Source organism: Mixophyes fleayi, chromosome 4 (assembly GCF_038048845.1).
Source record: "Mixophyes fleayi isolate aMixFle1 chromosome 4, aMixFle1.hap1, whole genome shotgun sequence".
Classification (NCBI taxonomy): domain Eukaryota; kingdom Metazoa; phylum Chordata; class Amphibia; order Anura; family Limnodynastidae; genus Mixophyes; species Mixophyes fleayi.
In genome coordinates, this window is record NC_134405.1 from 50,620,860 (window position 1) to 50,765,038 (window position 144,179).

Genomic DNA, 144,179 nt, shown 5'->3' on the forward strand with positions numbered 1-144,179 from the left:
ATGCTGTTTAAAACACAGAAAGTTAAGGTGTGTGTCTAACGCCCTTTCTTTTTGCACCTTAAACCCTACCTACTCTCTGACACTTTCTGTACCACCTCATAGTGTAGAGCCCCTTATCATCAGATTCTATCCCAAACTAGACCTTCAAAATAGGTACCAGAAGCCATGGGTTTGCTCACCCTCTGGCACCCAGAGCAATATAGCGTGGAAACCGGTATATTTGAACCATTGGGCAGCGCACCAGGAGAGGTTTGAGACTGTACAGGCTGGGGACTCTGGTTTCTGCTGTCACTGCCACAGAAAAGCAATGAGAAAGGAAAAGATGCGTTTATCCAGGTCCAAAATCAAAACCAAGCCTGTTGGCCTTTGCGTCACTGTGTGCCCCGTAGAAAGTGGGGTGATCCCTGCGCTGAACCACTAATACAGTCCCCAGGGTTGGCTATATGTAGCCCCTCCTACCCCTTTTTGTGCACGTACAGCACCACATAGTATGACTATAATGTTTTATTGAATTGGGCTGTAGCAAAGCCCTATAAATGGCCGAGCCGTGCCTAGTAGTCACCAGCGGTACTCTGCACCAGTCAGTACAGGGCAATTATCCTAAGCTCATCCCATAATTCTTTTGTGTGACCCATAAGGTAGGAACTTATAACCACTTACCCCATTAATATGGATGTACCAGGAGTCTGAATTATGGAGAATAATGCATTGTGAGTGAAAGATTTCTACTGAAAAAATGGACTGAGCCCAACTTGAATTTGAATCTAAAGAAAGAAAAGAAATACGCACACGAAACAGAACCAGTGTTCACAGACTTTTATGAAGTACTCAGTGTCTGCCGCTCACTTGGATAGAATTGTAAAATCAGTTTTACTCTTATGGAAGAACTGTACAATTCATCATCTTCAGAGTTTTTCTTTTACTCTTGTACTAATTCACTGACAGATAACTTACTTACATGCTAGAAATAGACCCAACGCTGAATTTATTTCAATCCCTGAATATTTATGGTCCTTAACAAATCCAATTTTCATTTCCATTTTTGAAAAGACTGGGATTCCATCTGGTTTTTTTGGTGATCATGCATAAGACTGTATTTTTTACCCTCCTCTCAGGGGACTATTTCACCAGTATAACACATTTTAGGTGTACCTATCACCTGCACACAATGGGTGCAGCTCTTTTCTGGGTAGAACCAATGTTCCAATAAAACCTTTCTATCCACATGCAAAATTGGATTTTCAAAGTTCTGTGTGCTCATAGAAGCTTACCAAAACCTACAAATGGGGAACCACAGCTGGATTACACTGCTGTCAGGTACAGCAGTGCACCCTGCCCTGATATCGGCTTAATTAACATCCAGCTAATTAACTAGATTTGCTCTTTATGTCACACAGCTTTAAGTAATTATCCATTAACTAAAAAAAACAAACAAATCTTACACCAGCCTGAGTCAAGGTTGACCTTGAGTCACCTGTGAACTGAAAAAGACATGCTTAAGGTAAGTGCACTTTGTATATCTACTTTCATATCTGTCACAATTCACATGGTGAGTACATTTTAATAAAGTAGGATTATTGGGTAATGATTTTTCTATTTGATGTACAGTCCAAAGGAAAACAGTTGGGAAAAAATAGCTTATAACAATTAATGGGATGTATGTTTTTTTGCATCAACTCACAATGAACACTTGGGAAAAAACAAACATGTTTGTGCACCCTGCACTATAAGTAAGGTGCTCTATAGTTTTTTTTTTTTAAGTCATTTTAGAAATTCTACTTACTGTATGCCCCACATATACTACACCAAAACCTTGACTCCTCACCCACCTTTAAATTTACAGCTAGTAATATAAACTAATATTATCTCTCAGATGAATGACCCAGTTAGAAACTAAACTACTATTAATTGATTTTTTTTTGTTAAATTGTTGTTTAAGTTGTTTGTGCACAGTACACTTGTACACACACCATGCAAGTCACTGCAAATACATAGGATAGTAATGGCATGCACATTTTTTTTTTAATCAGAGAAAATCATAGTAAAATGCCACCTTGCTTTTTATTTTATTAACATTAATAAATCAGTCCCTTGCCCCTAACTGGTATAACTGCAAAGTACACATGTATGGGACCCCCAAAGCTCCTGATACACTCACTGCAGAATGACAATAAATTCACTATTCTAGGTTCGACCCTCTGGATAACTTCTTTAATGAATCCACTGCTCAGTACAAATGTATCGAGAACGTTACTCGTGCTTAACTCGTTATTGCTATTAAAGAAATTGTAAATGCAAAAACTGTACAACAGTATTAAACTGTACTGAAATTATCCTTGTGAAAGATCACTTGTTTTATTATACTGTAATTCACCATTTGAATTGATGTTCGGTTGAAATAATGAATGAATTTTTGTACTGCCCATTGTGCACTATAATTATTATTATTATTATAGATTTGTAAGGTACCACAGTGCTACACAGCTGTGGGCAGTGGGGAAACAGGACATACAAAAACTAGGAACATACAAGGTAGAAAAATGATATGCAGAGAAAACAAAGGGTCTGGAGAGCCCTGCTCACTCGAGAGCTTACATTCTAAGCGGCAGAGGGCACAGCTGAAACAAGAGGAGCAAGTGTGGCTCAGAGTGGAAATTGGGACAGTTGTGAGGGTACATAAGTGTTGGTAGTATAGGGTAGCTCTAATAAAGAACTGGGTTTTCAGAGAACATTTAAAGATTTGAAGACTGTGGTAGAGTCTGATTGGAACAGTAAGAAATTCCATAAGTTGGTAGTGGTATGGGAGAAGTCTTGTAGGTGGGAACAGAAGTGGTTACCAGGGATGATGTATGGCACAGGGTAGAGGGTAAGAGAGAGAGTATTTTGAGATGAGATTTGAGATGTATGAAGGAGTGGATATGTTCAGGGCTTTGCAGGTAAGGGTAATTTGAACTAGATTCTGAAGGACACTGAAAATCTGTGTAGGGATTTGCACAGTGGTAGAGCAGATGTGGAGTGGTAAAAGTGGAAAATCAGTCTTGCTGCAGAATTTAAGGTGGACTGGAACAGATGGAAGTGGGGAGTGGGGGAGTGCCGACAGGATGTTGCAGTAGTCAATGGGGAGATGAGAGTGTTGAAAGCATCGGAGAGTTTGAAGAGGATGAGTGTGGAGAAGTGACCCTTAGACTTTGCTGTAACTAGATCACTGATCACATTTGTGAGTGTTGCCTCAGTGGAATTTTGGGGACAGAAGCCTGATTGCAGACAGTCAAGAATGGAGTTGAGAGGAAAGAAATTGAGACATATAATTGAGGCACTCAAGTATCTTGGAGGTAAAGTGTAGGAGACAAACAGGGCAGTAGTTGGAGAGAAAGGCTGGGTCGAGAGATGTTTTTTTAGGCATGGTGTGTGCGTGTTTAAAGGAGGATGGAACTCTGCGAGTGGAGAGAGACAGTTTGAAGATGTGAGCTAGAAATTGGCATGCAGTGGGGAAATAGGGACGGAAAAGGATCAAGGAGGACGGTAGGGAGGTATGATGAGTGCAGACTTTATCTTCGGTGTCACACTTGAAAGATCTGGGAACTTCCCAAAAGGTTACTCAAGTTAGTGCTACCCTTCTGGAGGTGCGGAGTCTAAAGGAGAGGGAGGTTTTCACCAGTGACTCCCTCAAGGGAGTATGGGCTTGGCGGCTCCCTAACCGTAGGTCGCGGTCTTCACAGAGGGTGACGAGCGAACCTGGGGAGAGAACCTAGTATACAGGGAATAGTGGTTCACGGAGGAGATGGCGGAGTTTGGAAGCCCCTAGAATCTGGATGACAGAGTAGTGAGATTTCTGCAACAGTGGTTGCCGTATAAGTGCTGTGGAGCTGGGAAGCACCTAGAATCAGGATGGCCATGGGATGAGATGTTCTGCAACAGTGGTTGGCGTAAACGTCCTGTGTGCCAAGATCTGCCTGCAGTCCTCTGCATTGCATGCTGCTTATTGGCAGCTTCTACCTCCAGGACCTTGGACTTGTTTTATTATGTTATCTGACAGTACCTCTGTTCACCAGAAGTGCTGCTATTGTGCCTTTTCCTTTGTTATTACTAGGGGTTAACCTGTCTCACTAATTATATCCTGCACCTAGGCAGTGGCGGATCCAAGGGGGGCAATCGCCCCCCCCTAAGAGGGACTTGCTGCCGATGGCTGCACACTATGTGCAGGTCCGTTCGGCAGTGACAGGCAGGGAGAGTGTGTTGCCCGGCTGCTCTGATTGTGTTTTAAACTCAATCAGAGCAGCCAGCCAGCACACTTTCCCTACTTGTCACTGCCGAGCGGACCTGCACATAGTGTGCAGCCGCCGGCAGCCTCAGAAGTCAGAAAGGTGGCGGGGCCTAAATCACCCCGGGTACAATTTTCTAGATCCGCCCCTGCACCTGGGTGTTCCCTACTTATACCTGCCTCTCTTCCTCTCCTGTTGCTGTTCCATGTTGCTCTGTTAATTCCTGCTGCGCTCCTGGTTCACCCGGTTCACCTGTTCCATGGGATCTCTATATTTTATGCTTACCTGCATCAGCAGTGTTCCTGGTATTTGCTTTCTGCATCTCCCTGCAGTCCTCATTCCTACACTATCCAGTTTGTTCCTTCGCGCAATAAACACTGTGTTTTTCACCATATTTCTGGCTCCATAGCTGTTATTTCTGCAGTGAAGGGTGACACTGTGGAGTTGGTAAGCTCTTAGAATCAGGATAAGGAAAAAGGTGTGATGCTCTGCGACAGCCTGTTAGCGGAGTGAAGCACCAGAGCGTGAGGCGCAGACTAAATGCCAGTCCTTCTGGCAGATTGTCAGAAAACAGTGATGAAGATTAGAATAATAATACAGCACAGGGATACTACAGGCTTGCAGAGGGAAACAGGAGCCAAATCCTGGGAACGACTGGTCAGTATGAGAGACCTCAAGATATGGCACTATTTACCTGCAGGAAGTGCCTTTTATAGAGAAGCAGGCCAGCTGATTGGTCAGTCTGTCTGGATAGTGAAGTTGCCGAGTCCAGTGCTCTGGGAGCGGTAGACCAAGTTGGAATAGCTAGAGGTGAACCAGAAGACTAGAGAAGGCGAGCTCAAGGGAGTTTCCATCACAGTGAGTGGGAGATGGGTATGACTCAGAAGGAGCAGTCTGGAGAAAGTAGAATGCCTACTCCACCACCTTGTCTGTTTCTGGATCTGGTGGTGTGGCTGATGAAGACTCCCACATAGGAAAGAGCTGCAAGGCATATTGTATCAGAAGAGGAAAGCTAGGTTCCTGTAATGGCAAGCAGCTTGAGGGATTTTGAAATGAATAGATAATGGATAGAGTGCGTTTGTTAAAAAACAGATCTCATGTTCCAAATTGCACATAAAAAGGGGAAGGAAGGCAGTAGAGATATGTGGATAAGGTGGAGGGTTTGGAAGTACGAGCTGGATGGAAAGTTTTGAGGTGGAACGAAGAGTGTGAGCAGATAGTGGGGGTGGTACAGGGACCAGGGTTGGGTGAGTCTTGTTAGCAGCCAAGAGGAGCAGGGCAAGAAAGAAGATATGCCTGGATGATTTGTAGGTGTGAGGTTTGTTTCTGCTTAAGTAGACCAGTAAGTGAGGTTGGTGCGTATCAAGTGTGCACACTAGTGAGAAGGGAAGTAGTGAAAGGGAAGGGGAAATAATAGGGGAGGGAGAATAGCATGCTGGATATAAAGGAGGAGTGTGGTGAAACAGAGGAGAAAGAGAGATGGTAAATTGAGTAATTGTGGAGTGATTGTGAGCTATGTGGATTAGCCAGGGTAAGTAATGACAGAGTGCGGAGGAACAACTAATCCAACTTTTAGAGACTACTTTACCCCCTTCTGGCTGGGTTAATAGAGTAGGAAGTCTGGGACCCAGTGGGCCAAGCAGCCAAACAGAAATGGCAACAGTAATGACTGTTGAGCTAAGTGGGTCCAGTAGGTGAATAGAGAAGGAAGTTTAGTAGATCCTTAAACAGCCTTGTCTTATGTGTGATGACGCCTCAGTGCTAATGTGTTGTTTAATAACACTATGCACACATTTTTCAAGCTTTATATTTCTGAGAAAAAGTGTAATGTAGAGCACAGAGCTGAGCTAATGTGCAGCTAACTGACATCCTCATGCCGCCATAACGTACAACACTTTCATTCAAACATTAAAAAACCAGAGTGAATTGAAACTGAGAGACACATAGGAGACCTTTCACAAAAGGGGCGTCTGTGGCTGCAGTATCAGAAGTGAATCAAATGGACAACCTGGGTTCTTCAGGCAAGGAACCTATTTTGGCAGCACACAGTCAAGCGGCAGGGACCAATGGTGATAAGAAGGTAATAGCTGGGGATCCCTGGGCAGGAACGGTAGATCGTATAGGGAGTTCTTTAACCTGACAGTCTTTGTTTTAATTCTCACCCTTACAAAACCCATGTCCCAAATATGAACCTGTCCTATCCTGAGCTTTAATCCGACCAAACATTAGCACAAGTCGTAATCCAGAAATAACACTGTATATACATGCAACAATTTTATAAGTTTTAATGAAAATATCTAATTCATAAATCATCTTACAATTGAACAATTTGTGGATAGGTGGAATATACTTATGATACACACATATGTAATCTATTATTCAGAGAGCTTGGTACTTGGGATTTTCCATATAAGGGTTTTTTCATACATTTGGAGCATGAAGTCTAAAATACTAAAACATACATAAAAGTTACCCTTCTTTCCCCACAAAGCTCTTGGCATTCCTCTCTTCATTAAATGGCTTAGCATTCTCCTATTCATCCCGCTTTTTATGGACACTTTTGAGCGACCATCTGACCACACTCTGCAGATGTGCACTTTTGGTTCCAAGTGAGATCACATGATCACCTAGGAGCTTTGTGATTGGTGCTCTGTCTCTACTTTACAGAGGCTTTCTCATTAAATCCTCACCTGTTATAGGTGCAGAGGTGGACACCATGTTCACCTCAGTAAGGTACATTGTCCAGGTGCAGTGACCTAGCGTTTATGTTTCTTGTAGTCTCATACTAACTACAGAAGGAAACACTAGGTGATCATATATGTAAGTATGAAAACTAAAAAAAATTGCAGCAATGATTATTTTTTTAACCCTGGTTTTTGGAACTTTCTGGATGAATCCCCTATATGCACTCTGAGATTTTAAGCATGGGCAGACAGTACATAATACAATGACCACTGTTCAATCTGCCCACACACTGTGTGATACAACTGTTTCCAATTGTTATTCAAAATTTGGACTATTATATTTCTGAACAATCTTTTTTATTAGGTGGCATTATTTAGATAATCCAAATTAGATTTAACCATCGCCAATCATGCACTGTAATCTATAATCACTTTATTGATAAATTCAAAACTTATATTGGCAAACTGGCTTGATATTGACATGTATGTGGCACCAAACAAGCCTGATGCCCAAGAATTATGTGATTGAAATTGATTGAAAATAAAATTGCAAATATCTGCTGGGGTGTGCGGACATTCAACTGCATCATTTTCGATATTGTGTGCCACACATGTAATGCAAATTGTATGAACTCAGTAAGTAGGATCAAAATTAAAAAATGCCGTTTGCCTGTGGGCATTTTAAATCCAGCTCCAAAGCAAGCCTCAGGCAGAGCAATATTATGAGCAATATCAGGGACTTAAAATATTCCAGTATGTGGTGCCCCAAAATCCTACTTACCAACCTTTTTTAAAGTTCTATCCGGGAAATCCCAGGCAGGGGGGTGTGGGTGGAGGGCAGGAGAGGCCAAAATCTTGCGATTCACCGCGAATCACGTCATTTTGACAACAAGAGGCCATTTGCGGGATATTTGCCTGCTCTCCCGGGAGATCTACCCAAATTTCGGGAGTCTCCCGGACATTCCGGGAGAGTTGGCAAGTTTGCCCAAAATGAGAGCAACATCCAATACTAATAATCAAATATAAATCAACTTGATCACTATTGAGCAGGCTGGAAGATGACCGCTTATGACCTATGTCACCAACAAGCCCTAGTGTTTACCTGAAAGTGATTTGGCTATTTGGCCAACACCGCACAGCTGGATCATACCCAATTTGTGTGCATATTCAGTTTTAAATTTGGTAATTTTTTGCCAAATTGGACAAACACTGAGCTATGTGTAGCCCAGACTTGACAGACGTTAAATCTTAAACAGCCTGAATATATTTGTAGGGTGGAATTTAAAGAACACTGAATATGAGCGCAGAGTAGCCACATATGCAGTGTGATCCAGATGTATGGTGCTTGAACGTCATGATATTTGCAATATGGACACCCATGTGCTTAACAGGATAATGACTGACTGGATTGCATTATAACTGAGCTCTATTTTATTTACTTTGCCCTCTCAAATTTTACAAATCTGAAACCTGCCAACATTTGAACCAGTGAAAATATGAAAGGGGGCATTGATGAAAACCGGTGTTTAGGAAAAATAATTGTTACTGATACCAATCAGAGTCTGTCCTTTTTCTGGTGCCATTTAGAAAATGAAAACAAATGCCTGACTGATTGCAATTAGCTGCATCAACCTATTCCCTGTGCACTAGTTTTTTGTTTTTTTTAAATAATTATCCCACCAAATATTAATTTTATCCTGTACAACTCTCTGGAGACTGTACCTTCTCATGCCCATGTCTCCCTATGGCTCTTTTCACATTTTCCCCCCCACTTAATTACCAATTAAAATGATCCTGAAGGAATTAAGTAATTTTAGTTAAAATAATATTCAAACTTTATCAATTATGAAATTCAGCCCAGGTTAATTCTGTTGGGAAATTAATGGGGGCATGGCTGGAGTATAGCAATAAGACCTGTATAAATTCAGCTATTGTGAGAGCAAAGGTATATTAGGGGACCCTGCAAACAAAAAGGCCAAATTAGACTCTGACTTATGTCTCAACAACTTTAAAAGTCTCAGTAAATGCCTGAGACACAGCATTTCCGCCCTGCCATCCTCTAGCATCATCCTCATCACCCCAGCAGGATCCTAGGCTGCATTAATCCTTTCTTCCCTTGGCCACGCCCACAGGCTTGCCTCCTCCAACATGGTGCCGCCAATGGATGTTCGTCTCCAGTGACGTCACTCTCCCGCGCCCTGTCTGTGGCTCAGCTCCCCCCCCCCCCCCTCTTGTCTCCTGTCTCCGGACGGAACGTCTTGCACCGGAGCCGCTCTTAAAGGGGAAATGCACCGAGACCGAGCCCCGACACCCAGCCGGGGGGTGAGGCACCGGGTTGGGCATTGGGAGGAGATTGGAAAAGGGCGAAACAGGCACTTTCCCACCTGTCATTAGGAGCAATACTGCGGGGCTGAGGGGGCAAGTGTATAGCAGGGGGCTATCTATTCACAATTCTAGGCTGCTAGGAGACTGTACCTGATGTGTGCAGTGACCATCAGCCCATCTCTTACTTTCATCTGGCCAATGTGTGTGTAAAAATAAAACTAATAATATATTATCAAATGAATACACTCCTAGATCTTGTAGAATGTAACCACATTCTAGAAGACCTGCGAGTATATTTGTTTGACTTGTATATTTTATTTTTTATCTATACTCAGGTATTATGTTCTCGCTATATGCAAACATCCCTGTTAAATGTATGTATTATACAGTAGCTGTTTTTTTTAAAAAAAATGTATTTGTGTATACATAATACCTATGAAAAGGATACTTTCAACCTTAACTTTTATTATTTTATGACACAATGTATTTAGGCAAGTAATTTTTCCCAAGTACAATAATCTGTACTTTATTATTGTTATAGATGTGTGTGTATGTATGTATGTGTGTGTGTGTGTATATATATATATATATATATATATATATATATATATATATATATATATATATATATGATGTGTAAGAAAGAAATTGTGTTATGAAGTTCAGTCCTAAGTATTCCAACACCAAGGATTGTGTGGACATATATCCTCTTAAATCAGTCTTGAACTGGCTGTTGGATCAATTGAGGACTGTACATGTCAATATTGCTTCTGAAGTCATCATGTTGTCATGCCTGAAAGGTATATATTTAGTCTTGTGAGAACGCAGAACTTTGTTTTGCATGTGTTCATGGGAAAGGGAAGAGTTGCTGATTGCTTAGGATAGGCACGCGCACCCTGTCTTAGGTTATAGCCTGTGATGCTATCAAAATTGCCATTGGCATCTTTCTAGACTTTGGTCTCTTCTGTACTTAGCCATTGACTTTTCAAGGGGATGTTCAGCTACACTTTGCTTTGTTGCCCTAGTATATGACAACAGATAAACTAAGTTTTGTGCACTGCATATAACTATCTAAACCGCAGGTTTGTTGTCGTTCCTAAGGGTAACAAATATGAAACACATTTGCCAAAACAAGAGAATTACCGTATTTCCCCATGTATATGACGCTCCACTGTATAAGGCACACCTATATAAATCATGTGAAAAAATTGAGAATAAACATTATACTCAATTTTTTCACAGAGTAATTGTGCAGAATATACAGAGGAGAGACAACGCTATAGTCAATTGTGCCTTACCCTGTCAGATGCTTCCTCTGTCCAGTAAAGTCTTCTGTCTTCTATCAGTCTGATGCTGGAAAGCTGCTTAAAGTCCTCTTCGCGATGACCGGATGTCCTTTCAGGACAAAAACACCAAATGCAGAAACCGGAAATGTGCATTCCAACTGCGGTTCAGGCACCACATCCGGTCATCGCGAAGAGGACCTTAAGCGACTTTCCAGCATCAGGATCAGACGGACAGAAGAAAGGAGACTTTACCGGACAGAGGAATCATCTGACAGGGTAAGTGCTACTACCCCTGTATAAGACGCACCCAGTTTTTAGACCCAAAATTTTGGGGAAAAAGGTGCGTCTTATACATGGGGAAATACGGTACTTATATAATTTTCTCTTTTACAAGACTGTCTGATTGTGGTCATCCATTTAAAAGTAGAGGCATAAATAAAGCATTGCAATATGTACTGAATAACTGTAGTTTTTCTAATGGAACTAACTACTTGTGATGTAGTTGTGCACCATATATATTTTATATGCATAGAATGAAATGGCCTCCCTAGCACACCTGTGTGTTTGTAACATAGACCCTAGGCATTGCAACTTCATTTTACCAATTCATTTTGTTTTAAATCCTTTAAGTATGTGTGAAACTTATGTTTTTAAGTTTGGATAGGCAGCGTTTCTGTCCACGGTAGGGCAACAAGCAAATGTAAGGTTGTACTGGTACCTTTACCCTGCCTCTTTCCCAGTGTCTTGTTAGGCCGGCCACACAAACTGTTCCTGCTGCTAGGCACAAGCACCAGACAACAGGATTAATGTCCAATTTGCTCACACACATAGGTTTTCATGTTGTATGAGATCTCACCGTATGGCCTCACTGGTGGCATGGCTGGATCATTTTGTAGTACCACTGGAACCAGTTAGTGCTGTCAAAAGATGACTGATCACACATATCAGTAGGCCTAATCTGATGTCATCTGCCAAATGCATTATTATCATGCATTTGTATTTTCTAATTTTCTAATATGTGCTGCAAATACACACACTGTGATATTGCAGCACATATTAGATAATGCAGCCTCATGATCAAGTTTTGCAGACATCACTGTTTGTTTACTGATCTTCCCCGTTGATATTTGCATGTAGAGAACTTAATCCTAGTCTGCTTTTGAAGGATTTTCAGTTGTGACGGTCAAGTGTTTGCTGTAGAGTGACTAGACATGGAGAACACAGAGTTCATCTTGAAAGCATAAGAATATTACTGCACCATTTCTTAGGTGGAGGTCCGCTAACTCCGTGAACACAATTGAATACTCTCATCCTATTTAGGTTTGCTATTCGATCTAGGCTGCAGATATGACACTTGCCCAACGTAACTGTTTCAGATGTTAATTTGAAACTAACTTTCAAATTAACATGGATTTTTTTTTTTAATTTGTAATTGTTGGGTAGATTAGGAGAAATAATGTCATTTTATTCTGCAAGACAAAAGAAAAAATCTTGACATGGATGCTTTCTCTCAAACTTTGTTTCTAGCCAAGTCTAGTAATTTACGGAAGGGTAATATCTGGAAACCTGGTTAACTATGTGAACAAGGTTTGTTAAATGAGCAATTGCCTGGTACTAGATGTTTCTTCCTAAGAAGACTTGAGTGGTTTTTACGCATTAGACAAAAATCATATTAAAGGAATATTCTCCAGGAAAAATAAGTTATTTCTATATTTGAGTTTAAAGTGCTCCTGAAAACTATCAAATGGAAAACTTACTGGGGAGGGGCATTGACACCCACATGGCTTGTTTCATACAAGCTGAGTAGGAAGATTAGGGGAGTGCGATGTGTGCCTCGGATCACATGATAAACCTCATTCTGATGAGTCCCACCTTTTGTTTTCACTGTTGCTGTATTTTTTTTATTCAAGCCCATGGAATAAACCAATAGGAGCTGTGTTTCAGCGCTTAGATTTTTAAGGACGATTTCTCTGAGTGTAACAAGATACTGCTTGACCACCCATGGGATATGTTTAGGTACGATGGCCTTGCCTACCCTCTCTCCAGGGTTCTTGAGAAGAGCTTGGGTTTAGTTGGGTCTAGCCTAGTTCCTCAGCTTCCTCAGAACACGGGAGAGGCTGAGAAGACCGCTGGTCCTGCTATTGAAGCCCAACAAGTCCTGAATGGTCTACTAATGCTGGTAGTGAGACAAACTAGGATTATAATTAAAATTATTATTATGATTTATCTTCTTTTTATAACTTTTCCATGCATGCCTTAACAATATGGAAGTATATACTATACATCAGTAGATATTGTTTAATTAATTTTACCTTTAGTAAGATAATCATTGTTTGGATTGTACATGATGGTGAAATGTGACTTACAGCAATCATCATTTATCTATCTTGGGTCTTTCTCAGACTAGGGCTAAATATACAGTACTGCCTGCAATTGTCATATGCAACCACTCCATAATGTAGCAAAAGAATATTGACTGGTCTCTTGAACTTATTACATTGCATTTGTCTGTTGGGCGGCATGCACAAAGGGCTGGTAAATGCTTTTATACCTGTACTAGAAGTTGCTTTCCAGAAGTAACACAGAAAATATACCCTTACAACTTATAAATTAGATTCCATTAGGACACATTTGGCACTCTGTGCTTGTTGCTGGGAGCCTATTGTCTCTTATTGACCAGAGAAGGATGCTCTCAAAATCAGTACTGAAATTAACACAACAGCCAATGTATTTTTCTGATCTAGAAAGGACCAGTTTGTTATACGTGGAATGCAAGCTTGACAATGTTATAACCTCACAAGTTGGTTAACAGTCTGGTAGTTAGTGATCATTATAACTGTAAGGAACATTCTTTTTGGCTGTTGCAGGGGAGAAGCCTGGATGTCTTTGTTAGTTCTACTTCTGGCGTACTAGTAAGCCCTCCAGTACAAGGAGTACACTTTGGCACATCCATGTGAATGGGTTGCAAGTGTAACTTTTATTCATATCTAGTTTTTCAACCCATTTATTAAGCCATGTTACTTTTTTTCTGGGTTTTTTTTGGTAAAATTTAATTTTTGCGGGAAATGTCTATCGTTTGTATTTACTAAACTGTAATAGAAATCATTAAACTAATTCTCTTCTCAACTTTTGTTTTTCTTATTTTCTTTCTCCCCCCTACTTCTCTCCATCTTCTTAATTGGCTCTTGTTGTTTTTCTCCCTGTGATGTCCTACCCCGTCAACTAGATATCACATACGTTTGTCTTTGATTTCACTCTGGTGTGCTAGGTCCCCCACCCACCCCACTTCCATTCTGTTGTCCTCCATTTTGTCTATCTGGTCCTCCATCTTCCTCTCTTTAAACCTTCTTCCTCATGGAGGATGTTCACCCCTCGTACCTCTCTGGACAGGATGATGTGGATAATCTACCCTACCCAATTACATCCATTGGGCAAAATGAAACTTGTGTGCCGATGCCAATCCCTGGAGGGGTGGAGATTGTCCTCGTGGGGGGAGGAGAACCCACAGTTGGAACGTATCCTGAAGAGACCAATGTCCTCACATCTTACTCTCACATGGGATTTAGAGAGGAGAACAGAGAAGGTGAGCCGTTTGGTGATCTAGATATGACTTTCAATTTCTTTCCCATATAGAGTTATGTTATTGCTACTTTTGGAGGAGGTTTTTTGTTTTTTTGTGGCCTAGTTCAGTGCTCAAGATCTTTAGGTCTGACCCCCTTACTTACTAATAACGGATAAAAGGTCTGGGCATATCCATGGATCTATATAGTCATAAAACCAAAAGATTTACTGCTGACCCTTAACAAGATGTCACAATTTTGTCCACCTTCACATGAAGGTCCCACTCTCCTAAAAAAGGCCATAGATAGAGATGTCTTGCTAATGTCTTTGTTTAATCTTAGAGAGCTAAGTAGCCAGGGAACAGTACAGACATATTATTTCCCAATTTGATTTGTGTCATAATGATTTATCTTGTCCTTTAGGCATGAGACTGACCCATCACAGGGATCCGAATGAAATCAGTTGTGGCATCATGGGGCGGTAAGGACTCGTGTGTAGTTTTGCTAGTTTTGTGGGTAGTGGGCATTATGTGCTTAGATGGAATGTTCAGATTAAACAGTAACCTGAAAAATGTTTCTTTGCTTAATTGTGCCCAGCAAACGAACTCCCCAGATCCTTTCCCTTGGCATTCCCTATCACCTATCCGCCATACCACTACCACTATTTACAGTGTGTGTATATGTAACCTGCCGTTACTCTGTCACTTGATACTCAGTGACTGCAAGTGGCAACTGCGCACCAGTTGTAGAGAGTAGTCGCTGCCAACACCAGGCTACTTCACAATAATCTGGAACCGCTTATTTCTGAGTGTTGTGTGTACCTGCTGCAGCACCTCTTTGTTGGTCACTGTGGCTGGTTCTTCCAGACTCTGCTTACTTAGGGTCAGGAGAACAGGCAGAGTGTTGACTCATGAAGCTGGGTTCAACACAGGACAACTGGGGAATAGATTTGAGTGTTGGGCCTTATATGTAGGTCACAGGATTACAGCAGATAATAGGTGCTGTGCAGGATCTTGTAGAATAACTGATGTTTTTTGCAGCCCTTACAAGGACTCTGTTATACACTCCTATGTGGTGGTGATGATCACCCAGGAGTACAATATAGTACACACAGAATACAGCAACATGTGCTCTCTATATAGAGCCAAAACCAGTCTTCACCCCTGCCATAAATACAAATAAGCACTTGAAATTCTGCACCAATCCAAGTGGATCTTTCAGCAGGGTGTCCAATCTGGGAGAGGGAATAGACTGCAACCAATCGGGACTAGATTTGACTAGGCCAATGGACAGAGACTTTATGCTCATTCCCAGGTCATTTCTCCCGTGGATTTGAAAGAGAGCAGGCCTCTCCATGTTAACTGAGGTTACAACACAGGGATATTACATACTGCTTGCAACCTCCTAGTAGCTGTGTTGAGATTTGTAGTGTTATTTGTTTACTGTATTGTATTGTTATACACATACTGTCCTGTTGTTTACCCTCTGTACGACGCTGCAGACCTCATGTGGCACCCTATAAATAAATGATGATGATATCACTGTTTAGCATTGAAGGGTAGCTCTAGCCACAGGAAGCAATTATCTAAAATTGGGATCCAAGCACAATATACAGCAATCTGGGATTTCCCAAATCAGTTTCCCTATTATCTCTAACACACATGCTTGTTTTTATTGCACCATGAGAACCCATGTCTGGAACATGCCACAAAGGGACACCCCTTTCCTAATGCCCTGTTGACTAAACAATCATATGGATTTGTTTAGGAACTGTTTGTAATGAAATTGAATAGTGATAGCGCTCAATTGCCCTATTGTAATCGGGTATTTATGGAGTGAGTGGAGGTTTTGTGCTTGTAATCTATAGCTCCACGATATTAGTCCTAATGTTCAATGCAGGATCAAGGGAGGAAGAACTACAATAAAAATATAACTTCCATTAAATGTGCAACAAAATGCCCATAAATATTCATAAAATATTTGAAAGAAGGTCTAACGATTCCTCTGTTGTTATGAGGTAAAAACAGCAAATGTAGAAATAAAATAACAACCATTTAATTCCACACAACACAATGTGGTAAAATAATGACCAAATACAGATGAGAAATATATGAACAGTAAAAGAGGTGACAATACTATCAAATTAAAATCCAAAACTCACATCATAAATAAAAGATCAAGGGCTAGATTTACTAAGCTGCGAGTTTGAAAAAGTTGGGATGTTGACTATAGCAACCAATCAGATTCTAGCTTTCATTTATTTAGTACTTTCTACAAAATGACAGCTAGAATCTGATTGGTTGCTATAGGCAACATCCCCACTTTTTCAAACCCGCAGCTTAGTAAATCTAGCCCCCAGTGTCCAAAAACACACCATAAATAAGTCCAATACATGCTGGTATGATATTTGCCTGGGAAAGCCTTGAGGAAAAAAGGGAAAGATAGAGCCTGTGTAGTAGGTCCGATAGGGAGAAGTCTTTGACCAACCTTAAAACCTGAATGTCCGCAAAAGGGTAGGGGGAGTCCAGTAGTTATCCTTTGGATGTATCCTGGTCAGCAAGAATGTGGGTGCCCGTGTATATACAACAGTGCTTGAGAGCGCTTACATCGGTAATCCTCAGGTAGTGGTGAAATGGTGAATAGGGAGTAGTAGGCAGCGTGCGTTCCACAGTGGAATGCACGGCACTTCCGGTATGATGACACTTCAGGTATGACGTCAGAGAGAGGATGTGTTTCCAACGCGTTTCATTCGCTTAGCGAATTTCCTCAGGGGAGCATAATCGTTAGTGCACTAAGACAGACGCACCCTGTCTGTTTGCTCTGAGGAGGAACATTTAAAAAACATCTATAAAAGTGTGTTTCCACAACAACGATTATGCTGCCCTATAATTGAGGAACAGTTTGTCACCACGGGTACCACTTGAGCGTTTCAGTTTGACTTAGATCAAAGAATTAACACAGAATGCATGGTGAAGAAGTTTCCATGTATTCCGGTCATCTGAGGACATTTATACACCAACATCTAGCCATGGCTAGTCAAACAGGTTACAATCATGATCAACCTCTGCGTATACATTCAAATAATTTTTATTTCCATTTACAGCTTTATGTAGAACTTCACAGCTAACCAGTTTTGATCTCTCTTGTAGTTCAGTCATGATACATGTGACGCAATAATGCTTTCCGGGCACCCAGTATTTCTGAATAAGCTTATCACATCCACAGCTTGGATCTCATCTCTGTCCCAGGATTTTTTCCACACTTCTTTACGACCTGAAAGGAAGCAGCGTTGTCCATTAAGAATTTGTGAAAAACAGAGAAAGCAACATGCTTTTGCATAACAAAACTATGTGCTACCCCAACATTGGGAAGCATTGGCTGGGCATTTGTCCCGTGTTGCCAGATCCAAACACCGTCTCCCTCCTGACAGGGAAGTGTCAACCGATCACATGCCCACTTGTCTCACTTTTTCAGGGGATTGCTCGTCCTCTGACTCGTCACTCTGTACCTGGACCGGTTCTAAAGAAAGAATAGTTATTTAACTGACCGTGGTGAAAGTCACAACAATACATCAGATACATGATATCCGACTTGCTGTCGGGATCAATGTCCATCTCTTTCAAATTCTTGCTGTTGAATTCAGCCAGTCTTACCCTTCTCTAGAGCCTTTAATAGTTTGCTGATCTTGGCAAGTTGGAGGGTACCTTCTGAAAGGCCGGTTATGCTACCGGACCCTGATGTTGTGCTCAAGGAAGCCTGCAAATTGATTAAATTCAGTGTCGTTTAGGTTGAGAACCTTTCAAAGAGTGGCAGCATACTTTGGAAGTTTCATGGAAGACCGTGTTTGGGGACTTTTAGCTCCACACTCTCTGGCCGGAAGGCGTATGCAATCGTAGCCTCTGACATGGGACCATGCAGCTGGTCTGGCTAACATATATACATTGTCTGCAGCCACTCCACATTCTTCATGCTTGCGTGCAATTGCTGGTGTCGGCTAGATTGTAACTTTTCTTATTACTTTTCAGATTTCAATCTGTGTAAACTGCCAGCAGAGTTCCTTCTCAAGCTCGGAAAGCGCTAGGGCAATATGGAGATAAAAGCATCTCTTGAAGGGAAAGTAGTCAACAGCATCTTGGAAACTTACTCTTCCCTTCATAGATTGAATAAGGTCACCCATGCCAAGGTGACCTTTGCAAGCAATGCCCAGTTTTTCAGCGCAGGCTATGCTTGCTCTTTCTCATCGAGATGCAAGTGCATCTTTTTCACATCTTCATTGAAACGTAAGAGCTGAGCTACGTTTCGCTTCAACTCCTTAAGAGATTTTAAGGCAGCCGATGAGATCGGTTCATGGAACACCTTGTCTTATAGATCTTCCTGGCATAGCATGCGTTTTCCACTGCAACAGTGTCACCATCCATCATTTCACAATGCTCAATAGCTTTTGCAAGCCATGCCCGACCTTCATTGCCAGCAAGGTTGTCCTAAATGTACTGGTTTGATCGTCCTAGTCAGCTACCAGCTTCATTGCATCTACTACATGCAGAAAGTTTGATGGAATGGTCAAGTCTTCCATTTTATCACAAGAGGTGGCTCTTCTGCCATATAACAGTAGCCTTCCCATTTCTCAAATCTTCTGACTGATGTACACGGGTTTGATGACCTCTTACCCAACGCGGTTGAAGAGATGCTGCCTCATTTTTGACTGAACAAATTTCATCTGGGGTCATATCGCTCAAGAACTTCTAAAAGTCATCAATGAAGTCAGGTGGAACACAGAGACTGGACTTTATCTTGTATCTGCACAGATATTTTCTGGCAAGCAGCACAGTGCATAAACCGTGCATTTGTCTGGTAGTTTGCATGGAATCAGAACACCACGTCCTGTCCTTATCACTTCAGAGTTGTGTACAAAATTGCCTTTATTATGAATTTGATGCACCTTTCTTTCGAGTGCTTGGGAAATTTCATGGCCTAGGCAACTTCAGTCTCATTACGGTGAACAAGCCCCTCTCATAAATAGCCTGGCATATCGAGCTTCTCATAGTAAGGGCAGAAGGGCTTTTTGTTGTACGCACTGGAGCCAGCACTTTTTTTTGTTAAAAAAAAATAATCTTTTTGCCTTCTGTATTTACAAGACTACGGCCATCGGGTCGAGAATGCGTATAACGTGTCTGTGTTCCTTTAGTTTGTTCTACTACCACACAATGGCACATCACTGCTGATATTGTTGGTGTCTGAACCACTATCCTTTGAAGGGTCAGGGACCTTCTCGTCTCCAGGCTGTATTCAGAGCCACTATTGGGCTGTGTCATGACCCACTGCCCTCGCTTTCCTTTTGGCAGAAAAGGATGTGACCGTAGCTTATCCCTGTTATATGTAACAGGGCAGGAAAGCTGCAATCTCCTTCACTTCTGGTGCATAGTCGAAGTGCGTATGAGCCTGCTGTTCTAACGACATCCAGTAGAATGTCGCTACCACACGCACACTTTTGGTACAACAAAAGTGACTCATTGGGGCATGCCAATTAGCAAGGTCTCCTGCATGGACTAGCGCAAGTAAGTATCGTGGGGACTTTATTTTTTGTCCCCAAAGCCTTGGTGTGTAAACAGGTCAGTGTCCCCAAAAGTATAGGAATAAAAGTATACATGCACACACACAATGATGTTCCCCCTGCTAGCAAAGGAATGTAATTGTCAAGGTGATACCTTCCCTCTTATCCTGACCACAGTCAGATGCTGATTTACATGTGCTTTCCTGTTTCCGAATGTTATGCAAACAAGCAGCAGTATCTTCCTGCAATGCATTACAATCCAATAATATACCCCAGGCACACTCTGACAATAATAGAAATAAATTCATACAATAAGTTATCCCTTTTCAGTTTCATGTGGGGGAAGTTGGATCCAGCCACAAATATAAATTACATTTCCACTGCTCCCTTGTCCCCACAATCCCACAAGGTCAGAAATAATCTTCCAAAGACAACTCCTCTCCCACCCCCACCAGCAGTTGTATAACTTTAGGCCCTAGCATACCAGGCATGCTGGGGCTTGTTACACAACAACTGAAGGGCCACAAGAGGATGAGCACAAAAATTCTGTAAGAGGAGCATGTGCTGAGTCCTTATTAGAGAATCTCTGCACGTAATAGCAGGAGCGCTATAGTACACAACCGTGCATGTTTTATGTGGCTTGAGCTGCCCTATAAAGTGTAGCCTTCACCATTGGTGGATTGAGTGCGCATGGCTTCCTCTTCACAAGCAGAGCAGCACAATGCGGCACATGCTTCCCAGCTTGCCCTGCAACCGGGACAAAGCCCTGACAGTGTGGGACATTTCCCCAAAATTACACGTCCCACCAGAATTGCATAGTTCACAGACTGTTTGGTTCTCTTACCGGTTTGTGCAGCTTTCACTACCTGCTGGTGTCTTAGGCTGTGTGGCAGCCTAGCTGGGTCCTGGAATGTTTGGAAGCTGAGCAACAAGTGAACACTTTAGTCTTCTCTCCCCATGACCAGCCCCAACATTTAAATCAAAAGCAACCATGTTTAAATAATCCACTCAGACTGAGTTGCGGTAAATCGTGCATAAGGGCATCGAAGGGAAGAGAAGACTATTAATGGCAAATGTACTGAATAGCGAGCTCTACAACCACACTAACTAACATCAGAATAGAAACTAGACAAGTATATTTTTATAAACGCATCTCTTATTCATCCCCACATTTTTGTTATCGGTTTTCATCTCTGGCTCATCTGTATGTGTCCAATTTTGAAGTGACCAGAAATTGAATAACTTAGCAAATAAATACCTTTTGAATGCTCACAGTAGTATGAATTCTTGAGATAAGTGCTAAGCATAGGAATGGAGGTAGTCTGTAAGTTAGACTTAGATAGTTGAAGGAGAAGGGTCCCTCAACGGCTCAGAGTTGTTAGGAGAACTCTGACGATAATGGCATGCTATAGCCTAACCTTTATTTTTAACCTCCTGGTTTATTTTTCTTTTCTAATTTCTTACAGCTCAGAACAAGACCACCTCTCTCCTAAATTTACTCTTTCACCTCCTGATCATCAGACCTTACACCACATTGCATCACACCAGTCCAGCACTCATGCCACTTCCTGGGGATTTTCGGCTACAGACGCTCAGGAAGAAGTTGAAAGGGAATCTGATGAAATGACTTCAGAGGAGCAGTATTTGCAGAATAGAAGGATAGATTGGGCTTCAGGTTTAGAAGATGTAGAAAGTCATTCACAGCTAATCCTGGCAAGATCAGACCCAGCAGCCATTAACATGCCAGCATTCAGAAGAGCCCTACAGTTAGGAACTGCTCATGAGACTTGGCAAGGGGGAAACTACTCAGAAGAGGATGCACACGTAGAGGTGGAAGAGGAAGAAGAGGAGGAAGAGGGTTCTGTCTATACTTGTATTGAGTGCAGCATTTACTTCAAGAAAAAAGCCCACCTTTTGGAGCACATGTTTCAACACTCCCAGGAAGGAGAAGGAGAGGGGGTGCAGGCAGGTGAAGGTCCTCACACCTGTGGGGAGTGTGGGAAGGGATTTGTAGATGAGGAGAGTCTGGAATCTCACCGCCAACTTCATCAGGAGTCCAGACAGAAAATAATAGAGGAAATTAGCAAATTAGAGAGTTTGACAGACGAAGGACGAGATGCACGTTTGCAGTGCCCTAAATGCCTCTTTGGTACAAACTCTTCCAAAGTTTTTGTTCAGCATGCAAAGACCCATGTGAAGAAAGTTGGAGGGGACACGCGAGGAACCCCAACATCTATCAGAGTGTCATCTGAGGTACTAGATGAAGGGGAAACTTCAGAACCAGGAAATGAAGAGATATGGAAAAGCCCAGAAGCAGAAACTACAGTTGAACAGGGGTGGAAAGCAGAATTACCTGCAGTGCAGGGTCCTAGTAAGACTAAGAGAAAGACTCCAACTAGTGAAGACCCTGAAAGTTCTCTGCACGATAAGCAATATAATGATGGAGAACGTGATAAGCCCACAAAGGCCTTCCAATTGCCAGAGGCTGCAGTAAAACTGAAGAGCAAATTTCAACAGACTCTGAGAGCTGGTGGGGGAGGTGAGGAAGACCAGAGACGACAACTGAGAGAGGAGGTGGCTGTTGTCCTACTAGAAAATATTGGCTCCAAAAAAAGGAGAGCTAAGGCTCCTCAGGCTTGGGGTTATGGGAAAAGGATTTCTGCAAGTAGCAGAAACCTGATTTCACGCAGTTCCCTCAACCACCATCTAGCCAGAGATGACTGGACAGAAGATGGGGAAGATGATGTACCCTTGGATGTCCTATTAATGGATCCCAAATATGCAAGCCAGCTTGAAGCCCTTGGACTAAGGAGTGAGGAACGGGAGTGTCCATATTGTCCTGATCGCTTCCACAATGGGATAGGTCTGGCCAATCACGTCAGGGGACACTTAAACCGCGTCGGAGTCAGCTATAATGTACGGCACTTCATATCGGCTGAAGAAGTGAAGGCTATCGAACAGAACTACTCCTTTCAGAAGAAGCGCAAGAAAGGTGAGAGATTAGTTGTCGTGTATTTGTCTGGAAATGTCTGATTAGTGAGAGTGAGTCAATGGTCCAGTTATTTTATACCACAGTTGATAGTCTGCTGTCAACTTTTAATATTTATATATTAATAGTTTTCACCAATAGCACTGTAAATTTTAAAAGACCAGTAACCTCAAACAATATTTTGTATTCCAATGTTAAAGAAAACATAGGGCTGGATCTATTAAATTATCCATTTTACAGTCCCTTTCTAAAATATATATACAAAGGTTCTTCTATAACCTCATTTGCAGCAAAAGGATAATAATGGATATAAACTGACACTTTGCTGCTTGTCTATTATTAAGCTTAAATAAACAAATATTGTGAAAATGTAAAGAAAGGTGCTTTTATAATTTATTCCAATATCCATATTTTGTCTGCCAGGCTAAACTCGCATGATTTAGCTTCATAACCTAGAAGTATTTATACACGATCAAGATATTGAAACTCTTATGATAAGTGATATAGCTCTGTAGAGCCAATGGTGGATTTAATTTGATGATGTGTTTGATGTTATTGAGCCTTTTAAGTTTATCTCTGATTGCAGTCTAGTTTAACTTTTATTACGTTTTATTTTCTCTATTATCTGTTTTTTTTACATCTATTTAGCCAGCTGTGGTAGTCTTAAAGAAAAAATTATGTTTATTGCAGATTGCTGATGATCGTTTTGTCATGTAATAATTTTGCATGTGAGCAATGTGAACCAAATTGAATAGCACATATAGAACATGTAGACTGGGCTACATAACAATACCAGTACAAGCTGTACAGTTTGGATAAGCTATTTGGTGGACAGATGTTTAGCATAGGTGGCTAGGGTAGCCAGCTTGTATAGTGGGAAGCCAGTAAAACTGCTGGGAGTAATTAATGTTGCTGTGGTCGTGGTATGTGGTCTGAGAAAAGGTGACCAGGAGAGTTTGCTTCAGTGGAATGGCATTGTTAATGGCCCCAAGAGGTCAACAGGGCCAATAAGAGTTATTGAGACCAAAAATGGTTTCTGGCTTGAGGAAGGACCATAAGGTGCTGACAGACCTAGCTTCAGTTCAGTAGTCTACCAGGGTTGGGAGCAGAGAAGTTAATGTGGGTTGAATTTATTTTCAGGGACTGGGAATGTTCCTGAATAGAAGGGGATTTAAGTATGGAAGGAAAGTGAGAGATAAGCCATTTTTTTAAAATTATTACTAATGTATTGGGATGTCTGAGGAGTCGTCCTCGCTAATGCAGAAGGAAAGGAGACTATGATATAGAATGGAATGGAGTGTGGGTCAGCACAGCAGTGGTGGATTTTGGAGGTGAGGCATTGTGACTAGTTGGGTAAACTGGACACAAGTTTTACAGCAGTGGGACAGGTGAAGCACCCGGCCTCAGTGGGGCAGCAGCAGGGCTGATCTGACATTGGTGACAGGACCAGGCTGAGTAACACAAGGCACATTAGTGTGAGCTAGATGGGCTGAGCAGAGCAGGAGGAAGGTGAGCCAGGCTTTGTACAAGAGGCCGGGTGAGCAACATTGAATAACACAGGAGGATGGTGAGACAGGGTTAGTACCAGAGGAGGCCGGGTGAGCAACGTTAAGTAGCACAGGACGCCAGGTGATCTCGTCTCCCCCTCTGCAGTGGCGAACTTTGACCCCAGTACCTTCAGCCTGATGCGGTGTGAGTTCTGTGGTGCTGGTTTCGACACTCGTGCTGGCCTCTCCAGTCACGCCCGTGCCCACCTGCGAGACTTTGGTATCACCAACTGGGAGCTCACAGTGTCTCCCATCCATGTCCTTGCTCGACTGCTAGCCCGCTCACCCGGTCGTCCACTGCCCCCCTTTCCACCCTGGCACCAGGACAATGACACAGACGGTAAGAAGCCTTTGTGCCTGTTTATGCCATCACTGATGACATCACATTGCATCATCACCAGCCTGCAATCAGACCCAAGTGTGTATCCTGGCTTTATCCCTTCCCTGCTCTAACAGCCTTTTTCTACCCCAGCCCCTTCAGCACCTTTCTTCCTTCTACCCTTTTGTAAGCATAACTTTCACTAGCAGTGATGATGTCACAAGTAGATATGTCTCCTGTGACATCATCACATGGCCGTCCTCCTGGTCTAGCGCATGAAGATTGAAAATTGCACTAGACATATGAGTTTATTGCTGTTTAGACGTCCTGTCCGTATTTACATTTTTTTTAATGATAATACATAGTTAGTTCAGCCAATCTTTTGATGTTTTGAAAAAAAAAAATTGTTTGCCGTGTTTCCAGGAAAATTCACCGCAGACAGCTCTGGTGACACTTCTCTGTTGCCAAAACCCCTGGAGAAGTTTAAACTGCTCACAGATGTGTCTCTAATAAATGCAGTGGAGCACCTTGTCGCCAATTCATGGCAATCAGCATTCTCCTACACTTGGAAGGAGCTGTGCATTTGAATTTTACAGGAGTGTCAAATCGGGAGTAGTCCCTGCCCATAGGAGTGTGTTTTTCAGGAACTGCAAAATTCTAAACATGGGATTTCAGAGGTTCTGTCCGTATTTGGGGGGTACCTGTGAAAAAAGAAATTGGATATACTTCATCAGCTGTGTTTAAAGAATTACAAAGAGTTGTGCTCTGGTGAAATCTGATATTTATTATGAATATTCCTTGAACCACCAAGATTATAAGGCTACTGATCTGCTTGGCTGCACAATTAGAGGGTGGGGTGGATCCAGTAATTTGCTGTTTAGGTCAAATGACTAGATCTCGGGCACGTGGTCATTCGTGGACAGGATGTTCTACCATTTCCAGTCTGTTCCAATCTCATGTTTTCGGCCCCATACATGCCTCAGTTTTATGTAGTTTTGGTTGAAAATGTCCAAGTAGTCAAAGTCTGCATGTGTATTAGTTGTTATAGTATGCTAATAAAAAAAATAGAAAAACATTTGTTCAAAAGTTACTTAATCACTAACAAAAATTTAATTTATGGTTACTTGTTTGATAGTAATTGTTCAAAATTACATAAATATCAGTGCCCTTTATATAAAGGCTGAACCAAACATTGTACTACAAAGTTGGCAATAATTCTTGTTTGTATTGGCTGCTATAATACGCTACATTCCTCAAATCTCTGACATACATGGCGACATTTATTTTAAACTGGTGCAGATAACTGAAATATCCACTGTGACCCATAGCAAGGAGGCATTTATTTTAATTGTCTAAACTGTTCTTGGAAAATGGCAGCACCTGAATCTTGTATGTTACCTCTGCATCAGTTTTCATATTGGACCTTATTATTCAAAGAATTGCTTCCTGTTATTACTATTTACTACTAAATGTCAGCAATAATAATTACTGGGTGAGGGTAAAAATTCTGCTGGATCCATAATAAATGGCGTGGATCTAGCTTTTTGTGTAGTTTGTGTGCAATTAGTGTGGATCTGGTAAGGTGTGTGTGTCTGTAAGTAATTGGTGTGGCTCTGGCAAGGTGTGTGTGTGTCTGAAATTGGTGTGGATCTGGCAAGGTGTGTGTGTCTGTAATTGGTGTGGCTCTGGCAAGGTGTGTGTGTGTGTGTGTGTGTGTCTGTAATTGGTGTGGCTCTGGCAAGGTGTGAGTGTGTGTGTCTGTAATTGGTGTGGCTCTGGCAAGGTGTGTGTGTGTGTGTCTGTAATTGGTGTGGCTCTGGCAAGGTGTGAGTGTGTGTGTGTGTGTCTGTGTCTGTAATTGGTGTGGATCTGGCAAGGTGTGTGTGTGTGTGTGTGTGTGTGTGTGTGTGTCTGTAATTGGTGTGGCTCTGGCAAGGTGTGTGTGTGTCTTTCTGAAATTGGTGTGGATCTGGCAAGGTGTGTGCGTGTCTGAAATTGGTGTGGATCTGGCTCTTACCCTCTTCCAATAATTACTAGTAAGATTTTTGGTTCAATCTACTTAGTCAGAAAAAGCATAGTTGTTCCAATTCTATTTATTTTATTTTTTTAACTTTTTTTCATAACACTATCACTATTCCAGTCTAACAAAAGTTGATGCCTCCCTGGATCAAGGTAATGCAACATGTGGCAGGGCGGCTGTTGTGGAACTAGAAGACCCAGCATGGTGTTTGTAGTACAGCAGCCACCTTTGCACACATTGCATTGCCCTGCCAGTGATTGGGCACCAGTGTCCTCAGGAGCACGGCCAGTCAGGTGTATGGGCAGTGTGTACAGTGGATGTTGGACTTCTCTGTGCTTTATTGAACCCGCCTGTGCCTCTTTCCCTCTCCCTACAACCCCCCCATCCTCTGCATTCCATCCGCGCGCTTTCCTCTGATTGGCTGCTCCCTCATTCTCGGCGCTGCTCGTCACTCCATTGAGATGGCCTGGCCTCGTGCCCGCGCACGCCCCCTCCCCCCCTTTTTTTTTCCCTCCTCCATGATGGCGGCGCCCAGCGAGCGGACAAAGGAGGCCGGGCCGTGGCAGCCAGGAAGGAGCGCGGCGCTGGGCGCCATCGGGGCAGGGGAGTTTGGGGCACCGGAAAGGAGGGGCCAAGAGGAGGAAGAGGAGAGGGCGGCGGGAAGAATAGGGCGCCCGTGGCCGCGGGAGGAAGCTGGGCCTGCGAGGCGGGTAGAGGAGGCGACGGAGGCCGGGGCTGAAGCGGGTGAGATTCCAGAGTGAGTGGAGGCTGTGTGCATTATGTCCCAGCCATCACTCCCCGGCTGTATGTTCTGCGTGTGATATGCAGACCATGGTTACATGTGTGGTCTGCAGCAGGTCCCCCCCAGTACATGTGTGGTGTGCAGCAGTGGCCCTCTCCCCCCAGTTACATGTATGTGTGATGTGCAAGAGTGCCCCTCTCCCCCCGGTTACATACATGTGTGGTGTGCAGCAGTGCCCCTCTCCCCCCAGTTACATGTATGTGTGATGTGCAACAGTGCCCCTCTCCCCCCGGTTACATACATGTGTGGTGTGCAGCAGTGCCCCCCTCACCCTCTTGTGTGTGTGGTGTGCAGCAGGTCCCGTCCCCCCTCGGTTACATGGGATACGATATGTAACATGTAGTCGGTGCCTATGTCACTTGTCTAACCGGTCCAGACACTGATATACCACCTCATATGATATATAGATCGATGGACGCTGACTACACAAGTGTAAGGGGAGTGTGGACACTAGAACTGAGGTGTTTGGGTCACTAGCAGCATGACCCATGTGTGGGAATGCCTGTTATGTGTGACTCAGGAAAGTTAATACTGCTGGTGAGCTGATTTTGTCATGAGACTTGTTTTTGAGGTATAAATTCTAACCGTGTGGGAGCAACTGGTTGGTGTGTTAGGAGTCCATAGAAAATATAGGGATAGTTGATTCTGCATATTTTTGTTACATACCCTTCAGTTGTTCTGTTTGGCACTTGCATTATTTCTTTGAAGCCTTTTTATCTTTTGTAAATGTTACATATGAGAACTAATTTGTAAACTTGTCTCATTATCTGTATTCATACTTGTACTTGCAAACTGGCTGAATTTTAAGTATCTCTTTGGGTAGTAGTGGCTAATTACAGTGGGAAAATTCCTAGACATCTCATTTACAAACAAGGAGTTATGCCATATGAATGTTTTTTTGTGAGAATGGATGAATGTTGTCAAGATGTTGTTTTAGAAAGTGTAGACTATTTTGTAGCCTAGCCACAGTTTGTGTGTTTGTGGCTGAGAACAGCAGATTGGTATGTATAGAAACTTACAATGATTTTGTAGGATCGGTAAAAGCAGCCAGTAGCCTCAAAGAAGTTATCGTCAAAATGGGGTGGGGTTTTTGGCGCCGCTTGCATATTAACACAAACTATGTTTGTATTAATTGTAGAAAGTTTATTGGTGGTTGAAAATCGCCAAATTCAATGAGTTTTTTTCATTGCATTGGTTTTGTGGACAATGGAGTTGATAATTTTTTGATCATGACAGTCACGCTAAGTGGCTCGTGATTGATATTTTTTCACAATCCTGTGCGACAAGAATTGTGGGAAGCCAATCATGAACTGCCCTTTCCCTATCAATATTGATTTCTGCCAAACAGTTCTTCCTCCCTTTTAGAGACAGACCGTTATTGCTGCTGATAATCATATCTTGTCTCTCTCACAGCTTTAGTGTCTGATGAGGATGACGGGACACCATTAGATCTGGGGCGAGCTCCAATCTCGAAACCAGAACAGAACCGTGTGGAGAAAATGGCATCCGATCAGAGTGCAGGCAAAGCAGAAGATTCGAAAGGTGGGGGACAGTTTCTAAGTAGCGTAATGCACGATTTAATGATTTAAAAAAAAAAAATTGGTGTCCACTGCCAAGTGCCACTGATGCTATTGGCTCTTCTGGTATTAAAGTGTGGCGTTATTTGAAAGTATGCATGTTGTATTAAACCTTGTCAATGCAACTGTACCGTAACATGCATTGCCAGTGTTCAATCTAGCCTGTGCACTTTTATACTTCTCCAGGTTTGTATGCTTGGATGGTAATCAGTATCAATGTTTGGTCCAAGATTATGGACGTCTGATATACTTTAAGAAAATGTTTTTATTTGAAGTTGTAAGTCTGGATTTTTTTTTTTTTTTTTTAATTAAGGCTAACTCCACTTTTGATAAACCGTATATTAACCCCAATGATTATGTACAGATTGACAAATTCTGACCTGTCTTCCACCTTGTTTCTGTTCACAAATTCCGACCTGACACTTTGAATGTGTATCTGTTGGCTGCACGCTACTGTTTTGTATATTTTTATTTCTTTTTCAGCTTGTCTGTGCCAAGCATTTTGAAATGCTGTGGGAATGATGTCACGCCAGCATGCCATCCCCAAAACATCACTGCCAGCACAGAAGCATTTCAAATGGTTGAGACTGACAGCTGGGGGAAAAAAAACATTGTAGATGGATGCAGCCATTCATTACATATTTCATAGTGTATTTGAAAATAGAGGGAAAATTATGGTCTGAGTGAACTTTGGGGTCTATATAATGTTTATAAAGTGGAGGTATCCTTTACTTCTAGGTATGACACTGCTTTAGTCTACAATATAGTTTGTAATTATATTGGTAACACAAAATTTTTGCAAATTATTATTGAGATTTTACCAAGGTAATTGTATGCTAAGTTCATTGTAAGTAGAACACATGTCTGTTAATACTGCACTGACTGAAGCACAAGAGAGCCTCCATTTCTCACATTGTCGTCCTTGTGGACTGCACGCCATGCCAGAGGTCAGCTGATCTCTAGCCTGTATGTTATCTGTGCTCTGTGAAAGGCTATTGGTGAAACCACTTGTCCTAAAGCCACAAGTGAATTCTCCAGTTGCAGATTATTTGTTGTGCCTTTAGGTAATGAGAGCAGGAAGGCGATAAGTGGTTTGTACGCTGCCATAGGAGGAGATTAGACTGGCGATGTTGCAAACATACGTAGAAATGCAATATGTAAGGTTTTTTGCCAAAAATCAAACAAAAGGAATATTCTCATATAGTCAAATGTATTTTTATTTAAAAAAATAGATATATATTATAGTTTACTCTGAATCAGTTTGTGCACATTTGTACGTAAATTATTTGTACAGATCTTATGTACAATCTTATTTACTTGCTGTATTGCGTTTATTAACCAGCTTAGACCTGAGATATGGTTTCAGGTATAACCTGAGATATGGTTTCAGGTATAAGTAACCTATTTTTCCAGCTTAGGAATAATGCGTAGCCATTGACAGTGAACAGCTAGAGGTAACTGAAAACTCGACAAAGCTGCAGCATCTATGTAATTATTAAAATCAGTATGTGCATTACATTCATTACTCTTGTGCCAAGGGCACAATACACCAAAGGTTAATGATTTTGGAGATGTGGTTGTCTGGGTACATTTAATGTAAGCGGGCCTTTTATTCTCAGTGATGTCCTACTGCACTTTCAATAGTCCTCTTGGCCCCATTTAGTGATTGTGTCAATGCCCACCCAGTAATTCAGTTTGTGATTGGTACCCCTTGCCAGGCCCAGTTCCCATTACGTGTGAGCTATGTGGAGCATGTTTCGAGACCCGGAAGGGCCTATCCAGCCACGCACGCTCCCACCTGCGGCACCTCGGGGTGCCAGTGTCGGAGAGCAGTGGGGCCCCTATTGACCTTCTGAGCGAGCTGGCCAAGCAGGGCAAGCTGCCGAAAGACGAGAATTTATTGGGGGCTAAGAAGGTGGGAAGTCCCCAGCCAGGATTCCCCAAAGGCCAGTGGGGGGACGAGGACGGTCCTCTGAATCTGAGTGAGTGGTACTGGGAGGCTTCTATAGCCAGAGGGTTGGGATGGCAGGCTTCTGTAGAGACAGGCATCTCTTGTAATATTCAGCCTATCTCACACCTTTCTCACTTAACATTCTTCTCTTTCCTTGTTTCCATGCACTCCCATCATATTTACCATTGTCTGTCACTACAACCTGTTTCCTTCTGTTTATCCATTGTATCAATTACCACCTCCTCATTTTTTCATCCTTATTTATATATTTATACGTTTTATCATGTTTTTTTTCCATTGCATGTCATTGCCTCATTTCTTTTCCTTTGGTGTTTGTTTTTTTTCTTTTTCTTTCTCCTCCCTTCATCTCACAGCTATGGAAGGAGAACCCAGCAGAGAAAATGACTGCCAGTTTTGCGGTGCTTGGTTTGAGACTCGAAAGGGCTTGTCCAGCCATGCCCGGGCACACTTGCGCCACCTCGGCGTGGTTGATCCAGATGCGAAAGGTTCCCCAATTGCTGCTCTCAACTCCCTCATCAAAAGCGAAGAGTTCAAGAAGAGATTGTCTGAGCACACGCCCGCAGACACAGAATGTCACTCCAAAGCTTCAGGAGATAGCACCTCGACAAACACTGGTGCAAACTGCAGTCAATCAAACAATAGCACAAAGGTCAAAGAGACTGGTATTTTTACTAAGAAGGTAGACAACACAAGCAAGGGGTGCAATGACACCTCTGCTAACTTAGCTGACAGCAGCCCTCGTTCCATGCCAGCAGAGAGTGGCTTAAAGTTAACTGATCATATGGGACCAATAGAGACTTCTGCACATTTTAAATCCCCCACTGGGAAAGGAAACGGTACACAAATCAAAATTGTTGAAGCTGGTGCCGCACATCTTCTGTCACCTGAGGTTGGTTCCCACACAAAATTAGTGGACACTGGCATTTCCCACGTAAAGACAGAGGGTGGACGTGCTCATGGCAAGATGGAAACTGGCAACCAATCCAAGGTGTCCCTAGCAGGCCTCGCACATCCCAGACCACCACCTTCTCGAACACCGCCAGTGAAGAAGCTGAAGACCTCTTCTCAAGCCTGTAAATCCAACATGGACTCTTACTGGTCACAAAAAAATGCCTCCACTCCGCTCAATCTGTGTAAGTATTATATTGTATGGTTGAAGCATACAGGATAAAAGAATAAATGTCCGTACAATTAAGCCAGTTTCAGCTGGATTTATGCTTGGTACCTTGCTTGTGCTTTTGTTACCCTTGCTGATGTCCACAAGTTCTTAAGATAACAAATCCCGACTTTTAGATTTGATGATTAGAATGCATTAGTCATGACATTTAATGCCACCTACTGGTATATATTTAAACTTGGATCAGCACAACAGATTTTTACCATACATTGGGTATCCTCCGTTTGCTAAGCACAGTTTTGGTCTTTCTCCTTAGCGGTGTAGCTAACATTGTCATTAGTTTCCCTACAAGTACAACACTATTTGTAATGTGTGGCACACTATAAAAGTAGATCTATCACATACACGCTATGGCTGCAGCCATTTTGAAGTGAATGCAGCCTATCCATAAGGAATCTGTCACCTCACTGAGGTAAATTTCCCTGGCAATAACCGGATGTTATTGAAGCATTTTCATAGTATCAAACCTTCCTTGACAGGAAGTTATTGAAGTCTATAATGGCTGAATATTGTCTTAGGCTGCAAAATTGCTTCCTCCGTTGCGTGTAGGTGACAGGTACATTTTAAGGTTTTTTTTTAAATGGAGATGTGTATATAAACCTGGAATGGCATTTCCTACAAAGTAACAAATTGACCCCAAATTCATGTACTGCATTTTGTATAATGTCACCAGTGTTCTCCCCAGAAAATGTTGCCACCCGGGTGGCATGAAGTAGTAACTGAGTGGGGGCAGTGTAATACTTACTACTCCAATATTTTTTAAAATTATTAGTATATATAGGTTTTTGGCCACACCTGCCAGGGATGGTCAGAGTGGTGGTCACTGGTCTAGCACACAATGCTGGCTGTAGTGCTAACATAGTGTTCTAATAGGAGACACAATGGTTTATTCTATTATAATAGGACTCTGTTAGGCTTAAAAAGCCGGGTGTCAAGTAAAAACAGCTGGGTGGGAGCACCCGGGAAATTGGTGCTGGGGAGAACGCTGGTGACTGTCCATTCATAAATCTGACACAGAAGCCCTCCTTTGCATTTCATACTCCAGGTACTTATTGGCGTTGGACCATATGCAGTAGTGTTGCTGCAGTGCCCCATACCTTAACTGCCAGAATCTGCAAACGGGTGCATGAAAACAAATACAATACATTTCTGTTCTACAAATATGTCACTGATAGCATGCAATGATTTCTATTAGACTTTATTGATGGATTTACCATGTCCCACATATGTCTTGCACTGACTCAAATTGCAGCTGTACATAACAAAAATAAGGCAGGAAACTGACATGATGTTTGAACTCTTATTAATCCTGGCTTGCTTTTAATGATTGGGCTTGTGCATGATTGTTGCCGTGATGCTTATTCTAAATCATTTTCCATGTGGGAGCATTCTAACTAGACCAACAGACCATGAGTGTCCTGTCTTGCTAATACTAATCCGCTTTCTTCAACTAATAATGCTTGAGTACCACATTTGTCCACCATTGCCATACACAACTGATGCCAGGTGTTTACGTCCTCTGTTCCTTTTTTTAAGCAGTTTTGCTAAATAGTTTAATTGCTTTATGAAGGGAGAGACAAATGTTGGCACCAGAAGTGGGATTACAAGAATTGGTGCCAGGGAATTTTCATAGTAGCAAACCTTCCTTGAGTAAATGGCAAGTGTTGGGAGGGGGGGCAGGAAAAGTAAATTGTATATATTCCTTTACAAAACATTCTAAACAGAAGCGCAAAACTTACATTGACTGCTAGCATTGTAACAAGTAGCTCTTTCTATAGTGCTTTTGTGACCCTGCTTTAGATTTCCGTGTGCAGTTTCTATCTTCTGATAGTTGATCACTAATTTTACGGATACTGGTTCATGGAGCACACCTTATAGACTCTTATGGAAGGGAATTATTTAGTGAAGGCAGCTATTTTGTGAACGGAATAAATATTCACTTGTACCTATTGGAAATATGTAGGCTACGTAAACAAAGTGTGTTGTTTTTGTTTCTTTAAGTTCACGTGTGAAGTGAAAGTGCCAGCTTCTTCTGTAACCTAGATTTTTTTTTTTTATTTTTTTTTTTTTTTCCTCAGATGTTTAGAACTATCAGGACTTTTTTACTTTAGGATATTGATTGTATGGTTAAATTCAAATAAAACGTCCCTACCTGCAATTGTTCTGCTAAGCTTTGTCTTGCATGGCCTGGCTGAGTATCTTGGCTTCACTATTCAGTCTCTGCTTCACGTCCTTGCTCTGTTTGCTGGCAGTTTTCCTGTTTTGCATTGTTTAGTTTGGTTCAGGCTATTGTACTTTTGTATTTTCTTTGTGATTATGTACAGATGCAGGTTAAACAGGATTTGCAACAAACCACCTTGCTTGCACTGCATTTTATTGGCAAAAACCCCTGGTGTTCATTCTCCCTACACACATTGGAGGCAGCCAATTTGTGGCTAAACTAATATTGATAAAAATGAGGCCTATCTGTTCGCTAGGAACTATTGACCTAACTGAGGCACAAGGAACTTGGTGCCTCTTGTGTTTTTGTTACTAGTTCCTAGTGAATAGATCGCCTGAACATTGGCTCAGCCAATACAAAGGTTGCTTATTCTGTGGGTTGGTGACATGTATACCTTGTACCCTCAATTGATTATGCATTATGTTGCCCAGACTACTTTTGAACAGTGTAAATGTGTAATATGATGTTCAATATTGTTTAAGGTATTTAAGTGCCATCTTGTCATCACATTATATCAAAACACCCATTGGATATCAGTTTATGGAGCAGCTTTTGTTGCCCCGTTACCCCATTCCATTTTTCAAGCCAGCAATTTATTTGTCATCCCCTCCTCCTTCAGCCCCAAGTTCGGAAGAAGTCCGCTGCGAGTTCTGCGGCGAGTTCTTTGAGAACAGAAAGGGCCTGTCGAGCCATGCACGCTCCCACTTGCGCCAGATGGGTGTTACAGAGTGGCACGTCAACGGCTCGCCCATCGACACACTGCGGGAGATCTTGGCCAGTGGGACCTGTCCCAGAACGGGCAACAGAATCAGAGGCCCCAACTCGGAGAAGCACCTCCCACATCATCCTCCCTCCTCCCCCTCCGCCTCCCACCCATACAGTGGGTTGGCTCCGGCAATGCAACGCAAGCCTCCTCGGCTTCCTACCTACCAGGCCAGCGAGTGGCCCTCCGATCTCTCACCTTTAAACTTATGTAAGTGGGTCACCGATCCGCAGTTCTACATGTACTTGCTCATCATCTTCATTGCTTCCCATTTTGTCTGTTGCATTCATCTTCAAACAACCATCACTCTCCCAAATAATCCTTCCTAGTGGCCTAAAAGGTCTGCTCATTACTTTGTATATAATCAGAAGATTGGTAGCATTGTGTGTGCCTGTTTTAATATAGTTCTTAGGTTTATTTGTAAGTTGGAACAACCTTGTAATTATGCAATAAAAATGCATTTTGCCTTGCTATCTGTTAGGAAAGAAACCAGGCTAAGGCTGTTTCCATTCATGTCTAGTAAGCCTGCGTGGTCTGAAATTGGCATTGCATGCTCGCAAATGAACATGTTTTGTATTATTGGATGCTGGCATTTAAGTATCTTGACTGTAGGCAAGAGGTTGAAAATAGACCATGTACCTTCTGTGTGATTTATTTAATAACATGGTGCAAACAGCAGTAATGTGTTGTAACACCTAGCATTCAATTTGGCCGCTTTTGGACGTCTTAATGCAGTGGACTTCTCATTGAATTTGGCCGCTATGTTTTAGCACTTTATGGCTCATTGCACCTTGTTAACAAATAAGTCCAAATGGGTACATTTTGCTAGCAATATTTTTTTAGGGCATAGTGGAGATGACAGTATACTTTTACTGTATGTATTAAGCAACATCTCCTAATCACAATTTAAGATTCTGGCACTTAGAGGCTGGCTGCATATAACCCATGTTGGGATCAGAACTTTATAGTAATATTGAGTTCGGTACACTAAACTTTCTGCTGACTGGACATTGGAAGACTTTGCTGGGCTTTGTGACTGTTTAATTTTATAACCATTTATGTCAATTTATGTGTGGATAGTTTTGTATAAAAATATTACCGAAATTTAGTCTCTGATTGAACCTTTGTACCTGAATGTATTTGAGGTTGAGAGCAGAGCTAGTATGTCCTGCCACACAAGTAAACTTAATCCTGATCACGTATTCACCCTGGGCTAGACAACCTTCTTGTGATGTCTTTAAAAGAGTATCTGTCAGTGACTTCAAAATCTTTTGTCCTTTCTCTTTTCGTTGGGGAACATTTCCTGGTTTACATGTGTGCTTAGTGCATTATAAGCGACTGATTTTGTGTCATCTAGCTTCTTTGTGACTGTTTTACTTTTTTTTCTATTCTCCCTTTTCACTGTGATCTTTCCCATTTGCCCTTTTCTTTATTCTTGCAACATTCTCTTTTTGGTCACTTATTAATTCTACATTCTCTCATTTCCAGCTTCCCGAGCGGACCCCACCCGTGACATCCGCTGTGAGTTCTGCAATGAATTCTTTGAGAACCGCAAGGGACTATCTAGCCACGCTCGCTCACATTTGCGCCAAATGGGTGTTACAGAATGGCATGTGAATGGCTCGCCTATTGACACTTTGCGGGAAATTATACGTAAAAGGCGTCCAACGCCACCACAAGTTTCCACCATTAAAAAGGAACCTCGAGGGGAAGAACAGCATACCAGCCCATCGCACAGACTGTCACCCCTGGGTATTGGATCATCAGGAATGACTCGAGAGCATTCAGTGTCGCCTCATGGACGCCCCCACAACAGCTTTCTTTCCCCTATGTTAACAAAACGGCCAGCATCCCATGAACCGAGACTTACCCAGTCTGAGCCAAAGGGCTATATGAATTTAGAGGGGAAAAATTGCAACCAGTCACCGTCTAAGCCTTACATGCAAGGTGATACTAGACCAAAAGCCTATGGTCAAGATGAGGGTAGACCCAAGACCTTTATTCAGAGTGACGGGAGGCCCAAACCATTCCTGCAGAGTAGTGAAGGGAGGCCGAAGACTTTCATGCATGAAGGGAGACCAAAGGGCTTCTTGCCAGGAGAAAACCGGCCTAAGCCATTTGTGCAAGGCGATGGCAAGCCTAAGACATATTTGCAAGGTGATGGAAGGCCTAAATCTTTTGTTTCTGGAGAAGGTAAGCCTAAACCTTTCATACATGGGGAGGGCAAGCCTAAAGTTTATTCTCCAGATGGCAAGCCAAAGTCTTACATCCAAACAGAGCTTCCTTTCAAGGTGAAGGTGAAGGCTTCTCCGGACAAAGCAGTAACGACTTGTAAGTAAAGGATTTGATGTAGTATTGCTGCAGCTGCTAAGTGTTAATTTTTACTGTGTTTGTAATGTGCCTCTTTTCTCCCTCCTCTTTGTCTTGCCCTTCTTTTATGTTCGCTTGCATCTTGCACCCCCTTCTATTTCTTTCTGGATTCCATCACCCCTTCCTGCAGTGGAGGCTTGCTGCGAGCTATGTGGGCTTTACTTTGAAAACCGAAAGGCACTTGCCAGCCATGCCCGGGCTCACCTTCGACAGTTCGGGGTTACTGAATGGTGTGTCAACGGATCCCCCATCGAAACACTTCGCGAGTGGATGAAGCAGCGACCTCAGAAGGCTGGGGCTTATCTCAGTTACATCCAAGGAGGACGTCCCTACACCAAAAAGTTTAAGCGTGCTTCACAAACCCCAAAACCAGGCGCACCAGAGAGAGAAAATCCAGCCGTTACTCCTGGGAAAGTAGCTGAGACAGACCGGGCTGTTGGAGCACATGGGACATTAGCGGAAAAGCAGGTGGAAGCACCAGGGCAGAGTAAGTGTGATATTGAGGAGATGCTGTGTGATAGGTAGGTAAGATGTTCTTTAAAAATAATTTTTAACAAAATCTCAACAGAAACAGAACGTCGTTATTCTAAGCCACCTGAAGTTCCACTTTCACGGGATGATACGGTCTCTGAACAACTACCCAAAGCTGAGGAACCACGGCCACCCCCAAGAGCACGGCCTGTACCTTCCCTGGTACCAAGACCTCCGCAGACATCCTTAGTCAAGTTTGTGGGGAATATTTACACGTTGAAATGCAGGTGAGAGCTGCTTCCTTTAAATCCATTCTCCCATTATTTCTGACTTGAGTGATGATGTTGGAAGTTTTTAGAAACTTTTTTTTTTTTTTGTTGGTGTTGTCTAATTTTAAAGACTGTTGTTTAGATAGATACTTCTAATGTTAGTGTTCAGTGAATTAATCAATCTAGAAAACTATCTTTAGAGAGCCTGTCAGCAGATTGTTCTGTTGACTTCTTTCACTTCCAGGCTACCAAGGTGTTGAAATATAACCATGTGGATAGGATTATGTCATCTTCCACAATATTAATACGGATACAATATTCCTGACCATATTTTATAGAAACTCTACTCTGACTGTTCTCCATGGTGATAAATTGTGAAGTAGGCCAGCATACGGATAATAGTACTGTCAAGTCCTGCCTCTCACCTTGCATACCTTGATTGTTAATCTTAAAACGCTCATACCTGACTTGTTATATTTGTAATACTAATGTAGAAGGTGAATATCTACACCATGCATGCTGATGTAAGATTTAGAGCTAAATACATTCTACTGTCAAAGGGAGCTTGTTTTAGGAAATTATTACTTTTTATGCAAAAACTATTTTACATCAGAAACTCATGTCTTCCTCTATCTTTCAGGTTTTGTGACATCCAGTTCCAAGGTCCACTTTCCATCCAAGAACAGTGGGTTCGTCACCTGCAACATCACATACTGGAAATGAACTTCTCAAAGTCCCCTAGCCCACCACCACATGCTCTATCAACCCAAGAGCAGCCAGAGCCTGCCAAAGCTCAATAGTCTGCCAATATCTCCAGGACATAGACCAAACGCCTTCATGTTGGGAAGCGAATGTGCAAGCTATGGGTAGTGGCTGGAAATGTGTAGTGGAATTCAGCGCGGGGGGGTTTTATGAGGTTGTTCGATGGATTTGAATGGCCTGTTGGATGTGGAACTGGTCTGTGTGTAACTGTATACAGCTCATTAGGCACCTGTGCAGGTTGTGTAGGCTGCACTATAGCAGACAGGAGGTATGAACTGTTATGTTTCTGACAATGGGCAAACCTTCTAGAATGTTTCAAAGAAGCAGATGTCATGAGATTGGATAAAAGGTTGGCCATACATGAAATTCACATTGATTTGGGACAACGGGACAGAAGTTGCGTAGGCATTGTAAAGTGAACAAATGGATGTAGGAAGAATAAAATCTGTGATATTAGTACAATGTTTATCTGATAGGTAGTGGGTGCCCCCTGAAAAAGTAATTTCTGTCAAAATCAGACTTGCCTCAAAGGCAGATCTGTTTCATTACTTCATCTGAATGTGCTAAACTCTTCCATGCTGGTGTATTCCTTTTTGTTTCTCTCCTCACTGGGCAAAGTCTAGTCTATGCTCTGCTCTAACTATATCCCTCACCTCTGCTGTGGTTAATGGATCAGCTGTGGATTTCCTAAGGTGGCCTTGAAGTTGGTATGACTGGAGTTGTGTAGATTGGAGTTCCTGTGGCGATTCAGTCGTGTGTTTAAGAAATGGTTTGGCAGTAGTATTTATGGCAACAAGTAGAGCACACTAGAGACATTAACCTGACATTGCAGGTCTTGTTTCCCCCGTTAAATAAGACATTTGTGCACATTTGACTGCACCCAGAAGTTCTGTAAATCCAGATGAATAGAGGTACCACACTGCACCGTGACACATGCTGGCTGAAGAAGAGTGGATGGTGCACTATTTGTAACTGGTATTATCTTGCGCATCTGTTCTCATCTCTGCACCTGCTTCAGGATCTTGCACCAGGTCAATGGATTCTGACTTTAGGTTGTCCAGTGAGCAATCCATAATTTCTGGCTGCAATGCTGTTAATTCCAAACTGACCAGGTTTTCTTATTTCATCGGTTACTGCAAAAGGGTGAGGCCATTTTTGTGGGTCACGTCTTGGTGATGGTTAAAGGGACCTTATTGTAAATATATTTTTATATAACGTTTTTAAATAGACTAGTGTCCTGCAATGTTAGTCAAGTTTTTCTGCTGTATGCAGGTCCTCTGTGTTTCTACAAGAACATTGCACAGCAGTCAGGTCTCACTTGGTGATATTTATCTTTCCTCAATACAGATCATTTCAATTCATTAACATTAATACCAGAAACTGAGACTGAGGGAGAAATGCTGAAGGGCTAGCCAACGTTAAGCAGTTAAACTGTAAAAATAATATAAAAAAAAAATAGGTAGCGGATACACACTTTTTAAAGGGTAACTACATTCAAAAATGGCTTTTTGCCTATTTCAAATCTTTATGCTGGGTATTACAGCTCACTGGAATAATGATTTATGCCTGAAATCGCATGTGGTAAACTCGAAAACACACATGCTGCAGTTTAACAGGTTTGACCTTGAGTAAGATGTGTAACCATGGAAAGATTCTGCATCCAGTTTTGTTTCTAAGGTTACAGATGCTAAAGAATGTAACAATCTATGTGTTAAATGGCAGCTATAGCCTGTTTGAGGTTTTTAACAGGAAATTTCAGCTACAAGTCCTATTTCAAGTATTATTCTTGGTGAAATAATATCGACGAAAACTCATTTTTGAGTCACTTTACCTCTTTAAGTCACTGTTTAAATAATATACCACGCTCTTGCACAGACAGTGTTGTGTAGTGATGGGTGGACACAGGATATGTCATGGAGAAAGTTGTGCCTTCACCGTTCAAGTTTTTTTTTTTTTTTTTTTTATTGCTTTTTGGTAGGTTGGTTATAGGAAAGAGCTGAAGTTCAAAGATTCCATTTGGTGTTGCCACTCCTGGGGGTATATTTACTAAACTGCGGGTTTGAAAAAGTGGAGATGTTGCCTTTAGGCAACCAATCAGATTCTAGCTGTCCTTTTGTAGAATGTACTAAATAAATAACTAGAATCTGGTTGCTATAGGCAACATTCCCACTTTCCAGCCCCTGTGCCATTAAATATGGGATTTGTTACAGGGTTTTCAAATGAGCCGTTATGTATATAATATATACGTTGTAATATTGTGGTTGTACATTTTGTCACACTTCCTGGATTTGGGCTTACAGGTCTATGGTTTTAGATCCTGTAAAAGTAGAGTAACTGTGTCCAAACCCTATTGACCTTTTATATAAACTTTATTGCCTGAATGTATTGAACATATACACTGCTTTCCATACATGGAAACTTGTATCCATTAGTTTGCATTTTCAAGGCAATATTGCTTACGTACGCTAACTTGTAGTTTGGGTTTAAATATTATAAATATCCTCTGCTTAAATGTGGAGGGGGTGTTATTTATTGGGGTTACCAGATTGGACTAGATCCCCCTGACCTCACTTGCCACATCCCTATATGCTGTGGGATTAGTAGAAGTGAGACGTTTAGCGCATGTATTCTGTAATGGTCTTCCGCTGTTCTAGTCACGTCCATTTTCACTGGAGCCAGTTACACAAACATTTCCTACTCCTTACTGGGGAAGGATCATCCTATAGACCCCATTGTGAATATTGAGTGTTATAGTGGGGTATTCTCAGTTGCTGTCACCTTAAGATGTAACATCTACAAATAGGGTTCCTGAATTATCCTTTTCCTACATTTCTTACCAAGAAGTTGTTCACATCTTTTTTTATTTTAATTATTTTTCTTATTACCCTGAACATGACAATGTGAAATCTTGTCCCGCCTTACCTCCCAAGACTGTACTATTTGACACCCTTTCCATGGTAACCTGAAGTTTTATTCACTGTTTCAACTCACTTTGATTTAATACGTTACTGTGTAGAATTCAAGTAAAGCAATCAGTTTTTACCCTCAATACGTATTTTTATTTTCAGCTGTCATTCACTTTTTAGGTCTTGTGAAATAAAGTTTAGGAATGAAGTTGTAATTTGATCCGTTTAGTAGGCTGGGATTGGTTTCATTTTACATTGTAGTGTAATGGTAAATTTGGTCAAATGACAAACAAATCTGGGATCGGCTAAAACTTTAAAGCATGGTGACAGGGTGTAGAAGAAATGGGGAGGATATTGCAGTGCACAGAGAAGCATGCCAAAGCCTGTTCACTAAATCATGCGACTATGGTTGCCATGGTAGTCAATGACACTAGAATCTCTGCAGAACTATATATCATTAATAGCAGCTTTAATGTAGGAATACCAATTGTTGTTTAAAGGAGACCAGGAAACATGAACATTTTCAAGGATGGGGGGGGTCTCTTAATTCATTCTTTATTCAAAGGAAAAAAAAGTGTTAATTGTCCCCTGGTACGTGAGGTTTGTCAGTAGTATAGGTTTTCAAACTGCGGTTTAAAGAACCTCTAATCTTAGTGTTCATGTTCGGTTTTATGAGCTTTTCTCCATAAGGACCCTTCAGTGATTAAAAAAAGATTCATACTTGCAGTGCATTTCCTATCTGGAATACAGAAGTAGTCTGCTGCAGAATACCCTTTAGGCTGGGTACACGCAGTCACGATTTAGCGGCTGTGTTCTGGCAAAGCTATAATACTTCCAACCCTTCCTGACCACAGCTCAGACCTGAAATAACGTTAAAAGTACAATATAAGTGCCGTAACTAGCGGAGTTCACAAGAAAACGTTCCTGGGAAATTAGATATTGGGTGATGAGTATCTCTTTATTCCTGCCTTTTAAAATGTAATGTATTTAAGAAACATATGCAGCACCTATGGTATTAAGGCTGCTTTATACATATCCTTTATGGAGACCAAGTATAATTTTGTGACTTTCCCACAGAGCAAGAAGCAAGCGTGACCTCAAAAGCATTCTGTTTATAAATGGGACTTACGAATACAAATGTTGAAGCTGTACAAGTCCCTAATGTGTAAAGCACCAATATGTTAGGGCTGGATCATTCATTCTGATCTGTGGTTATTCTCATCAGGTAACAAAAAACGAAGACACCACACAAGCGTGAGGAATGTATGCTAACTATAGTGATACAATCATACATACAGCCATTACCTAGTTTATTTTTCTTTCCTGTAGATGAATCAAACAAACTATACACTTTGACTACTGCAACTGTAAAGTGTATGACATTGTACCCCTTACTAAAAATTCTAAGGTATTAGACGTTTAACAGCAATGTATTTGTGCATTTATAATGGCATTGGCAGCTACCCAAGTTCAATGGATAGTCTTTTGCCCTATAAAGGCTAAAATGGCAACATTTATTAAACGATTGATTAAAGAGCAGCAGAATGCAAGCTTCTGTGGTGTTGAATAAAAATGATATAAAGCATTGGATATTGCTGAATACTGTTGGCAAAGGTCACAGCAGTGCTGAGGATCGACTTCATACCAAAAAACAAGGATATGTTAGGATCTACTAGGCTATCTGTTCAGCTGCTAGAGCCACTGCCGCCACTTTCAATTTACGTCACTGTTCATAGCCGTAGTGATATCCGTATTTAAAACGCCAATGCCTAACCCTAACGTCTAAATGAAATATTAAAGTCATCTGGTCCTGGCATTGGCGCTTTAAATACAAAGATATCCCTGCGGCTATTAACAGAGACATAAATTGAAAGTGCTGGCACGGACAGCAATTGCTCTGTAGCGGAAGGATGTTGAGGATCTACCCTGTTATTTTTTATTGTAAACCATCATTTTCTTTTTGTAGGCATTATTGAAATTGACTTTTTTTTTTTTGTAGGTATACACAATGTCGCTATTACCACCATTGTCAAATGGTACCCAACCCCCCCAATTCGCCCTCACCTAATTCTCTTTACTAACTGAAGATGACGTCTACACTCATCTTCTCGCCATAGAACCTGGCCCCTTGACCTGTTCCATCCCAACTTCTCTGCTCTCTTTCCGGCACTGCATGCTCACCTCTTCAGCCTGTCTTTCTCTACTGGCACATTTCTATTCTTAAAACATGCGCTCATCTCACCAAATCTAAAGAAACCATCTCTCAATCCACCCTCACTTTCGCCAACTAACTCTCTATTTTTCTCCCCCTCTTTGCCTCCATAGTAGAGTGATTAGTGTAGAACTGTCTCACTTTATCCACCCTGCAATCAGGCTTCTGCGCTTAACATTCCAGTGAAACTGCTCTCACAAAAGTGATCAACACCATCACCTCATACATCTCAAATCTAGCAACGAAATATTATTTCTTCCCTCTTAGATCTACATCGGACCTGCGACTTGTCTCTTCGCTGGTAATTACATCTCACTCCCGCCTACAAGACTTCTGCCGTACTGCTCCCCACTTATAGAATTCCCTACCACGCTCAATCAGACTTTTCCACAGCCTTCAGATCTTGAAGTTCTTGGAGATATACAATCCCAAGGTGGTTATTCCTGGAACTTCCATTTGATGGATACATTTCCAGATTTTCTACTAATTATAAAAGTTCTACATAATATTCAAGCATTAATGTTGGAGACAATAGTGATTCTGGTCTCCTGGACCATGGTTCTGTCTTCTCTGGTCAATGAAGTTGAAACCCCCTTGGCTTCTGCCCCAGTTACCATACTATCTTCAGCAAGGCTCCTTCCGACACCAAGAGCTGAAAAATCTCAATTTGAGGGCCTGAAATTTGAAAGGAAGGAAGAAAGATTCTACAAATTTCAGAATTTGGAAAAGGTTCTTCTGGTATGCAGGGCAATCCCTTACATCTACAATTATCCCATATTTGTGTTTTATCTAAAGGAGTTGATAAAGGCCTTCGATTAAGTTAAATTGCATATTTCTACTTCTAGTATACAGACATGTTGTCAAGAAGTTTATAAAAGCAGTGATAACAAACCACCTATTAAGCCTCGTATCCCTACACAGGCTTTGCCTTAACTTTTGGAATGCTTAGCAATAATTGTTTTCTAAGTGTGACAGGATGGACCTTCTATGCCACCCTGTCCATACTTAATGGTGACCGGCGCCCCTCTAACCACAGTAGGAGGGGCCTGCTGCCACCACTAGGCTTCTTCACCAGCATCAAGAACAGCTTTATTCTGGGTAACTCGTTGCTGGTGTAGACCCTTGCTGGGCGCCTCGACTGATACCCCTGACCTCTTCCTTTACATCAGGGTTGATGTGGCTAGTTCCCCCTGGCCTATCACACTGGCCAGAGCTGCACGGTAGTGGACAGAGTGTTGGTACTGGAATGCTGGGTCCCCACCTCACAAAAGACGGATAACTGATTAGATTTGGTCTAATTTACAGGCCACAGGAATTACAGCAGGTAAGTAGGCATCAACGCAGGATTTTGAAGCAATTATGTTTATTCGCTCATGTCCTAATAAGGACACTAGTTTGTGGTACTGGTGCTCTCCAGACGTACAGATGGAATAATGCTACATTACATGGTCAAACGGTCTGCTTTTTTTTACAAATGTACACAGCTACCCTGGCAGAAAGTAATCCAGCCTCCTGCCCCTCTAACCAATCCAGGTGCAACCTGCACATAAATCAGCCTGGAGGTGTTTAACACCTTTTTATGTTGCTGCTAGTGGCACAACAACATCTGAAGATTAATGCTGAATGTTTACCATGCAGATACTACATTTCCTCTAATCTTGCTTTTAACACAATTTAACTTGCAGAATTCACATTAATCTGCTCACTTGCATTTGTTACACACATAGGAAGTCTACCAGCAAGTGAAATGTGAAATGGTCTAATTAACATGTGATTACTTGTCTCCAGAAAGCTTCAAAAAACCACATCATCTCCACACATATGCTTATTTGGGATTTCCTATAGAAAAGTTATAAAACCCAAACATGACATACTGTCTCAGAAATCAATACCCTAGAAATCAGTACAATTCTAATACACCATATCAAAAATCAGTAAATTTGCAATGATATAAATTAGTGCACTGCTCTAATAATTTAAATTTATGTATACAATAAGTTATTTATAAGTGATCCAGTCACATTAAGCAATTATGGAATATCACAGTGGAATTTAACCCTGATGTTGCTAATCCTGGTGGTGAGAACCTCAGCCCAGAGAGTCTCTGAATTGCAGGCACTGACCTATATGTAACCTTTCATATAAACGAGTAGTTCTAATACCTGCTAAATGAATTCCCAATTCAACAGTGTCTAAAAAAGGCTATGTAGCCTCGTACTGAACCATTTCTTTATGGGTAGTAAAGCTAATTAAATCACTTTATCATTTGATCTGAGCTGATATTCCACATAGGATACAAGAGCACTCCGATAAAGCCATACCAGCTTCCTGGACAGCCATCTATAATGTATCTCCAGAGGTAATTTGTAAGGCTAATACCGGGGCATCTAAAAACACTTTTATACACCACTGCAAGGTTGCGGTATCCTATTAACAGTATCTTTTTAAGGAAAGAAAGTTCCTAAGGTGTTATAAATCAATTAAAACACATTTTAAATGGAAAAGGGTATTCTTATAAAATGCAATAAACCTGCGTTCTTCAGGGTTCTTCAAGGTCTACCATGACAGTTATAACAATGAAATGTATAGTGTCAGCAGCAAGGTGTCTCTGGAAAATATAGTTATTTTACAATGTTGTTAACTACAGGTAACTGAAGGCTTCCATGTTTCCTGTTTTTCTGATGCAATCTCCTTTTCTTTTCCTTCTATATTTAACTCACTTCTTTTCCCCTAAACAAGACTTGCGGTGCACTTGTATTAACTCGACAGTTGAAAGCCGGTTCCTAGTTCATGTTATTAGGGAAGGAAGTATGTTGGGGATTTTATGACTTGAGTAAACTTCAAGCCACCTCATACTTTCCACCTGTCCCAAATTGGACAGGAGAGTGCAGATTTGTGTGGTTTCTCACCACTGGCAGGAAGTTGGGGGTGTGAGCCATCCATAGTGCACAGCAGAGCGTTGGCGAACGTGTGCTGCAAACCTAGAGCCTCACAAGCGTTGGATGTACTATTGTGCACACACTGGCACTTTGTATAGGCTGGCACTATGCATTGGATGACTTTAAAAGTTTGAAGGTATAGCACGGTGGCTAAGTGGTTAGCACTTCTGCCTCACAGCACTGGGGTCATGAGTTCAATTCCTGACCATGGCCTTATCTGTGAGGAGTTTGTATGTTCTCCCCGTGTTTGCGTGGATTTCCTCCAGGTGCTCTGGTTTCCTCCCACACTCCAAAAACATACTGGTAGGTTAATTGGCTGCTATCAAAATTGATGTCTGTGTGTATGTTAGGGAATTCTCTGTACAGCGCTGCGGAATCAGTGGCGCTATATAAATAAATGGTGATGATGATAGTAACATGGGTGTCCTAGTTTTTAATTAAAAATACTAGGGCAAGCTAGGCTCCTAACAAGGGCTTCTATCTATTGTTGTCAAAAGTGGGTGTGAAAGGGGCCCACACCAGTAAGTTGCCTAGGGCCCCAGGCAGTCCTGATCTGACTGTGCCCTAATTACAGCACATTTGTCCTATGCACCAGCTGTCACACAGATCCCCACCTGAAGCTCTGTTCTGCTTTGAGCAGAGTGCGGGGAACAGCTGGGCAAAGGTCACGTGTCACCAGATCACATGATCTTCCAGACCACCGACGCTTTGTATGATTGGCAGCCGGGTCACAGGAAGACGTGTACGTGGGGGCGGAACTAACAAAGCAGTTTACGCCGGAAAAGGAGGGGGTTACTGCGAGCGAACTGCGACAGGAGCGGTTACCAATAGAACCCTCCAGAAGGCGGAGTAGCAGGGTTCTCGGCCAATAGCGTTGGCCTGGAGGCGGGATCAGTGCTGCAGTGGAAGCTGGGGGAAACAACGGACGCAGGTTCTCCGGAATGGACGGGAGACGAGGAGACCGATACCTGGGGAGAGACAGATATCCGGGAGGAGAAGGTACGGGGATAGATAACGGGTTATATACGTATACTACTGATGAGCATCCGTCACATCACACCAATATGTAATGTTACCATTACCGAACAGCCGGTCCAGCCAAGCAGATGGCTGAGGGACTTCTACCAAATGGTGTTTCATGGCATCGTGTGTGTGCAGCGCTTAGTAAAATGTTGGTGCTTTATAAAATACAATATATTGTGTGCACTGTCCTTGTGTATTGTATGCAGCCCCTAGTACCATACACAGTACAGTCAGGTGTAGTATATACTGTGCTCTCTCCCCAGCTTCTTCAGTACCTGTTACATTGTATTGTGATCACATCAAAACAACGAATAACATGCATATATTGATCTGTCTTTACAAGCTGACAACCTCCAATTAATAGGAGGCTGAAACTAGCTTCTTATTCAGCTCCAGCTTCTTATTGAGAGAAGCTGATTTTTAAAGGATTAAATCCATTTGGATCACTGATTTTACATCAAATTAACACTAAAGGGGGTCCCTTATACAAGATGCATTAGTATTTCGTTTGACCCAACAAGGTTATGGGCATGAAATCAGGGGGCGAAACGGGTAAAGTCATCATATTGTATCATTTTGAATAAGTAGCTGCAGTTTTTCAAGGGTTAGATGCCCTTGGGCCAGCAATTTGACAGTGGGAATCAACACAGGGTGGTCAGTTACATATAAAACATCTGTCTTTTGCCCGGGCCAATGCTGTTTTGGCCATACAATCCGGTGTCAGAGTGGGCACAGATATCATTTTGAATAAGTAGCTGCAGTTTTTCAAGGGTTAAATGCCGTTGGGCCACCAATTTGACAGCGGGAATCAACACAGTGCTCAATTAATTACGTTTACTGATAACAAAATACAAGGCTATCCGTCTGAAAAACGCAGAATGCTATGTTTAAAAAAAATAACCCCTCCGTATTGGAAAGCAAGTTTAGGAATGGCGCCGGAGTGTAAAAAAGCTTTTTCAGAACGACTTGGTGTATGCAAATAATAGTGGCTTATTTATTTCAGTCTTCTTTAAAAAAAAAAAAAAAAGGCTAATGTCTAAATTAAAAAAGCTTATTTTACCATATATGATTTTCAACAATGTGCTACTTCCATTTTATGGATGTCTTTCCAGACCGTTCCTCTGTCATGACAAGGAGCCCCAGCAGATCACAAAAGACTAAAACCCTTCTAAAACTACTCTAGAAACTGATTTGCAAAAAAAATGTTTATAATTGCTGTTATACTGCAGTATTAAACACTGCGATTGTCAAGGTATAACACTGGGTACACACTATTGCATTGTACTTCAGATGCAATTTCTCTAATGATTTTTACAACGACTGAAAGTCCCAATGATTATGCTGATTCATGTGTACTCACCTTCACGATTTACCTTCAGATCTGTGCTTCTCATCTGTCATAACCATCTACTGATCAGATCAAGACTCTGTACACTGTACAGATATCTGCCTATACTGCTGATTGTGAGTGCGTACACACTTCAACATTTGTCCAACATCGTTCTGTTGTTGATTGTGATTTTTAGGAAGTTTAGAAACCCAAATTAAACGATACAATGTTTTTTGGTATGATAAAACGTGATTGTGGGAGCGTTTAAACTTGCAAAACGGTCAGTGTGTACCCAACTTGAAACTTCACCTAATTTTTTTTTTTTTTTTTAGAAAATTAAGAGTTTGGACACATTATAAATACATCATAAAGTTCTACAGCGTGAATACTTTACCAAATATAATGTGTATTCAAAACTTCTAACAAGATGTCTAAATATCCAGTATCTTGTTCACAAAACTAACCTTGTGTTTCGAATTGGCAAACATCTAATTGTATTTGAAACTATGTTTCAAAGAGGGGAAACAATCTGACACTTTTTTGGGGCATATTCAATTCTCGGTGGAAACGCTGAGAATCTCGCGGTCCGCGCACAATTACCGTTATTACGGTAATCGTGCGTGGAAAAAACGTTAATACGGTAATTTTCTCGCTGGTTTACAGCTCGCAGCTCCCTGAGCCACGAGCTGAAATCCAGCTAACTATTACCGTATTAACGGTAATAGTTTTTCCGCCCCTTAGAGACAACTGCAATGTTAAACCTTGACAAGCATAGTGTTTAACAGCAGTTCTAAACAACATATATAAACTATTGCTTTTTTATCTACAAAGCAAATACTTTGTCTTTGACGAGCACATGTAAATTACATATGTTTACGATATTGGTTTATGCGTGCAAGTGAGCAATATGTTAATGCCTTACCATCTAACAATTTAAATATATGCTGCTGTTAATAAACTATGAAAAAAAGAACATAAAAGCCACACTAGTCAAATAATTTACAAAGTTGCATGCTATTAAAATAACAACCCTTGCTTAATAGCATAAAATAGCAAGAATGTACAGTTTATGCAGAAAGAAGTTGAATAGGACTATGGGCTCATATTCCATGTGACTCAAAACATTACATAATTTCTGTAGCAATAATAACAGCAAAAATATAGAATGATGTATTTTGCAGGCTTTGATTCTCATGTCTGGTTGTAGTCAAAAACAGATTCTCATAAAGGGGTATTCAATTGTCCGCGGGTTCGAGCGCGGAAAAACTAATACCGTTAATACGGTAATCTCTCGCTGGATTTGGAGCTGCGAGCTGAAATCCAGCGAGTAAATTACCGTATTAACGGTTTTTCCCGCGTAGGATTACCGTAATAACAGTAATCCTGCGCGGACCGCAGGATTTTCGGCAATCCCGCGGACAATTGAATATGCCCCATAGTATGCAAAGGCATAGGGCATAGTATAATATTTGATTAATTTGACATATATAAAAAATGTAACATTTATTATATAGCAATATACTCTACAGCCAGTTGGGTGATGGGTATAAATAACAACTGACTCCAGGGTTAATTAAATTGGACAAGTAAGATATATGGAATAAATTAAATGTAAATAGTCTTTCTTTCCCAGCCTGTCTTAAGCGCTCGCATGTAGGTTTAATTAATTCTTAGTAAACACACCCTTTTCATTATTTTTAATGTCATCTGTATTTGTAGAATAATTTTTAACCCCCAAAAATACAATTGAAAATTGAAGGTGGGATCTGTTGTACTTAAATATTAAGAATTAATATAATAAAGGTTTAATATTTTAATTTCGCCTATATCAGTGAATCGGAGTGCTTTAACCAAAAATATTCTGATCATTTAGTCAGTAATTAGCCTTGAGCTAATGTTGAAAGAGCTCTCCCTCTAACAACCAAATATAATGGTGAAATACTGACATGTACAGATTATTGGTAATAAAGGTTGATCCATTTCCGGAGCAGATAAATGTATTGCATAAATATATGTGCAAATTATGACTTTTATAATACCATCACTGCCCCCCACCCTTTTTTTTTATTATTTTGTTTATAATTCACAGAAAATAAGTTTGTGTTTACATTGTTTTTTTAAACCTCTTCTCTACTAAGTGTTTCTCCCCTTTCTCGTCTTGGCCACAGCTGCCTTACCTAATATAGTCATTTTAATGTTGATAGCTTTATTAAAACCCGTAAAAACACTTTAATTGAACAAACTATTTTCTTCTGTTCTCTTGAAGGATATGATTCGTATGATTACACATATGACTATGGTCCAGACCCGGCTAGCTCATGCGGTTTTGTTTCAGAATCATGGATGACTTCGCACACGATTCCACATAGGGATGGAGCAACACACATGGGATCTGCCAGAGATGGGTAAAAGGACCATATTTCACACTGTATAGAAACTGTGTCTTCATGTCGCAGACTATAGTGAGGGCGACTGTTAGTAAAGTAGTATAAATTAGTGCTGCTTTGCTAGAGCAGTAGAGAGAAAAAAAGAGATCTGAATTCAGGCTGCTGAAATAAAGCGCTCGACTGACCGATCATTATTTTCTAGCTATCTTTCAATTTGCAAAAATAAGTAATATAAGTTATTTAAATAATAACTCCTCTAAAGCATAAATGATCAGGTAATGCCCCTTCCCTTAACTATCAGGGGCCCAGTGATCGGGACCTGCAGGTTGTCTGTATATTGTGCGCTTGTTAATAAACCATAATCTACCGAATGAAGAGATTAACATATTCATACAATCCTAGACTGTTACAGGGGATTGATGCTTGTCTGCAACATTCCATTTATTTATTATCCATTTTTTATATGGCACCTATTATATAGTAAGCAGCGCCTTACAGAGAATATGTAATCATTCAAATCAGTCCCTGCCCCAGTAAAGCTTACAGTCTATGTTCTTTACTGCACAGACACACACCCTAGGGTTACTTTCGTCAGAAGCCAATTACCCTACCACTATGTCTTTGGATTATGGGAGAAAACCGGGTTCACCTGGAGGAAATCCACACAAACATGTGAAGGACATACAAACTACACACGGATATGACGCTGGTCAGAATCGAGCATATGAGCCCAGAGCTGCGAGGCACCATTGCTAACCACTGTGCCACATAGCTGCCCGCAGTCAGTTCGTGTTTGGAAGATCTATACTTTTTATAGTGCCATGTCTCGTAGGAGCTGTTTAGAACTTAGTTCTGCTTCACCTGCTTTCTTAAAGCTGCATTTCCCCAAGGAAACCTTTTTCCTAAGGTGGCCCCTTCTCTCAGCTGGAGCCCCGGTGGCTGCGCCTTACAGCCTTTTTTTACTTGGGCTCCTCCTTTTCTTTCACAGCTATGGCTGCAAGCAGCAAGTAGGTGGAAGGTTGGGTGAGCAAAAAGACCAGTCCTCCAACGATGGTGCCCCAAATGCCCAGGTTATTCTACCTCTGTAATTAAATGTATTACACCTTATTAACCCATCAGCGGTTGTTATGAAGTTTGAGTAGAGATGGGTAGTAGGGAACATTCACTTGATCATCAGAAAGATAAATTATTTAATATTTTTCAATTAGGGAAATTATTGTTCAATAAGGCATAAACTTCTGATTATAAATATTTTTTGTAAGGCAGTTGCTCCCTTTCTTGAAGAATTTATGTATGTAACATAACATGGCGTGATCCAAATATTGCTTTACCTCTAATAGAGATCACTTGAATAACTTCTGACCTTTTGTCCTTTCTCATTTTTCTCCAACACTTATAGTCCCTATGATAGGGCAGATCGGTCCAGATATGGATACTCTGAGCCAGACAGAGGATATGGAAGGATTGAACGGTCCAGATATGGATACTCTGACCAAGAGAGAGGATATGGGAGCCGGAGGGAGCAGAGTCCATCTCGCCCTGCGCAGCTGGGGTGGGGTGCTGGCTCAATGGGCGGTTTCAGGAGTAACCTTGGGTCCCATGAAGCAGGCAGGGGTGCACGCCGCCCAATGCCACTCCGCAATCCAGGAACTTTCCCGGAGATGGCTGGTTTCCAGGCACTGAGGGCATTCACTGACAACTCCTACTTCGGAGGAGGGTTCAAGCAGAGGAACAAAAAGAACTGGAAAGAAAGAGTAAGGACAAAAACTTGAACCCAGCATGGGCGATACATATGATTATTTACGTGTATTGATGTTGACACCACCTCACTCATAAAATTAATTTATGTAGCCCCTGTAATTCATATTCTTAAATATGAATAATATTATTCTTTAATATTATAAGGTGAACTGTACCGTACCACGTTCAACATGTTTAACTCTGTTTAATCAGGAATAATTTATTATTATATAATCTTCTTTTCAGACCGCCAAGAAAAAATTAGAGAGATTGAGAGATGGAGGAGCCCCACCAGAAAAGAAGTTACGGGAGAACTCTGAGGACAACGGTGCCAAGTCTGAAGAGTCGGAATCAGACGGAGGTGAGATGTCGGAGTGCAAAGCCAATAAATTCATAAAGGAATAGGACGTTCATCACTGAAAAACAATGGATAGACTATTTAATAATTATCCTCCACCCTGTTGTTGCCCCATCTCTACATGAGAATGAATGTCCATTGTTGTCAACTGTGGTTGTGTTATTGAATACAGGGCTGTTTGTTTCCGTGTTTACATAAGATAGGACAGGGTTTAGTTTGGGTAGTTCACCAACAGCTAGTTTATTAATATATCTTATGTAGGAGCAATTATTTCCTCTAAATTAGAAATCAAAATGTAATTAATTCACTAAAATTTTCTAAGTAATGGAGAAACAGCAAAATATTAAAATACAATTGTGTGTTAAGGGAAAAGTGAAAATACAAACAATAAAGAATAAAAATTGCCAGCTGAGTGTTAGTATAATATCCAATTGTTTATTATAATGGTAGTCCTAATCAATATATAGTTGAGGTGAAGATAGTCAGCCTTATGGTATGGTCAAGTTTCACGTGTGTGTAAATAATGATGTTTATCTTGGTTTTTAAGGAGAAATAACGACTATGGTTTTTATAATATATTTCTCGTTTCCTCCTTCATTAGCCTATTCAACGTGTGAGTTTTTCTGTGATACAGTCAATTATATCAAATAACAATCTAAAATGCCTTATTCTAGATTAATTCCCTATAATGTAATTTATTTTAGTGGTTATAATAAATCGTATATGTATTGAAGGTATAAGTATTTAGAAAGTATCCTACCCTTAGTCTAACAAATCACTGACTTAGGATGTGTTTCCAACAATGTTCGTTACCAGGTGATTATACAGTTCCTCTACTTCAGGCCTGTCCAACCTGCGGCCCTCCAGGTGTTGTGAAACTACAAGCCCCAGCATGCTTTGCTGGTAGACAACCAGTTGATGGCTGGAAGGTCGAGCTGGGACTTGTAGTTTCGCAACATCTGGAGGGCCACAGGTTGGACAGGCCTGCTCTACTTGTTTGTTCAAGCGAAATGTGGAAATAGGTTGTTGTACTATTCCCTTGCGGTTGCTATGCCGTGTTGTAAGGCTGCATCTAGTATATTCCCTCTCTTTATTGATACCTCTTAAATTTAAATCTAATGTGAACGCAAACACTCAGCGAGTATGCTAATGCACGTTTTGCTGGAACTTGCTTTATCAAGGCAAATAAATTCCAGTAAACCCTATTCTCTACCTCTATGTATTTGATAAGTTTAGTAGTAGCACCTCCCTACAAAAAATGCTGATCTAATGTCTTGTATAAATTAAGAGGAGCTTACAGCTTATTTTATGAGATCTGGTGCGGTTGTTTCTTTCCTTTCTCTCGTGTGTTTCCCTGTGCAGTTGTGTAGTAAATCTGATGTACACTAGAGGATTGTTGTTTCCTTTATCATTATTTATACCATTCTATTACAGTAATGTTCATGAGTAGTGGCACTAAAGGGGAACAAGGCTTAAACCAAATGTCTTTTATTCCAGATGGTGATGCTGATGGGGCAGGAAGGAGCATAAAAACTGTAAGTTACTTAGGTCATAGGCAGAGGTAGAAGTCTGTGGATGAGTAAGATGTTGGTTTAGTTTATGAAAGAATTGGACAGTTCTGCTCATGATGGATGGAAATACAGAAATGTGTTTGTGGTGCAAAATATTGTTATAATGTTATGAAAATCTTTCTGTCTGTACTCCCTGTAGGATTATGGACAGAAGACCTCTTCTAAAACAGTTAACATTTTGTCTTCCAGGACAAAGATGACAAAGAGGAAGAACGAGAGGAAACCAGCAAAGACAAAAAGGGTAATCTCTAGATCAGACCTTAGAACATGAAAACTAAGGACTGATAGACATCATTTTATGGATTAGCATAAGAGGATCCTGGATCTGTATGTTCTCTATGGTTCATTAATTCTGTCATTCTGCAGAACAGAAACAATCGTCTGTCAAAAAACATCCAGAGACACAGAGCAGGCGCGGGCGAGAGAGAATGGTTGACAGGTGTGTGACCTGGGTCCTTCAACAAAGCAGAGAGGGCTTTTCTATAAAATAATATCGCTGACCGTTGTTTGTCTTCCAGAATCCAGTTTGTCTGTTCTCTGTGCAAGTTCCGTACTTTCTATGATGAGGAGATGTCCAGTCACCTACAGAGTGATTTCCATAAGGAGCATTTTGACTACGTGGGGGGAAAACTCCCCAAACAATCAGCTGACTTCCTGCAGGTACACCTCCTGCATTTATATCACAGACAGCTGACTTCCTGCAGGTGCACCTCCTGCATTTATATAGCAGACAGCTGACTTCCTGCAGGTACACCTCCTGCATTTATATAACAGACAGCTGACTTCCTGCAGGTACACCTCCTGCATTTATATAACAGACAGCTGACTTCCTGCAGGTACACCTCCTGCATTTATATAACAGACAGCTGACTTCCTGCAGGTACACCTCCTGCATTTATATAGCAGACAGCTGACTTCCTGCAGGTGCACCTCCTGCATTTATATAGCAGACAGCTGACTTCCTGCAGGTACACCTCCTGCATTTATATAGCAGACAGCTGACTTCCTGCAGGTGCACCTCCTGCATTTATATAGCAGACAGCTGACTTCCTGCAGGTGCACCTCCTGCATTTATATAGCAGACAGCTGACTTCCTGCAGGTGCACCTCCTGCATTGACATATCAGCGTGTTCTAAACAGCCCTTTAATATCGACCTTGTCACCAGGAGTACGTGTTAGACAAGAGTAAGAAAACAGAGGAACGGCGTAAAACCACGAAAGACCTCAGCATGACAATCCAGCAAATTTACCGGGATCAGGACGTCACCCAGGGTATGACTGAGAGCTATCTCTCTTACAAACAAAACCTGTTAGTTCTTAAACAATAATAATAAAGATATGTCCGCAGCTTCTCTTGAAAGGGTCCTCAGCCACCAAATAGGACTTAATGTAATATAGAAGAGAGCGCATATAGTGTAGTATATTAAGTTGCAACAATCAGCTGAAATAATGCCAATAAATAGGCTTATCTGAATCCTGCCATTTTATTTCATTTATTTTTTTCCAATGATTCCAGGCACATGCATACTGCTGATGTGGAGGCAGACTCCTCTCAGTGTATTTCCTCCCATATGCAGAGCGGTACATATCCTATTTGCATGCAATATATAGTTTCTTAGACTAACTCGTTGTTGATGGATTAGTCATTGTGTCGATTGGTGCATGTAAAATTTTCCCTGATGTAATTGTGTTTCATGGCAACTTTCCATGACTGTAAAATGTTTGTGTAGGTACCTGTTGCAGGCAATGGTGACAAACCAATCCGCAGGAGGGGGTGTGGTCTGTTTCCTTTTTGACTTCCTATCTGTGTGCTGGGTAACAAAATACTTCACAAAAACATCGAAATTGCGGTCTTCATGATGAAGCAAGAAATCTCCTGGGGTTTTGCATTATATGGTGATTAAAATTCCATGCGTTAATTGGGCAACGGAGGAGTTATGCGTTTTTGTCTTGAAGCTGATTTCTGGGTAAAATTCACTGAAAGTGTATGACAAAGTCTCAGGAGTTGGGGTTCAAACCCTCAAAAACAGATTCAAGAGGGTCAAGTGTACTGTGTGATTTTGGGTTTAACGATCACAGGTTTTCAGAGGCCCAAAGAGGAATTTCGAAGAAGGGAGGCGGAGTCTTAATAGAAAGGCATCGCTTGTTTCGATAGGTGTCATAGCTATTCAATCTCGTGCTGGTATCATGCAAGATTTAGCCCACACACACACTTATAGGGTGAAAGAGAGGAGGCTTTATTATGAAAAAGCTAAGGCCTTATGTTTTTATCTCTTGTAGACTTAGGAATGGAGCATTTTGTGAAGAAAGTGGAAGCAGCTCATTGTGCTGCTTGTGACATGTTCATCCCCATGAACTTTACTGCCTTACAGCGACATGTCAAAACCCCCCTACACAACCAGAACCGCAGGGTGAGTACTGTGTAGAATGCGGGATTCTTCCTGTATTGGGGGCACTTGTGCTACTGGAAGCCATGGTTCCATGTTTGGAAACAGAATCTTTATCAGAGTGCCATTGACGGTACATCTGTGCTAAGCTGCCCACACATGGCCAATCCTGCCAGTTTTGGCACAAGCAATGGGACCAATAACATAACATGTTTGGCCACATGTAGAGCTGGATACTTCAGGTGTGAATGGCTCCTGTTATCATAGTATTAAGATTACTGCAAACACAGACTGATGGTGATCTGTATTCATTTATCCAAAATGCCTGATAATGAGCAGATTGAGTTTGATTATTATGGGGAATTGTGGTCATTTTCAGGCCAGCTGCCCAATGGCTAGCATTAGAGGTTGAGAGAAGACTGTTGCTCAGTGGAGGGGGAGAGTAGCCATGTGGGAGGTTCTCAGATGATGGATGGCAGGAAGTTTTACTTGTACCACATAGAAGCTCCTTACCCACCCTATATCTTCCTCACTCGCTATGTTTTCTCTTTCCACTCTAGAGCATGATGGAGAACTCTAAGAAGACTGCACTGGCCGTGGCAAGAAGTATTTTGAATAACAAATTTATCAGCCAGAAACTAGAAAGTTATATAAAGGTGATTGTCTGTTTGTTTTGACTGTGCAAAAGCAGATCCCAGAAAGCTGCTATAGTGGTGATGAATACTGTTCGTAAGGGTCCATTCCCATTTTTTTTTTATAATTCTATGTATAACATTGACCATTAGGGTCAATTTTGCATATCTAACCCTACTCCAATTTGTAGTCATTTGGCAGGTACTCTCTTTAGCAGTGTGTATCTAGCACTTACCTTTCAGTTTTCCCTGTACCGATGATATTCTGTCAGGATCATTCTCGGGGATGGTGGTAAATAAGCTCAGAAGATGACTGCAGACAACCGATGTCGCTCACCCCAACGTGGCTCCAGTGATGCTGGAAGAGATCCGGCAGAGGGGCCAAATCCGATCCAACTGCCAAATGGGACTCGGATTAATACCAGGATCGTACTGTGTGGGACAACTTTAGAAATGTCAGGGGGTTATATTTGCAAAACAGATCTTCTCCTTTAAGTACTTGTTTTTACCAAGAGGTAATGTTTGAGCAAAGCCTTAAAAGCATTTTACCCCTTGCAATGTCCATCTAGCATTTTCTAATTCAATTAAGCTACACAATGCTATAGATGTATTCAGAATAGAAAGATAACCACTGAAGAGTCATATAAAGGGCATTGCATGACATTCTTATAGGTTACAATCTGATATAGATGTAGTTGTTTAAATACACTTGTGGTCATTTGAATTCAAATGCTACATTTTTTTTTAAATTTCTTTTTAAATGTATGTTTTTGGTTTTTCAAAGAGGATAATAAAAGAAAGGTTTGGGGGTACAGAATATACATAGTAGATCTATTAGATAGTAGCAGGATCCATTTTTTGCAGATCTAAAGATCCTGAAATTCAATCCATGTGCCCATGTAGTGCTGAGCTTCCTATGAGGATCATGGATAATGTTAGTGATTTAGATGAGAGAGGCAGCGGTTTTACAGTTTGCAGCCAATTTCTATTTAGACGCGTTTAATATACGTTCATTAAGCTTGTGGGCATGTGTAAAGTTTTAGCTCTCTAATGTAATAAGAACGTGAATTTCTTTTCATAATTGGGTAATTAGGACATTCCCACCATGTGTAGGATATGGTGCCAGCATGACTGCAGGCATAGACTGGTAGATATAGGATATCCTCTAAAAAAGGATTTAGTAAGATTTTTCCATTCACATTTCAGATTTTGGTAACATTTTCTCTGATAGTTGACTATTCTTTGGAGTGTCCCATCTAATCTCATGTGGGTCTGTGTTAGGCCTGTTGAGGACAATCCGTAAGCAATAAATAATTGATATTAATGCCTTTTTGATGCAAATCTACAGAAGCAGAGTGATTCTAGCTGTGACAACAACAAAATAGTTTGATATGAGCTTATTGTTGTATTCAGGTGGAGCTGTTGCATGTATAGGGGAAAAACAGGCAGTGGGTAGGTGGAACCATGGCTGGATTTTGTTGAAGTTGAGGCAAGTTCAGAGCTGGGCTATGTCCATTAGGAATTTAAGTTACATTGAATCCAACTGGCAAAAGGTATTTTGGTATTTTGGTCTAGACCCAATATGTCCAGAGCGGAGTCATTTTGGAAAAATTGAAGAATAAAATGTAAGTGCTCTTTTATAACGGGCAGTGAAAAGGTTAGTGGGGGTGGGAAGTTCACCTGTCCTTAGCATTGAGCCACAGTAATGTGGAAGTAGAAAATAAGCCTAGTTAGTCCACCTCTATGTCAACCCATGTTCCAAGGGAAGGTGCAATATGCCACAGGACACATGGCGAGATATGTTTAGCCGCATAGTATTTGAAGGTCGGGAACGCCAAACTTGGTTATACCCTGCAAATTTTTCAAGACTACTGGGGGAACTCTGAGAGGGAGTGTCTAGAATAGGTACATCCTCTTTTTACAGCAGTGATGCATCTGATCCACCAGATCTATAGTTTATCCTATTTGAATAGGTCCTTTTTTTTTTTGTTTTTTTTTGTTCTTTTTATTGTCTACAGCAAAGATAAAAAATTGTCCAAGTCTAGTTGATTACAGGCTCTGGTCAGATCAATGCCCAAATACTTTTCAATTTTCATGTGGTTGCCAGCAGAATGACAAGAAGTGTTTTAAGAGGAAAGCTAACAGTTTTGATTGATTTCAAGTATTGATTTCCAAAATTTGAAGGCACACCATATATAGGGAGCTTATTTTGAATACAGAGGAGCTATATGTGAAGTGCAGCACCTGTAAGTAAAACATACCACATCTAGAGTTATCTTATGCTCTCAAGGGCCAGTTCTTATTCCCACAATGTTGGGGATTAAAACAGTTCTAGATACCAGCATATTATATTTCAAGGTTGTCTGTTCCTGTTAGATTGCAAATTTCATGACCCAGGGTCCTTTACCTTCAGTATTAATGTAATGTGTTATCCCAAGGGTCACAGAATATTGTGGGCCTATATACATATACTATTACAATGATATGTATTTCATTTTATCAATCATCTTCCAGGGTCAAAATCCTTTCGCAGAAGACTATGATGAGAATGCAAAAAGTGGCATTGCCACAGAACTAGCCCCAGAGGGCCAGGAATGTGTGAAAGAGGACTTGCCATCATCTAGTGCTTTATCCAGTTCAATAAATGATGAGAGCACACTGCCGGTTACCACATCTGATGAGCCTTGTGATGGAGAGAAGAAAGAGGAGGAAGTGACTCTGAGTGATAACTCTGAGAGTGCTCCTGACAGACAAGACAGCGAAGAGGTGAATGCTGAGAATCCCGTTGATGAGGAAGAAATTGCAGAGCAGACAGAGGAGGTTCCGTCCGATAGACAATAAAACCACAAAGACATGGAGGGTAGAAGCTTATTCCTCCACTGAAGACATCCAGAACAGGGTTGTTCCTGAACAGAAAATTACACATCCAAGAGCCATAGCAGCCCATCCATAAACCATGGGGCATACTCTGGCACATTCAGTGTACACTTTTGTTGGCAGAAGATAAAATACAATGTGTAAAACACATCCATAAACAATGTTCTGCTCAAGTTCAATAAAAAACAGTCAGTCTTCAAAAAAACACATTTGGAAAGTGATGTCCAACTCAAATATCATCAAGACTGTCTGTTTTGTTTTTTTTTCTTCCATCACCAGTAAAATGAAATAAATATTTTAAGTGTTGTTTTTCTTAGTAAATGTGTTTTTCCATTTAAGTATATTTTAATATAGTAACCTTTTCAGAGCAACAAAAGGAGGACTTGTTCATAAGGAGAATACATATGCATTCCATAGAGGTCAGGGTCTGTTTAATGAATGACTTGTCTTTCTCCAAAACAAATAAAATTGGTCTGTACAGAATGATCATACAAAGTAAGGCCTCATACCCGCTGGCGGTTATTTTATTTATTTTTGTTTATGATGTTAAGTACGACTGAAAAGGCATGTCTGTTGCATTTGACTTGTTACAAGGAAGCCTAGTGTCCTCCAATGACTTCCAAAACATTAGTAAACACAAGTGAATGAAACAATGCTTTTGTAAAAATGCAATGCAGTCAATCTACTAAAACAAATGTGAGTATTGCACTCTGCCCCTACAGTAAAGGTGTGTCTATACTCGCCTGCTTTCTCAATTGACACATCTGAAGGAGTGGATGAAAAGGGGATCAATTGCAGATTATTTGCAATATTTCTCTTTGAGTAGGCAGGGTCCTCGTATACCTCCTTACAACTTCTCTTGGGTGGAAGTCTATTGGGGAGCAGTCATGAAATGGGGGAACATTATTTTATTACATGGGGGAACTCTGACATTTTATTACTGGGCAAACACTTGTAGTGTATAGCTTGCACCGGCCATGTACATGCAGGGCTCAATTAACAATGCTGTACCAACTTCCACCTAGTCCCAGACATAGGTCAGCGGCATTCAACACAACAGGTAGGAACAATTTATTTTTAATGGGATATGTGAAAATATAATATGCATATGTCAATGGCCCGTCTGTATTAACATAGGGATCAGTTCCTTTTCTTGCAACAAAATTACCAAATTTCTCTTTCATCCGGTCTGGGGGACACTGCTTACCATGGGTGGTGGAGGGGAGCTTGGGAGTTGGCACCTAACTAGTTAAACTTTAGTACTGCTGACAGACCCCTCCCCTCTACAATCCCCCCGCCTCTTCCTGTTCAGTTTTTTTTTAGGTGCCCTGGAGTTGGGCAGTGTTTTTTAGTACTAGTGTAAATTTAAGAAATTTTCTTTTTTTTCTTTTATTGTTTCTATTTTTTCACAGGTGGCAGCGCTGGAGTGTGTTATACTATAAAGAACACACAGCAGGGCAGCGCAGGCATTCCCCTGTCAGCTGAGAGCCAGCGGCTCTCACTGACGGACTGGAGGAAAAGGAGATGGGTGCCTGATTGAGGAGTGACAAGCGGTCCCAGGGACCGCTGCACTCCTCTAGCCTCCCCGATAACCGGTGCTGCCATTACAGGCATAGAGCGCCGGTTATCGGATAGTGAAGACGCTGGCGGCCATCTTGGTTTTCGTCAGGCAGCGCTGAAAGGAGGAAGGGGGCCATACCAAGATTCCCCCCTCATACATAGGGGGGGGGGGAGGCGTCGGATATCTTCCGCTGCAGAGACCTCTGTCCTAGAGGTCTCCACTACTCTGCCATGCTTAAGGCAAGGTTTTTATTTGGAACCTTTTTGATAAGAATATCGCCAAAATGGAAGGGGGGGGGGGGAGCTAAAACATAGAGTTCCCCCCTCCTTGCTGAGAGAGAGATGGTCTTTCCCAAGGTTCTGGTGCCAGCAGAAGCCCGGGATGAGGAACAGAGCTGAGGGAGAAAGCACAGGACTGCTGTTGGACTTCTCCCCTTTGTGGCCCTTGGGCTAAGTATCAGCTTTAATTAAACACATTTCTGATGTTATAATACTGGGCTAGCAAGTTTACATTATAGTCTCCTAATAGCCTAAATATTTTATGGTGTTTAAATTTACAAGTACAACTTTTAAAAAATATATCAGTTGATTACTTGTTATTCACTCTGTTCCTTCCATACTTTATTCTCGCGCTCTCCTCTCTATCTGTTTATTCAGCTAGATTGATAATTTTGTCTGTGTGCTTGGTGTGCCTTCCTTTATAAAAATGACAGATAAGGGAAAGGGCCCTATAGCAAAATATTTCACATGTTCCAAATGTCATGTAAAATTACCTTGTGGCCAAAAGGACCCTTTGGCGCTCTGCACTGCATGCGAAGCAGGGGTTCCCACTGCGCAAACCCACCAGGTTACAGCCCCACCAACGGAGGAACCGGCCTGGGTGGCCTCCCTTACACAGTCGGTTCCCTCTTTAGCTCAGATGGTGTTTCAATAAAATCAGTTGCTATCTACTGTGGCAACTTCGGTGGCTAGTAATGCTAATACGCAGTTAGACCTCCCGGCTTCCTCAGGCTCTAGTGGTTTGAGTTTGCCGGGACATTCATCATTACAGACTGACCCAGCCCCTGTTGCTACAGATCCGGCATGGTCTACAGCCTTTATAAAGGGCTTGAACAAGCTTAACCAGTTGCTTGATTCCTCTAATATCCCGCCTGCTAAAAGAAAGAGGCCTAGATCTGTTAATCCCCTTATGGTCCTTTCAGACTCTGAGGAAGAGTCTGAGGAAGAGGGAGAAATTTATTCGGATCCTGACCAAGGTCATCCCTCGGAACAGGGAGAGTATCCTAAAAGCCAATTTATTAATGATTTGGTTTTAGCGGTAAGACAGGCGCTGGATCTCCCAGAGCCGGAGGATATTACTCCCAGAGACAGAAGTCTCTTTAAAAAGGCCAAAAGGAAGGCCAGCCGTTTTCCCCCTTCCGCAGAACTTAAAGATATTGCTGAAGGGGCATGGAAACAACCTGAGAAAAGGTTCTCTATCCCCAAAAGGTTCTCTTCCCTGTTACCCTTACAGGAGGAAGAAGTGGTTCGCTGGGAGAGTATTCACAAGGTAGACCGCTATTGCTCGCTTGGCAAAACATACTTTACTTCCAGCTCCTGGTTCAGCGTCCCTTCCGGACGCCAATGACCGCAAGGTTGAATCCCAGCTCAAATTCATATTTGCGGCTGCGGGTTCTGCCTTCAGACCTACGTTTGCCTCAGCCTGGGTGGCTAGAGCCATGGAGGCATAGGCAGACCAGCTGGCAGAGGCCTTACAGGGCTCCGAATTTCTTCCCCTAGCTTTGCATTTAAAGGAGGCTTCGGGGTATCTTTATGAGGCGGCCCAGAACTCAGCGGCGGTTTCCTCTTCCATTCAGGCGGCCTCTATTTCAGCAAGGAGGACGCTATGGCTGAAATCCTGGGAAGGTGATGCGGAATCAAAAAGGTCCGTTGAAACTATCCCCTTTTCTGCAGCAGGTTTGTTCGGCCCGGAATTAGATACCCTTATTTCCCAGGCAACGGGGGGCAAGAGCACTTCCTTGCCAGTATATTCTAACAGGAGCCGCGCCCCGAGGGGCAGCTTCTTCCGTCAGCCCTTTAGTGGGACCTCCTTCCATAGGGGACAATCTTTTAGAGGCAGACAATCAAATTCCCGAGGCTCCTCTACCAGGGGGAGGTCCTCGTTTGCAACTAAGCGCCAGGCCTCCAAGACCCAGGAGAAGCCTGCGTCCTGACGACCACCCTGTACCGCAGGGGGCGCCAGTGGGGGGACATCTGTCTCTGTTTCAGGAACAGTGGGCAGCGTCTTCCCAAGATCCTTGGATTCGGGGAATAATTTCAGAAGGGTACAGGATAGACCTACTGGGCCCGGCTCCACAGCGCTTCTTCCAGACCCCGCTACCCCAAGATCCATCAAGAAGACAGGCTATACAGGATTGTGTCGCTTCTCTTCTGCTTCAGAAGGTCATCTGCAGAGTTCCAGATTGCCAGAGAGGGAGGGGTTTTTATTCCAACCTGTTTCTAGTCAAGAAGCCGGACGGCTCCTTTCGTCCCATCCTAAACTTAAAGGGCCTCAATGTTCACTTAAGGGTGGACAGATTTCGGATGGAATCTCTAAGGTCAGTAATAAACGGCCTAGAGAAGGATCAGTTCATGGCGTCCATAGATATAAAGGACGCATACCTCCACGTTCCCATTTGGATCCACCATCAATCCCTTCTCAGATTCTCGGTGGGATCATTCCACTACCAGTTTTGGGCCCTCCCCTTCGGCCTCTCTACAGCGCCAAGGGTCTTCACGAACATTATGTCGATAATGGCAGCATGTCTTCACCTGCAGGGAGTTCAGGTCGTTCCTTATTTGGACGACCTACTCATCAAGGCTTCCACAGAGAATTGCCTACGTCATCACTTATCCCTCACCCTGGCGGTTCTCGAGGGCCACGGATGGCTGATAAATTCAAAAAAATCCCAGATGGTTCCGTGTCAGCGCATGGTTTTCCTGGGACTCATCATGGACACCAGCAAATAAAGGGTGTTTCTCCCAGAAGAGAAGATCAGCTCTATTCAGACTGTAACTACTTAGGTTTTGTCTTCTCCCAGCCCCTCAATGCACTTGTGCATGAGGCTACTCGGAAAGATGGTGGCCTCCTTCGAGACCATTCCCTTCGGTCGAGCCCATTCGCAATGTTTCCAGTGGGATCTATTGTCAAAGTGGTCAGGATCACACCTACACCTGGAACTTCAGAAGATCTCTCTATCTCAGAGGGCGAGAGAATCTCTTCAGTGGTGGCTGTTTTCAGGATCACATGAATGTGGGCAGATCCTTCGCACCATGGTCGTGGATCATAGCCACGACGGACGCCAGCCTGAAAGGCTGTGGGGCGGTAATCCTGCACCTCCGACTCCAGGGACGTTGGTCGGTTCAGGAATCAACCCTATCAATAAATGTATTGGAATTGAATGCCATTCTCTTGGCCCTCCGAGGAGCACAGTCCCTTCTTCAGGGCCACCCGGTCAGAATTCAGTCCGACAATGCCACGGCCGTGGCATATGTCAACAGACAAGGAGGAACCAGGAGTGCAGCGGCTATGGATATTGCAGCCCAAATATTGGTTTGGGCAGAGGAATATGTTCCGGCAATATCAGCAGTTTTCATTCCAGGAATAGAAAACTGGGAGGCGGACTATCTAAGTCGAAACCAGATGATGCCGGGGGAGTGGTCACTCCACCCGGAAGTCTTCCAGTCTCTGGTTCACAAGTGGGATCTTCCGGACATAGACCTCATGGCCTCCAGACACAACAGGAAAGTTCACAGGTTTTGCGCAAGGCCAAGAGATCCCTTAGCGCTGGCAGTGGATGTCATGACAATGTCATGGGAATTCAAAATGGGATACCTGTTTCCTCCGATTCCCATGCTTTCTCGCGTCCTCAGACGAGTACGGCAGGGCCTTCTGCCAGTAATTCTAGTAGCTCCCTCTTGGCCGCGCCAAGTATGGTACGCAGACATAATATCTATGGCGGAAGGACCGGGAATCCGCCTTCTGTATCGAGACGACCTTCTTCTGCAGGGTCCATTCCATTACCAGAATTTACCTCAGCTCAATTTAACGGCATGGCTGTTGAAGCCAGCCTCTGGAGGGCTAGAGGTTTTTCTTCCACTGTAGTACACACAATGATGCGAGCTAGGAAGCCAGTTTCATCTCCCATCTATCACCGGATTTGGAAGGACTACATTAGATGGTGCGAAAATAGGACGTGCCACTCTTCCTCCTTTCGTCTCCCTCGTCTGTTAGCTTTCCTTCAGGATGGCCTGGAAGCAGGCCTTAGATTAGGTTCCCTAAAGGTCCAGGTATCGGCACTTTCAGTATTTTTCCACATGAAATTAGCTGATTTGCCAGATATTAGGACTTTTTTACAGGGAGTCTTGCATATTCAGCCTCCCTATGTTCCTCCTACAGCTCCATGGGATCTCAACATGGTACTGGATACTCTCAAGGGGCCTCCTTTTGAGCCATTGAGCAGTGCAGATTTAAAGTGGTTGAAAAAGGACCATCAGCTCGTAGAGTTTCAGAATTAGGAGCCCTGTCCTGTCTGGAACCATATTTGGTTTTCCATGAGGACAGAGCGGTGTTAAGGACCCTTCCTTCTTTTGTCCCAAAAGTAGTTTTGGCTTTTCATCTTAACCAGGAAATTGTAGTTCCGATTTTTTTCATCTTCTTCCCATGCGGATCAACAATCTATGGAAAAGTTAGATGTGGTTAGAGCTCTCTGCATTTATGTTAAAAGAACTTCCCAGATTAGACGTACTGACTCTCTGTTTGTCCTTTATGACGCTAATAAGAGAGGCTGGCCAGCCTCAAAACAATCCATCGCAAGATGGATTACATCTACCATCAGATAAGCATATATAAAGGCTAACCGTCCTGTGCCGGAGAGACTTACAGCCCATTCCACCAGATCGGTAGGGGCTTCGTGGGCAGCAAGGAATGGAGTTTCTGCAGACCAGCTTTGCAGGGCAGCCACCTGGTCCTCTGTCCACACCTTTACAAAATTTTATCAGTTTAATGTTTTTGCATCAGCTGATGCAGATTTCGCTCGTAATGCTTTACGAGCGGGATTTTCAGAGTAGTCCTACCCTTAGGGGGCTGCTTTAGAACGTCCCCATGGTAAGCAGTGTCCCCCAGACTGGATGAAAGAGAAAAGAGGATTTATATACTTACGTTAAATCCGTTTCTCTGATTCCGTCTGGGGGACACTGCGATCCCTCCCTTCTGTTTTTCTTCTGTGTGCTCTTGTTTGACTGCCCTTTTTATCCTTGGGCTTTTTTAAAACTAACTGAACAGGAAGAGGCAGGGGGATTGTAGAGGGGAGAGGTCTGTCAGCAGTACTGAAGTTTAACTAGTTAGGTGCCAACTCCCAAGCTCCCCTCCACAACCCGTGGTAAGCAGAGTCCCCCAGACGGAATCAGAGAAACGGATTTAACGTAAGTACATAAATCCTCTTTTTTCAGTGGAGATTATGCCCTGGTGCCACTGACAGGTAACTTTGACTTTTTGTATTTTGAAATCTGCTCAAATGTATGAACACTTGGAAGAGAGAATAGTTATATATAACAAATCTTATACATTCCCCTTTGGCCATTTGAGGTGTTAGGAGGTATGAAAATGACCAACAACTGATAATCACATTCTCACACATTAACTGCACAGTTTGTATCAATAAAAATCATATTTTGCTCTCTGTATGGGGTGGTGGTCTCATGGCTGCCCTATGTATTGTTTGGCGGTCGCAAGGTTGCCCTCTATTGTGTGGCTGTGACGGGTGCTATGTGTTGTGTGTTAGGAACTCCCAAGCCAGTACAGTGAAACTCGGGAACTACTCTGAAGGCCCGGTGCTGCGGGCCGACCGAGGGTCGAGTAATGTATACTGACTTAAAGGAGTACCCAGGAGTGGAGTGATTGGCGGGCTGTAGTTAAGAAGAATCCTAGGTCAAAGGGTCACAAGCAAAGATGACGACAGAGTGCCAGCGGTAAACTAAATCCTTAATCAGCCCTGATTGACTGATCTACAACAGCCTTGCACTGCTGACTCAAATTCTCCCTATGCGCATGCGCCCGGCTGTTTGATAGCGCGCCGGGTGCGGCTCCCCTGCGTCCCGGTTGTTGCCCAGGCAACCGGGACGCTGAAACCGGAAGTGATGCCCCGGATGCCATAGCAACAGACGGGGCGTCCCCAGAGAACCAGGAAGAGTCGCGGCGGCGCCCGCGGCCGCCGTGATCTCTAACAGTACCCCCCCCCCCCCCTTGAGGAGTGGTCAAGGGACCCCGATTTCCAGGTGTAGAAGGAAATCTCTTAAAAAATTCCCTAAGGAGTTTCTCAGCGTGGAGACGCTTCTGCGGTATCCAAGATCGCTCCTCAGGGCCATAACCCTTCCAATGTACGAGGAATTGAACTCGACCTTGAACTTTCCTTGAGTCAAGGATTTTTTCAATAATATATTCGTGGTCTCCGTTCACCATCAGAGGCCTGGGCCTGTTAGAGAGAGACCGATTAAACTTGCTGGGAGCAGCGACTTTCTTCAGAAGCGAACAATGAAAGGTCGCAGGTATTTTTAAGGAAGTGGGTAGTTTTAATCTAAATGCCACTGGATTAATTTTCTTCTCAATTGGAAACGGTCCAATGTATCGGGGCCCCAGCTTCCTACAAGGTTGCCGCAACTTGATGTTCCGTGTGGATAACCAAACCTGATCCCCCACTTTTAATGAACAAGGTCTACGGTGACGGTCAGCGAAGATCTTGGATTTTCGGGAAGCTTGACCTAGTGCAGCGTGCACCTTTTTCCAGACGGACCTTAGCCTGGCCGTAAAAGCAGGCGTTCCGGAATCCCCACAGGGAACAGTAGTAGAGAATGAGTTGGATTTTGGGTAAAACCCGAAGTTGCAGAAAAACGGGGATGTATGAATAGTGGAATGGCAAGAATTATTGTACGCAAATTTTGCCCAGGGCAGAAGAGAGGACCAATTATCGTGGAATTTAGACACATAGATGCGCAGAAACTGTTCCAGAGCTTGGTTCGTCCTCTCTGTCCATTCGACTGGGGATGATACGCTGAGGGCAGACTGATAGAGATCCCGAAGGAATTACAAAGGCTTTCCAAAACCGGGCAATAAACTGGGATCCTCGATCTGATACGATATCTTCAGGAGTCCCATGAAGACGAAAAATATGCGTCAAAAACAAGGTGGCCAGGGTCCTGGGACCCGGCAACTTGGGCAAAGATATAAAATGTGCCATCTTACTGAACCGATTGCAACTACCAGGATGGTGTTATGTCCTACGGATACTGGTAGGTCGACAATGAAATCCATCGACGAATGGGTCCAAGGCCTGCTCGGCGCCGGCAAGGGTAACAATAGCCCAGAAGGACGGTTCCTATCCGTTTTGTTTTTAGCACACTCAGGACAAGCCCGAACATAATTCTCCACATCGTCTGACAAAGTGGGCCACCACAACCAACGAGAAAGAACCTCAATAGTCCTACGGATTCCCGGATGGCAAGCAGAGCGGTTGTTGTGGCCTTCAATGAGAACAGATTTCCTTAAATGTACTGGGACAAATAATTTGTTGACCGGTGTCTGAACTGGAGCGATTCTCTGGAAGCGCCGGATAGTTGCTCCTAGATCCTGGGTGAGTCCGAGATGAACAGTAGTTGTAGGAACAATAGGCAACGGGTCAGGAGACTGTGGATGATGGGCCAAAAAACTTTGAGACAAGGAATCGGCCTTAGTATTTTTAGAACCTGGACGGAATGTAATAATGAAGTTAAATCTGATGAAAAATAAGGCCCAGCGGGCCTGCCTAGGATTCAGGGTTTTAGCGGTCTGGATGTATTGGAGGTTTTTATGGTCCGTGAAGATGGTGATGGTATGAGTAGCTCCCTCTAACCAATGTCGCCATTCCTCCAGTGCCAACTTAATGGGCAACAATTCACGATTGCCGACATCATAATTACATTCGGCAGATAAAAAATTTTTAGAAAAAAATGCACAAGGATGTAATTTTTTGCTCCTTGGGTCTTTCTGAGAAAGGATGGCGCCAGCACTGATATCTGAAGCGTCCACCTCTACAATGAACGGAAGTTCCGGATCAGGATGTCTCAGCACTGGAGCAGAAATGAAAGCAGCTTTGAGTGCCGAGAAACTCGCCAATGCCTCCGAAGGCCACTTTGCTGGGTTAGCTCCCTTTCGAGTGAGGGCAGTGATAGGAGCCACTAACGAGGAAAAAGAATCAATAAACCTACGGTAATAATTTGCAAATCCGAGGAACCTCTGGATCGCCTTCAGATTAGTAGGGAGGACCCAATCCTGGATTGCTCGAACTTTGGCAGGGTCCGTTGCAAATCCTGATGAGGAGATGATATATCCCAGGAATGACACAGTGGCCACCTCAAAATCGCATTTCTCCTTTTTTGCATATAGGTGATGTTCCCGTAATTTCAGCAGAACTTGGCGAACATGCTGACGGTGCTGAAGTAAAGACTCAGAGTAGATTAAAATATCATCCAGATACACAACTACTGTTTTACCCAGGAACTCTCGTAAGACATCGTTGATCAGGTCCTGGAAGACCGCCGGAGCGTTGCATAACCCGAATGGCATCACGAGATATTCATAATGTCCCGACTGGGTATTGAAAGCAGTCTTCCATTCATCCCCTTTCTTGATTCGAATAAGATTGTAAGCCCCTCTGAGGTCAATCTTCGAAAATATAGTGGCAGATTTTAATTGATCAAACAACACCGAAATCAACGGTAACGGGTACATATTCTTAATAGTGATGTTATTCAGTCCACGGAAATCAATGCATGGTCTAAGACTGCCATCTTTTTTTGACACGAAAAAGCAACCTGCGCCTACAGGAGATTTAGAAGGACGTATGAATCCTTTTTTCAGGTTTTCCTCCGCGTATAGCTCCATGGCCTGAGTCTCCGGAATGGACAAGGAGTATAACCGCCCTTTGGGCAACTTGGAACCCGGGACTAAATCAATGGCGCAGTCATATTCTCGATGTGGTGGAAGGGAATCAGCTTTCCTTTTGCAGAACACATCAGTGAAGTCCTGGTAGGGTACCGGCAACAAGTCTAGACTAGGCTGTAGGATTCTAAGCGGCAGGGTCAAGCAAGACGTGGAACACTAGGAACTCCAACGAGTAATCTCTCCACTTTTCCAGTCAATAAGGGGATTGTGACTGCGAAGCCAGGGATACCCCAATATCAAAGGAGCAGAGGGACAAGTAATAAGATAGTAGGAGAGCTCCTCCGTATGGAGGACTCCTACAGACAACCCAACCATTGGAGTCCTAGCGAGAATCCTTCCCCCAGGCAAGGGGTTACCATCCAAACCACATGTGGTGATGCTTGATCCTAACTTGATATGCGGAATATCAAGCGTCTGAGCCAAATGTATATCCAGGAAATTACCAGCCGCACCACTGTCAAGAAAAGCTTTCAGGTCCATGGATCTCCCACGGAAAGTTAAACGTCCAGGGACTAATAAAGAATTTTCTGAAGAGGTAATCTGAAGACCCAAGCGCACCTCTTCACCTGCACTTAGGCTTTGGAGTTTCCCGGCTTGTTGGGACATGAACGAACTAAGTGGCCTGGTTGACCACAATACATACACAGGCCTAGTGAGCGTCTTCTGGGGCGTTCCTCCGGAGGCAAGTAGTAAGCGCCCAACTGCATGGGTTCAGAGGAATCAGGCAAAGTGTTATCGAAGCTAGCGACAACGTCCATAGGAGCAGAGGACTCCCGTTCAGCCTTCCTCTCTCTGATCCGACGATCAATTTTTATAACAAGTTGCATCAAGTTCTCCAGCGTGTCGGATATCGGATACTGGACTAAGGAATCCTTAATCTGCTCGGTAAGTCCTAAGCGAAATTGACTTCGCAATGCTGGATCGTTCCAGGCGCTATCAGTGGACCATCCCCGAAATTCCGCACAATAATCTTCCGCTGAGCGACGTCCTTGCCTTAGCGTATGGAGATGAGACTCAGCTGAGGCTACCCTGTCTGGGTCATCATACAATAACCCCAGAGCTTGGAAAAAGGCATCCACTGACTGCAAGGCTGGGCTTGTGGAAGGCAAGGAGAAGGCCCAAGACTGAGGGTCACCCTGGAGTAAAGAGATGATCCCTACCCTTTGTTGTTCAGAAACAGAGGAACGTGGTTTCAGACGAAAGTACAACTTGCAGCTCTCTTTAAAATTATGGAAGGCTGGCCTGCTTCCAGAGAATCGGTCAGGCAAATTCATCTTAGGCTCCGGTGTGTCACCAGCGGGAACTTGCTGGAGCTGCAGGTCTCTAGAAGCCCCTTCTTGGACTACCAGGCGCTGGGATAAATTCTGAACCACTTGGGAAATCGCCTGTATCTGGTTGGCCAGAATCTGGGCTGGGGACAGATTCGACTCCTCGCTGTCCATGGCCGTATGATACCAATCTTCCTTGGCCGGTTATAATGTTAGGAACTCCCAAGCCAGTACAGTGAAACTCGGGAACTACTCTGAAGGCCCGGTGTTCGCTGGAGCCCCTAGTGGTGGGGACTGGGCTGCGGGCCGACCGAGGGTCGAGTAACGTATACTGACTTAAAGGAGTACCCAGGAGTGGAGTAATTGGCGGGCTGTAGTTAAGAAGAATCCTAGGTCAAAGGGTCACAAGCAAAGATGCAATATCCAGAGACAAGCGAAGGGTCAGACACACAGGCAGAGAAGCAAAATCCGAAATCCAGGCAAAAAGGTCGAGGTCAGAAGAGAAGGGTCACAGGTCCAAGAACAAGCAGGGGTCAAAACACGGGTAGTCAAATTCAAGGTAGCAAGAACCAAACAGATAGCACAAGCAGGCAGCAGGACTGAGGACAGAACGCTATAACCGGCAGTGAGGCTAAGTCCTCACTGCCTTAAATAGTACTGATGGCCAATCAGGACACAGTCCAGAATGTGTCCTCAGCTGCAGCATAATAAAAATGCAGATCCTGCAGCCAATGGAAACGACAGAGTGGCAGCGGTAAACTAAATCCTTAATCAGCCCTGATTGACTGATCTACAACAGCCTTGCACGGCTGACTCAAATTCTTCCTATGCGCACGCGCCCGGCTGTTTGACAGCTGGCCGGGTGCGGCGCCAGAAGCTCCCCTGCGTCCCGGTTGTTGCCCAGGCAACCGGGACGCTGAAACCGGAAGTGACGCCCCGGTTGCCGTAGCAACAGACGGGGCGTCCCCAGAGAACCAGGAAGAGTCGCGGCGGCGCCCGCGGCCGCCGTAATCTCTAACAGTGTGGCGGTCACAAGGGTGCTGTGTGGTCTTCTGCTGTTGTAGCACATCCACTTCAAGGTTGGATGTGCTGTGGATTCAGAGATGCTCTTCTGCATACCACCCATGGTTAATTGAGCTACTGTCACCTTCTTATCAGCTGGGACCAGGCTGGCCATTCTCTTCTGACATCTCTCATTAACAAGGTGTTTCCACCCACAGAACTGCCGCTCACTGGATGCTAATGGTTTTTGTTTTGACCATGGTTCTCTGTAAACTCTAGAGACTGTTGTATGTAAAAATCCCAAGAGATCAGCACTTTGTGAGGTACTGAAACAACTCAAATGGCAACAACATCATTCCACAGTAAAAGTCACATAGATCACATTTCTTCTCTATTCTGGTGTTTGGTCTGCAATTTTTGCAAATTTTGACCATATCTGCATGCTTTTATGCATTGAGTTTCTTCCCCTTGAATGGTTGATTAGATATTTGCATTAACTAGCTAGAGATATATATTATATATATAAATTTTCATTATCAACATTATATAGTGCCAGCAGACATACAAACAGAGAGGTAGGGGTTTGATACACAAGGGTAAGTGCTCCATCATATTCCATATTGGTCCAGCTAGGGTGCAGAAGTAAAAATTTAGTGGACTGTATGATCAGTTACACAACAATGTTGGTCAGAGGTTTTTCTTCATCTTATGTTAGCTGTGTAGAGGGTGGTAATATAGTAACCTAGGGAGATTAAGAGGGTAGTTGAGGAATATTATTTTCTGAAGAAATGGGTTTTCAGAAAATGCTTGAAGGTTTGAAGACTAGAGGAAAGTCTTATTGTGTGAGGGAGGGAATTCCACAAAGTGGGTGCAGCACAAAAAAAAGTCCTGTACCCGGGAATGGGAGGATGTGATGAGAATGGAAGAGAGACGTAGATCTTGTGCAGAACGGAGGTGGCGATTTGGGAGATAATTTGAGAAGAGTGAGGAGATGTATGTTGGTGAAATTTTGTTGATCATGTATGTTAGAAGAATTTTATATTGAATTTGTTGAAATACAGGCAACCAATGTTTAGACCAGTGATGGCTAACCTGTGACACTCCAGGTGTGAAACTACAAGTCCCAGCATGCTCTGCTAGTTATCAACTGGCAAAGCATGCTGGGGCTTGACATTTCACAACACCTGGAGTGTCATAGGTTAGCCAGCACTGGTTTAGACTGACAGAGTGGTTCAGCAGATGATTTGCAAGGAAAATCAATCTTGGCTACTGTGTCCAAAATAGATTGTAGGGGTTTGAGTCTGATTTTGGGAAGACCAGTAAGGTGGAAATATTATTAATTCTGTTTTTAAAAGATTGAGTTTGAGTTGGCGAAAGGACATCCAAGATGAACTGGCAGAAAGACAGTAACGTGAGAGATCCGGAGAGAATAGATAGATTTGCGTATCATCTGCATAAAGATGATACTGAAATCCAAAGGCGCATATTAGTTTTCCAAGAGAAGCGGTGTAGATAGAGAATAGCAGAGGATCTAGGACTGAGACTTCTGGTACTCCAACTGATAAAGGAAGCGGATTGGTGGTGAATTCAGCAAAATCGACATTGAAAGAGCGATTGGCTAGGTATGATGAGAACCAGGATAAGTGTCTTGAAGACCTAGGGATTGTAGCGTTTGTATGAAGAGAGAGTGGTCAACAGTGTCAAAAGCAGCAGAGAGATCCATGAGAATTAGAAGAGAGTAATGGCCTTTAATTTTAACTGTGATCAGATCATTGACAACCTTGGTTAGGGCAGACTGGAGTGTTGAGAGTGCAAAAGCCTAGCTGAAGAGGATCGAATAGGTTGTTTACAGAAAGAAAGTGTTTGATCAATATAGATATATACAACAGACAGTGTTTTTATACATATTTATACTTAGATTCAAGTTTAATTTTTTTATTAATTTTCTTAAGTTTTCAGCACCCTGTACTTTCTTTAATATTAAAAACCTGAAAATTAACATTTTTCATGTATGTTTCTGTTAAAGCACTTTATAAATCCCCTACACTGGTTTGAATTATTTATAAAATACCATACAGCTTTGAAATGGAGCCAATAGACATGCCATACTCCACTTCTGCTTTTGTTGTGTCTTTTCTATTCTCAGAATGTGTGGACTTATATTTATTGTAACACTCATTGGGCAACCCCCTCCCCCCTCTGTGATTGGGGTTCCCCCCTCTATCCCCCCATTGTTGATTCCCCTCCTTTTTATCTGTACCCCAAATATTTTGCAAAAACTTCAATAAAAATTATTCATGGGGAAAAAAAGCAGTTTATAAATAAAAATAATCAACCTTTGTATTTCTGACTTCAATGGTCAATAAAATAACATACCTTTTACCTCTCAACTGTTTTGATTCCATCAGGAGTCCCCTAAAATCAGGACTATATCTTGATTAGCCAAGAGCTTATCCCAGCATGAGAAACAGCTGGGATGTATTTCCAATCTTGACTTTACATACATAATTTTAAACGCCGGCTTTTTGTTCGCGGCTCTGGGAGCCGTAAGCAGAAAGCCAGGTTAAATTTACCATAGTAACGGTAATACACTTACCGCGGCGGTATTCTGAGGGGAATTGAATTCCCCCCTTAGTGTTGTTTTTCTTATAGTATATGTGTTTTTCCATTTAAGTATATTTTACAGTACAGTACTAACACACAGTTCCTCCACAAAAAGTATCCCATCCCATTCATTAATACTGTTAATTTAATTAATGTTAATTAATTAATTCTGTTCCTTTTATATGTGCAATATATTTTAAATAGATGTGCCAAGTGCTTTAGATATACAAAACTTTCATTACCTTGCAGCTGTTTTAGCTAAATGTCCCCCTCACTGTGAGTCTTTGACACAACTTGGCCTTAGGCAGCCCCTGTGTTACATCATCTAACCCCATGTATGTCTGTGTACATAAATCAATAATACATCTTATATTCTTGTAGAATACATTTAATGTATGTAGATGAAAGTTGGGACCACAGAGCTCTGAGCTTATAGGGAGGCGAGGGAGCAGCATTAGTGGCCTGTAGGGGGTGGAGCTAAATCCTGTCTTTGGCTGTATGTTGCCATGGAGACAAGGGACAGTGTCGGCCATCTTTGAGAGTAGCAGCACTTAGGAAAGAGCGAGTCCAGGAGACGTCACAGGAATTGTTGGGTAGAAAAATACTTTCATGAGAGTATTCACAAGTAGATGGAATAAGAGAGGATTTCTCCAAGACAGCTTACCAAAATAAGGCAAATTATTGATAAACAGTCAGGTATTGCTGAAGGTGATCTAAACCATACATGACTACTCTCCTGTAATTTCCGGGAGGCTCCCGAATTTTGGGGAGTCCTCCCGGAAGAGTAGGCAAACCTCCCGGACCCTGTAAAATGCAGAAAATCACGGCATTGAATAGCGGGGGATGGGGCTTAATCGTGCCATTAAGATCCGCACAATGGAAACAACAAACTAGAGCACAGTGACCACTTTGATAGGCCTGTCACAAGTGTTAAGAATGAAAGCTTGAAGAGGATCCAATAGGTTGTGTGAGGAAAGAAAGAGTGATGCAAGTGTAGGCAATTCTCTGGAGAGGTTTGGAGGGGCAGGGGAGCTGAGAGATGGGATGGTAATTTGAGAAGTAGTTTGGGTCAGAATTTTTTTTTTCCAGAATAGAAGTAATCACTGCGTACTTGAATAATGTTGGAAATATACCGGTATAGAGCGAGAGATTACAGAATTTATTTAGGGGTGGGTGAGCACAGGATATAGGGATCTACGGAATTGTGAGGGTATAGGATCAAGAAGACAGGTGGTAGAATTGGAAGATAAGAAAAGAGTACAGTCATGGCCAAAAGTTTTGAAAATAACACAAATATTGGTTTTCACAAAGATTGCTGTTTCAGATGTTGCTATGGTATACTGAATTAAACTTACAAGTATTTAATAAGTGTCAAAGGCTTTTATTGACAATTACATTAAGTTTATGCAAAGAGTCAATATTTGCAGTGTTGAAACTTCTTTTTGAAGCCCTCTGCAATTCGCCCTGGCATGCTGTCAATCAACTTCTGGACAACATACTGACTGATGGCCGCCCATTCTTGCCTAATCAATGCTTGGAGTTTACACTCACAGGGGCATATTCAATTGACGGTGGGATCGCCGAAAATCCCGCACTCCAGAAATAATAACCTGCACGGGAAAACCGTTAATACGGTAATTTACTCGCTGGATTTCAGCTCGCGGCTCAGGGAGCTGCGAGCTGAAAGCCAGCGAGATATTACCGTATTAATGGTAATATTTTTGGAGTGCGGGATTTTCTGCGATCCCGCCGTCAATTGAATATGACCCACAGACTTTTGCCTGTAATCAATGTACAGTGAGGGCGTGCCATACTCAAACGCACGCAGCCATGTCAGAATCAAGCTTTGGGCATTTCAAAGTTAATTGTTTTTCTGCTGTATCTCTTGCTCCAGCTGGAGGGCAAGTCTAAGTACGAGTGATGACAGTCTCGTATGCATGCTATACCATGCGCTTACAATCAGGAGCAACTGTTAAAATGTATTTTATGTTCACTAAACATTAAGATCATCTAAAAAAATTAATTTGTTTTAACTGTTTTGTCATTAATGCTTATATTATTAGTAGGTATCATTAATTCAATAGTTATTTTTTCCCCTGTGTGTACTGTTGCGAATGTATATTCCACATAGGCTTTGGAGAAAATTAAATGCGCGCTAAAGTGTGCCCATTACCCGTACACAGAATAGGCAGTCATTTTGTGGGCTGAACCACAAAAATTGCTTAGAATGCAACCTTTCAATTCACTAGGAACTGTTAGGAAGCCCTCCAGCCAGTACAACAACACTCTGCTCCGAAAGTCTGGTGTTCACTGTTGCCCCTAGTGGTGGGGACAGACTTGGCTGCAGACAAACGGAGGGTCGTGTGATGTGTACCGACTGTGGAGAACCCAGGAACAGAGAGTTATGGCAGACAGCGTATGCAGAGAACAAGCCGAGGTCAGCGGTCACTTGCTTGGTAGAATAGTCAGAAAACACGCCAAGGGTCGGGGTCACGAGCAAATCAGCAGTATCCAAGGTTCAAGCCAGAAGGTCAAGAGCACAGGCAAAAGGCAAATCCAAGGTACAAGCAGGGGTCATACACGGCAAACGAAAGTCCAAAGGTTTCACACCAACAGCACAACAGCAGGCAGCAAACAGAAGTCTGGAAGCTATAACCGGCAGGGAGGCTAAGCTCTCCCTGCCTTAAATACAGGAATGAACCAATGAGAGCCTAGCTCTCTAATTGCGCTCAGACTGGCCATTGATTATATTAATTAGCCTGCAGGCTTGCTGTAATACTGCACACGCGCCCGGCTGCTCAATAGTGCCGGGACGCGGCGCTAAACTAATTGGCGTCCGAGCGTTGCTACGGCAATGGTCGGGCTGGCCCCGGAAGTGATGTCCCGGTCGTCATAGCGACGGCTGGGATGCAGGTGAGAGAGTCGCGGCGGCTGGGCACCGCCGCGGCTCGTAACAGGAACCAGTAACCTTATTGAGGTACAAAATGTTGACACCCACTGTTCATAGGTAAAATGTAATTTTGAGCGGCCATTACAGGACAGAGTTGCTGGATCACGGATAACACATATTAATTAAGTTGCACGCAGAACAATTAGAATAACCAAGTGCATAGGCCAGCGGTTTCCAAACTGCGCCATGGCAATTACACAGGCGGTGAGCAGGGTAGGCAAGGCAGGGGGGATGCCAAGCTAACCCCCATTTCTTCACTGGCCGGGTAAAAGAAAACAAACCTTACATTTACGACGCAAGGCGCCCTCTTCCCCCCTACCCTCCTCCTTCCTTTATTTTCACTGAATGTCAGGCGTGACATCATCATACCCAACATTTTCAGTGAATTTTCAGTGAAGAGCTGAGCTCAAAGATAAAAGTAAACAGAAGTAGACAGAAGAAAGAAGGGCAAGTGAAAGGTAAGACAAGGGGAGCAGGGGCACAGGGTGAAATTGAGAAGAGACACAGTGTAAAATTGAGAAATTGTATGAAATTGTGAAGGGGCAGATGGCAGATGGTGAAGGGACACATTGTGATATTGTGAAGGTGTACATTGTAAAGGGTGTCCTATCACAGTGTGATGGTGATATTGTGAAGGGGTACATTGTAAAGGGTGTCCTATCACAGTGTGATGGTGATATTGTGAAGGGGTACATTGTATAGGGTGTCCTATCACAGTGTGATGGTGAAGGGGCACACTGTGATAGGGTGAAGTGGCTCAGTGGTATGATGAAGAAACCTAAATACTTCTTATGCTATTTTGACCCAACTACTTAAAAAATTAGACTACCTGGAATTATTTTAGCTTAGGTTTGCCCTGAACAAATTATGGAGACCATAATTAGTGGAGGCAAGGCTTAAGGGCACGATTGCATCATTAAGCTTCTCCTCCATAACGATCCTGGAGGATGCCTACTCTTCCGGGAGTACGGGAGGACTCCCCGAAATTCGGGAGCCTCCCGGAAATTCTGAGAGAGTAGGCAAGTATAATTTAGCAATTAAGTTTAAGAATACAATTATTTTTTATTTTTATTTCTATTCAAGGGCAACTTTTTGGCAGTTTCACATTATTAAATCATCCACATGTAGCAGTGCTTCTGCAAGACATTGCCCATCTTGTGACTTTCTTAATTAAAATATCTTTCTGTATGCAGACATCTATTGCAGAACATTGTTTGAAAACCTCACTAGAACATGATTCCATTGTCTGAACTCAAGAATTTCAGTGCACAAGACCCTGCTCTGCGGATCTTGAAACCATGGTGGGATGTTATGTCTGATTACATCAATGTCTTTATGCTGATGGTGTCCGTGTTCGCTGCCAGTCTGCAGGTGAGCATACCAGACGGATGGAAATAGTGCTAGGTATAAAGTCTGTCAGTAAGAAAGATGCTTTATTTCCCCAATTTGTCTATATATGCAGCGTTACAGAATAAGGGGGCTATTTAACATGTGGTGAAGAGCCAAAATGTCAACGTAAACTCTGGGAAAATACTCTTTCTCCACTTTTTCTTATTAATGAAAGGGTTAATGCTGGAGTAATCATAGATTTCTCCGACATTAACCTAATTACTGTCCCTTACCGCTGTCCCAATAGATCTCTCTGGCTTCTCTGGATCCCTCCCAAGAGAAAGCGATATGTGCATAGCAATTCCTCCATTCGATGGCACAGTTAGGGTGCCGGTGAACAGTTAAATTACCTCGCTGAAGAGAGGTGGTCTACTTCATTATGCAATGCTGCAATTTGTAGTGGGACATATTGAAAGCCACTGCACTGGGGTTATAAATAGACTCTATATGCTATTGCTATTTTTTTTTTCAGGTATGTTTAAATGGGGTCAGAGGGTTGGGGCGTGGAGAACTTGTCACCAACCAGACCATTACAATGGTAGCAGCAGCCCAGAGTATTTCAACTGAGCCAACTCCCTGCATGTAAATGTGCAGGGACATTTGAATTCAAAGTGGCTAGGCCAACATGTAGCCAATACAAGCATGTAAACATTGACAGCATGGGGTAATTATATCAACCCACATGTATATGATACAAAGTTCATACATCGAGCTTGTTATGATTCATTAACTTATCTGAATCTTGTCGAATGTAGTGTTACATTTATGGAGTTTAGCTGGTGAATGTGGATCTAGCCAATTTGCGAGATATTGCATCTGTCACAAAACATGTTTGACATAGCTATGGGCAGCACGGTGGCTTTGTGGTTAGCACTTCTTCCTCACAGCACTCGGGTCATGAGTTCGATTCCCAATCATGGCTTTATTTGTGTGGAGTTGTATGTTTTCACCGTGTTTGCGTGGATTTCCTCTCACACACCAAAAATATACTAGTAGCTTAATTGTCTGTTGTTAATTTGACCCTAGTCTCACTTCTCTCTCTGCATGTGGATGTTAGGTAATTTAGACTATAAGGTCCAATGGGGATGTGAGTGAGTTCTCTACAGAGCTGTGGAATTTGTGGCGCTATATAAATTGCTGATGATAGCTGAAGGTGCAAAATAATTAGCTTGAAATCATAAGACAGTGGTTTTGGAATTCTCAGGCTGGAAATCTGTCTTAGGATTGCACACCAGTAGCAGGGTCTCAGGAACTCAGGATTGTACTCTGGTGGCAGGTTCCCAACATTGCGCACTGTTGACAGCGTCTCAGGTATGCAGAATTGCACACTGGTGGCAAGGTGCCAGGAACTCAAAATTGCACACTGGTGGCAGGATGTTAGGGACTCTGGATTGTACACTAATTCCCAGGATCCATTACCGACTGAAGATACCATAAGGTGGGAGTTCCTTCCTAAGGTGGACATGCCTCTGGCATTTGTCCAAGTCTACTACTTTCCCTGTTCCAGGTGCTGCTTTTCTGAGGGCCATGCTGTGCTAGACAGAAGATGCAAGGGGGCGGTGGCAAAGTAAGCCCAGCCGGTTCCCAGCAACAACAGACAGGGTGGCATAGGCGGTCCATCCTGTCACAGTATTTTAAAGTCCATCTATGTCACAGCAAGTGTGGGCCTGAGAATCATTCTGACATCTACATTGGTCAACAAGGCTATTGAGAAATGGTCAGACCAGATGATCGAGGTCTTCAGTTGGAGACACCTAACTCAGACTTACTGCTGTTAATAGATCACATTAGGGAAGCTGCAGAATACCTAGATAAGGGAGCTTTGGAAGTTTCCTTTAGTGATTCAAGAATCTCGTCATAGCCAGTGACTGCTAGAAGAGCCCTTTGGCTCAGATCTTGTGATACAGAGGTGGAGTCAAACAGAACTCTTGAATCCTTGCTGATTTATGGTCAAGCTGTCTTTGGTACAGAGCAAGATAAAATTATTAACCAGGCAACACGGCGTAAGAGCTCCTATGGTGTCGGCTTTCAAGGCGGTGCAATAGGCACACTTCCATCCTGTACCTTTGAGAATGATATTCTGACAAAGTATTCCAGGTCCATTCTTTGGTTAGCCACTGAGTTTCTCAGTATGTCACCCCAGGCTTGTCACTCCCTCCTGTGGACAACCTGAACAAGGGCCGTCCTTTTTCTATCTGGAACTGAACCACTGTAGAGACAGACACCAGCCTGAAGTGGGGTCAGCCACAGGTCAATATGATTGCCTGTCGGCTGAACCACAAAGTGGATTGGTTCTGTTCGAGAATGAGACACCCACATACATTCCTAGTGGACGCCAAGATGGTGTCATGGGATTACCATTTGATATAAATGTTTCCACCAATGGCTATGTTTACTCACATTCTCAAAAAAAGGCCAAAAGTGAAAGGGACTCCAACATACTAAAGATGGCAGCTGGATCAGGATGGAAGTTTCCACTGAAGGAACAACCACACATATCAACTTCTCACAAGTTTTATTATGATAAAAAATTGTGAGAAGTTGATATGTGTGGTTGTTTTTTAATTTTTAAAGTTTTAATGTAAGAAAAATATGTGGAAGGCCAACCCTTTTCCTGATATTTTGATTCTGTTTTATTGATCCTTTTAATATTATGTATGACCTAAGGTGGTGCTGATCTGACATGCCCTTTTTTAATAAATTATAAAGAGAATTGGTAAATTTCCCTTTTTCGATTTAAAGAAAAAAAATGTACCTATACATTGTAACTGAACACCTGAAGTTGTCAGTTTTTATTGTACTGTGTTTAATAACTCCCATTTGAAAATATAAACAAGACAAAAGTTGTAGCTCCTAAGTCACGCCGTGATCTGCCATGCCATACTCACAAACCATTTTACCAAGACCACACCTCTATTTTGTTGACCACTGGTACTACATTTTCAGCAACCAAATATGGGGACTGGTGGAGGGCATGGTGTGAGTGTATGCAATTGTACATACAGTGAGCAAGCTCCAGTGTTCTGTAAAGCTCTAAATGTGAAACAGCATAATGTTCTGCACGTAAAATATGAAACTGTGGGATTTGTAGTGTAATAGTGTTATACTCTCAGGCTGTAGTTTTTGGGCTTTTTTTTTATTACAGTTCCAGCATCCTGAATTTCTTTATCCATGAGATAGTCCAGAAGACAGGATAATCAGTAAATGAGCAGGCAGTAACAGAGATATACTGACGATAAGTCATAGTTGCCTACTCTCCCAGAATGTCCGGGAGACTCCCGAATTTCTGGGAGTCCTCTCAGACTTCCGGGAGAGCAGAGAAACCTCCTGGTCCCTGGCCGACCATTAGTTTAGTAGTGGGGGCGAGAACTAATGACCCGATCGTGGCCCCACCCCCTGCTGTAATTGACTAAAACGGTGTGATGTAATTTAGGAGGGGCAATTACGCGATTCCCGGAGCCACTCCCACCCAAACACCACTCGATCTCCCGAACGCCAGCTTGCCCAAGTTGGCAAGTATGTGATAAGTGTGGAGTGGTACAGAATTGAAAGTTTCTTGTTAATAGATTTCCACATTTGTCAACAAATTTAGAATGTTTGTACCTCATTGCACTGTATTTAAGTATGCAAGGTTAAGATAAGCACAAGTGTGGGGCAGGATAGAACAGACAGAACATGCTATGAAAGTGGTTTGTAGAGCTCAGAAGTAGCTTACAAACTGCAAATTTGCAGGTAAAGATAGTTGTTTTTGTAGGAAAATACAGCTGTCATAATATTATAGGGGTATGCGGGAGAACAGGTGTGTGTGAATTTTAGAGATCTGTCTTATTTGTAGACTGATATATAATGTGGTATTGTAAGTTTTCCACTGTGGTTCATGTTACACAATGTTTATTTTCTGTCCTTGAGCTGTCTCCTGCTTAGCTTTGATTCCCCACCTTCACAAATAGTAATATACATTTTTTATGTAACAGATGTCGCAAGAGAAAATGCTATGTGTTCCTACACCCCCAAGTCCTCGAGGAGCTGTTGTAGTTAATCTTACCTCGACAAGTGGAGTACAAAATTACCTATTCCATTCAGGTTACAAGACAACTCTGGATTTCCAATACTATTTACTGATCGAACAATGGTGCTATGATAATGATGTACTTTCTTATTCAAGGTTCTTTCCTTACCTTATCCTGACCAATTCAATGATTTTCTTGATTACCAGCAACTTTTGGTTTAAATTCCCAGGGACAAGTTCAAAGATTGACCAATTTATCTCTGTTTTGGGAAAGTGTCTAAATTCGCCTTGGACCATTAAAGCCCTTTCAGAAACAGTGTATGAGAACATAACTGAAATACCTATCAAAGCGGAAAGTTCTTCTCCAATAATGCCTCCTGTATCTATGCCGGAATGCAAAGAACTGACTGGAATGCCACAAACCTCACAACAGGAACCTACCCATGTCCATGTTGAAAATGTTGAGAGACCACCAGTGACATCTGATAGCTCCAAGAACCTTGCTGGTGCTGTGGTAGACACAGGAGACACAGTGAAAATTCTGGACAAGAAGGAAGGGGAACAGGCCAAGGCTCTTTTTGAGAAAGTTAAGAAGTTTCGTCTCCACACAGAAGAGAAAGACATACTTTACTGCATGTACAGAAGGCAAACTATTCTCAGATTGCTGGAAGCAATAACATTTTTGATATATGTTTCTTATTATACACCACGCATGAAGCATGTGATCCACTGTGTTGAGCCATTAAACATAACTGGGTACACAGATTATTATTGTATACATGGATTGTGGAGAATGTTCAGCATGTTGTCCATTGGCTACTTGTTTGTACTGTGCATCTACATCTGTATATGCCTTTACACTGTAAACTGGATCTGCTACAACAAGCTAAAGGAATACTCATTTGAAACTATCCGGAAAGAATCAGGCATAGATGACATCCCTGATGTTATCAATGACTTTGCCTTTCTCCTTCATTTGATAAACCAATATGATAAGCTTTACTCCTGGAAGTTTGCAGTCTTCCTGTCCGATGTGAGTGAGACCAAGTTGCTCCAAGTTAACCTAAACCACTACTGGAACCAGGAGAAACTGAAGCAGTGCTTAACCATCAACTCAAAGGGAAAGACAGAGCTTCGACTATCCATGCTGCCTGGCGTCCCAACACTGGTCTTTGAATTGGTAGAAATAGAGGTACTGAAGCTTGAGTTCATCAAAAGTATGACTTTAATAGCAGCCATTTCCAACCTCAGGTTACTGAAAGAACTGTGGGTGACTAATAGTAAGGTGAAGGTGGAAACACAAGCTCTGGCCTTTCTGAAGACCAACTTGGACATCCTGAAAGTGCATTTCAGCAATCCCGACCAGATCCCATCTTGGATATATAACATGTCATGTCTACAGAAGCTATATATCAGTGGCCGCCTTCGGTTGCAAAATAAGACAATTACTTTACTATCCTTTAAGGATCTTACACAGCTCAAGTTTCTTTCCCTCAAGCTGTATACACCCATAATTCCTCCAACTGTACTGGACTTGGTCCATACTCTTAGACACCTCACAATTCATAATGAAACTTGTAAATTGTCTCCTGTCACCAACCTGAAGAAATTTACAAACCTGACTCACCTTAGGCTTATACATTGCCATTTGGATCGGATACCCAGTTCTGTATTTAGCCTAGTGAAACTCCAGATGGTAGACTTCAGCAATAACTGCCTGTGCTCCCTGGTGGAACTTGCTAGCTTCCAGCAGTTGGAGAAATTGGAATGTCTTTGTCTGTCCAATAATATCATCTCTACTATCCCGCCACACATTGCTAAACTAGCCAGCCTAGAAAGGCTGTACATAAGTAGCAATCAACTCACAGAAATTTCTGTAGCAGTCTTCAAGCTGGCTAGATTGTCCTATTTGGATATATCCAATAATGAGATCTGCACCCTACCAACAGAGGTCGGGCAGCTTGTAGGACTGGAGTACCTCTCAATAGCTCACAATAGGTTAACTTCTCTGCCCAACCAACTTTTCTCCTGCACAAAGCTTCAGACTCTGATAGTTTCCCATAACCGCATTTCCGCAATTTCACCACTGATAGGAGAATTAATGCAATTGACCTATTTAGATATAATAGACAATAATCTTGAGAAACTCCCTGCAGAACTAGAAAAATGCTCCTCTCTGAAGAGGAACCAGCTGCTGGTTGAGAAGGAAGTTTTTGCCACTTTACCGCAGGATGTGAAGGAGAAGATGAAGACTTCTGCTACCAGCAATGGTGGTGTAAGTATTTATATTAACAAACCTCTGTAACCCTACAATTTGATTCATATAGTTCATACAAACAAAGATTGGAACCAAATGTGAGAATGGGGGGATGAAAGGGGCAAGTATACAACAGCTCTCAAAAGTGTTGCTTATGTTTCTAGTTTATTCATTACAGTAACGCTATTGTGAAAAAAGAATTATGCAGCTATTCGCACAAGTCTTATAATGCTTCACTAGTTGTAACTGTGTACTTAGCACTGGCACTATATGCTGAGCTGTATTTAAAGTTTGTACTGTCCTTTGTTTTTGTGAATTGATAGGTTCTGCATTTGCAATTTTGCAAATTTGAATTTTTAAAGGATCAATTAGTGTTTGGCACATATCAGCTAGCAGAGATTGTATATGAGAAGAAAATCATTTCTGTGCATAATCTTGGACAGAGACACCCAAACCCGTTGCCTCCAAAGGCATCCATAGTATGTTAGGCCTAAAGATATGATGATACCTTTAATAAAGCCACCCTGAATTTTGAGGGAAGACTAGAGTATCCCAATAAAATAAAATGAAACATGTAGGCAATAAAAATACCTTTTTTTTTAGGAAAATAGAGAGAAATATTGCCCTTGCAGACGTAAACCAAATATTCATGAGAATGTAGCCTAATAAGTGACATCAGTGAGGCATAACAACTTCAAGCACACAGAAATTGGAACAAGCCTTAATGAGAGGTTTGTCAGCATGAAAATACTAGTTATTGATATAAACTTCAATAAAGGCATCTGCAAACAATAATAGAGTTTTACACTCCATAAAAAACATACAGTGAAAAAATATATATAGCAAAGTTCAACATTATTTTACTTATTGAAATTCCTTATTTCAGTGGCACTTCCTTTCAAAATGTACCTATTGGTACAGTAGAATTCAGCCTAAAGCTTAGGGCTATACATATATATTAGAATATATAGGGACATCCCTGTCAGGCACCGTCCCCGCACTGTCCTTTCGTGCCGGGGATGGACGCCTGTCACTTCTGCTTAGCCGCGTCCCGTTTCCTAGCAATGGTACGTACTTCCGGGTACGCCGCGCGCACATGCGCAGTAGGTCTTCGTCCCGATGCTTTTATGCAAGTATGGGTAAACACAGCAATAGTTGTATGTTAAATATGGTTTGTATGCCATGCTACAAGCATGGAAACGCATAGTACACAATTATTGCTTTACACACGTGCTAGGCAACGGGACGCTTATTTCTTTCCAGTCGGTGGTCAAGTGCATCTGACCGCCAAAATTGCATTCCTCCTAACAGGGCCCACACAATCATACTTAAGGCACCTCCCTCCATTAGTCTGGTGCCAGAGTATTGGTTTCACCAGCTCCAGCGTCCTGTATCCTGTTCCTTTGTTCCTGTATTTTGCTTCATTGGTTCCTGACTCCTGGCTCATCCCTGACCACTCTCTTGTCCTGCAATTTGGCTTTATTGATATCTGGATTCTGACCTCTGACTTTGGTTCTGACATTCCCTCTGGATTTCCCCTGTGTACTGCACTATTGTTTGTCATCTGACCTGGACCGTATGACCATTCCTGTTCTCTTCTGCTGCACTGATAACTAACTTGGAGAAGCGTGACCTGCGCACCTCATGCAGCCAAGCCCATACCTCCTTAAGAGGGTCCCTGGTGAATACCGGGGGTGCGTTAGACTCCACGCCTCCCTGTTTAGTTGCGCCAATATCAGTCAGTGGCATCCTCAAAAGTCAGTAATGTGACAATCCCTTTCCTAATGCCCTATCAGCAGGACAATGACATGGGTATGTTTAGGAGCTGATTGTCACCATAGTAATTACATGAGATTTTCAGTTTGACCAAAAGTTTGACACTTCCCTGCCTTGTGGGGTGAGTTTCATATTTTCAGGCCATCTGAGGACATCTATACACCCGCATACACCTAGCCATGGCTAGTCAAACATGTTATAGTCATGTTCAACCACTGCGTATCGATTCAACTTATTTTATTTCTCTTTATAACTGTTATCCGGTTCTTAGGGGGGATTCAATTGGCTGCGAAGTGTCTCCGGAATGTCCGCGAGACACTTCGCTTTTACTAGCATCCCATAGAGGTGTGAGGAAAAATTAGCGGAAATTTCTCCCACAATTGCCGGCAATCTGCACAGCGTGATTTACGCATGCCACATCGCCGGCAATTGAATTTCCCCCTTTATGTAGGGTCTCACAACTAACCAGTTTCGATCTGTCAGTGCGGATGGCTCAGCTATGATGCATTCAAAATAATCATGCTTTCCGAGCACCCTGCATGTCTGAATAAACTTTACCATGTGCTTCTACACAGCTTTGACCTCCTCTCTATCCTAGGTTGTTTTTCCTGCACTTCTTTATGACCTGAAAGAAAGAAGAATCTGCGAAACAGAGTAACAAAGTAGTGTACTACACCAACCTATTGTTAGGATTATGTATCCCTGTGAGAGCTGCTTGTTTTCAATTAGTTTGAGCTGTAATTAGGATTCTGTTGATAGATGTCAGCTTCTGTTATATTTCTCTGTGTATGAGAGCTCTCTGCTTTTTCCTAGGCTGAGATGAATTGCGGGTGTGTTACTTGCATTATCCTGATTGGTTGCCTGCACTATTTAAGGCCTGTCCTGATACTCCATCTTTGTCAGTGATAGTGTTTTGCTTCTAGCAGTAGCGTCCTGGTTCCTGTGCTGTATTATCCTGTGTCTGCTTTTAGGTTCTCATCTCTGGCTACGTCTGACTACGATTCTGTTTCTGATCCAGGGCCGTCTTTTCCATTGGGCACACTGGGCAGGTGCCCGAGGGGCCCTGCAGCCCAGGGGGGCCCTTCGGAGGCAGGAAAAAAAAGAAAACCCTGAAAAAAAAGAAGAAAATACTTACCGTGCTGTCAGCTGGCGATCCGGCTCCCTCCCTGGTCTCCTCCTCCGTCGCGCTGGCAGTGCATGTCGGGCGTGACGTCATCACGCCCGCCCGACATCCATTGCGGAGCATGACGGAGGAGGAGACCAGGGAGGGAGCCGGATCGCCAGCTGACAGCACGGTAAGTATTTTCTTCTTTTTTTCAGGGTTTTCTTTTTCCTGCCTCCGACGGGCCCCCCTGGGCTGCAGGGCCCATATATATAATCATTATTTTTTTATTTCTGTATATATAGGGGCCCCGGTGCACTGCTGTGCCCGGGGGCCCAAGAGGTTCTTAAGAGGGCCCTGTTCTGATCCCTGGCTACATATGACTACAATTCTGGTTCTGATTCCTGCCTCTGTCTGACTGTTTATATCCCTGTTACCTGCCTGGCTGCCAAAAACTCAGCGTTCTTTTCCTGGCTGAGGTGGTGGTGTCCTGGGAAAGACGAGCAACGGTGGTACTATTACCATTTATACAAAGTGTTCTGTTTGCTGTCGTCTGGTGGTACATCTCTCTGGTATTCTGCTACTCCACATCTAATTCCAGCCTGCATCCTTACCATCAGTTGGGCAGCTCCACTTAATCCAATTGGAGTGGTAAGAATTTGCATTGACTTTTATACTGCTTCAAGTGCTATTGTGGCCGGCTGTTCTGAGGGACTCTGGGTCTGTCTTAGAATACTTTGGATTCTATGGACTTTATTATATACTTCTAAGTATCTCCTGCTCTGATATTGGGACTTACTATATCCTGCATTTTTTGCCTATTGATAGCAGAGCCTACTGATTATGATTCTGAACCTGATAAATCTGAGTATAATTCTGAACCTGATAAATCTGAGTATAATTCTGAACCTGATAATCTGCATATGATTCTGAACCTGATACCCTGCATTTGATACTCTGCATATACTGTGTGTTGCTGATCAATTCTGTTACTCTTATTCTTATATCGTCTTCCTTCTGAAAAGTGTTGACCGAATGCATGCCTATTTGTCTTTCTGGTTCAGGGGATTGCTCATCCCCTGAATGGTCACTCTGTAGCTGGACCAGTACTAAAGAAAATTGTATGTATATACAACCGATTTACAGGTAAAAAATTTAATCCCAATGTACTATGTACTACTTTCACTGGATACTGAAAAGGCATTTGATTTGGTCACCTGGGATCACCTGTTCAAGACCAGCCACAGATTGGATTCTCAGACAAATTATTAAAACACTAAACTCTATACTCTAATCTTTGCTCCCACATTCTGGTTAATGGTTATGCATCCTCCTCATTTACAATTCAGAGAGGAACGCGACAGTGATGCTCCTTACCCCTCTCCTGTTTGCGGTAGCATTGAACTTTTAGCAATAGCTCTAAGAGGTAACTTGGCTTATTCTGGCATCCGACGAGTTGTTCTATTCGCGCATACGTGAATCAGTGTCTCGAGAGAGGGATAAAGCCATACATAGTGTAGTAGGTTTTAAATATGCGCTTTTAATGCAGATTCTAGGTTAAACTTACATTAGTCCAGTATGTTCATTCAGCGGATACAGTGCAATAGCTGCACTAATTGGATGGTACTTTCAAAGTGGGATAAATCTGATAATTCCCTGACGCGTTTCGTTCTTAAAAAAAAGGGAGCGCTGGGTGTAAGTGACATTATGTCATTCACATGAGCTGCTTTGTTTCGGTATGCCTTGGACTGGATCGTCCCAAAAGAGAACTTTACAAACAAAGCGCTTGGAGAAGAAATCCTTGCTGCCCTGCTGCATTTACTAAAATCAAGCATCCCTCACCTACATTCACAAAATATATGTCACGACTGATAGTGGGTACCTGCTGTTGTTGGCGCAACTCAGAGGAAGGCGCGGAGTCTAACGTGCCCCTGGTATTCACCAGGAACCCCCGCAAGGAAGTATGGACTCCGCTGCAGGGACACGCAGGTCGCGGTCCTTCCTAGAGTCCACAGCGAGATACAAGGAGGTGTCAGACAGGCCGGGTCAGCAACGTTCAGGTAGAAGAGGTACAAAGGGAAATCCAGAATAATGGTGAGGCAAGCCGGGTCGGTAACTTTCAGGGAGAACAGTACAAAGGCAGAATCCAAATAGGGGTGGTCAAACGGTCCGGGTCAAAAGGTCACAAGCAGCACGAGGATAGTCAGGAACGAATACAACAACTGGTATACACAAACGCTGGAGGCAGGAAGACCTGATACTCTGGCACTGGTGAGAGGGCAGGAAGAGGTTTAAATACTGTGGTAACCCAATCAGAATCAGCGCTGCAGCGCTGTCATACCTGCCGCCGGGAATCCTTCATAGCGTCCCGTTGCCTAGCAACGGGGCGCGTCATCACACCCAGAGGTCGGACGGCAGGGGGATCCGGAAGTGATGCGTCTGGTTGCTATGCAACCAGACGCGCTGTCAGCAGACAGGCGGCCGTGCGGAACGGCGCCTGACAGTATACCCTCCTCTTCTTCCTCCTGTTTGAAGGAACCTTTTTTTTTTTTTTTTTTTAAATCCAGTATTTTTTATTGGAAATTTTCAAGGTACATACATACCAACAAAACAAAAAAAAATAAACAAATACAGAAGAAAGAAAATACAGTCGCAAATATGTCAATATTGAGTATAAAATATTGGTTAAATTGTAAGACACCAGTATCGCATAATGATAACATTTGTACAATACTTAATTAGGAATATACATCGTAAATACTCTTGCATACGTACTCTGCAGAGGCGGGGCTCTGCTTTTTGTTTAAACTTTATTATTGTTGTTATGTAATCCAGGGGAGCCATACCCTCATGTATTCGGGACATCATGACTAGAGGATACAAAATAAAATGGAGACTCCACCCACCTGTACCATATATTCTCAAACTTTGGCAATGCCTGCCTGCTCGTGTAAACAAATCTTTCATGCCCTATAGTGGCATTTACCAGGATTTTCCAACTCTTAATTGTGGGGCTCGTCGAGGCTAACCATAAGCGGGCTATGCTAACCTTAGCCACCATAAACAACTGGGAAATATAAATTTTTGTCAGCTTGTTGACCTTTCCCTTCAGACGGAGCCCAAATAAACAAGTGGCCGATGACCTAAGTGGGACTTCAATTCCCGTTTTTTGAACACATCTTATGACTCTTCGCCAGAAGTTTTGTATACAGGGACATTCCCAAATGAGATGCCAGAAATTGCCATTTTCCGAACTACATTTTGGACATTTAGAAGTGCTATCAGGGCGGAACTTAGCCAGCCTAATAGGGGTCAAGTAGGCCCTATGCAGAATGAACACCTGTATTTGCTGGAATTTTAATGATGCTGTGTAGCCACTAGTGCTATCCATGACCATCCCCCATTCTTTGTCTGTTAAGGGACCAATATCTATTTCCCATTGATTTCTCAGGTCATTCAAGTCATTTACAGTGGATTCATACAAAAGACAGGAGTACATACATGAAATCAGACCCCTGTTGCTCAAAGCCTGTAACTGCTTTCTCAGTGGGGCTATGGCAACCACTGGTGACTCCCCTTTGAATTGTGTGTACATGGCATGTCTCAGTTGGAGGTAGGAAAAGAACATTGTTCTAGGCACAGAAAATTCCCTGGACAACTGTTCAAAAGATTTAAGAACATTTACTTCATACAGTTGACCTACAGCCACCACACCATACCGGGACCACCGCCTGGACCCCACCACTGTGTCCAACTCCCTCAATCTCCTCGCCCCCCAAATAGGAGTACATGGATATATATCTGTGAATCCCACCATTTTATTACTGACTGCCCAAATCTTAATTGCCTGAATCAGGAGCGGAGAAGCCTGTGGGCCGAGCCTCCCGGACAACAGTGCCTGCAAAGGCGTATGATTGGCATTGAATTGATGAACTAATATCCAGTGTAGATCCTGGTAACCCGGATCGGAAATCCATGCCTTGAGGTGGGTCAGTTGAGAAGCAATATAGTACAATTTTAAATTTGGAAACGCAAGACCACCACTAGCCCTGGACCTGCACAACGAGCTGAGCTTAACCTTAGCCCTCCCCCCTCCCCAGACCAGAGTGGTCAAATAACGGTCAACACTGCGAAAGAAAGAGGGTGGGATATATATAGGTGATTGCTGAAGTATATATAAAAACCTTGGCTGCACCACCATCTTAATTAAGTTTATCCTGCCAGACACAGAAAGAGGGAGCTTCCTCCACACATGTATTTTTGATTTAAGATATTCAACCTGAGGCTGTAAATTTAGTTCCATAAATTCTGAGGGGGTGTTAGTGATCCACAATCCCAGGTACTTAAATTTTGGTGTCCACCTCAGTTGGAGATCTTTTAGTGGAGTAATTGGACATTTCCAACCCACTGGGAACACACTGGACTTATCCCAATTGATTTTCAGACCAGAGAATACCCCAAAACAATCAACCACCCTCAGGAGAGTACCCAGAGACTCTTTATGGTCAGCAAGGAACAGCAGCATATCATCAGCGTATAACGCCACCTTATCTTCCCTATGCTCTGATTGAAGTCCCTTAATATCTTTATTATTACGAATAAGGCAGGCCAGTGGTTCTATTGCTAGTGCGAACAAAGCAGGAGACAGTGGGCATCCCTGTCTAGTGCCTCTTTCCAATTTAAATGGCTGGGAGAGGTGGCCATTTACACATACCCGAGCTACAGGATGTGAATAAAGTAACTTAACCCATTTTATGAAATTGGAACCCACCCCGAAATGGGACAACACCTCCCACAGGTACAGCCACTCCACCGAGTCGAACGCCTTAGCCGCGTCGAGGGATACCACCACTTCACTCTCCTCAGGAGGCGACCGCACCTGTAGGAGGGTATATAACCTCCTAAGGTTAATAGATGTGGACTTGCCCGGCATGAACCCAGTCTGATCCGGGTGAATCAATTCCAACACCACCCTATTTAGCCTCAGTGCCAGCAGTTTAGCCAAGATCTTTACATCACACGTCAGGAGTGAGATCGGGCGATATGACTCTGGGTACAATGGATCTTTACCTGATTTAGGTATCACCACCACCACTGCCTCCGTCATGGAGGGGGAGAGGGCGTTGGCCCCGAACAGCTCGCCGAGTGTTCCCAACAATTTAGCTACAAAAAAGGATCGATGTTTTTTATATACTTCAATGGGTATGCCATCTATTCCAGGCGCCTTTCCATTAGGGAATGACATAATGGCCATATCAATCTCTTCTTCAGTAAAAGGAGAGTCCAAATACTCCCTACTAGCCGCAGAGAGTGTGGGAAGAATAATAGCATCTAAGTATACTTGTAAGGTGGCCAAATCATATTGAACCTGTGACTTATATGTAGTAGCGTAATATTTGTAAAAAACCTCAACAATATCAGGCATCAGGAATTTCTTAGCCCCACTTTCATCACAAATAACTGGAACTGCCGCATTAGCCCTCTCAACCCTTGCCAGGTATGCCAAGAAACTGCCATTTCTGTCTCCCTCAGCATACTGCACATGTTTAGAGAAAAGAAACTTACGTTTAGATTTATCAAACACATAGTTTACCCACTCCCTCTGAGCCACCTGCCAAACACATCTTGAGGCCTCAGTCCTACCCTTTATATATTGCCTTTCTAGTAATTTGCATGTGTCCTCCAATTCTTTTTCTTTATGCCTAGACGACTTTTTTATTTCCGCCACACTAGCAATTAATGTCCCCCTCAGAAAAGCTTTAAAAGTGTCCCATACCATAGGGGGTCGTGCTGTACCAGAGTTATCCATGAAAAACCCTTCCCACTGAGCCACCAATGTTGCCCCTGTACCCATCAAGGAGAGCCAGAAGGGGTTCAACTTCCAAAAGGACTGACCTCTAACAATAGCAAAGTCAATATTCAGAAGAAGAGGCGAGTGATCAGAAATTCCTCTAGCCTTGTATTCCACCCCCCGTACCGCCGGCACCAGAGAGTGCGACAACAAAGCCATATCAATCCTAGAGAATGCATTGTATGATGTAGAAAAACAGGAGAATTGCACCTCTTCTGGATATCTTAAGCGCCAGACATCGACCAAGCCCAACTCCCCTACCAGGGCAGCAAAGGCCGACACAGAGTCACTGACTGCAAGATTTTGTTCCCGCCATCTATCTAAAGATTTATTCATCACATTGTTAAAGTCCCCTATACATATGGTAGGAATCTCTGGAGACATTGCCATAAACTCACCACATTTTTTTAAAACTTCACTATTATATGGAGGGGGTATATACACCACAAGAAGGAGCACCGGAACCCAATTAATGACAGATTTCATTAAAACAAATCTCCCTATTGGATCCACCTGTATTTTTTCCAGGGTGAAACTAAGGCGCTTATGAACCAATACAGTAACCCCTCGAGAATGAGTTGTGTGTGTGGAGTGGTACGCACCACCTACCCATGACTTTTTAAGGGAGAGTGTTCTTTCACCATGCAGATGGGTCTCCAATAAACAAATTATGTCAGGATCATTTTTCCTAATTTGACGTATAACAAGGGAGCGCTTTACACTGTTGTTTAAACCTCGAACATTCCAGGAGAGGATTCTCAGCTCCCTGTCAGATGTACCAGAACACATACATAAAGCATAAAATCTTGTAACATTTCCCCCGAGACCCACTGCCCCGTATCCCACAGCCCCGCAGAGCATACATAATCAAGTATAGATGTAGTCTTACAAAAGCATTGGTCATATTTTTGCGAACACATAACTGCACTCAAACTAAATTAGTAACCTTAACACTAAACCCCCTACCCCCACCCTGTATACTCCACCCAACTAAAGTATACCTCAGACCCGAACAGTAATTAACTTAGGATGCCCAACAAGCCAGCACACAGCCACCCGTCAAGCCCGCACTGTGCAAAACAGCCCGAGCTCAACAAGACAGGCCGCCCGCCAACAAGGAGGGTAAACAAAAATAGAGTACAAGGACAAAGAAAAGAAACAAGAAGAATGAGAAATGGAAAATAAGTGGGGGCAAACTGAGACCAGAATAGGCCTTAAAGCCATGGGCTCTCCAGCCCGTTACCTCATATATGAGCCTTAGAGCAACTTTCTTTCTCATCAACACATTTTAAACCTTAATGAGCGTAGCAAGTACCAAGAAGAACACAAAACATATTGCATAATGTAACTCAGCACCAGAGTGTCCCAAGGACAAAGTAGAGGGATGCTAAACTGCTCATCTGACATCCCGTTTCAGCGTCCTCCAGCAGCCAGACGATCCAGCCAGGTAGCAGCCTCACGCGGTGTATCAAAGAAGGATGTGCGACCCTCTGAGACCACACGCAGTCTAGCAGGGAAGATCATGGCATATGGGATCTGTAAGTCACGCAATCTTCTCTTCACCGGGATAAACTGGGCCCTATTTTTTTGAACATCTAGAGCAAAGTCAGGATACATTGCTACTCGTTGACCATTATATTCCACTGGGCCTTTCTGCCTAGCTAGGCGTAGTACAGCATCTCGATCACGATAGTGCAGGAATTTGGCTATAAATGTCCGCGGAGGAGCTCCAGGCGGAGGTGCCTGAGTTGGAATGCGGTGTGCTCGCTCCACTGCAAATTGGGCTGTGAACGGATCTGCGCCAAATAATTGGATTAACCATTTTTCCAGGAAAGATTCTGGAGCAGTGCCCTCCACCTTCTCAGGTAGCCCCACTAAACGAATGTTGCTGCGGTGTAGGCGCCCCTCGATATCCGTGAGCTTTTGCCTGAAAAGCGAGGCCTGGGACTCCAGACCCTCCAACCGACCCCCAACCGGAGCAGAACCATCCTCAAGCGTGGACACACGGGCCTCTACCTCGCCCACTCTCTCCCTAATCTTCTGTACATCCTGCCGGAGAAGAGATACATCCACCTGTACTTCTGCAATTTTATCAGTCACCCGCCCCGATGGCCTGTAGAACCTGCTGTAATGTGACCTCCTGCTCATCCTGCGGTGCTGACAAAGGAGGAGGAGCAGATTGTGATGTTTCACCTGAGCCAGTAACACTCGTGGAGGATCGGGCAAAACGTTCCAGTTTTCCCGCGGCAGTGGATTGACCATGCTTCCCCATGGTTTTACACAGCAAAGTGGGTAGTATTTCTCCTATGAGCTTGTATATGGCCGAGAATCAGGGCCAGACCCAACAAGACAGTTGTGCTTCAGGGTTATACTGCCAACAGACTATACAGCCCGACCCCCCCAGGACTTGGTAGATGGCCGCCAGCTGTAATCACCCTCCACCAGATAGTATAAGTAAAGCAGTCACAGTAACAGTAGGAGGCTTTAAAAGTCCAAACAGCTCCTGGTAGTATGCAGGTTCAGATAATAGCTTAACACATCTATGTCTCCAGTGTAAACAGATTGTGCACAAGCTGCTTTGTAGCTCTTAAGCAGTGACTTACTTGGATACAGCCAGAAGGCAATATGGCGCCCGGAGAGTATAATGTTTCCATCCAGGTGAATGTCGGGAGGTGTGGAGCGAGTCCTTCCCTGTCTGCTGTGCCTCTGGATGCCGCCGCTAAGCCCCGCCCCCTCACCTTACCACTTTAAACAGGGGTTCCCCGTGGCAATGTGCTGGCAGGCCTTATGTTTAAATGCACCTCGTTCTCTGGGGCCTTTGATGCAGATATATTGCAGCGGAAGCTCAAGGCTGTGTCCCCCTCTCTCCGGCGATCAGGCTCCCACCGCCGACCGGAAGTTGACCTCCGAAAACCGGAAGTCAGGTCACTCAGGCGATCAAAGGAAATAACAGCCAAGGCTGCAAAGGTGCGGCTAGGCCGCAAATCGCGGAGACGCCGCCGAGGGGTCCAGAGACCCAGCAGAGTCAGATAAGGATCGCGTGGACCCGTTTTTATCTGCAGGGCTTCAGGGTTCACTTCCCACACTCGGTAAGCAGTTTTTAGTCGATTTCAGTCGCTATACAGGAGATATCAGGATATTCAGGCTGGAGAGCTTGTAACAGTACGTGCTACTCCATGCTTGTCCAGGCCACGCCCCCTTGAAGGAACCTTTTAAGAATTCTAGGAGCGTGAAGGTCCTGCTTGTCCACCCATGATCTCTCCTCTGGGCCAAATCCTTTCCAATGGACAAGAAATTGCTGTTTGCCACGAAGAATGCGAGAGGCCAAGATCCGATTGACTTCGAATTCTGTTCCAGAAGAGGTTTGTATTGGTGGGGGACGACAGGGAGGTCGATAGAATTTATTGAGTACCACTGGTCGTAGTAATGAGACATGAAAAGTATTATGACATCTCAGAGAAGGAGGAAGTTTCAATTTCAAGCATACAGGATTAATTACTTGCATGATGGTGTACGGGCCAATAAATCGAGGAGCCATCTTCATAGAAGGAACTTTTAGTCTTAGGTCCCGGGTGGATAGCCATACTTGGTCTCCCACCTTTAAGAGAGGAGTGGCCCTCCGATGACGATCAGCAAAGATTTTGTGATGCTGAGTAGCCTTGAGTAAAGCCATCTTAGTCTTAGCCCAAATGAGAGAAAACTCCCGATAAAGAGTATCTACGGCTGGAACCGGTGAAGAGGACACTGGAAAAGGATCCGGAAACACAGGATGACTTCCATTTACAATAAAGAATGGGGAGAATCCGGTAGACTCATGAATGTGTTGGTTATGGGAGAACTCCGCCCAAGGAAGGAATTGAGACCATTTATTCTGATTGTCAGAGGTAAAACAGCGAAGAAATGTCTCGAGATCCTGATTGATTCGCTCCGTCTGTCCATTGGTTTGAGGATAATATCCCGAAGAGAATTTCAATTCTATGTTCAATCTCTTACAAAAGGTTCTCCAAAAATGGGATGTGAATTGGACTCCACGGTCCGAAATGATCTCCTTCGGGCAACCATGTAATCTGAATATCTCCTTGATAAAGATATCTGCCAGACGACTGGCCATGGGCAGTCCAGTTAGAGGAATAAAATGTGCCATCTTCGAAAATCGATCAATAACCACCCAGATAGTGGTAAACCCTGCACTGTGGGGTAGGTCTGTGATAAAATCCATGGCCACACTTTCCCAAGGAGCATCGGGGATAGGGAGTGGACGAAGAAGGCCTGCCGGGACTCTTCTACAAGTCTTGTGTTGAGCACAAGTAGTACAGGAAGCAATAAATTTACAAATATCGGCACGTACAGTAGGCCACCAGAAGCGTCGGCAAAGCAGCGATGTTGTCTTCTTTATTCCAGCATGGCCGGCAATGCGGGATGAATGAGCCCACTGCAGGGTCTTGAGCCGGAGATGAGGTTCCACGAATGACCGGCCTGGAGGAGGAGAGGACGTTTTGGTCCTAGTGAGGGCTACAATATTAGAAGGATCAATAATATGCTGAGGAACCAACGGTCTTAAACGATCGGAATCATCAAATGAGCGAGATAATGCATCGGCACGTCCGTTCTTGGCTCCAGGGCAGAATGTGAGCTTCATGTTAATTCGAGCAAAGAAGGATGCCCAGCGGGCTTGCCGAGGATTAAGGCAACGAGCCTCTTGAATGAACACTAGGTTCCGATGGTCGGTAAACACAGTAACAGGAAATATAGCCCCCTCCAACAGATGTCGCCATTCCTCCAGAGCCGCCTTGATGGCCAGTAACTCCTTGTCCCCTATTCCATAATTACATTCACTTGGAAGAAATCGTCTGGAGAAAAACCCACACGGGTTGTGTGAGCCAGCAGGAGACTCTTGAAAAAGCACCGCCCCAATGCCTACAGAGGATGCATCTACCTCTAAGAAGAAAGGTCGTTCTTGATCTGGCTGGGACAGAACTGGAGCTGAAGAAAATGCTTTTTTTAACGTTATGAAGGCAGACATGGCTTCCGAGGACCAAACCCTGGGGTTGGCAGTCTTCCTGGTTAAAGCTGTAATGGGGGCTATAATGGTGGAGAATCCCTGAATAAATTGGCGATAATAGTTTGCAAAGCCAATGAACCTTTGAATCGCTTTAAGGCCTTGTGGCTGAGGCCAGTCCAGAATAGCTGACACCTTGGTGGGATCCATACAAAGACCTTGACCCGACACAATGAAACCAAGAAAAGGTACCTGGCTAATCTCAAACATACATTTCTCCAGCTTGCAGTAGAGGTGATGTTTCCGGAGTCTACGTAAGACCTCCTTTACTTGTTCCCGATGAGTTTTCAGATCTTTAGAAAATATTAATATATCGTCTAAATACACTACCACAGAAGTGTATAACAGGTCATGAAAGATATCGTTAACAAAGGTTTGGAAGATGGCTGGGGCATTGCAGAGGCCGAAGGGCATCACCAGGTACTCGAAATGTCCATCTCTGGTGTTAAAGGCCGTTTTCCATTCGTGATGCGAATCAAATTATAGGCCCCACGGAGATCTAATTTGGAAAAAATTTGAGATCCACTGAGTTTGTCAAAGAGGTCGGAGATGAGAGGTAGTGGATATCGATTTTTGACAGTGATGCGGTTGAGAGGACGATAATCAATACAAGGCCGAAAAGACCCATCCTTCTTCTTAACGAAAAAAACCCCTGCACCCGCTGGGGAAGTGGATTTGCGGATAAATCCCCGTTTCAGGTTTTCTGAAATATATTGAGACATGGCTGACGTCTCTGGACGAGATAAAGGGTAGGTCCGCCCTTTAGGGATGGGTTGGTCAGGAGATAAAACAATAGCGCAATCCGAGGGACGATGAGGAGGCAAGATCTCCGCTTCCACCTTACTGAATACATCTTGGAATTCCATATAGGCCTCAGGAAGATGGGTTAGCTCGGAATGAGCCATTACTTGACATTTTGAAGGCAAGACTCTAGACAGACATTCAAAGCGACATCCTGAACCCCACGACATAACTTGAGCGTGGTCCCAATCCATCTGAGGAGAATGCTTTCTCAGCCACGGTAGCCCCAAGATGAGGGGATTAATGGACCTCGGCAACACCAAAAGTTGGATCATCTCGCTATGAAGTACTCCTACCATCAACCGAACAGGAGAAGTCACGGAGGAGATGGAGCCGTGAGTGACACGACTACCGTCGACTGCCGTCAGAGATAACGGTTGAGGCAATGGGTTTAAAGGTATTTGGAGCTGTGAAGCTAGATCCGCCGAAATGAAGTTCCCGGAGGAGCCGGAGTCCACAAAGGCCGTGGTGGAAAAGGTACCCTTGGGGGTGCTCAGGATGACAGCCATCTGAAATTCTGGGGAATTTTCTTTAGAATAGGGAGCAACTGTGGATTCTCCTAAAACGGCCTCCCCGCCACCGTTTAGGAGGAAGAGTTTCCCGGTTTCTTGGGACAAACTCTTATCAGGTGTCCCGGATCTCCACAATACAGACACAGGCGTTGTTTGAAGCGTCTCTCCCTCTCTTCAAGGGATAATTTAGAGCGTCCTACTTGCATTGGTTCGTTCACTGGCAGGATGGGATTTTGGAACTGGGGTGCTAGCCGTGGTATGAACCGTTTGCCAGGAGAGCGTTCCTGCGTGCGCTCTTGGTAGCGCAAATCCACCTTTATGCACATGGAGATGAGAGAATCTAACTCGGCCGGGAGTTCTCTGGAAATTAGCTCATCCTTAATCCGGTCAACCAGACCTTGCCAAAAGGTTGCCACCAGTGCTTCGTTATTCCATTTTAACTCGGAAGCCAGGGTCCGAAATTGAACTGCGTATTGTCCCACGGACAGGTCACCTTGGCGGAGGTTTAACAAGCTAGTAGCTGCAGAAGCAACTCTTCCGGGATCATCGAAGACTTTTCTGAAAGCTTCAATGAAGGAGTTGGAGCTATTAAGAAGTGGACCCCCTTGTTCCCATAAAGGTGAGGCCCAGGCAAGGGCTTGACCACTGAGGAGGGAGATGAGAAAGGCTACTTTGGTGCGTTCTGAAGAAAAGGCCCCTGGGTTGCACTCAAATTGAATGGCACATTGGTTCAGAAAGCCCCTGCACTTCTTGGGATCACCGTCAAACTTTTCGGGTGTCGGGATGCGTAAACCGGAGGCCGCTGTAGAGACCGTAACCACACTGGATGCTGTGGATGCAGAAGAGGTTATGGCTGGTGTAGCGGGTGAAGCATTCTGAAATGTATCGAAGCGGTTAGCAATCCCTTGGACACATTGTAGGAGATGCGCTTGGGCTGCTTCTTGTTGCTCCACTCGTTGAGCCAAATGTAGGAGTAGGTCACGAGCAGACGGTTCACCAGACCCCTCCGTTGTCATGGCCAGAGTATACTGTCACGACTGATAGTGGGTACCTGCTGTTGTTGGCGCAACTCAGAGGAAGGCGCGGAGTCTAACGTGCCCCTGGTATTCACCAGGAACCCCCGCAAGGAAGTATGGACTCCGCTGCAGGGACACGCAGGTCGCGGTCCTTCCTAGAGTCCACAGCGAGATACAAGGAGGTGTCAGACAGGCCGGGTCAGCAACGTTCAGGTAGAAGAGGTACAAAGGGAAATCCAGAAGAATGGTGAGGCAAGCCGGGTCGGTAACTTTCAGGGAGAACAGTACAAAGGCAGAATCCAAATAGGGGTGGTCAAACGGTCCGGGTCAAAAGGTCACAAGCAGCACGAGGATAGTCAGGAACGAATACAGCAACTGGTATACACAAACGCTGGAGGCAGGAAGACCTGATACTCTGGCACTGGTGAGAGGGCAGGAAGAGGTTTAAATACTGTGGTAACCCAATCAGAATCAGCGCTGCAGCGCTGTCATACCTGCCGCCGGGAATCCTTCATAGCGTCCCGTTGCCTAGCAACGGGGCGCGTCATCACACCCAGAGGTCGGACGGCAGGGGGATCCGGAAGTGATGCGTCTGGTTGCTATGCAACCAGACGCGCTGTCAGCAGACAGGCGGCCATGCGGAACGGCGCCTGACAATATACTTTTGAAAGATACCTATATATATATATCAACAACTAATATAAAATAAATTATCAATACACTTCAAACACTATCATTTACCTGATTTACCACCTTCTGTAGAAAATGCAGCATTCATGGATATCTCACATTAATATATTTACATCACTGCAATATGAAGCTTTTGAAACTCACTTGTATGACTACTGCACTACAATTAACTTTCATTGATATCACTTACTGCATATAGGTCTGGGAGCTCCACAAAACCAGGGACGGCTTGGCCATTGAACCTACCAGGACCTCAGAAGGCCGCCTAATGTCTTTTTTTGGGGGGAGGGGGTTTAAAGAAAATAAAGATGATTTATGTATATATAGAGGCTCTGGATCGGTCACCGACCTCCTGGTTTATTCTGGGTTCGGATTAAGATTGGGGGGGTTGACACATACCCCGCCCCCTCCTCTGTCAAGAGGCCCTCTAGACTAGTGAGTCAGCGAGCTGGGGGATAGTTGGTGGCTGGCCCCTCCTCTGGGACCAGCTACCTTCCTTCGAGTGGCCATGGATCCCTATGTGTGGCTGCCTCCTCCTATTGGTGTTATAGACAGTTAGCCACACATAGAAAGGCTGTCAGCATTTCTCACTCAGCGGATGTAACAGGGTAAGTGTCAGGGAAGGAAAGGGAGGGGCGAGGTATGTTAACATAGTGTGTGATTGGGGGGGTTCTTAATATAATGTGTCAGAGATGGAAGGGAGGGGGGTGTTAATAAAGTGTGTGAGGTTGGAAGGGAGGTTGTTAATATAGTGTGTGAGTGTGAGGGTTCTTAATATAGTGTGCTAGTGTAAGGGGCATTCTTATCACAATGTGTGAGGTATGGAAGGGAGGGGGGGTTTAATATAATATGTGAGGGATTGAAGAAATGGTCTTAATATAATGTGTTATGGAAGTGAGTAATCTTAATAATATGGGTGGGAGGTAGGCTATTAAATTGTGGTGTTTAGGTGGGGAGCTAATTAGTGGGGCTTATTTTATTTGTGGTATGATGGTGGGGCAATTTAAATTATTGGAGGAGGCTATTAATTTAAAATGGGGTGACGGGACCTTCAATTTAATGCTGGGGTAGTTTGGGGCTATTAATTGAATGTGGGGCTGAATTTGGGGAGATGGGCTATTTATTAAATGTGAATTTGAATTATTTAATGCTGGGATGGTTGTGGGAAATGGGTATATTTATTAAACATAAATGCTATTATTGCTGAGGTTGTTTGGAAGGAAATAGGTCTATTTATTAAATGTGTATGCTATTAATTTAATGATGGGGCTGGAGGGGGCCTATTTATTAAATGATGGTGCTATTGATTTAACGCAGGGGCTGGTTGGAGTTTTTTAAATTTCATATACCTATTTTTTTTTCAAATTGGGCCCCCAACATTCCAGGATCCAGACAAGCAACAACTGAGCTAAAGACACCAGCACCTACAGGTAGGGAAAGGGACAATAACAGGACACACATATACAGGTACACACACTGGGCACTCATACTCCAGTACAGACACTGGACATACATACTCAGTTGCAGGCACTGGGTACACATAAATACTGGTACAGATACTGGGCATGCATATACTGGTACACACAGTGGGGGTCCACACATACTTGGCTCCGCTTACCAATTATTTACCCCCCCTACATGAGGCAACTTTCAGACATTTTATCAGGGCCACTTTAAGTTCCCAATCCACCCCTGCACAAGACACAAGACATTGAGTTAACAACCATTAATATAAGTTAAGCCTACTGGTTTATACAGTGCTGTTTCTTTGTAAGTAATATATCAAATAAACAGCAGTTCGTATTGGAGATTATTTTTTTTTATCACTTGTCTTTTTATATATCTAGATTTATGTGAGCTAATTTTTAACAATAATAGTAAAAACTGAAATGTATGAATACATGTTTATTAATTTTAAAAATGCAAATCAATTTCTTTAGTCACAGATCTTGAGATTATATTATTAGTTGCTCCCGAGCGCTGTTGAACTTGTATAGATAAGAACATAAGAGAAGGCATCATTGACTTGAATTATAGGTGCAATCATTATTTATTGATTAAAGGGCAAAATTAATTTATAAATAACTTCTGGGGGTAAAAAAAAATTTCCGTTATAATAAGGGGGCAATATTTGCCCCATAATATAATACAATAATATAGCCCCCTAATATAATGAAAAATAACATTCGCCCCCAAAAGTTACTTATAAATTAATATTGCTTCTTTATGAATAAATAATAATTATCCCATAATTCATAAACCAATGATGGCTCCTCTTATGTTCTGAATGGCAAGATAGCTGAAACAGCAGCAGTTTCAGCAACCTCGCCTCTCACAACCACCTGTTTTGTTTTGGCTGTTTTTACTGGCAATTTTTCAGTAGGTTTGTCAAACAGCACCTTAGTAAATCTGACTGTATTTTGAGCATGTTAAAAATTGGGATGGCGATTTGTAAAGTGGTGCTTTGTTAAACTGTGATTTTTCCACTGGTTTGGGGTTTAGTAAATCCAGCGGTTTCAAACCAAACCGCCCTTTAGTAAATCTACCCCCTAGACCCTTAATAAACAGTGGCTCATTGGCTCCCAACCCATCTCATCTAATCTCACTTCATCAGAACTCAAATTTAGATACACTATATGGACAAAAGTATTCGGACACTTGACCATTACACCAGTGGAGACTGTAATGACATTGTATTCAAATACATATGCTTTAATATGGAGTTGGTCCCCCTTTTGCAGCGATAACAGCTTCCACTTTTCTTGAAGGCTTTCCACAAGATGTTGGAGTGTTTCTGTGGGAATTTGTGCCCATTCATTCTGTAGAGCTTTTATGAGATCAGGCACTGATGTTGGACGAGAAGGCCTGGCTCACAATCTCCATTCCAGTTCCAAAAATGTTTGAGGGTGTTGAGTTTGGGGCTGTGTGCAGGCCTGTAAAAGTATTAACACACCAAACTCTTACAAACTTGAAAGATATTTTATCAATTACAAAGAACTTTGAAATTGATATATTTATGGGAAACGAGCGCTGCAGCAAGTGTTTAATCAGCTCTCAAAATGTGACATATTCTTAAATAACCATAAAGCCCTGTAGCAAGTCTTCGATCAGCTCCTGATATGTGGTGAACGAATCCATCAAGTGAAAACAGCTGGGCCAGTGGAGCAATGGATAACACGTCTGACTACGGATCAGAAGATTGTAGGTTTGACTCCTACCTGGCTCGGAAAAGTTGGCGTAGTCGTTTACTGGTTAGTACTCTGCATTGAAGCCGCAGCAACCCTGGTTCAAATCCGTGTCACGGCATCCTGCTTTTGTTTCTCTGTTGCCCATTTTCTTCCCAGTTTTTAATGTTAGGAGAACTTCAGAATGTAAGCTGAATCTTTGTACTTGCTTGCAGTATTTCGCTTTAATGGTAATTGCCAAAGTATCTTTCCATGCTTTGAAACTTCAGTTGTGAGAAAATCTCTTGAAAGACTGGGAACTTGACAGAAAGTCAGGAAATTAGAATATTTTGATTCTGTCTGAGCAAGTTCATCACAAACTTGAAAGATCTTTTGACAATCAATGCTATAATTGGACCCGCCACCGCCATTGAGAATATTCTTATTGCGACCTCAGAGCTGTGTCATACTTCATTGTTCCTACCTACTTTTTGATAGAAGACCGTTACAATCTCTCTCTTCCTAATTATGTTTAATCAGGAAGGAAAGCTGTGATCCCCTTTTCTTCTGATACAGTGAAGACCCAGGCGGTTCTATGATGCGGCAGAGGACACATAATCGAAGTGTGTGTATGAGCCTTCAGTTCCACTGACTGCTGGTGGTGCAGTACACACACATTCCCCTCTATGGCATAAAGTTTTTTCCCACCAAAAGTGACTCATTGGGACATGCCAGATTTTGATGCTGGGTATATTAGCAAGGTTGCCTGCATTGAGTAGCAGTCCGTTTCATGGGGACCTTATATTGTGTCCTCACTATGACTAAGGTCCCAAAAGTGTTAGTCTCCAAACAGAACAATGTGCCCACAAGTATAGGAATACAAGTAAATTTCACCTCCTTTATGGTACAGATAGAAAGGTTGAAGTAATATTCACAACATTACTTGAACTGCTTGCCATATATGCATATGTAGCCAGCTTGGTTTTTTAGATCAACTGCCCAATATAACCATATATTTTTACCAAAATGATAGCTTGGTCCAATCAAAATCCCAACTAATGCAATTTTACTTGAGCCAGGAGGTAAATGTGTAACATAATTTGTTGGTAGATGACCACATAACCCTGTACGTGCAGTTATTTGTTGTAAAGAAACATTGTAATCCATTTGCTCAATCTGCCCAATGCATGGATGTTCCATTAGACTGAGAAAAACTAAATATATAACAATGGAATGGTGGGACAGGGACTGCCAAATGACCAGTAATTTACTGGCCTAGCTTGTGGGAATACCAATGTAATCATAAGGGCACAACCATTGATTCTTATTAAGAGGTTCCCTTTTGGTAGGGCCCAGGAATAACTCCTAAACTGTCTCCCTGATTTAGAGAGTATTGTCACCATGGAGAATGTAACTTGAACATACAACATAGCATATACCTGGTGTGGACAAAAAAATAAAACCACTAAACAATATTATGTCTGAAACTGTGTGTATATTGTATACTTCTGAAATTATTAGATTTACTGGTGATCATTATATGTAACTATCAGCAGCGGATTGCTGATCAACAACAATAGGGGGGATGGATAGAATTTATAAACTGACAGGATTGGTAGGTTGAGATTTATTTAGGAAAGTTTTCACTTATAAACATTGTTAAACTGACAAACAAATGAAAGGAGTAAACAATATAAGGTCTAAATAGGCAAATATATTACAGACGGTTGAATCAAAATGGGAAATTGGGCAGGCATGGATCAATACCAGAAGTAAAAATGAACACGTTAACAGGACACATACACGAAAAAGATAACAGAAAAAAGAAACACAAGAGACTGGACAACCGGTTTCCCAAACCAGTCCTGTAGAGCAGAGTGGATGGGTCCTGATTGCCTTCTTTCTTCTCTGCAGCAGTGACAGTGCAACGTAAAACAGTTATACCCAGCAGACACCATCTTGACTTTCTCTCCGTCCTCTGGGCATTAGTTTATATACCTCCACTGGTTCCGACATTACAGTTTTCTGGGTACAGGGGAGGAGCTTTCTCCAGGCTGGTATATACTGGTGTTCCATATATGGCATTAACCTTGTAAACACAGCCTGTTGGGACAGGACTGGGGGAGGAAGTGATTCTAATCAACAGTGTACTAAGGAAGATTACCTTTGTAACTTCATTCATCACCCCAGTGACAAGACCATCTATATTTTGCAATAACTTGGCCCTGCTTGCTATTCTGTCATTACAAAGCCACTAACATAGAGAGGGAATGTTTGTAATAGAGAGGGTAGAAAAAGAGAGAATGACAGATGACTAGAAAACGGAATTGGCTGCATTTTATGCACTAACAATATAGAGAAAGCTAATGACATGTGAAGTGTACAATGGCAAACCTCTTCTGAATTTTAATTTCTTTTCCACAGAGTTCTGCTTAACAATTAGAAGTAAATCAGAAGACTATATCACTCCGCAGCGAGAAACGTGTAGTATATAGACATGAAGACGTAGAAGCTCAACATTTGAATTCTGTTCACATAATAAAACTCGGAGATTGATTTTTTTCTATAGTTAACTTATTTTTCAAGATATCTTAAATCACTTATATCTTCAAAATTTTAAAAACTATTTTAATACATAATTGTATAGTTTACTTTGTTTTAGTTATGTCATATAAACCCCCCCCCTCCTCCCCACATAATTCTGCCCTGTATGGTGCTCTACCATAGTAGGGATTAATGTACACCACACACTTACAGAACAATTGAAGGTATATTAATAAACAGAATTTCTGTTCTAGACTGTGAGTCCTGGCATTCATGAGGATATTACTTTGACACGTACCACCTACCTGAACATTGTTGCAGACCACGTACACCTCTTCGTGGCAACGGTAATCCCTGATGGCAGTGGTCTCTTTCAGCAGGGTAATGCACCCTGCCACACTGCAAAAATTGTTCAGGAATGGTATGAGGAACATGACAAACATTTGAAACGTGTTGATTTGGCCTCCAAATTCCCCAGATCTTAATCTAATCAAGCATCTGTGGGATCTGCTAGAAAAACAAGTCTGAGCCATGGTGGCACTGCAGCACGGTGGCTAAGTGGTTAGCACTTCTGCCTTACAGCACTGGGGTCATGAGTTCGATTCCTGACCATGGCCTTATCTGTGAGGACTTTGTATGTTCTCCCCGTGTTTGCGTGGGTTTCCTCCTACACTGCAAAAACATACTGGTAGGTTAATTGGCTGCTAACAAATTGAACCGTGTGTGTGTGTGTGTATATATATATATATATATATTTGGGAATTTAGATTGTAAGCCCAATGGGGCAGGGACTGATGTGAGTTCTCTGTACAGCGCTGCAGAATTAGTCACACTATATAAATAAATGATGATGATGATGATGATGATGATGGAGGCCCCACCTCGCACTTTACAAAACTTAAAGGTTCTGATTGTCCATTCCGAATCCCAACTAATGAAACTTTAATCGGGCCTAGACTACCATATCGGCCTGTATGTCTGGTGTCACTAAACATTTAAATCCATTTGTTTGACCTGCCCACTGAACAGCTGGATTACTCCATTTGATCATCTATGATTAAATGGAGTATGGAAAGTATTCAGGTCTGTACCACATCTTGGGCCTGATTCATTAAGGATCTTAACTTAAGAAACTTCTTATTTCAGTCTCGTGGACAAAACCATGTTACAATGCAAGGGGTGCAAATTAGTATTCCGTTGTCCACCTAAGTTAAATACTGACTGTTTTTTCATGTAGCACACAAATATCAACTTTAAATTTCAGTGTACAAATAAGCTATCAAGTATTTGTGTGCTACATGAAAAAACAGTCAGTATTTAACTTATGTGCAAAACAGAATACTAATTTGCACCCCTTGCATTGTAACATGGTTTTGTCCAGGAGTACTGAACTAAGAAGTTTCTTAAGTTAAGATCGTTAATGAATCAGGCCCCTTGTGTGGATAGTTGTAATGTGGAGGTGACACGACCCCTTACTCTGGTTTTCTTAATGACAGAACAATTGGATGGTGGGATGGAGACTATGACATGGGCAGTAATTTACTGGCCTGTATAGTGGGAAAGCCACTATTATTAATAGTAAAGGAATAGAACAAGGGTACGATCAGTGAATCATACAGAGAGGTTCACTTTGTGTATGGTCCAAGATAATTTCACAAAATGGCTCCTTGAAAATAAGAAGCTCAGATAATTCTCATTTCTCACAGTATAGGTAATGGATGTCTTTTACTTTAGCAGTAGAGATAACCCCAAATATCATCCTTCCTAATAGTACTAAGTAAGGCAGTAGATATTTTTTACTTCATCAGCAGGTTTAAACTCCTCTTCTCTCTTGACACATTAGTTAACTTTAACAATAATTTCTTATCAGTACAGTAGTAATACATATGGGAAAGGGCTTGAGTTTTGTGACTAACCCTACACAGCTACACTAAACAAATGATGATAATGAAATCATGAAGAAACTGTTCCTAGTTCATCCTAGTTTGAGATGTTTACTACATGTATCATGAAAATAATAAATTGTAAATCATAAAAATTAGACAATACAGCTGGTTCAGTAGCTAGTGTAACCATGTCCCTGTGTTTTGCAGCGATGTAAAATCCTCACCGAACATAAAACTGATGGGAGAATAGTGTAACGAGAGGCAAGAGAAACCCATGCTCAAAAGAGCTTACAATCTAAAGTTAAAGGGGTGGAAACAAAATATAGAAATAATATAATTCAATTGCACGCCTTTTACAATGCAATAGTTCACTTTTCAGTGTCACTGTGTGACAACACAGAAAATAACACTTTTTAGGATTTATGCCATCTCAATTTAATAATTACATATGATGAACCCAAATGTTAATAATAATTTTATTTATATAGCACTTTTCAACCAATAGGACTTAAAACACTTAACATTTACATAATAAAAACATGAAGAAATAAGCATAGTAAAGAGTAACAGAAAACCGCAAAGCATTGTATATTATGAGACTAGATACATTGATGGAATGTTTGAGCAAACAGATAAGTCTGGAGTCTGTTTTTGAAGATTTCTAGAGAGTAGACCTGTAGGAGGCAGCAAGTTCCAAAGCGTAGTATATGCAAAGCTAACTGCTCAAGTCCCATATGAAGTATAGAAGATGCGAGGTACTGTCAATAGTCCATCTGAGGAACAAAGGGAGTAGGAGCTTAAGGAATCAGAAGCTACTTCAAGTATCTAGAACCCTGATTATGTAGGCTTTGAATGTCAATAAGCCAATCTTAGAAACAGATGCACCATCTTACATATAGACAGTGAAAGGAATGGAGAACAAAGTGTTATATGGCAGGAATGGGGCAGATAAGTTAACAGAGAGACTGCTGCTGCATTTTGTACAAGTTGCAGGTGGTGCAATTATTTTTCTGGGAGTCCCAGGTACAATGCATTGCAGTGGAACCAGCATGAGGACAAAAATGCATTTATATAATATATATATATAATTTTATTATTCTTTTCTCCAAATCCGATCTAAAGGACAATGCAGCCTACATTTCAAAGATGACCCTAGAGTGGGGAACATTCAGACATAGCTGAAAGCAAAACTCGTCGTACAGAACTAGCATCTGTGGGTATGAACACTATAAAACCTGTAAAAGCGTGGACCACATAGCTGCCCAAAGTAGCCTTTTCGCTGAAACCCCATGATGCGCCACCCAAAAAGCACTCACTGATATAGTGGATTGAGTAGATACTTTCTGGAACAGACTGCAATGAACTAGAGTATAGCCTGCTTTGATGCCGGCCTAACGGACTTCTGCGTGACATAGAAAAGCAGCAGGGAGTCAGTCCTTGGAACCCCTGTCCAGATAAATACTAGACACACTGACCACATCCAGGAATGCTTGATGTTAGTATCACCTGAAGAAGTGCACCACCTTATTGAGGGAATGACTATCTCCATTAAGATGTAAACTCGACACCACCTTAGGTTGGAAGGACAATTGTGTGCAAGACTGCCCTGCTGTTGTCAAAAATCAAGAAGGGATAACTGCGAGACAGGGCCCCCATGACTGAAACCAGTCTAGCCAAAGAAATGGACAGAAGGCAAGTTATTTTCCAAGCCAAATACTTCAACACAATCATCTCCAAACGTTAAAATGGAGGAAGTCGAAGAGGTAAAAGAACAAAGTTAAGATCTCATAGTGTTGTCTTAGGTACATAGGGAGACTGGATTTGTACAACATCCGGGAAGAAATTCTGGACCCCAGAAATCATTACAAACTTTTTCTGAAAATGCACATACATAGTAGAGACCTAAGGGAACCAAGTTTAAGGCTGCTGTCCAAGCAATCCTGAAGAAAGAAGACGCAAATGCTAAAGTAAGAAGTGTAGAATCCTCTGCATTTACACCAAACCACGCAAGTTTTCCACCCCTATGATAATTACAGGCAGACACTGGCTTTTAATATGATCTATATAACTCGCTCACACAAACTCATGATCCTAGCTTCAACAGCTACACCAGTAAAGCCAAGCGATAAAGGCCCTATTGAAGTAATGGACCTTGCGACACAAGATCTTCAGGCAGAGGAAGTCTTTACTTTGGACCTGCCACCATCCTTAGAACAGCAGTGTACCAGGGCCTCTGTGGCTAAATCTGGAGCAACACGGATCACTGTAAGTTCCCTCTTGGCCTTCCTAAAGATGCAAAAGAATATCGGAATTGAAGGAGAGATGTACAGACCTGGAGTTCCAAGGGTTCATTATGGTATCCACTAGGGATGCCAACAATTCGGAGCAGAACCTTAGTACAATTTTTTTCGAACATGGAGTGTCTGCATAGGAAATCTGCTTCCCAATTCTGCACACCCAAAATGTAGACTGTCGAAATTGCTGACAGAAAGCATTCCACCCACGTCAGCATTCAAATATGTCCTTATCGCTAGGAAACGCTTACTTACTCTCTGATGATTTGTGTATGCCACAGCCAGTCATAGGGAGCTTTGCTTCATTACTAGACCAAAGACCCTGTTAGTGGCGGTGCAACATTACCACCTCTGCATCCCTGCAAACTGGTGTCTGTCATTACCATGATTAGTGGAGGATGGAAAACCAGTGGCCCTTGATCAAGTGGTCTGCTCTTAGTCACCATCAGAGAGACAGGAGCGTCTCCAGGGACAGGGACATAAGCTGAGAATTCTGAGAGCCAGAACGCTCTTCCAAAAAATCTTAGTCTGGATCTTGTCTTCTGGAAAGAAGGCTCTCTGGACACTGGTGTCGAACATTAGAAACACCATCCTCTGACTGGAAAACAGGTTAGATTTTTTTATTTCAACAACCACCTGTGCAATTCCAGTTCTTGAGCGGTCCTATGCTGCTGAATCTACAAGGGTGCTGACCCAGCCTTAAGACAAAGATTATTCAGGTTAGGTATCATTGCAATTCCCTGAGATCTCAAAAGGATGGCCACAGCAGCCATGGCCTTCATAAAGACTTGTGCACAGTAGGCATGAAGAACAGAAGGGCCCTGAACTAAAAGGAGTCCTGTAAATCTGAGTAGACTGCGACACCCCTCCCAAATCGTGAGAATGCTGAAGAAGCAATAATGTACCAATAGGATTTTTGTTATGAACTAGGTTTTGCAAGAGATGAATAGATTTATGTCCTGGGGATTTCATCCTATATTGTAGTAGTGATTATTTAGAAAACATTGATAAGAGAATTAACGTCTCTAAACCTCAGAGACAGGGCCTCATTTTCACATATGTTCAGGGAGGCACATTCTTTGAGTAAAAAGTGCACGTAATTAATAGTTATCCAATCAGTGTAGATTATTGCTTATAAAGTATATGTGCAAATGTAATATCATTACCTTCTGATCTGATTAGACTCACTGGTCAGTGACTATATTCTTCATCAAATTATCCGAGATTGCCTTATTTTAGAAACCGCTGTTATCAATCGGAATATAAAGATATGTGTCCTTGAGGTCTATGGACACCAAGAATATGTTGCATTTGGTCACATAGGCTTTTCCTCTGCTGTCCACTGATAGAAGAGGTTTTCGGGCGATAGGAGGCATGAACAGAACAAAACCTCGTCCCTTAGACTGTGATGAGTTAACCGGGAGAAAATAGCTTTCCTCCAGTAGCCTGACAGACCTTTTTGAACTTGACAAAATTAACTGAACCTCGAACAGATAGGGTTCCAAAGATTTATTGGCTCAATACCTGTGTCCCAGGGATAAAGTCATAGTGCTCACTTAGCAAGGCAGAGATCCTAGAACTGGTTACATTCAATGCCACATCACCCAGATTTTCAGACTCTTCTGATATGATCCACGAACAGGAGCAATTTTGACTTTGGCCTGTCAGACTGCAATCCCTCCAAAAACTGATAATTTTTCTATGGCCTTGGAAGCCGACGCTAGTGAAGGCTTGAGTGCTTCATCTGCAGTCACATAGATGGAATTTAAAATGTTTTCACATTCCCCGATTGTTCCGTCCTTGAGTGAAGCACCCTCAGGAATGGAAAGAGTGGCAGACTAAGAAATGTGAGTCACTAGAGTACCCACCTCAATGGTTGTTCCCAGGTAGCCATATCCTCCGCAGGTAAGCGATACGCCACAGGGAACTTGCTTTGAATAAGGAATTTTTATCCAGCTTAGCCCATGCCTCCCAGCGGAGTTTAGATAACTAGAAGACGAAGGAAAAGAAACATCTATTTTTTTTTAAGTAAAATTGCCTCAGTAGTCCGAGATTTATCCACATCTAACATTTCTAAAGCCTGGCAGACTGCCATAACAAGGTTGTCAACTTTAAGTTCCCTCTCTAACTGCAAAGAGAATTCTGAATCTGAATTCTCACTTAAGAGAACCAGGGGAAAACTGCTGGCGTTTACGCTGTCTTTGAACCTTGGCAACCTCAAGAAGCCTCTCCAATGAAGAAAACTCTTGTGCCAATCCCAAAACAGACCTTTTTAGTGTCTTGGCCCATGCTGGTCCAGCCTACACCATAGCCACGGAACTAATCGCTAACTGAGCTACTGTCTTCAGCTGGAGAGTGCATGTCCAGGCAAAGCAGCTGGAGGCAACGAATTTACATTCACCTCTACTGGAGGTGCAGTATGTCTAGTCAACTCAGCAACGGTCTGAACCAGGGATCTCACCCAAGCAGATTCCACCATCTCCCTGTCCCCCCCAGGCAATTGCCTCCGCATCGGACGCTGCACATCAGGAATATGGATCCTGCAGTCTGTGGTAATTTTGTTTGGCACCTGAACAGGTGAAATGCATAACAGATTTCACTCTTACAGCTTTAGCCTCAGAACAGATTCAAACAGTGACCAAACAGTTACAAAATCTGACCTACAATATCATAATTCTGGTGTAGATCCCTTAACAACAGTCCCTCTGATATAGAGCAAAAAAATGAATAGAAAAAGAGGAACAGAGTCTGTAACAGTCTCCCAAAAACACTCAATATAGGGATTTACAGAGAAATATTTTTGAGAAAGAGGTACTTAGCCCCCAGGCAAAAGCAGGAGTCCTTAAGAACACTCAAGGGAGCAGAGCTTCAGCCTAGTAGCAGAAGGGCAGTACAACTGGAGACACCCTTCTAGTCAGCAGCATCTCTTCCGGGGTGTGAAATTCTTCTTGCATTCCTTCACCAGTAGGGAAACACACCAAGGGAGAGGATCCAACCTCCCCTCAGCCCAGAGCAAATGGAGTTACTTGTCCATAGGACAGGTCCCTACCAGATACTACTCCTATGGCATCTACGCTAGCTAGGGGTGCCACACCTAGCTAGCCTAGGAATGGTGCTCCAAAAACCCCCCTGAACGCCATGTTAAGTCTGTATGTATTATATGCGATAAAGATTCTCCAATGTGATTGCTGTGTTTCCAAAACACAAAGGTTTTATTTGCAAAACAGATTACAGGCAAAGTACCGCATGCATGCGCCTGCGCAGTTGGGACCAACACAAGCTTCTATCAAAACGCTCTGGTTACCAAAGCCAGAGGTAAACTATTTAAACACTGTACAACTGTAAAAAAAAACAGTGACATCACAAAAGATAGTTACAGTATTAAGGTCAACATTCATAGGTCGATGGGTCATGACCTCCCAAGAACTCGATGTCCCCTTAGTTCATTCCTCTGGTTCCTTGAGATGGCCATGTGTCCTTCTTCAGGCTCCTGCCTCTAGACCTGTATAAACTGGTTCTTTTATGAAATCTCTGGACTTGCTATTTGGTGTATGAAAAGTGATATTATTTATAGCTAGTGCTCGCAATCTGCCTACATGAATAATACTGGAAACGTTCTCATGCAATTGTGAACAGAAAGATATCAAGCTTGATGAAATTTATAAGTTGGAAACATTAATTATCTTCACCACTTTATATTTTATATTAAATGATAGAAATACATTAAACTTATTTAAATGTTGCTACGATAAGTTTGTTGCGTATCAATCGCATCCAAACTGATTGTAGTGTACAGAAATTATTTATTACCAACTTTGTCCAATTATTAAACTTCAACAGCCAGATCATGGGGTGAATGGTATGATGGTCCTGCTCTGGTGCCCATTTGGAAATGCAAATGTTGACCCAAGATGTAAGCTGGATGCCGGAACGCCATCAACTTCTCCTGCACCACACATACTCTGCATAAGAGTGTGAAAAATGGAGTGCTGCAATCGCAGCATCTGCAAATAAAACAAACCTACAAATTAAAGTAAATGTCCCAAACCAGCTGCCATCAGCAGCCTCATAAAAAACTTGCCCAACTCCTTGGGCACTTAATTAGAACTGAGGATCAGTGGGGTCGAAAGAGGGAAGGAGTTTGTCATTGTAGTTTTAACCCATGAGTGCCCAACTCCTGTGTCCTGACCTGAACACCCAAGGCAGCAACACCCCAACTTTATAGCTACAAGCCTACTACTACATTCAAACACCCACATACTTACCAACAATCCTGACTGACAATCTGGAGAAATTAAACCACACCCTTAAGCAAGTCCAATCCACCAGACCATGACCATTTATCACAAGCACATGCCCGTTTCTCATTAGGCCACTGAATATCATTATTATTCTGGAAAACTCAACACAGGTGTCCTGATTCCTTTCACATAGCTGTAATGCACATATGTAAATTACTTACTATATGTTGATAGCATCTGCAGTGTGTACTAGCACTTTACTGCATATTTCACTGCGGTGATATACTGTGAAGACACTTATTGGTGGCTAATGACGCTTCTTCACCGGACAGGAAACCAGTGCAAAAGAAAAACACATTGTTGCTCATAGCATCCAATAACTTTACTTACATTTAGGATCCTCCTTTCTAGGAGATCACAAGAGGTAACAGCAGGAGGTGAATGGACACAATTCACCAAGGCCCTGCTCTTCACATCATTGCACAGCTAGGGTATGGCCATGATGACGCGATTCAGTGAGTTGCATCATCAAGCCCCATTACCAGCTCACTTTATTAGGGAAGTGACTGGGACCTGGGAGGCTATACTGCTCTCCCAGGAACCCGGTTGAAATCCCATAAATTTGATAGCCTCCCGGACATTCCAGGAGAGTAGCAAGTATTTATAAACTACTGTAGTAAAAACTGACAAGCATGCGATTTGCTTTGCACACCAGATTTTCAATTCACACATTTCCATAAAGGTCACCCAATGCATCCTACAACTGCAATTTCCAGTAGCCGTGGAGCAGGAGCCATTCACAGAATTGTTATGGCAGAACTTAAAGAAATACAATCCCCACCATGTCATGATTACTGACATTAATAATAGCTCATTCGCATGTAAAATATTTCCAATACACGTTAATTAGTAATGCCACAAGAATGAATGGTAGTGACTGCACCTTAAATGCAGAAAAAGAGGAATTGTCCTGTACATTTGGACATTACTGAAAAACATGAAAATCCCCCCAGACACAAAGCCTCACAGACTCCCTCAGGTTGCCCATCATCTATATCACCCTCCCAAAATGGCTGCCGCTGACGGAATACTATCCCACAAAGAGACCCGAGCCAGCCTCGTGCGCTCCAAATACGTCACATCCCTCGGAGAGCCAATAGCGTTCGGAATGGGGCGGAAGGGACCAATGAGAACGGAAAGCTGGAGTTGTGTTGTACGCAGGCGCGATAGCAGCTTCCGGAAGCAGAAGCGTTCACAGTGCTGGAGATATGGAGAGTTCATACGGAGGTAAGAGTGGCTCTTGTGTCCTCAGGTGCCAGAGCCGGCACTAGGTGGGAGCCAGGGAATATATGCTCGCAGTGCCCAACAGTTTAACGTGCCTGTGTTCCCCGCAAGGCTCAAAAGGACGTGGACTACAAATGGCAGCATGAGCTGCTGGCCAGAGCTTGGCAAGGCATTCTGGGAGTTGTAGTTCCATAAACTGCTGCAGAGACCTAGGGTAGACTGGCCCTGCATAGAGTAAAAGCTTACGGTGAAAATAAATAAGAATGCATCAGAATCTGGTCCAAGATTTGGCAGGAACTTTACTAAAATGACACAGTGGATATGGTGTGTCCACAGAGATACTGGCAGGGGATATTTATCGCCAGTCAATTACTTTTTATTATTATTGTTTTACGTATAAAGCACTTACATGTAGCACTGTCCATTGAGGGAACCTTGATACAAATAAGTTACAATGACATGAAAGAGAAGGCAAAGGTTACCCTGTCCAAATGAGCTTACAATGTAAGATATATGGGGAATAATTGATACTTAAGATAGCTGAATAACAGTTGTAGCTGTTACTGGGAAAAGTGTGTGTGGCTACTGTAAGGCAGAAGCATCATTAGCCACCAGTAATAAAGCAGTATTGGTGAATGGCATTTCTGTGCAGCTCCTGATGGTGTGGTATGGTTGTGGATTATATTATCAGATCCTCCAGTTTGACCCCTTCCTCCTGGTACAAATGCTTTGCTCCTTCTCAAGTTTTTTCTTATTGCTGGTAATTAGGCTTAATTCATTAAGGTTTTAAAACTAAAAGGTTTTTCTCAGCACTCACAGGTAATTGCAATTGGGGACAGAACATTTTGTGCCAAGTGGGAGGGGTTGTCTGGGTACTTGAGGTCTGGCCCTGGAAACAAGGCCTGAGAATCTCTGCTCCTTATCAGCGACCTGAGAGGATAAGTAAACACATGCACAGGTTGTGATGAATTCAACTCTGCTCTTAGGGGACATCCCCCTAGACCGTTTTTATTTATACATAAAATACTGATTATGTGATTATACAATTATCAAAAGAGACGTAATTTAATTGTGTGCGCTACATTGAACACATGATGGGAAAAATACAGATTTCTTACAGTTTGAGGTAAAACATTTTAGCCAGGCTTTATCTCATGTCTTGTCCAGTTGTTCGGCCTTGAGGTGCTGGGCGCTCAGCCAATTCTTCTGTTAAGTTCTTCACATAGATGTAAGGAAAACTTTCTTTGCATTTTCACAACAGTATTTTATTCTTTTTAATAACCAATATCCAACCTCACAGGGTCATGTTGTAGGATCTGTAATATTGTGTCACTGGGTGGGTATGTGTGAGACCAAATTTAGCTTGGGTATACATGCTTTGCTTCAATATATAGGCATAGGCCAATGCCACAATCTTTATACCACGAGAGAGTTGCTTTATACATTGTCTCATATATTGCATGAACTTAATGGAGAAAGATATTTTTCTTTTTATTCATTATTTAGAACTGTTTTTGTTTTTCAATCTAGGCAGTATAATTTATATATAACTTATTTCCCCCTCATGAATCCTTCCCAGATAAGATAAGTTAGATAACCAAGTTTATTTGAAGTCTGCCGGCATGAGATATATTACCTTTGGGCAATCCTTAATGGGATGGGGGGGGGTACTCTTGTTCAGGATGCCTTTTTTTTTAATCTTTTTTAGGGCACGGTTATTGATGCAGTGATTGCCCAAGTCTAAGCCTCATTTTTTTCTCTCTTACAGCATTTGGGTCATGGGCGGGAAGAAATCAACAGGGTAAGTACCACAGGCTGCTTTGGCACTCACCCACAGTATTGCAAGTACTGTTTACCATTTTTTGTTCCTTCCTATTTATCACCTTTCCACCTCTGTGTGTCTAGATCTTGTATTCCTGTTTTTAGTTGTCATTGAAATCTATTGGTTCTGCATGAACGGCACATAAACACAAATAAGGGCGTTGGTCAAGAGGTCTCAGCATTTGAATATGTTACAAATACACATTTCTGCATGTATTGTAGAGGGGTTAGGATGCATCTTCAGAACCAAGGTGGTTACTGACTCTACAACCAGACTTAACCCATGAAGAAACCCTTGACCGCATTCTGTCGGTTCCTAATAAGAAGTTGCCAGGGATGCTAAATCCAGGATGGTAGAAATATGCATGTATTTATACACATCCCTAACAGACCAGGTACATGTTCTGTCTGTATGTTAGGTTTTATGAAATTAAAATCAATTACAGTAAACCATGTTTCACTATCCATATATTCAGTATTGGAGCAACAATTAAAATAAGCATGGTCGTTAAGCCAGGATTCCCGAATCATAGAGAATATGTCTGGACAGCCTATAGTTTTGGTTAGTTTTTACCTGGTGGTGATATGCTATTAATCCAGGATGGGGCGTTCTGTCCCCTGCCTTATTGCTGGGACATGGTTGACTCATATCCCTTTTACTTGACTGTACCGTTTCTTTACCTGGTAAGAAATCAGTTAAAAGTATTGGTTTAACAGAACTCTAAAAAAATTTTTAATAAAGTTTTCTACCTCTACTAAATAATATTGTGCTTTATTTTTCACTGCTTTCTGTTCTTTTAAACCAAATGTTTCTATCGTGGTTTTTTTTTCTCTGGGATACCACACAAAGCTGATCTCTGGATACAGTTGTATAAGATGCAGAAGCACAGCAAGGCTGTGTCATATCCCACGGTAACGGGATTAGACATCTCTGACTGATATAAATACCTGGCTCAGAAGCACAGCAGTATCACATATTTAGTCGATGTTGTGGGAAAATACTGTAAGGCAATAAATGAAAGACCCCTTTTAAAGGGTTTCGCAGACCTAAAAGTATTTTGTTTTCGTTTACTGGGTGGAATGTTTGCTTCATACTCTGTGAAACCACACCCGGTCCTTAACATTTCTGCAATATATTCCTCTATCACCTTCAACTGGCAGTCAGAATGGACTGCACAGTATTATGTAGAAGCTTGTACAGAAACCACAGGTGTTTGAATCACATGTAATGAATCTACTCTATTGTTCTAAAGATAATTACAAAAGGTGAGATCTAGCATATGCAGTTTAACTATTACAATGGCTATGTATGAAGCCAAGTTGAGCTCTGGTAGCAGGGACTGGAGGGGATGGACAGGCTCTAAACTCTGGACTAGTTTAGGTTGATAGCTAGTGAAGAAGATTGTATATTGTACACCAGGTGCTATCCCTTAGTATCTGGCTTTATGATGTGTGAAATTCCCTTTAACTATGCATTACATTGCACTTCAAAGTATGACGCAAACACAGTAACTAATGTGCTTCCGTTATATTTTGTTAGGGTCATATATGGAGACCACAGTGCGATGGAAAGGTGAGAACTATAATTACTTGAGTAACAACGTTTGTTACAAAATATCTTTTGTTGTGGGCACGCCGTTTTTCATAAATGACCCATAATGTCTCCATGTTTCCATATGGTTTTATAATATTCTTGCTATGAGGCACAAACATGTCATGCCTTTCTGCAGTCTAGCCCTAATTCTGGTTTTCCTTTCGTCCAGGATTTAATTTTCCTGCAATGGACAACCCACGGGGCCAAATGCCGAACAGCTCCGATGCCATGGTCCCCTGGGGCAACCAAGGTTTTGGGATGAGGCCACCTGAATTTCCACACCATGACAGGTAGTTTATGACGCTGTTATTTCCTTAGTCTGCTCTCGGAACCCTATTCTCGGCCCTTTAACCAGTTATAATTACAGTCACTTCTACTGTGCACATGGTATATTAAGTTACAAGGGACAAATTTCTCCTATCGCGCACAAGCTGGGATGCAGGTTGCACAGAACAGTTTAAGTATATCAAATAAGGTACTCAAATAATAATAAAAAATAATAATCAAGAAATAAATGTGAAAATAGCCAAGTATTCTTGGGTATGTTGTGTGCCATTTGTTTTTCCATTAATAACTTAGTGAGATCATTGCTGTGCAATGCTATATTTAGGGACATGTTCATACCACACATCAATGTATGTGCGCTCTTTCCTGAGTCCCTAATTTGTTCTATGGGAAACATAATTGCTGCCCCCTCTTCAAGTATATATTTATTTATATCCGTCTCCTATTTTGGATTGAGTGTGTCTATTTGGCATAAAAGTTGAAGGAGCTGCAGGGTTCAAAAATATATATGCAAATGTTCACTTGCTTATCAGAAGTGAAATCATCATAGTAATGTCATTTTTTTTTTTTTTCTTCATGCACATCAATCTGGCTGTGAACATTGCTGGCCTCATGGGCCAGTGCTGTGCAGTGTTTTGCAACCTTTTATCTGTATCCTTTCCTGTGTAGCACTGTTTCCAGGCACCTTCCATTATTGTGCCATCTACTCTGATTGCATTATACCTTTTCCCATGAGTTTCTCCTGCCAGTATTATTTGTTTTGCTCTTTTGTCTCATAATTTGCACATGGCAAAGCTCGGTACCAAATTAAGATTCACATTGTGCACCTATTTGTATGCCTATAGCTTTGTCTATTATTTCTTTGTTGTCATCGTCATCATTCATTTATATGGTGCCCCAGAATTTCTCCGTGTCTTACTGTAAGGAAATAGAGCATAGTACAAAGACACAGAGGCCCAACAAACAAAATGAAAAAAGAAACAAGCAAAGGCAAAATGCAGGAAGTTCAATTTGCAAGAATAGGAATAAATTAGGCATATTACTGTACATTAGACATAATAGGTAAGGTATGTAACAAACATGTAAGGACGCACAGGTGGACAAGGTGAGAGAGGACAAAAATACAAGAGGCGAGGGGGCCCTACTTGTGGGAGCTTACAATCTGTAACAAAGTGTGCTATTTCTTATCTGTACAGACTCTCTTTCTGTTCGGACTTTCCATTTTCTACCGGTGGAAATGCTGGATTTGACAGAAATACAGGTTGGCAAAATGAGATGGAAAATTCATTCTGGGAGGGACCTATGACACCTCATCAAAACTTTTCAGGACCATATGGTCAGAGAGGTTCCAGGGTAAGTCAATGCTCCTTAGGATTTCACGGTCCTGTTAAAGTGTTGCTCAGCTCCTAAATATGCACTCATAAACTTCTTCAGTTACTTTTTTTTTATTTGGACAGCTCCCTTCCTCTACCTGACCTAAAAGTGAGGTGAGAATATGCATAGGAAATAGACTTTAGAACAGAGATGAAAGAAATTGGACCAGCATTTTGCTAGAACCGAACTTCTCAGTGGAACAGGCCGTTTCACAGAGGTCCAAAGTTTGGCGATACAATCTTCTAATCACCGGAATAGCCTTTCCTTGCTGTATTTCTACATCTCCATTTCACAACATTTATAGTCTATAAATTCATTCTGTTCTGTGGTTGGGTTTTAATTCCATCTGTGAAACTTGTGAAGTCCAGTAGTAAAATGTGGAGTGGGGGGAATATTCTGTCAATTTTCGCTCAGAAGGTGCATGATGGGACCATGTTGCGGATCATGAGGGGGACATGATTGTTATGAAGGGGACAAATTAATAAGTAATATACAGAGAGGAGGAGGATGGGGGGACAGATGTGATGGAGAAGTTGAGTTGCAGCAATGATGCTGAGTAGGGAGTATAGAGAATGGACTTGATTTGTTATCTCACATGAGTTAGCTGAAGAAAAATATTGAGATGTGTATAGAGAAGGTTTATGATGTGGACTGAAGGGAGTGTAATGTCTGTAAGAGGGGTTATCTGTGTTTTCAGGGAGTAGTTGCTATTTATTAGCGGATACATATAAAAAGATTTTACAATTTGTCGGGCTCTTGAATTCTAAAAAATGTCTAGACCTATGTTGATCTGCTTCCATGCATATTAGATGCTTTAGCAAGTTAATTGTATGATGATAAGCTGGTCACTAGAGTAGATTTTCCATTTTGCGTATGTGGCTGAAGCCTCCTTTGATATTGGCCTGTCAGTCAGTGTGGCAGCATCTATTATGGTTAAAACTTGTCGGAATCCTCTCGAGTTAACCTAGCAGTAACGTTTGAAGAAGCATTCTAGAAAAATGGGAGTACCTTAGAATTAAAGCAGGAGATTTACAAAATGCATGATGTCTCGTTACTTTAACATTATTGTTTTTTTGTTTTTTTTTAGATGAGCAACTACATGAAAAGCAAAAAAAAGAAGAAAAAGAGCTATGTACAAGCCAACACCGTTTCATCCGTAGATGTTGCGAAGGGAAAAAATGGTACGGATGTTGTCTCTCAGGATTCTCTTGGAAATCTGTGACATGCAGCTTGTTCCAGTAGAACAGTAGAGGCTTGTAGACTTGGTCTCCCAACCACAGATGCCCCTAAAGGGACAGTAAGAGTTCAGTCCTATCAGGAGAGTGTAGTCGATATAGTATGTACAACTACATTGTTACAGTGGCCTCTTGATGGCACTCTAGTGAACCATTGGGTTGGGCAGACCTCCAGAAGGTTTAACTGGAGACATTGAAAGCTTTGCCTCTAGGTTAGGAGGCATGTTACACAGTCCCTATCATTGGCAACAATCCCATACATGTATTCCCCATCAGTTGGATAGGCTGTATTATCTGTAGGATGTAATATGACCTAGATCACCTCTTCTTGAAAAAGAGAGATGTCCACTCCTTTCTTTGGACTGGTCAGTAGTAGTAGTCTTTAAGCACTGCAATAATTTAGGGCACTACATCTGGAGATGGACTGTTCCTGGGAATCACAACTTCATCTAATGAACTAGAAGATGGAGGCAGGCTACTAGGACTTAGAGGCCTCCATGGAAAATAGACCCAGAAATATGGTTGCTCCCCCAATCTTGCTTTTACTTTTTGTTTATGTATGAAACAATTTAGATTTAATTGTAATTTTAAATTTATTTGAATGCTTTCCTGTATATCCTTACTGATGGTCACTGCTTCCTTTACTTTTCCCGGACAGTTAAAACAAAAGCTCCACAACAGCCAAACAAAACTGCTAGTCAAGCAGCGAAACCAGCAAAACCAGTGGTCACAGTGAGTATTGTGTTTTCCTGTTTATCTGCCCATTTTCACTCGATATCCAATTTGATGTATATACACATCCTTAGTGGGAGACCAATATCTTATCTTGTATGCATACAAAGCTGCATTCACCCACTATAATAAAAAGAAAGGGGGGTCAAACCATCAATCCCAGTCTACGGGGTAAATGTATCAAGCTGAGAGTTTTCCGGCGGGTTTGAAAAGTGGAGATGTTGCCTATAGCAACCGATCAGATTCTAGCTGTTATTTTGTAGAATGTACTAAATAAATGATAACTAGAATCTGATTGGTTTTTCAAACCCGCCGGAAAACTCTCAGCTTGATACATTTACCCCTAAGTGTCTAATGAGGGAGCTAAGAGCAGCTTTGCTCATTTCCAATGATGTGTCTGATACTTTTCCTATTGGGCTGCATGTTCACGTAATGACTGCCTCCACTCTGCATATGTCAAGTGATCTTTAAAAGATCACAAAACCGAAAATGCAAGATTCCTTATATAATAGAACTTCTAATCACATGTACAAACATCTGTGTAAGCCTTAGGCACTTCTCACAATAGCTGTCACTTAACAGCTAATTTCCTTATAGATAGGTATATCTAAATCTACTTTAAATTTAGAGTCCAGTAAAAATATGTTTAGAAAGGGTCTAGTGGTCTGTAGTTCTGCAGTGACTCGGTGATTCAAGGAAAGTTTCCGTGATTAGTTTATAGTGTCTTTAAGTAACACAAATAACGGTCACATTGTTGGCGTAATGAGGCTGATCAGCAATTGCACCACAAGCATCACTGTGTTTTGTAGTTGTAGGAGATGTTTGATCCTTGCCTGCAGCTCTTTGACCACTGGTGAAGAGCTGATGGGAAGTTTTGTATGTGTACCTTACTTTACATCAATGGCTCAGTAGAAGGTTAGGCTAAGATTGAACAATGGACATTATGTTCAGGCTCCATATGATTTCGCCTTTTCGTATATTCTGCTCCGTAATATTTCTGTGGCTGCAAGGACTCTTGAGAGATTCTGGGCGCTATAAATAAGGGCTCTTGAATCTATTAACACTGAGGGCTAGATTTACTAAGCTGCGGGTTTGAAAAAGTGGGGATGTTGCCTATAGCAACCAATTAGATTCCAGCTTTCATTTATTTAGTACCTTCTACAAAATGACAGCTAGAATCTGATTGGTTGCTATAGGCAACATCCCCAATTTTTTCAAACCCGCAGCTTAGTAAATCTAGCCCTGAGTCTCACACATATTCAAGAAGGGTAAATGCTAGCCATGTGGCTATCTTAATGCAAACACTTCTTTATAATTCATATATATCAATACAAAAATACATTGTTCTTAGATTGCAAAGGATTAATGTCTTCATCTGTTCTGTTGTTCAGGCACAGAAGACAGCAGCACAGAATGGAGACACTAAGAAAAGTGAGACTGCGCAGAAGTCCGGTAACTACATTATTGCATTTTAAGTTATTCGTTTAATCAGTGCTTTAGATTACATTGACTCTGTTTGTATCTCTAGATGATGTGAACAATCAACCAAACAAGAAGCTTAAGCCAGTTGAGACCACCACTTCTGCAGAACAGTAAGGACAGCTCACCTTATGGTTCACTTTTCTAACCCTCTCCTGGCTAACTGTTTTACTGACCTATTGAGTAATTCCAGTCTTAAACAATTGTATCCAATGTAGATCCTTCTATGTGAGATATATCTAATGGCTACCTCTAAAGTCCTCCACTAACTACCAAACTCTACCTGTCCTGGTTTGAGAAGCCTATATTATTCCTGGGAACATTGCTTATAGAGTTACCTAGTAGAATAAAGCTGTCTAAAGGCTCCAGCCTCCAGAATTTCCCATGAACTGCGTGGGTTCCAGCTGTTCTGTTAGATGGGAAGAGAATAGTTTTTCAGGAATTATAATACGAAATATGTCCCGCTAGTCTAATTAAAAATATTTTTTTTTTATTCTGTCTCCAAAGGACAACATCAGATAATAAACTGGGGAATGAGCTGTACGAGAACAGTTTTCCCAGCATAAAGTTTTCCTGCACCTTATGTAGGTTTTACACTGAAGACGAAATTGAACTTCAGATACATTTCAATACCACTCGGCACAGAGAGACAATAAAGTACCTGTATATCTTCTTGCCCAACAAAAGAGTGGACTTTATTCAGGTGAGTGATTAACTGATGTCCTGTGAGGTTTGTCCTTCCAATCAGAATGGGCGATTACATCATTTTTCTTAATTTTTTAGGAATATCTTTTGTATCAGAAAAGGAAAGTGTCCCAGGAACAGCAGAGGCGTAACCTACAGCCCATCAGAGACTCATTTCAAGGTGTGACAGGATATCATTGGATGTCTGAACTGTGCTCTTTATTTTCTTATTTATCTGATACTATGTATTTTTTCCTTTCCTTGGCACTGGCCTTTTGCCAACTGCGTTTTCTGTGGAGTTGTTTTGTCATACATAATTGGTAGACACTGGAACCATGGGAATTTTGTAGGCTCAGGGAGGAGTTGGTATTTCATGAAATCTGACGCAGTCTGAACGTCTCCCTTCTATATCACCTAATCTGCGGGAGTCTCACAGGAGAGGTGCTCTAGGGACAGATGCCTATGGCAGTTTAAATTTTCTTTTACAGCACTGGCTGTCAGGTACGAGGCTAGACCACATCCCAGAAGCAGACTAAGGATGTGCTGTTCGGCACTTGCTACAGTGCTCCATTGGAACTAACTCCATGGGGGGGTGGGGGCAGTCACTAAAACTGGCAACCCAGCATCGTCATCATCACCATTTATTTATATAGCGCCACTAATTCCGCAGCGCTGTACAGAGAACTCATTCACATCAGTCTCTGCCCCATTAGAGCTTACAGCTTTGCCTCACAGTGGAAAGCCTCCTAAACTGTCAGACACAGAGGCCCACAGCCGCTGCTACTCTACTGTATTGCTTGCTACAAAGAAATGTCTTCTCCCCGTTTCCTCATTTTTTGTTTGATAAAGGGAGTAGTTCCAGAGCAAAGTCTGGTAAAATGTCAGGTAAAATTGCCTAGTGGACAGTCCGTGATGGATGCCCCAAGTGCAGCTCGTGAGGCCGAGGGCAGGCCGCTGCTCATGGCTGTGGGTGGTGCAGCCGATCAGGCAAAACCAGCCTGGGCTAGGGTATTGCAGTGTTTACTCAGCTCGTATCACATTCCGGAGTGGTGAGTGCAGATAGCATTCCTTCTGTCTCACACCTTCAACTAAGGAACCTGTTTAGATGGGGTGGTTTAGTCGCGGGCTTTCAGGCCCTCTTCCGATTCCCTTTGAGGAGCCATCTTGGGCTCGAAGCCTGGTAAAATCTGTTTGAGGCATCCTTGGAGAGAATTGTAGAATATTTCTCTAGAGTTAGGCCTTGCATGTGTTTCAGTTCTGGAAAGAATCATACTTCAACCAATTCACCTTCATCCTGCAAGGTGAATGAAGATTTATCATACTTGGAGAAAGATGACACAGGAATTACAGAGCGATTTTAAAATTCTATGTTCCTACTGGGACCACTCCCACCCATTTTAGCATCAGCCTGGGTTAATAGTGTGGTGGAATAGTGGTCAGTACAGCTCTTAGATGGGCTGCATTCTGTTAAGCCAAGGTCTGAATTGTTGATTTGGCAGACCACATGCAGAAGGCATCCGAATATCTGGGCAATGCTGCTCTTGCATGTCGGCCTCAGTGGTCTCTGCACAACATACCTTCTGGCTTAAAGCTTGGGAAGCAGACGTTGAGTCCAACAGGACTCTGAAGCCTCTTCCTTTTGTGGGTAATGTCTTATTTGTGTTAAATTAGGTAAAATTATCAGTCCAGTTACAGGGGGAAAGTTTTCTCCTCCCAAGTCTAAGGGGCCCCAATTTTGGTCATCTCTTTTCCCTGGGAAAAGCTATAGGTCCAAACTCCAGAGGCCAATCCGCCGCTCTGTGTGGTGGGCAACACAAGAAAACGGGCTTGGTCAGCTAAACAACCAGCCTCCAAACCCTCACAGAAATGGTAAGCTTAACAGGCAAGTAGAACCTGTGGTAGGCAGCCCATTTTCTTTCCTTCGGAGGATATGGGGTTCAGTTCAGATGTTGGTGAGAGAGGCATTATAGATTTGGGCTACATTGCAGATGTCCTAAACTCCATATTCTGCAGGCTAAATATAAACACTGTCTTTCAGGGAGACTATTCAATCTTTGGTCTTGTCTGTGTGGTGATACCCGTTCCGGAATAGCAGAAGGGGTTAGGATTTTATTCAAATCACTTCTTAGTCCAAAACTTTTCAGCCAATTTTTAACCTGGCAGTCTTGAACCTAGCAACATAAAGTTGGGTGTTTAAGATGGAATCTGAATTCTGTCGTAAATGGCATTGAGCAAAATGAGTTCATGGTCTCCATGGATGATCGGGGACATGACCTTGCTTGTCCCAGTCTGGTATGGTCACCAATCCCTTCTCAGATTTGCAGGCCAGTGTTACCAATATCAATTTCGGTCTCTATCTTTTAGGCCTGGCAACAGTGTTGAGGATATTCACAATGATCATGACAGTTATGGCCGCTCTTTTGAGGTCCAAGTGAGTGACAATAATCTCTTATCAGGATGTCCTATTAATAAAGGTAAGATCATTGACGCTGCTTGAGGCCCATATGCAGGCGACTGTCCAGACCCTAGAGCCTCATTGGTGGGTCACCAACTACCAGATATCCAGCCTAGCACCTGCCAAGCAAATTTTTTAGGGGTTTTCTTGCTGGAAGACAAGTCTCATCACAGAAGCCAATAAATTCTCTTGGCTCTCTGATGGATGCCTGTTCCAATTTGCATGAAGGTCTTGGGAAAGATGGTCTCAACCTTTGTGGAGGTGCAGATCGTTTCAGAACGGGCTCTTATCGAAATGGAACAAATCAGATCATCGCTTGTCCAGTCAATCGGACTGTCTCCAAAGGTGCATCAGTAGCTCTCGTGGTGGCTAAAGTTTGAAAACCTCAACATGGGTCATGATGATGGATGCCAGGCTTCATTGCAGGGGAGCTATTATTGTATAGTGTCATCTGCAGGGCCTTTGGTCTTTGAAGGGAGTGTAAGCACTCCATGAATATTGTAGAATTGAGAGCGATGTTAAATGTTCTAGTTGGAGGAAAGGTCATTAAAATTCAGTCAGAGGTACCATGGTAGTGGTGTACATCAACCCTCAGGGAGGAACCAAGAGCTTTCATGCAGATGAAGGAAACCAGCAGGATAATGCGCTGGGTTGAACTCGTTGTTCCAACAGTTGAAACATGGTTCATTCCAGGGATGGAGAATGGGAAGCATATTTTCCCAGGCATGGCCTCCACCCTGGAGAATGGTCCAAGGGACAAATGGGGTCAGCCAGATATCGTTTTTAGTGTAGACACCATGTCGGTCACTTGGAATTTTCATCTAATTTACCTGTTCCCTCTGGTAGCAATACTTCCATTTGTTCTTAAAGTTAAAAAATAAAAGGGTGTTCATGTGATTTTTGTGGCACTGGACTGGCCAAGGAGGTTGTGGTATACGGACATTATCAAAATGGCAGCAGGCCTGTCTTGGTGTCGTCTTCTAAGATGGGACTTGTTAAGTTGGGGACCGTTTTAGATCTAGCTTGGCTGGCTTTAATGGCTTGGCTGTAGAAGCTATGATTCTTAAGGCCAAGTGTTTTTCTGATAGCATGATTGAGATCATGCATAAGACTAGAAAGCCTGTTTGAGCTATAAATTATCATGGAAGATTTATATTTCTTGTGAGAAAAATCTGTTTTCTACTTCCCCATATAGCTTAGTTACTTCCTCTTATAATTTTTTTAATTTTTTTTTATTTGTTTCACCAGTAGGGTCTGGACAGCAATTTTAGACTTAGTTATTTCAAGATTCAAATTTCAGCCCTGTCCGTTTTCTTTCAGAGGAAGTTGACACTGTTGTCAGAAGCATAGACTATTTTTTTTTTTTTTTTTTTGCAGGAAGTGTTGCATGTGCAACCTCAATGCATTACTTTTCTCCTATAGCTCCTTGGAACATAGACCTAGTCATTACTGCCTTATCTCCCTTTGGAGTCAGTGGAGTTAATATCCTACATGGAAGACAACTTTTATTTTGGTAATCTACGGCGAGAAGAGTATCGGAACTAGAGGCTCTTTCTTGCAGGTCTTGTGAAGACAGGGCTGTTGTAAGGACAAAGCCCTGCTCTCAGCTTAGGGCAATGTCCAGTTTCCATCTTAGGATATTTTCATTCTGACCTTGGGTCATGGCCAGTCTTTTGCCCTGATTACATTCATTGTGACCTTTTGGTTCTCTACGATGCACAAAACACAGGTTGGCCTGTGTCCAAGCAATACTTATAATGGAGCAGGGAAACATGTTCTTGAAAATGTGAGGGCACATTCTACCAGATCAGTGAGTGCATTCTGGACACAGGGCCTCGTCTGAGCAGCTGTATCGGGTGGCCATCTGGTCCTCTGTCCATACCTTTAAAATGATTTTTAGGTTTAATGTTTTCACACCCAGGGTTGCAAGGTTTGGAGGAATGTTTTTGTGTACAACAATTTCTGCGCATAATCTCCCAGACTGGCAGCTTTGGAATGTCCCCATGTTTCAAGTGTCCCTTGATTTGGATATATTAGAAAATAGGATTTTGGTACTTTTCTTTGAATTCTTTGGGGGGCACTGGACACACATCCTTTTATGCTTTGATTCTTACCTTGAAGTTCAAGTTTATTATAATGGGAGGTCATTGTTTCTCTCTCTCTTCCCCCCCCCCCCCCCCTCTCTTTCCCCCTCTCCCGTAGGGCTTGTCTGGTAAAATAACTTACTCCCTTACTCCCACCAGGCTAGGGGATATAGGGGAGAAAGAGTTCAGACTCTGTGTTAGATTTCTTAAAGTGCCAACTCCAGTGTGACCTTACATATCCCCATGGTTCCAGTGTGATCCCATGGATCCAAAGAAAAGAATTTAATGTAAGTCCAAAACTACTGTTATTGTTTAGTTGTAAGGTGCCACAGTGCTTTGCAGCAATAGACAGTGGTGTAAAACAAGACATACATAAATTATGGACAGACGTTAAAGAAAATAAATGCAGACTTGAAAACAAAGGGTAAGGGGGTCCCTGCTCATGAGAGCTTACATACTAATTGGAAAAGCGCATGGTTGAAACCTGAGAAAGTGTGGCTTGATATTGGGACAGTTGTGGGGTGCACCACTGAAAGTATGGTAACCTATTATAAAGAGATGTTGTTTTTTTTCCTGTAATAATTGAAGATTGGGGGAGAATCTGATCGGGGCAAGTCTTGTAAGTGGGAGTGAGAGGTGGTTATCGGAGGCAATGCACAGGTCACAGCTAGGTCTATGAGGGCAAGAGTATTTTGAAATGAGAATTTAAGATGTATGAAGGGGTGTTGAGGGCTTTGTAAGTAAAGGTGAGTGATTTGAATTGGATTCTGAAGGACACAGGAAGCCAGGCAAGGGATTTGCAAAGTGATGCTGCAGATGTTTTTACTTGACTTTCTTGTTTGTTGTCCATTTTGTGCTCTTTACATTGCTTTCATTTTGATCAGTTGTAGATCGGTCAATCTCATGCCACCTCTTGTGCATTTGTTGTTTTTATCTTCCAGGGATAGGCCAGGAGCATTTCTTCCATCGTATCGAAGTTGCGCAATGCCTGGCTTGTGATGTCCTCATCCCGGACGTCCCGCAGCTTTTGTCGCAACACATAACATCGGAGGGCCACGCACAGAATTGCAAGGTTAGAGATGTATTGACTGTATCTCTGAAGGGAAGATTTCTTTCTAGTACTCCAAAAGAAGACTGCATTCTAAAAACAAACTCCACGTAAACCTCATCAAAATATAACCTTAGGTTTATGCAATTAATTGGCACTTATTTGCACCAGTGGCCGAAGTGGAAATTTAGAAGTGGCGGTGTGGAAAATGTAATGTAAGAGAATAGAATTTAATAGTTTTACAGTCAAAGCAGTAGAAGTGACATTATTAGGATTGTTTCCCCACTAGTATCTTTAATTCCCCATACTAAATGAGAGCCCTTCTCTGGGTTATTTCCAGATCCTCCCAGCAGTCTTACAATTCTGTATTTGTTGTGTGATCAAGAACTCAGCTGCCATGTTCATTCTGATTATTTCTCATGCTCCATCTCCTATTTCAGGACAATGTTACTATATTTGTTGTGTCTTCAACAGATTGCAAACAAAGACATAAGGAGTAACTGCATCATGGCAGCAAAGACAATATTAAAAGATAAAAAGGTCTTAAAATTGCTGGACAAATATAATAAGGTGAGGATGGTGTCCACTTTAAATCACATTCTATCTGATTAAATGTCACATGCTTTGTCACTGAAAGATGCTTGCAACTTTCTCTTTTATCCAACACATTAATAGAGATGTAAACATTACAGTACATGGGGCAAGAGATTGTTTTTGTGAATATGTGTTCCACGCCAATCACAGCATTTACTCCACCTTTAGATGTACCCCCTAAACACAAAACCAACCTCCACCTACACGCACCTCCAAGCAGACACTTGTAACTGAGCATCTGCACATATAACAGCTCCAGCCTGTCATTCCCGCTCCCCACCTACCCACTTCCACCATTCCCTGCACTCCTAGCTATCCTCACACGCCATCATTACAACCATACTTAGTACGTAGTTCATGGGACAGAAAATGTCAGTTTAAACCGCTAATGTAGAACATTTTATTATAAGTTGCTTGTATGGGGAGTGATCATACACCTAGGTGAGAGGGGATTATTATTTTTTTTTTGCCTTCCTGAAAGGTAAGCGTCCATCATAGAACTATGAATCATGTGACACAGGTCGGTGTGGCTTCAGTACACACAAATGACAGGGGATTGGCCAAGCACGAAAAACACAACTAAACACTGGTTGTAATTTCCTTATTACTGCGGTTGTAAAAAATTATATCTGCAATATAGATGCTGCTGTGCAATTGCATGCAACTTTTCAGTACTAAAGGACTGAACGAACATTTGTATATTTTTTTTTTATTTTTTTTATTTTTTTTTATCTTACTGTGTAAATGTAATGTTTCAATCATAAATACTAATTACGCTGATCTAGTGAAAGGCAAACCAAAGACCCCAGCTGACAGTTGCCAATATATAACTCTAAGGGCAAAAACAATTGCTTCCTGACCTCAAAGATATAGTCCTTGATCCAAAAAGTTCATTAGATAAATCTTTGTACTGATCTTTAATATTGATCATATTATGGGCCAGTAGCCAGATGCAACATTATTTTTTTATTTCCCCCATGGTGTCTCAGGATAATTGCTGTTACACACCACCATCCTGAAGGAGCAGGAACAAAGTGTGCTGGTAATCTGAGGAGTAGGGACCACTAAGTTCATAATCCGATAGTGCCAAGTGGGGGCATTACGGGTAACCTGGTAATGTCACCAGCAATTCACTGTGTGGTGCTCCAATTACAGTATTAGGGAGGTCCAAATAGGATCTCTCCCACGACTTTAACGATTAGATCCAGTGTTACCTGCATGTAAGCTGCTGGTCCAGTTAGTGCCGAACATCATAATGTTGTTGTGCAAGACAGATCTTTCGGACTGTGCATAGGGTACCCAAAGTTTTTTCAGATATGATATTGATATTCACCCCAAAGTGAACCCTCCCTTCCTCCAAGCTATGCACAAGGGCAATTTTGTACCGGCATGTGAACTCTGGGAAGACTCACACAAAACATGTTCACATTTCTTCCTGGACCCTATAATTGTGTCAGACCATGTACTAAGGTACTGTTGGTGTTGCTCTAAGCTCTCTAGGTTCATGCAAGGAGATATATAAAAAAATACGTGTGTATGTATGTGTGTGTGTGTGTGTATGTATATATATATATATATATATATATATATATATATATATATATATATATATACACACACACACAATCTATAATATAAATGCCTAGTGGCGTGTGTTAGTCTGTGTGTGTGTGGAAAAAAATAAAAGCAAGCTGCAGCGCCACCTGCTGGGCGGAGTTATACGCTGACCTACTAAATTCTTAGTGTGTGTGAAAAAAATAAATCAGAAAGGGCTGAAATTTGGTATACTAAGATGTTTTTAATTTGTTAATATAATTTAATTGTTAAAAGTGTTTATAAAGATTTTAAAAAAATATATATATATTTCTTGAAGGAGAAGTGACAGTTGGGAGTGGTTGGGGGTTGCCGGGGGTGACAGAGTGAGAGGAGTGTGATACTCAGGACCGCTGAGAGAGATCCCTGTGTCTGGATAGACATCCGGATAGATGTGGTGATGAAAATGAATGATGAGGTGGTGACATGTGGACAAAACCACGTTAAAAAAGGGCGCTTACATCGGGAAGTAACGCTCTTCCCCTGAGGAGGCCTGGGCTAGGCCCAAATGCATGACAAGAACCTTTTTAACACCTTAAGTTACTTGATTTGACTAGAATGCATGAGTATCATATACGGGTTAACTTGTATGTATATGTAGATATGTATGTGTATATATATATATATATATATATATATATATATATATATATACACAATATTCATGCAATTTAAAGAAAGGACTCTGACAATAAATATTAGTACTCTTTGTCTTTGTAAATATAGTAACAGTAATTTTAATCTTCATTACAGCAGTGAAGTAAGCTATTGATCCAGTCTGATCAGAAATGACTCTTATTTTTATTTCCCCTTTGGTATTTCCAGGGACAGAATCCCTTTACGGACACAGCAGAATATGCGCCCTCACAGCCGGGCGCACCTACTTCAGAGATCCTAGTTGCTGAGGAAGATGATGATCATGTTGTCATTGATGAAGACTGTTATGATGATGAAGTTGACAACGATCATGACGGGGATCCTGCTCCCAATAGTGAGGTTCCTGAACATGACATCCTTCCTCCCAGTGACCCGGAAAATAAGGAGTCTGATCTTCCGCATGAGGATGATGTTTTCATAACTCTAGATATTGATGGAATAGTTGAGGAGGAGGAGGAGGAGGAAGAGGAAGAGGAGGCGGCTGAAGCTCCATGATCCAGAACCTAAAGCACGTGTTCAGATGTAGTCAAACATCACCTCGTTCAGAAGTCCTTACTGTGAACATGTTTATCCTTAATTTTAGTTAATGCAACTTTCTTCCTTCACATCTCTTATAAAGCAAAAAATGCTCTGTTCTCAGATCGGTACGCTTATCGAATGATATACATGAGCCAGTCGTTGTTGCCCAAACAAGAGCTAATTGCTCCAGGAGTGAACACGTATGAAGAATAAAAGACCTTTTTACTGTTGCAGTGTGTATACCCTGGTCCTCTTCTAAGCATCCGTATTTAAATGGACTTTATTTTTCTTTTATATATTTTCTTTTTTTTTTTTTTTTTTAAATCAACCTGGCATGTTTTAGAACAGCATAAGAAACTCTATTGGCCAACAAATGGTCATAATAAGATACTTATTATGAAAATATCTTTTCAACCACCCCAATTATCATGCCATCTCTGTTGCTTTATATAAAATAGGCAGGAATGTCCATTTCTTTCTTGCCACTCTGCCGCCTAATTCTCTGTTGACATTGGTTGCGTTTTCCTGTTCAATTATCTAAAGAAAGAGAATGGAAAAGGAAAGTACAGGGGGGAGGTGATCTGCACTAGCTGAAATGTTCCAGCGGGGAGACTAATTTCGGAGAAAAGTAAAAGCTTATTTTCCCTAAGTATAATTACAGGTAAATATGCACTATTAATAAAACATGTTACGTACACCTCTCAAACAATGGTGTAATCGATCAACAGATATTCAGACATTGCGCTGAAAGTCACGTGACCTGGTTATGTACCATTGCAATCCACCCTCCTCCATAAGTATTCTAAAATCTCCATTTGTTTTAGTTCAATGGTTAAATAGTTGGTATAACTACAATGTGCGTGTTTTCTATTGTATTAAATATTTCATTTAAGTGGATTGAACTGTAAATAAAAAATGTAAGACTTAAAACTGGCTCCATGGTATATTTTGGTGTAGCTTCTCCGTCCTGTTTTATGTAGATACATAAGCTGCTGGAAACTGCTTAAAGAACAAACAAACTCGTATATGAGGCGTTAATTAAAGTGATTCCTCCTTTGCTGGGCCCTCAGAGCACTAAACTTCTTTAGACCCTTTGTCCGTCCCTTTTTGTTCACCTACTTTTCCATAACAATACCTCATCGCTGAGGCCAGCCAACTGCGAATGTTTTAGTTGAGTTTGGGGCAGCAATGTGTTAGTGTGGTATGGCTACTGTTTCGTAGTAAGGCATAGTCAATGGTGGTGTGTTATGTGAATAGACAGACCATCCTTTCTGCCATGAACTTTCTTATATTTGACTTGTGGCAGGAACATCTCCTCTTCTTGGATCAGTGATGTTTTGCATCTCTTATAATTGTTCTCCCTGTGTTTTTGTGAGGGTTTGCTCCAGGTCCTCCGGTTTCCTCCCACACTCCAAAGACCTATTAGTAGGCTAATTTGCTTCTGACAGAATGGACTGTAGAGTGTGTGTGTGGTAGGGAATTTTAGATTGTATGTTCCAAAGGAGTTGGGCTTATTTTTTCAGTGGCCAGTGAATTTTATTCACTGTATTTTTAGGTTTTTATTTTATTTTCTGTGTTTATTAATTTCGGTGTGAGTGTGCTCCGTTCCATACATAGCACACTCGTTGAACGGAGAGCCTGACGCCTCCCGTTGGCAAGGAAAACTTTTTTTTTTTTTTTTACAGGGCTCCTATACAGTGTGACAGGCGGCTTATACAAGCCGCTTTCACACTGAGAGTTTTTTTTAGATTAACCGGCGCTGCCACGAAGGCAGAGAGCGCCGGTTATCTCCACAGCTTCTGGCTGTCATTTTGGAACATACCAAGTCCCCTCCTCAGAAAAGGAGGGGGAAAACTTGGTAATGCACTGCCTGGGCTACAGGAGGCAGCGGGAAGCAAGAGCAAGCAGGCGGAAGATGGGGAAAGTTAAGGGAATAGAACTCCCCCATCTGCACTACACAGTGGACTCGTCTGGTGCCAAAATATGCCTGGGAAAGGAGAAGAATCCGCTTCTGAGGCTAGCAGAGCTGCTGACAGACTTCTCCCTCTTCTGTTGCTTAGTCCAGGAAGTACCCAAACTTGTCTATATACTCCCTATTTTTAGATAGTGGTATATTAGAACACTGATATACATATACATTTTTGGGGCATAGAATATTACATGTATAGATACTTTTCTCACAAATATCGGTCATACAGGGATACTATCTTTTGACCTGGTCATAGATCAATTAGTATCTTCTGCTTATCTCTTGTGTGTTTGCCTGTTTTCTTATTGGCTGTACTGTATTACCTTAAAATGTCTGATAAGGGTAAAGCACCTCAGGCCAAATATTATACTTGTTCAAAGTGTAACACTAAATTGCCTAGTGAACACCAGGACCAAGGGCCGCTCTGTGCTGACTGTGGTAAGGCTTCCGTGGCGGAGCAGCCACAGACTAATTCCCTAGTTATGATAGAAACACCAGCGTGGGTGGCTGCCCTGATGCAGGGGGTTAGTACACTGGTACAACTGCTTTTTAAGCCCTCAGAAATTCCAGCAGTTGCAGCGGGACTACCTTCAACCACGGGAACAGTAGTCCCTCTTAATTTCAGGGGTAACTCCTGGAACTTCTGAGTCAGTTGCTTCAGGAATGGAGGGACATCCATCTGCATTGCCATCTCAAGCCCCCATTATGAGTGAACCGGCTTGGTCCACATTGTTGGCCAGGGGTCTAGATCGGTTGAACCGATTTTTAGAGAACCCCAGACATTTAACTAAAAACAAGACACAGATCTGCTAACCCCCTTCTGTCCCTCTCTGACTCGGAGAGATCCTCAGGAGGGCGAGCTTTTAGAAGATTCTGATTCCGCACAGGAGTCTCTCAGATATCGGGGGATTGATGACCTGGTGGTAGCAGTGCGTCAGGCACTGGGTTTCCTAGACATAGAGGAGACTAGATCTACAGATCAAAATCTTTTTAAAATGGCTACAAGACAAACGATCCGTTTCCCTCCTGTAGAGTTAAAGGAGATCGCAGAGGCATCTTGGAAACAACCTGACTGAAGGTTTACTATCCCAAGAAGGTACTTGTCTTTATACCCTCTTCAGGAGGAAGATGTAATTCGTTGGGAACAGGTACCAAAGGTATATACACCAGTGGCACGCTTACGCTTCCTGTTCCAGGAACAGCTTCCTTAAAGGACCCGACTGACCATAAGTTAGAGGCTTTTTTTTAAAGTCCATCTACACGGCAGCAGGTACCACTTTCATGCCCGCGTTTTTATCAGCATGGGTCGCCAGGGCTATGGAAGCGTGGGCTGACCAGTTAGCTACAGCTTTGCAAGATTCAGAATTGCTTCCGCTTGCACTGCACCTTAAGGAGGCTTCAGGGTACATTTATGAGGCTGCTCAAAACTCAGCTTACATTTCCTCCTCTATTTCGGCAATAGCTGTGGCGGCTGGGAGCGCCTTGTGGCTGAGGTCCTGGGATGTTGACTTTGAGTCAAAAAAAGTCGTTAGACTCCCTCCCTTATTCCAGCGGAGTGCTATTCGGGCTGGAATTAGATGCCATGATTTCCCAGGATACGGGAGGCAAGAGTACCTTTTTGCCAGTCAATGCTCCAAGGCCTAGGACACCTAGGTTTGGTTCATTTAGACAGCCCTTTCGAGGGGGCCCGTCTGGCAGGGGTCAGACATTTAGGTCAAGATCGTCTTGTGCCAGGAGACACTCACTCCAAGGTAGGTCCTCCTCCACAAGATGTCCCTCTTCCAAGCTTCCGGATAAACCAGCAGCATGACGCCCAATCTCCCCTATTGGCGGCAGCGGGAGTGGGGGGACGTCTGCTACTGTTCAGGGATCTGTGGGCAGAGGACTCGGAGGACAGTAGGATTCGCGGTATCGGGACAAAAGGTTACATAATAGACTTGGCGGGCCCAGCCCCTCAGAGGTTCTTTGCAACCAGCTTGCCCCGCCATCCACAGAAAATACAAGCAATGCTTCATTGCATTGTTTCTCTTCTTTCACAGGGAGTTATCATGAAAGTCCCGGAAGACCAAAGGAGACAGGGGTTCTACTCCAACCTCTTTTTGGTCCAAAAGCCGGATGGCTCCTTCCGGACAGTTTTAATTCTAAAGCAGTTGAATCTTCACCTGCAGGTGGTCTCATTTCGAATGAAATCCCTGAGATCAGTCATCAATGGACTGGAGGCAGGTCAGTTCATGGCGTCAATAGATATCAAGGACGCCTACCCCCACGTTCCCATTTGGAAGGCACATCGGGCTCTCCTCAGATTCATAGTGGGTTCGACCCACTACCAGTTCAGGGCTTTTTTATTTGGCCTTGCAACAGCACCTCGGGTGTTTACAAAAATTATGGCGGTAATGGCGGCTTATCTTCATTCCAGAAGGGTGCAATTAGTGTCCTATCTGGACAGCTTACTAATCAAGGCTGCTTCGGCTCTTTTGCTCGAGGAACACCTTCAACTTACCATCAGTATTCTGGAAAGGCATGGTTGGCTCATAAACCGCCCCAAGTCCCAGTTAATTCCTTGTCAAAGAATTACTTTTTTGTGACTGATAATGGATGCCAGCAAGTGTTTCTTCCAGAGGGCAAGATTCGATCCCTGCAGGACTCGACTACCCGAGTTCTGTCCTGCCGCAGACCATCGGTCCTCCTGTGCATGCGCTTACTAGGGAAGATGGTGTCGGCCTTCAGGACTCTCCCTTATGGTCGAATCCACTCTCAGTGTTTTCAATGGGACCTCCTCAGGAAGTGGTCAGGATCACATCACAAATTACAGTGCCAGCTGATAGTCCTGTCAGCGTAAGCGAAGCAGTCTCAGATGGTGGCTAGTCCGGAACAACTTGTTAGTCGGCAGATCCTTTGCCCCTTGGCCTTGGATCTTAGTATCCACGGACGCAAGCCTTCAAGGGTGGAGAGCTGTGGCTCTTCATCTGAAACTTCAGGGGCTCTGGTCCGCTCAAGAGACTTCTCTCCCCATAAATATTTTAGAGCTAAAGGCAATGTTAAAGGCCCTACAGGGAGCGCAGCTCATCCTTCAGGGATTACCAGTCCGTCTTCAGTCCGACAATGCTACAGCAGTGTCGTACGTAAACAAACAAGGAAGCAACAGGAGTGCAAGGGAGATGGAGGTCTCAGAATCAGATTTTCGCATGGGCTGGAAACCACGTTCCAGTCATTTCAGCAGTCTTTATTCCAGGCATTCACAACTGGCAAGCAGACTACCTAAGCCGACATGATGTTCTGCCGGGGGAATGGGCTCTTCATCCGGTGGTCTTTCAGACCCTGGTCGCCAGATGGGGGGGCTTCCAGATCGAGATCTGATGGCATCTCGCCACAACAGAAAGGTCCCACAGTTTTGCTCAAGGGCACGGCATCCCTTGACAGTGGCATTAGATGTCTTGACAATGCCATGGGACTTCAGATTAGGATACCTGTTTCCTCCCAATTCCCTGATTCTCCGGGTTCTTCGGAGAGTCAAGCAGGGCAGACTGCCTGTCATTCTGGTGGCTCCAGCCTGGCCAAGGATGGTCTGGAGATTCTGTTGCTGTCTGTAGATCCAGGTCCTCAGTTACCTCTTCGCGAGGACCTTCTACTTCAAGGACCCTTCCTACACCAGGACTTGCGGCCGCTAAATTTAATGTCATGGCTGTTGAAGCCAATCTTTGGAAATCCAGAGGGTTTTCCTCATGAGTAATGAATGGATATACCACCGTTTCTGGCTTACATACATTACATGGTGGCAGAATCGGACCTGCAATTCGGAGTCCTTCCGTCTTGCTAGGTTTCTTGCTTTTCTCCAGGATGGCCTGGATGGAGGTCTTCGCCTAGGATCTTTAAAAGTACAAGTTTCGGCTCTTTTCTGTATATTTTTTCACAGACGTCTGGTAGAAATACCGGATGTTAGGACTTTCCTGCAGGGGTTCCTACATATCCAATTTCCATATGTTTCAACCACGGCTCCTTGGGAGCTTAATTTGGTCCTTAATATGTTTCAGAAGCCTCCCTTTGAACCGTTACAGTGGGCAGAGTTACGGTTCTTGTCATGGAAAGTGTTTTTCCTTCTATTGGCTCAGCCCGGAGAGGTTCCAAGCTGGGGGCACTGTCTTGTCGAGAACCTTATCTGGTGTTTCACGATGACAGAGCGGTCCTTAGAACGGTTCCATCGTTTATGCCAAAGGTAGTTTCTGGATTTCATGTAAACCAGGAAATAGTAGTTCCGGTGTTCACAGAAGACCCTCAAGGACCTGGAACGGGAACGATGAAATTTTTGGATGTGGTCAGAGCTCTCCGAATCTATGTTAACAGGACTTCAAAGATTCGCCGTAGAGATTCCTTATTTGTTTTGTTTGACTTTTCAAGATGTGGATGGTCAGCCTCTAAGCAATGTATTGCTAGATGGCTTACTTTGACTATTAAGCAGGCTTATATCGGCGATAACTTTCCTGTGCCAGATCGT

At 42.6% G+C, this 144,179-nt stretch overlaps 4 protein-coding genes across 9 annotated transcripts; all 4 read left to right on the top strand.

Moving 5' to 3' along the window:
• The first annotated feature begins 9,154 nt into the window (after positions 1-9,154).
• On the top strand, positions 9,155-41,976 carry WIZ (WIZ zinc finger). 4 transcript variants are annotated; one of them, XM_075206961.1, is made up of 13 exons: positions 9,155-9,268; positions 13,784-14,140; positions 14,541-14,598; positions 21,135-22,660; positions 24,311-24,544; positions 28,759-28,887; positions 30,641-30,904; positions 31,248-32,027; positions 34,912-35,265; positions 36,544-37,386; positions 37,556-37,912; positions 37,994-38,183; positions 38,806-41,976. In XM_075206961.1, exons 2-13 carry the CDS (start codon positions 13,912-13,914, stop codon positions 38,963-38,965), a joined length of 5,124 nt encoding a protein of 1,707 aa, XP_075063062.1. In that variant the 5' UTR covers positions 9,155-9,268; positions 13,784-13,911; the 3' UTR covers positions 38,966-41,976. The 4 variants fall into 4 exon arrangements, with proteins under 4 accessions (XP_075063062.1, XP_075063065.1, XP_075063064.1 ...); XM_075206964.1 differs by lacking the exon at positions 34,912-35,265; XM_075206963.1 differs by lacking the exon at positions 30,641-30,904.
• A 5,848-nt stretch (positions 41,977-47,824) lies between these two features.
• On the top strand, positions 47,825-61,788 carry AKAP8L (A-kinase anchoring protein 8 like). Its single transcript, XM_075206965.1, has 12 exons — positions 47,825-47,983; positions 51,604-51,742; positions 53,124-53,478; positions 53,711-53,825; positions 55,320-55,357; positions 55,583-55,634; positions 55,760-55,832; positions 55,912-56,053; positions 56,560-56,665; positions 57,674-57,804; positions 58,341-58,436; positions 60,927-61,788. The coding sequence occupies exons 1-12, from the start codon at positions 47,926-47,928 to the stop codon at positions 61,251-61,253; spliced, it is 1,632 nt and encodes a 543-aa protein (XP_075063066.1). The 5' UTR covers positions 47,825-47,925; the 3' UTR covers positions 61,254-61,788.
• Positions 61,789-80,889: 19,101 nt separating this feature from the next.
• LOC142149801 (volume-regulated anion channel subunit LRRC8A-like) lies at positions 80,890-110,112 on the top strand. The gene is made up of 3 exons (XM_075205106.1): positions 80,890-81,060; positions 85,053-87,362; positions 109,740-110,112. The coding sequence occupies exons 1-3, from the start codon at positions 80,923-80,925 to the stop codon at positions 109,749-109,751; spliced, it is 2,460 nt and encodes an 819-aa protein (XP_075061207.1). The 5' UTR covers positions 80,890-80,922; the 3' UTR covers positions 109,752-110,112.
• A 9,372-nt stretch (positions 110,113-119,484) lies between these two features.
• LOC142151383 (uncharacterized) lies at positions 119,485-138,648 on the top strand. Of its 3 annotated transcripts, none has more exons than XM_075206967.1 (14): positions 119,485-119,567; positions 121,333-121,365; positions 122,926-122,958; positions 123,149-123,269; positions 124,461-124,617; positions 125,726-125,819; positions 126,532-126,614; positions 127,997-128,057; positions 128,134-128,197; positions 128,592-128,787; positions 128,868-128,949; positions 134,249-134,379; positions 134,830-134,925; positions 137,368-138,648. In XM_075206967.1, the coding sequence occupies exons 1-14, from the start codon at positions 119,549-119,551 to the stop codon at positions 137,692-137,694; spliced, it is 1,497 nt and encodes a 498-aa protein (XP_075063068.1). In that variant the 5' UTR covers positions 119,485-119,548; the 3' UTR covers positions 137,695-138,648. The 3 variants fall into 3 exon arrangements, with proteins under 3 accessions (XP_075063068.1, XP_075063069.1, XP_075063070.1); XM_075206968.1 differs by having other exon boundaries at positions 126,532-126,605; XM_075206969.1 differs by lacking the exon at positions 122,926-122,958.
• Positions 138,649-144,179: the final 5,531 nt, after the last annotated feature.

Coding starts and splice junctions, on each gene's coding strand:
- LOC142151383 (XM_075206967.1), top strand. Junction 128,788..128,867: donor AAAGAGTGGACTTTATTCAG/GTGAGTGATTAA, acceptor TTAATTTTTTAG/GAATATCTTTTGTATCAGAA. Junction 134,926..137,367: donor TGCTGGACAAATATAATAAG/GTGAGGATGGTG, acceptor TGGTATTTCCAG/GGACAGAATCCCTTTACGGA.
- AKAP8L (XM_075206965.1), top strand. CDS start 47,926: ATGGACGGGAGACGAGGAGACCGATACCTGGGGAGAGACAGATATCCG. Junction 53,479..53,710: donor AAAAGAACTGGAAAGAAAGA/GTAAGGACAAAA, acceptor TCTTCTTTTCAG/ACCGCCAAGAAAAAATTAGA. Junction 57,805..58,340: donor TACACAACCAGAACCGCAGG/GTGAGTACTGTG, acceptor TTTCCACTCTAG/AGCATGATGGAGAACTCTAA.
- WIZ (XM_075206961.1), top strand. CDS start 13,912: ATGGAGGATGTTCACCCCTCGTACCTCTCTGGACAGGATGATGTGGAT. Junction 14,599..21,134: donor AGTTGTGGCATCATGGGGCG/GTAAGGACTCGT, acceptor AATTTCTTACAG/CTCAGAACAAGACCACCTCT. Junction 37,913..37,993: donor GGTGGAAGCACCAGGGCAGA/GTAAGTGTGATA, acceptor AAATCTCAACAG/AAACAGAACGTCGTTATTCT.
- LOC142149801 (XM_075205106.1), top strand. CDS start 80,923: ATGATTCCATTGTCTGAACTCAAGAATTTCAGTGCACAAGACCCTGCT. Junction 81,061..85,052: donor TGTTCGCTGCCAGTCTGCAG/GTGAGCATACCA, acceptor TTTATGTAACAG/ATGTCGCAAGAGAAAATGCT.